This window comes from Oncorhynchus masou, chromosome 9 (genome assembly GCF_036934945.1).
Source record: "Oncorhynchus masou masou isolate Uvic2021 chromosome 9, UVic_Omas_1.1, whole genome shotgun sequence".
Classification (NCBI taxonomy): Eukaryota; Metazoa; Chordata; class Actinopteri; order Salmoniformes; family Salmonidae; genus Oncorhynchus; species Oncorhynchus masou.
Window position 1 is genome coordinate 68,327,887 of NC_088220.1, and position 122,220 is coordinate 68,450,106.

General features: G+C 44.7%; 1 protein-coding gene across 5 annotated transcripts; it reads right to left on the reverse strand.

The window, feature by feature from the left end:
* Window positions 1-54,609: 54,609 nt before the first annotated feature.
* LOC135546543 (protein c-ets-1-B) lies at window positions 54,610-97,443 on the reverse strand. 5 transcript variants are annotated; one of them, XM_064975053.1, is made up of 10 exons: window positions 97,336-97,443; window positions 95,908-96,002; window positions 92,981-93,083; window positions 71,149-71,268; window positions 70,262-70,462; window positions 69,677-69,754; window positions 69,289-69,534; window positions 67,658-67,918; window positions 58,237-58,355; window positions 54,610-57,947 (listed from the first exon to the last, which is right to left on the reverse strand). In XM_064975053.1, the coding sequence occupies exons 2-10, from the start codon at window positions 95,974-95,976 to the stop codon at window positions 57,732-57,734; spliced, it is 1,413 nt and encodes a 470-aa protein (XP_064831125.1). In that variant the 5' UTR covers window positions 95,977-96,002; window positions 97,336-97,443; the 3' UTR covers window positions 54,610-57,731. The 5 variants fall into 5 exon arrangements, with proteins under 5 accessions (XP_064831125.1, XP_064831124.1, XP_064831122.1 ...); XM_064975052.1 differs by having other exon boundaries at window positions 92,993-93,149; XM_064975050.1 differs by having other exon boundaries at window positions 92,981-93,149.
* Between the last annotated feature and the right edge of the window lie 24,777 nt (window positions 97,444-122,220).

Consider the following 122,220-nt stretch of genomic DNA (forward strand, 5'->3'; position numbering starts at 1 on the left):
CACACTAGCAGGTTTGCTAATGGACCACAACCCCTCTGCGAGTGCTGTGTGAAGCTGGGGAAATCGCAATTAGCATCCCCATGTATGTGTATAACCTGTGGGGATGACATGCAAGTACCACCACCTACCACTAGATGGCAGGCAAGCCCTGCACATTTCTACTTGTAGATCGCTTGGGCATAAGCAATAGAATTCAACCAGGAAGATGTATTAAATGGGGAGGTATGAAATACAAGGAATGCATATGATTAGGGTTAGTATTGGTGAAGCCTTCTTGATTTTTTTATTTGATGGAATATGCAGTCGGTTGATGTAGGCAAAGTATGTGCACATGACTTCTCAATGACTTCTCCAGATGTGTGTGTGTGTGTGTGTGTGTGTGTGTGTGTGTGTGTGTGTGTGTGTGTGTGTGTGTGTGTGTGTGTGTGTGTGTGTGTGTGTGTGTGTGTGTGTGTGTGTGTGCGTGTGTGCGTGTACGTGTGTGTGTGTGTGTGTGTCTTTCTGCCAGACTGTTTTTGCAGAGCCATCTTTGAGGGTTATCAAAAGCTTAATTAGATATTTAACAGGCTACCAATTCCCATCAAGTACTTTGTCCTTATTGCTCTGATCCAAAGAGAGGAGGGAAGGAGCCCAACGTGACATTACTCATCTAGAGTTGAGAACATGGAGTCCCTCAGTGCACCTGCCTGTTCCATGATGTCTCCAGGGTTATGTGTAACTTGGGGGAGAAGCACTATCCCAGCATATTTGATTGCATTGACTAAGAGCTTCATTGTGCTTTAAAAAATGTGTTGTACTTTGTAAAGGATGACCTCTTAGATAGATAGACAAAGATACCGGCATTTCTGCTGGGGTGGCAGGTAACCTAGTGGTTAGAGTGTTGGGCCAGTAACTTAAAGGTTGCTGGATTGAATCCCTGAGCTGACAAGGTACAGTTTGTTGTTCTGCCCTTGAACAAGGCAGTAAACCCATTATTCCCTGGTAGGCTGCCATTGTAAGTAAGTTTTTGTTCTTAAATTAAAGGTTACATTTAATTTTTAAAAGAATGGTCTTATTTGGACATCATTCTCGAGGGTCCTTGTTCGTTTCATTCTTAGAAAGCATCTCTCAGCAGGCCTTGTGCAAACACTGGCCTCTTGTTTAGGGCAGGGTGTGTTCTCTCAGACCACTCCCTGGGTCTAATTACCACAGAGTTCTTTCCAAATTGCAATTACAGATAAACAGAGTGGGTGATGGGGACGGCCGATTGTGGAGGCCGAATGGGCATTATCTGGCATCAGCCTAATTGTTACAAACAATCTGCCCAGTTTTCTTTACCCTCCCCTCTGCTGTGATTGTGTAGTGCGTACTACAGGGGCAAACTGTTTATGAGCCAGCTCATTTGGGAGCACTTTGAAGTCAGCGCCCAGCCTTTCAGAAGCATTTTTTCAACAGCCTAGCTGCGTTCTGGGATCCTTTTTAAACAGTTGTTTTTGTTGGAGTCAGACGATAAACAGTCATTTGAAAGTTGTTTTTGATTCGTCATCGGAGATGGAGGGAATGCTAAGAGCATGACATACACTTAACTTTTGATGTCATGTTCCCAAGACACCGAAAGCACATTTTTATGTTTCAATCTGTTTTCCTTTATCCTGATTTTGTTGTATCTTCAGGGATTGCTGCGGCTGTGTCATTCACAGAGCCAATGTGTTCTCCCTTTCACTCTCACACTGTTCCATTCAAGGCACATGTGCAGCAGTATGAAACATGCTACATGTGACGTGTGGTTTTCTCAGGGTGTCACTGGTGAACAGATGCTTGGACTGTCGGAAACCCCAGACAGCGGTTTGGTCTCTACATCATGTTGTGAGGGAAGGAGAGAGGGCGTTAAGGTAGAGGTAGAGAGAGAGAGACAGGGAGAGAGAGAGAGGTAGAGAGAGAGAGAGAGAGAGAGAGAGAGAGAGAGAGAGAGAGAGAGAGAGAGAGAGAGAGAGAGAGAGAGAGAGAGAGAGAGAGAGCTGGGAGTGTTTCACAAAGTGGGGGGGGGGGTGAAACCAGGAAACTGTGTCTTTCCCTCATTCTCTCTATTCTTTAGTCACAGTGAAGAATAATCATCAGACTCTCCTGCATGGGGAGAACAGGAAATGACACAATCCGAAGAGGAAGTGCTGCATGGTGACCAGTAGCTAGCCAATTCGGGAGGGGGGTGAGTGAGGGGGTTTGTTTGTCTTGGCCTAACCCAGGGCCTAGCTACGCCACTGTTTCAGCAGTTTGGAGGAAGGAAACAGCTGGATAGGGGAGGCAGCTAGGGGCAACAGTCTCCAGACAGCCGTTGGCTTGCTACAGTTTGAGTGAACATCAATCAAAAGCACAAGGTCAGACCAGACCTGCTATATTTAACCACAGCATGTTAGCACATTTACACGAACATACTGTCACTGTCTCAGAACAGAACAGTAGCCTAAACTCGCACACACCTTGAGGAGCAGGAATAATGGAATTAAAGCTATCCAGGTGTTCTCAGACAGGCATAGTTTGCATGATTGTTTTTTTAAAGTAAAGGTATGATTAAATTAGAGGTAAAGTTAAAAGTCGTTAATGAAAGCTTGTAACTTTCCCCGTCAACCGTGCCACCGAGCCCCCACATCATCACAAGCAGGCCAAATGTGTGGGTTGCTTCTCTGTGGCTTTCTACCAGCCAGCCTAGCTACATCTATGCCATTTGGTAATGAACAACACATCACAATGTATAGATGGAAAACAAAATGCAACGTTTATATTGTGTGCATTTCTGTGTGTGTAATGGGTGCGTGCTGGTGGCAGGGAAGTAGTGGTCTGTAGTGCTGGTGGCAGGGAAGTAGTGGTCTGTAGTGCTGGTGGCAGGGAAGTAGTGGTCTGTAGTGCTGGTGGCAGGGAAGTAGTGGTCTGTAGTGCTGGTGGCAGGGAAGTAGTGGTCTGTAGTGCTGGTGGCAGGGAAGTAGTGGTCTGTAGTGTTGGTGGCAGGGAAGTAGTGGTCTGTAGTGCTGGTGGCAGGGAAGTAGTGGTCTGTAGTGCTGGTGGCAGGGAAGTAGTGGTCTGTAGTGCTGGTGGCAGGGAAGTAGTGGTCTGTAGTGCTGGTGGCAGGGAAGTAGTGGTCTGTAGTGCTGGTGGCAGGGAAGTAGTGGTCTGTAGTGCTGGTGGCAGGGAAGTAGTGGTCTGTAGTGCTGGTGGCAGGGAAGTAGTGGTCTGTAGTGTTGGTGGCAGGGAAGTCAGGCGCAGGAGAGTGAACTTGGTATAAATGGAGAAGTTTCATAAAAATGCAAAAATTCCGGAAACCAACATATACAAAACAAAATAAGCGGATGAAAACCCATCGCACATCAGAACATAACTAGCACCAATACATACAACAAACAATCACTGACAAGGACATGAGGGGAAACAGAGGGATAAATACACAACATGTAATTGATGGGATTGGAACCAGGTGTGATGGAAGGCAAGACAAAACCAATGGAAAATGGATCAGTGCTGGCTAAAAGGTCGGTGACGCTGACCGCCGAACACCGCCCGAACAAGGAGAGGGACCGTCTTCGGCGGACGTCGTGACAGTGTGTGTGTGTGTATGTTTGTGTGAAAGCGGAAGAAAGAAAAAGAGAACAGAATGCTGACCAGACCTGTCAGTTGTGTTGAACCTTGGCTGTGCTGTGACTGACTGTGGTCCAGAGGGGAGGCTGAGCAGGTAAGAAGAGAAGGCCCTCAGGGATAGGGTTAGGGTTATTGGGGGAACCCTGGGTGCCCCAGTGAAAGATGCCGTCAGCTCCACATCCATGACCTCAGCGTATTATTCCTTCTAAATCTCTACATAAACCAGCGCAATAAGACAGACTTCACAAAAACAAAAGCCTGTCCCAGGGGATGTCCTTGAGGCCCCTTATGCTGAGAAAGGTTATTAATAAGCACGTTGTAATCTGTGGCACATTTTAATAATCATCTGATATTAATTAGAAGCAGCTGGTTTTGGTATTTATAGGATGATATTACATTTCATTGAATCTGTCACCCAGCTGCAGAGAGTACATCTGGCAACCGGACTGCTCTGCCTTGGATGCAGCCTCTCTCCTCTTCCTCTCTCTCTCTCTTCCGCCCTTCTCTCTTCTCTTGTTCTGCTCAGCTGTTTTTCATTTTTAAATGCTACAAAGAAGTCCCTTTTTGGATAGATAATAAAATGGCAATGTTGCACTACTTGGCTTCTAAAGAAACAAAGTGAGGCCTGGAAAGAATCGCAGTGCATTTGTTGATGAACGAGACCTTTATCTTCACTTGTAAAGTCACCCTGGATAAGAGTGTCAGAGAAATGAAGGTATGCTACTATGTTTAAACAGATTATAATATTAACTACTGATCCTAAAGTGTCATAACAGCTAGGCCTAATATCACAAGTTATGCTGAAACAGTGCTATGTCCACAAATGCAGTGACTAACATCTAATATACTTGTACACTTTCACATTGTCAAACAGCCTTTCTGTCTTCTGTCTCAAATCATGTCGTACCTTGATTACAATGAGACATGATCAAATGTCAATTTTTTTATTTGTGGGAATACTTGAGAAGAGATTTCCCAAAACTAAAATCCCACAAAAATATAATGTTAGAATAATAATGAAGACATCAAAACTATGAAATAACACATATGGAATCATGTAGTAACCACTCTTGGCATTCTCTCAAGCAGCCATGACCACAACCCCATCGAACACCGTTGGGATGATTTGGAACACAGACTGCGAGCCCGACGTAGTCTCCCAACATCAGAGCCCGACCTCACTAATGTTATTGTGGCTGAATGGAAGCAAGTCCCCGCAGCAATGTTCCAACATCTAGTGGAAAGCCTTCCCAGAAGAGTGGAGGCTGTTATAGCAGCAATGTTCCAACATCTAGTGGAAAGCCTACCCAGAAGAGTGGAGGCTGTTGTAGCAGCAAAGGGGGACCAACTCCATGATTTTGTAATGAGATGTTCGACGAGCAGGTATCCACATACTTTTGGTCTTGTAGTGTATTTGTGTCCCTATAATAAATCATGGTCAGTGCAGAGGTTCAGATCTGGTTACAGACTTGTGGCTCTCACGATTTGTTGGATTGCATTTCTTTAAAAAAAAAATTGGACTTAATGTTCTCATCCCTAGGGCTATAAACAAGGACGCAAAGACAAACATGTAAAAGCTGTTTCCATGGTCACATATAGACATACACACAGACATACACACAAACATATGCAGCAACACCCCCCACCCACAACACACACACACACACACACACACAGCCTTTTCCTCCTAATAATGCTACCCCGGCCTGATTTACACTCCCCATGATTGTGTGACCCCGACCCACAACATGCTAAACTGGGAGCTAATATTTACAGACTGTCTGCTGTGTCTCGCCATGGAGATTTTCACTGGACCCTCACACGTCTGGGTCTGGCAGAGAGAGACTCACGCTACATCCACAAGCCCTGGGCTGAGGCTGCCACTCCCTGTTCCATTATCAGTCTGTCTGCTTGTGGCTCAGACTGCTGTAGTGTAGCCTGTACAGTACAGACATCCTGACCCAGTCACTACTCACTACAGGACAACAGGTAGGTACAGGAGCGGTCTGTCCTCATAGATTCTCTTCTTATCCTCTCCTTTTCCGTTGGCAACCTTTCTTGTACGTAGGTTAGTGGGGTCTGTCTTCACTGGAAAGGATGGATAAAGACAAACATTGGGATCAATATAAACTGATGGGTAAGGAGGGATATTGAGTGGCCTGGCTACTTGTTCAAATTCAGTTCAGGGTGACTATCTCTTCAACTCACTGGTCCAATTGTTGAACTGGATACTGTGTGTCATCATGAGGCCATGACAGAAGTGGTATGTCAAGAGTTCAGAACATGTGGTCCTGTCTGACTTACTTTAGGGTCACTGAGACAAGAGCCAGTGAGGTACATAGAAACGATGTGCTGTTGGAGCAGCGGTCCACATATTTTGGGCCAAGTGTATTTGAGCAGAGTGGACCCAAATGAAAGACACATTGGATCGCAAAAATGTTGCATTTGCAGTTGTACGAGTGACTATGGAAACAGGATGGCTGGTCGAAAATAATCGAGGACGAATGTCAGGGCTGAGTACTCTGGGCTTGTACTCAAGGCTAAACAGTTAATCCTGCATTGTGAGTTTTATTTACTTTGCATTATTGAAAAGCCTGATAAGTGTGTCTAACACATATAAAGGGATCCAAGCCTGCAGTGAGGCACATAGTTAGACAGGGGGCAGCAATAAGCTGCTGAGAGGATGATGTGGTTTAAATGGATCTCCAGCGAGTCGACAGCCACACACCAAGGACATGAAGTCATGAACTTAAGTAGATCACACTCTTCCTAGTTTTTCCCATTGTGTCTCCATTTGATTCTCCCCAAGCAAAAGACAAACATTTTTTGCTACATCTTTTTTTAAATAGCATCTGCCAGCACTTTCTGGGTTGCACTCATTTCACCAAGAGAGGCAATTTGTCACCTCGGAACACAGCGTAACTTGAGATATGAAAAGGCTTGTAGTCTTGGCATTCCAGTATTGTGCAATTGTTCCCTGGTGGAAAAAGTATCCAATTGTCATACTTGAGTAAAAGTAAAGATACCTTAATAGAAAGTTACTCAAGTAAAAGTGAAATTCACCCAGTAAAATACTATTTGAGTAAAAGTCTAAAAGTATTTGGTTCTAAATATACTTAAGTGTCAAAGTAAATGTAATTGCTGAAATATACTAAAGTATCAAAAGTAAAAGTATAAATCATTTCAAATTCTTTATGTTAAGGAAAGCAGACGGCACCATTGTCTTGTTTTGACATGTATGGATAGCCAGGGGTACACTCCAACACTCAGACATCATTTACAGACAGCCAGGGGTACACTCCAACACTCAGCCATCATTTACAGACAGCCAGGGGTACACTCCAACACTCAGACATCATTTACAGACAGCCAGAGGTACACTCCAACACTCAGACATCATTTACAGACAGCCAGGGGTACACTCCAACACTCAGATATCATTTACAGACAGCCAGAGGTACACTCCAACACTCAGACATCATTTACAGACAGCCAGGGGTACACTCCAACACTCAGACATCATTTACAGACAGCCAGGGGTACACTCCAACACTCAGACATCATTTACAGACAGCCAGGGGTACACTCCAACACTCAGACATCATTTACAGACAGCCAGGGTACACTCCAACACTCAGACATCATTTACAGACAGCCAGGGGTACACTCCAACACTCAGACATCATTTACAGACAGCCAGGGGTACACTCCAACACTCAGACATCATTTACAGACAGCCAGGGGTACACTCCAACACTCAGACATCATTTACAGACAGCCAGGGGTACACTCCAACACTCAGACATCATTTACAGACAGCCAGGGGTACACTCCAACACTCAGACATCATTTACAGACAGCCAGGGGTACACTCCAACACTCAGATATCATTTACAGACAGCCAGGGGTACACTCCAACACTCAGACATCATTTACAGACAGCCAGGGGTACACTCCAACACTCAGACATCATTTACAGACAGCCAGGGGTACACTCCAACACTCAGACATCATTTACAGACAGCCAGGGGTACACTCCAACACTCAGACATCATTCACAGACAGCCAGGGGTACACTCCAACACTCAGACATCATTTACAGATAGCCAGGGGTACACTCCAACACTCAGATATCATTTACAGACAGCCAGGGGTACACTCCAACACTCAGACATCATTCACAGACAGCCAGGGGTACACTCCAACACTCAGACATCATTTACAGATAGCCAGGGGTACACTCCAACACTCAGATATCATTTACAGACAGCCAGGGGTACACTCCAACACTCAGACATCATTTACAGACAGCCAGGGGTACACTCCAACACTCAGACATCATTTACAGACAGCCAGGGGTACACTCCAACACTCAGAAATCATTTACAGATAGCCAGGGGTACACCCCAACACTCAGACATCATTTACAGACAGCCAGGGGTACACTCCAACACTCAGACATCATTTACAGACAGCCAGGGGTACACTCCAACACTCAGACATCATTTACAGACAGCCAGGGGTACACTCCAACACTCAGACATCATTTACAGACAGCCAGGGGTACACTCCAACACTCAGACATCATTCACAGACAGCCAGGGGTACACTCCAACACTCAGACATCATTTACAGATAGCCAGGGGTACACCCCAACACTCAGACATCATTTACAGACAGCCAGGGGTACACTCCAACACTCAGACATCATTTACAGACAGTCAGAGGTACACTCCAACACTCAGACATCATTTACAGACAGCCAGGGGTACACTCCAACACTCAGACATCATTTACAGACAGCCAGGGGTACACTCCAACACTCAGACATCATTTACAGACAGCCAGGGGTACACTCCAACACTCAGACATCATTTACAGACAGTCAGGGGTACAGTCCAACACTCAGACATCATTTACAGACAGCCAGGGGTACACTCCAACACTCAGACATCATTTACAGATAGCCAGGGGTACTCTCCAACACTCAGACATCATTTACAGACAGCCAGGGGTACACTCCAACACTCAGACATCATTTACAGACAGCCAGGGGTACACTCCAACACTCAGACATCATTTACAGACAGCCAGGGGTACACTCCAACACTCAGACATCATTTACAGACAGCCAGGGGTACACTCCAACACTCAGACATCATTTACAGACAGTCAGGGGTACAGTCCAACACTCAGACATCATTTACAGACAGCCAGGGGTACACTCCAACACTCAGATATAATTTACAGACAGCCAGGGGTACACTCCAACACTCAGATATCATTTACAGACAGCCAGGGGTACTCTCCAACACTCAGACATCATTTACAGACAGCCAGGGGTACACTCCAACACTCAGACATCATTTACAGACAGCCAGGGGTACACTCCAACACTCAGACATCATTTACAGACAGCCAGGGGTACACCCCAACACTCAGATATCATTTACAGACAGCCAGGGGTACTCTCCAACACTCAGACATCATTTACAGACAGCCAGGGGTACACTCCAACACTCAGACATCATTTACAGACAGCCAGGGGTACACTCCAACACTCAGACATCATTTACAGACAGCCAGGGGTACACTCCAACACTCAGACATCATTTACAGACAGCCAGGGGTACACCCCAACACTCAGATATCATTTACAGACAGCCAGGGGTACTCTCCAACACTCAGACATCATTTACAGACAGCCAGGGGTACACCCCAACACTCAGATATCATTTACAGACAGCCAGGGGTACACTCCAACACTCAGACATCATTTACAGACAGCCAGGGGTACACCCCAACACTCAGATATCATTTACAGACAGCCAGGGGTACACTCCAACACTCAGACATCATTTACAGACAGCCAGGGGTACACTCCAACACTCAGACATCATTTACAGACAGCCAGGGGTACACTCCAACACTCAGACATCATTTACAGACAGCCAGGGGTACACCCCAACACTCAGATATCATTTACAGACAGCCAGGGGTACTCTCCAACACTCAGACATCATTTACAGACAGCCAGGGGTACACTCCAACACTCAGACATAATTTACAGACAGCCAGGGGTACACTCCAACACTCAGCCATCATTTACAGACAGCCAGGGGTACACTCCAACACTCAGACATCATTTACAGACAGCCAGAGGTACACTCCAACACTCAGACATCATTTACAGACAGCCAGGGGTACACTCCAACACTCAGACATCATTTACAGACAGCCAGGGGTACACTCCAACACTCAGACATCATTTACAGACAGCCAGGGGTACACTCCAACACTCAGACATCATTTACAGACAGCCAGGGGTACACTCCAACACTCAGACATCATTTACAGACAGCCAGGGGTACAGTCCAACACTCAGACATCATTTACAGACAGCCAGGGTTACACTCAGACATCATTTACAGACAGCCAGGGGTACACTCCAACACTCAGACATCATTTACAGACAGCCAGGGGTACACTCCAACACTCAGACATCATTTACAGACAGCCAGGGGTACACTCCAACACTCAGACATCATTTACAGACAGCCAGGGGTACACTCCAACACTCAGACATCATTTACAGACAGCCAGGGGTACACTCCAACACTCAGACATCATTTACAGACAGCCAGGGGTACACTCCAACACTCAGACATCATTTACAGACAGCCAGGGGTACACTCCAACACTCAGACATCATTTACAGACAGCCAGGGGTACACTCCAACACTCAGATATCATTTACAGACAGCCAGGGGTACACTCAGACATCATTTACAGACAGCCAGATGTACACTCCAACACTCAGATATCATTTACAGACAGCCAGGGGTACACTCCAACACTCAGACATCATTTACAGACAGCCAGGGGTACACTCCAACACTCAGATATCATTTACAGATAGCCAGGGGTACACCCCAACACTCAGACATCATTTACAGACAGCCAGGGGTACACTCCAACACTCAGATATCATTTACAGACAGCCAGGGGTACACTCCAACACTCAGACATCATTTACAGACAGCCAGGGGTACACTCCAACACTCAGACATCATTTACAGACAGCCAGGGGTACACTCCAACACTCAGATATCATTTACAGACAGCCAGGGGTACACTCCAACACTCAGACATCATTTACAGACAGCCAGGGGTACACTCCAACACTCAGACATCATTTACAGACAGCCAGGGGTACACTCCAACACTCAGATATCATTTACAGACAGCCAGGGGTACACTCCAACACTCAGACATCATTTACAGACAGCCAGGGGTACACTCCAACACTCAGACATCATTTACAGACAGCCAGGGGTACACTCCAACACTCAGATATCATTTACAGACAGCCAGGGGTACACTCCAACACTCAGATATCATTTACAGACAGCCAGGGGTACACTCCAACACTCAGACATCATTTACAGACAGCCAGGGGTACACTCCAACACTCAGATATCATTTACAGATAGCCAGGGGTACACCCCAACACTCAGACATCATTTACAGACAGCCAGGGTACACTCCAACACTCAGATATCATTTACAGACAGCCAGGGGTACACTCCAACACTCAGACATCATTTACAGACAGCCAGGGGTACACTCCAACACTCAGACATCATTTACAGACAGCCAGGGGTACACTCCAACACTCAGATATCATTTACAGACAGCCAGGGGTACACTCCAACACTCAGACATCATTTACAGACAGCCAGAGGTACACTCCAACACTCAGACATCATTTACAGACAGCCAGGGGTACACTCCAACACTCAGATATCATTTACAGACAGCCAGGGGTACACTCCAACACTCAGACATCATTTACAGACAGCCAGGGGTACACTCCAACACTCAGACATCATTTACAGACAGCCAGGGGTACACTCCAACACTCAGACATCATTTACAGACAGCCAGGGTTACACTCAGACATCATTTACAGACAGCCAGGGGTACACTCCAACACTCAGACATCATTTACAGACAGCCAGAGGTACACTCAGACATCATTTACAGACAGCCAGGGGTACACTCCAACACTCAGACATCATTTACAGACAGCCAGGAGTACACTCCAACACTCAGACATCATTTACAGACAGCCAGGGGTACAGTCCAACACTCAGACATCATTTACAGACAGCCAGAGGTACACTCAGACATCATTTACAGACAGCCAGGGGTACACTCCAACACTCAGACATAATTTACAGACAGCCAGGGGTACACTCCAACACTCAGACATCATTTACAGACAGCCAGGAGTACACTCCAACACTCAGACATCATTTACAGACAGCCAGGGGTACAGTCCAACACTCAGACATCATTTACAGACAGCCAGGGGTACACTCCAACACTCAGATATCATTTACAGACAGCCAGGGGTACACTCCAACACTCAGACATCATTTACAGACAGCCAGGAGTACAGTCCAACACTCAGACATCATTTACAGACAGCCAGGGGTACACTCCAACACTCAGACATCATTTACAGACAGCCAGGGGTACACTCCAACACTCAGGCATCATTTACAGACAGCCAGGAGTACACTCCAACACTCAGACATCATTTACAGACAGCCAGGGGTACAGTCCAACACTCAGACATCATTTACAGACAGCCAGAGGTACACTCAGACATCATTTACAGACAGCCAGGGGTACACTCCAACACTCAGACATAATTTACAGACAGCCAGGGGTACACTCCAACACTCAGACATCATTTACAGACAGCCAGGAGTACACTCCAACACTCAGACATCATTTACAGACAGCCAGGGGTACAGTCCAACACTCAGACATCATTTACAGACAGCCAGGGGTACACTCCAACACTCAGATATCATTTACAGACAGCCAGGGGTACACTCCAACACTCAGACATCATTTACAGACAGCCAGGAGTACAGTCCAACACTCAGACATCATTTACAGACAGCCAGGGGTACAGTCCAACACTCAGACATCATTTACAGACAGCCAGGGGTACACCCCGACACTCAGACATCATTTACAAAAGAAGCATTTGTATTTAGTGAGTCTGCCAGACCAGAAGCAGTAGGGATGACCATGTGTTAAGTGAATGTAAGCATGTAAGTGCATGAATTGGACCATTTTCCTGTCCTGCTAAGCATTTATCATGTAACGGGTACTTTTGGATGTCAGGGAAAATGAATGGAGTAGAAAGTACACTATTTTCTTTATGAATGTAGTGAAATAAAAGTAAAAGTTGTCAAAAATATAAATAGTAAAGTAAAGTGCAGATACCCCACAAAAAGTAGTAAGTAGTACTTTAAAGCATATTTACTTAAGTACTTTACACAACTGTAGAAAAGGGGAATATAGTGCTGAAGATGACACATTGTTGGCTCTATATCTTTCTCATTAAAATTATTCAGATTGTTGTGCAGGTCCTCAAGGCCATTTTATCACCAGGCCTTTCCACATAGAAGAGACAAGCTCTCAGCTCACAGGCTTTATGAGCCCACAGAGCCACCTGCAGAGTTTACATCACCCCAAAGACACAGACTGTGAAAGGTGATACCCTCTATGACAGGGAGTAAAGACGGGGCAGCTCACAGCTTTCTGCTTTTATTTAACTGTCTTCATCCCACTGCACTGGCCTTCTGTGGTGGTGCAGGTTACACATGTCTCCAGGGTCTATGCCGGAGTTCCACTTAGGTTTGATTTAGTTGACGTTCAGAAAGTGTACTACTGTTCATACAGATCAATCCTTTACGACAGTGTTATAACCATAGGTAGAAACACTACCAGGCTATTTTATTCTACATCATCAGACTTATCGTTGAAATAAAGGCAAATGTTATTCCTCCCAGTATAAATCATATAAAATCAGTTGGATGATTTTTGGTGATCATCAACAGCCTCCAACAGTCTGGAATGTGGGTCATTGTGAGACTGACCGGATCTCCTCAGTGTTGGCCTCCTTATCGCTCCCTATCCCTCGCTTCCCTCAGTGGCAGCCAACCAAGATGGATGCTGTGTTGCCAGGTCCAGGGTGTAGGAGAGGGAGTCAGCTAATTATAAGGCCCAGGGAACTGGCCGTTCTAACTGGCAACCCTCCTCTACTGTACTCTCCTATGTAAATGGAGGTTACATTGGGCCAAAAGATCCATGCAAGAGTTCATGCACTTGAGCTTTGCATTTATCATAATATTTACATTCCTTGATAATCTCAGTAGATCTGTTTATGATATTTCTCCCTCTTTCATTGTTTGTAGTTCTTTTTCCTCCAGCCTCATATCAGAACCTACGGCGAAGATTGCCATGGCCTGATTTGGACTTGATGTTGTTTTACTGTGTTAGAAATAACAGAGTATTTTTTGTCTTGTTCATTATTTGATCTATCATGGATTATAATATATGATCAAGGTCATAAAATATGATCTTTTAAACAAATTCCACATATTTCAGTGTGCGTTAGCGTTTTACACACTCGAGGTGAAATTATAAACACACAATATGAAAACAGATCCATTGTTGTATTTCTGTCTTGTCTATTATCTAATGATTATGAAAAGCACTTTGTTTGGACAAAAAGTTCAAAGGTTTGACCAGACTGTTGTAGATGCTGTGGCTTTGCTCTAAGCAGACAGAAAGCACCGGCTCTCTACCCCTGGAAAACATGTAAAAAAACTAGGCCATGTAATTTAGAGGGGGATCCATTTCCACCGCGCTCCATTTACTTTTAACTGTTTCAGCCGCTCTGTCCCACACCTGGCCTCTGAGTGTGGCACTGAACAGAGCATGCACTGTTCTGCACCCAGACAGAACAGCAGAGCCATGCAGAAAATAAATCAGATCCATGTTCATTACACAAAAGCTGTGGGCAGATTTATTTCATTGTTGGACTTTCTCATTCTGAGCCACGACTTCTCATCTTTTTTTTCTCCTTTCCCTCACAAGAGAACCTCTAGAGGGGGGAACCGTCTATTGGTTTTGCGTCTCCACCTCTGTGCTATCTTGACTCTGTGGTTTTGTAGTGGTCTGAAAAATGCTGGCCAAGCCACCCAAAGGACTCTGTAATGGCTGTGAAATGGCCCTATCTGGAGCGCCTCAACTCCCTGAAACAACATAGACAAACCTGCATAAATACGCTTCTCTCCGCAGATCAAGAAGGAAGAGCCTGTGGATATAATCGGCCTATTAAGGTCAAGTTTTTCAAAGTGAGCTACTGTACCACACCCACTCCCCTCATTCTGATACAGCAACCCCCAGGCCACTGCAAGCGTTTGTGATAAAATCCAAGGGCTGACTCTCGCCCTCTCTCAAGTCATAGCACATAGAGAAACTATGAAACCACAGAGCCCAATCTACCATCCTAACAGAAAAAAAACAGGAAGACGTTTCTTCAGATAATCAGACTGAACAAAACCTGGAGAGTATAACATTAAATATTTCATTAGTTTATGACATTTTCTTCTCAAAGAGTGAGAAATGGGATCCAATGGAAGTATCCAATGAGGCAGCAAGATGTGTCCAATATACTGGCTAGAGAAGCAATATGAAAATTTCTTAAATGGCAGCACAATGTGTCTTCAAGTGTCATCAATAATGACAAGAATCACAAACGTACAGTGGGTTTCAGCACACATTCAGACAGTGCACAACTTTTAGCTAATACTGCAGGCACCAGGGGCTCTACCAGAGGCTCAGAGTGGCAGCAGTGGTAGTGAGAGACTGAATGGGTAGCCTACGTAAAGTCGCTATCAGTGCGAGAGCATCCTCTCAGGAAGGAAGCAAGCTGCGTTAGTGCCTCTCTGGCTTCACAGCATCAGCTCCAGCAGTGACAGCGGTTATTTTTGGACTGGGGGTCATGTTACGACTATGAGAAGAGCCTTCGGACAGGAACTCACCAAGCGAGACACCCAGCAGCTCCAGCATTCTTGGCACAATGCCGAGGTGGCGCTAGCTCACCCCAGAGCTGGACAGTACAGGAAAACCAAAAGAGGCCCATCTCATCTTCAACTCTAGCTGAACTCTTCTCAACAGCCTCAGCCCTATTTCTAGTAAGTTGAACTCAAAGGTCAATAAAAAATGTTATGCAGTACTGACTCAAAACTAAATGAGTAGTCACATCAACTACTTTTAAGTTATAACAAATTAACTATTTTCCCAGCACATTACTGCAGGTAGATTTTTTGGAATTGTTTTTGCATTTAAATTGAGTGATTAGTCAATCTTAGGCTACACAAAGATACAAAAACTAACATTTTTCTTGTAAAGCATAAGAGTCGGGAAGCAAGTTCAGGGAGTGAGTGTTTTAATAAAAGAAACTATGAACACGAAACACAAACAACGCACCGACATGAAAACAGAGTCAATAACACCTCAGGAAATAACCAAGGGGAGTGACAGATATAGGGAAGATAATAAAGAAGGTGATCGAGTCCAGGTGAGTGTCATGAGGCGCAGGTGCACGAGACGATGGTGACAGGTGTGCGGGATAATCAGCAGCCTATAGGTGACAGTACCCCCTCCCCGACGTGCATAACGCCGTCAGAGGGGACGAACCCGGGGGATCAGGAGCGGACCGGTCACCCCTGCTGATGCGCGAGAACCTGTCACGCCAGCTGAGGAACGGGAACCTGACAGATCGATTGAGGCAGGGGAGCCTGGCGATCCAGCTGAGGCATGAGAACCTAACGAGCCGGTGGAAGCAGGGGAGCCTGACAATCCGGCGGAGGCATGAAAGCCCAACGAGCCGGCTGAGGCAGGGGAGCTTGGCGATCCGGCTAAGGCATGAAAGCTAAACGAGCCGGCTGAGGCAGGGGAGCTTAGCGATCTGGCTAAGGCATGAAAGCTAAACGAGCCGGCTGAGGCAGGGGAGCTTAGCGATCTGGCTAAGGCATGAAAGCCCAACGAGCCCGGCTGAGGCAGGGGAGCTTAGCGATCTGGCTAAGGCATGAAAGCCCAACGAGCCCGGCTGAGGCAGGGGAGCTTAGCGATCTGGCTAAGGCATGAAAGCCCAACGAGCCCGGCTGAGGCAGGGGAGCTTAGCGATCTGGCTAAGGCATGAAAGCTAAACGAGCCGGCTGAGGCAGGGGAGCTTAGCGATCCGGCTAAGGCATGAAAGCTAAACGAGCCGGCTGAGGCAGGGGAGCTTAGCGATCTGGCTGAGGCATGAAAGCTAAACGAGCCGGCTGAGGCAGGGGAGCCTAGCAACTCGGCTGAGGCATGAGAGCCTGACGAGCCGGCTGAGGCAGGGGAGCCTAGCGATCTGGTTGAGGCATGAGAGCCTGACGAGCCGGCTGAGGCAGGGGAGCCTGGCGATCTGGTTGAGGCATGAGAGCCTGACGAGCCGGCTGAGGCAGGGGAGCCTGGCGATCTGGTTGAGGCATGAGAGCCTGACGAGCCGGCTGAGGCAGGGGAGCCTGGCGATCTGGTTGAGGCATGAGAGCCTGACGAGCCGGCTGAGGCAGGGGAGCCTGGCGATCTGGTTGAGGCATGAGAGCCTGACGAGCCGGCTGAGGCAGGGGAGCCTGGCGATCTGGTTGAGGTATGAGAGCCTGACGAGCCGGCTGAGGCAGGGGAGCCTGGCGATCGGGTTGAGGCATGAGAGCCTGTAGCAGTTCCCGGACCCACCGTCATTACTCTGACACACACAAAAAAACACTCCCTGATGCTTCCCTTAGGTGAGGTGATATTCTGTAATGAGCGAGCTGAGAGTTGGTAAGCACGTTCAGGGAGTGAGTGTTTTAATAAATAAAAGAAACAATGAACACAAACCACAAACAATGCACCGACAAGAAAACAGAGTCAATAACACCTGAGGAAAGAACCAAGGGGAGTGACAGATATAGGGAAGATAATCAAGGAGGTGATGGAGTCCAGGGGAGTGTCATGAAGCGTAGGTGTGCGAGAAGATGGTGAAAGGGGTGCAGGATAATGAGCAGCCTGATGACCTAGAGGCCGGAGAGGGAGAATACGTGACATTTCTAAACTTATCCAGTCATTTAGTTACATTTTGCACCCTTTACTGAAATGGTTGTTCCAGTTTAAATGGCTTACTGTAGGTAGCCTCCTCACACTGTTCCTAACCCTGGCAGTCATTATGAATGCAGGTTGCAGGTGAATACACATTTTAACTGTTGGATTCCAATAGGAATTACATAATTAGGAATTACACAATTACAAATCAGCATAATGGGATTTGCATGTATGTTGCAAAATTCTGTTGTTTTTCAGAAATTCCGGTTAGAAGATTCCTGGAAATCCTTCAACCTATAACTTTGCTAGACCTCAACATAAGGCCTTATGATATACAGTACCAGTCAAAGGTTTGGACACACCTGCTCATTCAATCATTTTTCTTTATTGTTACTATTTTCCACATTGTTGAATAATAGTGAAGACACTACCCCTACCTTGTCACAACACAACTGATTGTCTCAAACACATTAAAAGGAAAGAAATTCCACAAATTAACTTTTAACAAGGCACACCTGTTAATTGAAATGCATTCCAGTTGACTACCTCATGAAGCTGGTTGAGAGATTGCCAAGTGTGCAAAGCTGTCATCAAGGCAAAGGGTGGCTACCACCACATGACTCCATATGCGTTGTTTCATAGTTGTGATGTCTTCACTATTATTCTACAATGTAGAAAATAATTACAAAAAATAAGAAAAACCCTTGAATGTGTAGGTGTGTCCAAACTGTTGACTGGTACTGTATGTAATGTCATAAAGAGTTTAATTATAATGATAATGTTCACCTATAAACTCACTTGGTGAAGGCCACGGGACTGAAAATGAATCAATTTAACAACCATATCTCTGTCCTTTACAAATACAGTCATGGGTGATAAATCCACAATTCACTTTAAAAGTCAAGGCACACTGGCAAATTATATTTGAGGTGTGGCTTAGTGCGGGTGTATATTCAAGCTGATACAATTTTCATCTGGACCCCATACACAGTTACACAGTGTCGGTTTAAGGAATGACTACAAAATGACTTTAAGTAACTGTACTCAGATTAAGTGCAACGGGTTTCCTCAAACGTTTGGTGTAATGACAGCACATTGGGGTTTACAGTGTGGACATGGAGAGATCAAGTGTGTTGTGGTTTGAGGAAACATTTTTAGGTGATACCTATGGTTTTGTAAGGGATCGAGTGAAAGTTAGAATTTGACATGAATCAGATGTCTTCTGGATCACCACATGGCAAAGCAGTGACATATTGTGATATGTTTTTGGTGAAGGCATTCCTGAGGCTGGGTTAGGAACCACAGAGTTACTACGCGAGAAATATCAAAGGCCTAGCACCCACCACTGCTGTAGCAGAGAATGTGGGAGGTTTACAACAAACCCGGATCCTAACCCATTCACCCTGAGAATGTGTGTGTGTGCCTGTGTGCAGACGAGTGTGTGTGAGAATATACGTATGTGTGTCTGTGTTACCAAAGTAGTAATTTATTGGCATTTCCATTGATCTGACCTCAGGGTGTAGAGGTTGTTTCTCCAGAGCAACTTCAGCAGCTCAGGTTACACTGTCCACCCTGAGAGAAAACAAGATGGAGAACACTCCCCTGAGACGCCTCCATCTCCCTCTCCCTCTTGTACCCCGTCTATCCCCCCACAACACAACAAAACACAACATATGGGATCCATTAACCCTGGTAGGTAGGGCCACATAAAATTTTAGTTACATTTTCTACAACCCCACTCCTCACTGCGGCCCCAGCAGCCAGTAAATGAAATGCTCCAGGGCCCATGATGGCTGCTAGTGAACAGCAGGGGCCATTTGGAAGGCTGAGGTGACAGTTCAGATCAGCTGACTCACTAGAACTACTACACATACATGGGAGGGGATGGGGAGGGGGGTGTTGACCTTGGAAACAGATATCTGGATTTGATCTGCTGACAACAGCCGACCGACGACAGAGTTTTGCATTCAACTTTTCCTGACAGACTCCTCACACAACAATAAGTATTTTATGGAAACATGTTCTTTTTGTATTAAGATCAAATGTCAACACACAATGACTCAGTGGAGTGATACTAGACACTGTGATAGATGCTGTAAATGTGTGTGTCTTTATGAGACTGAGTAGTACTACCCCAGCTCTATGAGTCAGTCCACAGTGTGGGGTTTCAGTTCAGAACAATGAAAAGCAGTAGGTGTTTTCAGGGTCTATGAATATTACTGACACAGCAGGCATTTCATAGTATTTATTGGTCTGGTTTGTTACTCTCAAACCACCACTCTGCTCATTGCAATCACCTTCTTTCCAATAGAATTGTATGGATGGAAAGGGAATATGATAAGATTGGAGGAAGCTGAAATCAAATTAGAAGAAATTCAGTTAAAGTTGTAGTCACTTGTCTGAGATCTGGCTCAGGTATCATATTCATCGGACGTGGGTTGAGGTGGAATGGGGGTGGGGGAGTTGACCCTCCCTCCATCGTCCTCCCACACTCCCCTGGCCTAGTAGTGAAACAGCCTTCATTAAAACCCACTGGAGGGTTATGAATGGGCCTGTCTGGTTCTCCTACACCCTTGAAGCTCCAGCTGCTTCCCATTACAGAGAGAGAGAGGGGGGGGGGGGGGGGTAGCACAGGTCCTAGCTCTAATCCCTGGCAGGCAGGTAGCTCTGCTCTGATGAGGCCCAGAGTTCAGTGCTCTGAGAAGGAGGAGGAGGGGGGCTTCACTTCCGGAGCTAGTGTCCATCGAAGTCTAATATCTCCCTTTTTTCCTACTCCTCTGTTCATATCACTCATCCATTTTATTGCTTTTTCTGCCCCACTTTTTTCACTTGATGATCCTCTAATTTATACTAATAAATGAAGTGTTGTCTTTTTCTGGTGAGCCGTAACCATTACTTTCCTGGCAACGGCCCAGAGGTGAGAATAGGAGATTTGGGCCTGCCAGACTGTTTGGGCCAGTTTTATGAAAGTGTATAAATCTGAGTGGCAGTAGAGAGGTAGATGCTAAGTCCCCTGGCCTTATGTTCTCATGTGTTTTCATGCAGCAGACAGTGTGGTGGTTGTGGAGTAGTGAAACAAAAAAAAATGAACAGATGAACCGAATATAATGTCATGTTATCTCACAACGAAGAAAGAGAGCTTTAATTTGATGTACTGTATGTTTGGGTTTATGGGTAGATTAGACTATCCAGCAAATCTCAGATTAGTAAAATACTTTTTAGGTCTTATATTTTCCCTTTAGATTGATGGGGAGAAAACCCATAAATGTGCTTCATCACAAATAACCTAAATGGGAACCATCATGTAACAACCCTATACACCACCACCACTGGTACAGTCCATATTTAGACCATCTGCAGATGTTTATGAGTGTCAGAAAGCTCTGGGTGACTGACACTGGATAGCAGATCGTTGTGGTCATAGTGGGGCAGAGATCATGTCCACATTTATGGTTTGATGTTATTCTATTGTTTATTGGACAATGTGGTTTAGATTGAGCTCACTCAAAAACACCATTCCCCCTCGTGCGTTCCCATGGACTCAGTAGGGGTTTACATTCTCATGCCCTTCCAGCCACCAGCTACCCTCCTCCAAACCATGTTTTTTGTCTTTCTCACATCAGCAACACGCTCATTCACAATAGCAGCACCCGCTTTCTCCACCTCCTGCACAGCACAACACAATGCTGAACATGTGCCTCCAATGAGCTTTTCACTTGTTATAACACACACACATAAAATGCTCACTGAACAAATGTGTATTTATTTTCTAAATTGATTATAAGATGTCATTGAGATTTGCCCCTGGAGATGTAATGTAAAAACAACATGTAAAAAAGGACCTAACAGTGGGAATCTGACTGAAGGCCCCCTGCCTCATGGTGCAAATCTCATACACACCACTAGAGGAGCCCCTACCTCACCAGACAAGTTCAGACAACCACTACCAGTTTTAGTTGAGAAAAGCACAAATCATTGGCAAGCAGGAAACATAACTTCAACTACACAACTTAGTGATATTGATAAATACTTGTAAGAAGTTTCCAAAACTTCCTTCACATGTTATGGGAATAGGCTATTTTATCTAAGATTTTCTCTATTGGATTGCAGTAATGTGGATGTAACGTCAGAGCCATGTGAAATAGATGTGCTACTTTCTAACAGGCAGGCTAATGAGTCAGAACCTATTTACCTACCCCATGACAATAGTGGTGTAGTGGATAACTTTCAACAGGTAGGCTACGTTATTTGTATATTTGTTTAGAGTGACTAGTCATAAATTAAGAGTGAAGGTGCAGTAGGCAAGCAACAGTTTACTGACATAATCTTACCTCTCTGGTCCCTTCAGAGGCCAAACTGAGGCCAAGATGGCGTAGTTGTAAGCAGGAACCAAGATGGTGTAGTTGTAAGCAGGAACCAAGATGGTGTAGTTGTAAGCAGGACCCAAGATGGTGTAGTTGTAAGCAGGAACCAAAATGGTGTAGTTGTAAGCAGGAACCCAGATGGTGTAGTTGTAAGCAGGAACCAAAATGGTGTCATTGTAGGCAGGAACCAAGATGGCGTCGTTGTAGGCAGGAACCAAGATGGTGTAGTTGCAAGCAGGAACCAAGATGGTGTAGTTGTAAGCAGGAACCAAGATGGTGTAGTTGTAAGCAGGAACCAAGATGGTGTCATTGTAAGCAGGAACCAAGATGGCGTCGTTGTAGTCAGGAACCAAAATGGCGTCGTTGTAAGCAGGAACCAAGATGGTGGCAAAACGTCATAATTTCAAACAGAAATGTAAAAGTTGCCACCAACTATGTAAGGCATGGATAAAAAGATGAGACAAACAACTTCTCTCATCGATGATGAATCTAACTTTTAGCTTCAAATGACAAAAATAGTAGTTTGAAGACAACCATGCTGTCGCCATGACTTCTCTCACAAGCGTGCGCGAGAGTCGGGGTGTTCTGGTTAACTTCCACTAACATTGGTCGCATTTTTTTCGGTTACTTTGGCTTTCAAATATAGCTCCGTGCTCCCAAACTGATTTGCTATCAAAGGCAGTGGCCACTATATGGTATTGATTTCTGCTAATGTGCTAATTTTGAACATTCAAAATAGTGGTGTAGTGCTTAACTACGTACAGACATGTCTTCTGCTTATCTGTTTGTTTACAATGAGTCATAAATGACTGAAGGTAAAAACAGAAAGACCTACAGTTCTGTGTAATGCTATTGATAGGTCTTATCTCAGTGTCAACAGCTTAGCGGGAACACAAGGTGAATCTCAAGGGCCACACATATTTCAAATCTATATATCTCTCTGAAATAATGAGCTTGCCAAGAGGTTCATCAAACCATAGCTACAGTGGTCATTGTACTGGAGGCCTTGTGATTTGCCTGCAACTAAAGAATAGCCCTTACTAACCCTTAGGCAGGTCTTCTTGGGTCTCTCTGCATACTTGGTGGATGAGACTCCATGTCCATGGTATGTCCACTGATAATCTAACCATAGGGGTTGAAAAATAAACCCTTGTGTCAGAAATCAGTTTGATAATGTAAAAGTCAGACTGCATTACTAACATTTACAATAACCCTGGTTAATAGGTTAACTCAATTCAGACATTGAGTGCATGTAGCATCATAAAAGGCTTCTTTTTTCTCTCAACATCATTCAATGTTCATACTTACGCTGCTTTTTGCATGAAACACATCATAGGTTTGTGTAAAGTAGTTTATTGTAGGCCAGCGTTGCACACGTGATTGAATTTGTTGTTGCTAGTATGATGCTCTAATTTGGCCCTTGTTGTAGACATTGTGGTGTACAGCAACAGGTGCCTGTTATTTTGGTCCTCTTGTTGCAAGGTACTGTGTGTGTGTGTGTGTGTGTGTGTGTGTGTGTGTGTGTGTGTGTGTGTGTGTGTGTGTGTGTTACCTTTGTGCCTTCAGAAGGACTGAAATACACGCCCGCAGACTGAGACAAGAGGGAGCAAATGAAGGCTCTGTGGTTCGCCGAGCACCGCACCCAAGGGATCCACAGCATTTGTTTACCCTCCCTGTGAAGGTGCGAGGCTTGAAAAAATGTGTGTGTGTGCAAAAACCTCAATAAGCACACACACACTGCACATACAACGCCTAGTCCCTTTTCTACCTCTCTCCTATTCACACTCTGAAAAAGTAACCAACCGCCACCCAGCTTGACCTTTCAATGTTTCCATTGCACTACTCAGGCGAAGAGGTGCATGCTAGGTTAGATCAGAGATTATGTGGGTGACAGGGTGTTGGTCTCTAGACTGGTTCAAGTGCAGATTTATACTACTCTGCATTTGAGTGGGACACACTGCTCTGCACTGGGCTTGTACAGAGGACATGCTTATTTCAGCCTCCCCATCTTGATGGATACCATGGATATATTCAGCAGTTAGTGCTTTACAAATACTGCAAATGTTATTTTTGGAATATCAGACTCATTCTTTGAAAACTTTTGCTTTTGCCAACTGTGCGCTTGCTGTAAATAGTTGTGTGACCACTCAATATGATACCATCTGAATTGACAGTAATTGCTATCACCTGGAACAGACTGGCAGAGTGTTCCATGTCAGGTGTGAGTTAAAGGGCCACGCTGCCAGGAAAGAGATGGGTTAGGTCAGAGAGGAAGAAGCAAGAGGTTTTACTACACCCAAAATTTGTCCACAAAAATAAGCCCACGAAGTGAGAAATGTTTGTATGGAGGTCTAAAAAAATCAACAACAAAAAATCTATGAGACAGTGAAGAATTTGGTTAACAAAAAATGTCATTGTTAATTTGCTACGTAAGGCTTATTTTATTGAATACAAGTAATGATTAGGTTGTTACAAATACACTGATATAAATGGACGCACATGGCATTTTGTCAACTTTGGAAAAACAAATACAAAAATTGGAGTTGTGCCTGTTGTCATAGAGATATGTAGAGGACTCATCATGGATATAATCTGTTTTAGCATCGACCTTGCCATTGAGGGCATCCACCATTTTAAAACAGTCAACTGGATGTGGATTCATATGAGTTGGGAGTGTTCAGCTGATGAAAATGCTGTCAGAGATGCAATTGTGGCACAGATACAAAGATGAGTCCTCTTTCTATCTCTATGGCCTGTTGTGCACATGCGTATCTGCCCTCTCATTGTCTAGAAGGGTCCCACCTAATCTCGCCTCCTCCCGCCTGCCTTCCATCTTTGAGGATACGTATTTCCATTGTTAGACTGGTCACTTGACTATCCTGTAAATATAATAGACAATCATTGCTTAGGCCCAGATTTGGTTGTAAAAAGCGAACTTCTCCTTTAAGTCTCTAACATGGAGGCCCATTTTTGTTCTAATTTGTCTTCAGAAGTACCACAGCTTTCTTATTTTAAGGGACTGGGGTCCACCCAGACCCATATTTTGAACTCTAGCCACTGAGTGGCGCAGTGGTCTAAGGCACTGCATCTCAGTGCTAGAGGCATCACTACAGACTCTGGTTTGAATCTGGGCTGTATTACAACCGGCCGTGATCGGGAGTCCCATAAGGCGGTGCACAATTGGCCCAGCACTGTCCTGGTTAGGGGAGGGTTTGGCCGGGATAGGCCGTCATTGTAAAATAAGAATTTGTTCTTAACTGACTTGCCTAGTTAAATAAAGGTTACATTTTAAAAAATGAGTTAAGGCCTGGTGTCTGTGGTCCCATATGAGTGGGGAAAGCAGAGTAGTGCGTTGGTATGAGGGCTATAATATTTATGACCTGGTCTGGCCTGCATGCCTGATGCTCTGCTCTGGGCATGGCCCTGCCTTGGTAGTTAAGGCAGACGGCGTGTCCACCTTTGAACCATTGATCTCCTGGCTAAAGCCTGACACGTTTGGGTCTGTAACTCAAAAAGATCCTCCCTCTCTTCGCTCCCGGGTCTCCTGGCCCATCTAAAGTCTCTCTGTGATATACGCTTCCAGGGAGGGGGACTCCTCTGACCCTAACCCAGCCACCCTGAGACCCCTCCCCATGACCCTCTGCAAGAGCACAGAGTTGGGTTCTGCCCATGCTGCGTGAGGCACCACCGGTGTTCCCTGTTCTGTTATTCCAACTCTCTGGTTACAGTCCTAAACCCTGGAGAGTCTTTAACGTCCTGGAGATCAGGACCCTGGCTGTTAACAGCTACTAGGGGAAAGGCCCTCTACATTCTGCCCTAGACTCTCCCCATGTTACCAAACCTCATCCCTCTCAGTAAAGGAAGCCCCTTGTAGACATATTTGATTGCTTAAACCAGGCCATTGAGATGTTGGTTGGCCAAATACATGTAGGATGAGAAAGTATTTGCTATGCTTATCCCAAATTCTTAAGCCACTAAATCCCACACGTGGTACAGGTCAGACAGGTAAGATTATATCACGGCCAACCACTGATTTACAGTTTTGTATCTTTATTTCATCAGATATTGAGTCAAAAAGTTGAGTCATAATTATATTTGTCACGACTTCTACCGAAGTCGTTGCCTCTCCTTGTTCGGGCGGTGCTCGGCGTTCGACATCACCGGTCTTCTAGCCATCATTGATCCATTTTTCATTTTCCATTGGTTTTGTCTTGTCTTCCCACACACCTGTTTTCAATCCCATTCATTACCTGTTGTGTATTTAACCCTCTCTTTCCCCTCATGTCTTTGTCAGAGATTGTTTATCGTCAGTGTAGTGTTTTTGTATAGGTGCGCGACGGGTCTTCGTAACCATATTTGTTTATATTCATTTTTCTATTTAGTGTTATGGAGCATGTTACTTGGACTTTATTAAAAGACTCCATTTTACACTCCGTTTGACTCTCCTGCGCCTGACTTCCCTGCCACCTTTACACATATTTCTGACAATATTAAGGCTACCATACAGTTAAAATAAATAAAAATGTACTTAAATTTCACAGTTAGAATAAGATGTTTTCCAAGGTAGTTTGCGATGTAAAATTAAATCATGATCATTCAAATATATGCTAAATGCATGGACAAGTTTTCAACTGAATATTCTGTTTGAGTTTTGACCCCTGTTCTGACCTGGCCATTTGTCTTTTTGACAGTGGCAGTTTTCAACCCAGTTTGAAATTTCGATTATCTCCCAGACTATTATCATTTTATGTACCACAGTTGAACTTGTCAGAGCCAATCGAAATGCTGTAATTGAAGCTTGATCCGAAAAATGCCCAAAGACCTTTTGCTATTTTTGTCAAAATGGCACCTGTCATTTTTTATCTATGAGCATGTCTTTCAAGATAACGATTGTACGTTGGCCATGGGAATATTTTGTCTCTCATGTCATTTGTGGTGATCTCAAGTTCATTCACAGTGATAATTTAATCTCAAACGTATTCAACAATAAAACGTGAGAGAGCTTGACAGCAGGTGCTCAACTGTAAAACATTCACTTTCTGTACCCTCAGAAGAGCTCATTGACTGGAAGTTACTGGAAGTAAACTTTGTTTTAAATAAACTGACATCATTCTAAAAGAATGACTGACTAGATAATGTGTCCATATTACAGAACAACTTGATGCAGGCTAGTGCCATCTACTTCAGCAATGTGTAGGCAGTATCTTTGCTTACAAATCACTACCAATGTAGTAAGACAGTGCATAGTGAGAAAGTGCAGAATGATGATTACATGTTACGTCTGGCTAGGCAGGGCGAGGATTTCCTCCTGGAAGTGTCCGGTTAGAAAAGTTGTGATGATGCTTCAGTGGAGTGCTGGTTGGGGTAAGTAGCCCCCCAAGATGAGGAGCTGAGCCGGGGGCTTCTGGCTCCCCCTCTCTGGCCCACCCCCCATCTCCCACACCTCCACCGGCCCTCTCCCCTCCTCAGTCTCTCCTATTGTCTCTCAGCCACTGACCATGACTCCTTGACCCCATGCACCGTATCCACTGTGGGGTGGTTCCGGTTCCTATTTATAATGGTGGATTTCCTCCTATTCTTTTGTCGTCATCCCATCCACCTCATTCCACAGCCCCCCTTCCTCTTTTCTTTCGTTGTCCTTTCCTCCACTTCCTGTTTGTGAGCTAGCGGGCAGTCATCTGGGGGCTGTTTGGTCGTCTCTCCTGATTATCCAGGGCTCAAGGCAGGGTGTGTTGGAGAGAGCAGAGCATAGACTGCCACTGGACCACCAGTCATGTCTGGACCTGTTACATTCTATACTCATCTTCCTGGCTGGATCACATTGAGTTGGGATGGAGTAGGCCTATGTGCACACACATCAATGGAAAGTGGAAACTCCAGTCAACATCCACTTGATTGGTCATGCTACTCATAATAAATCAATTTAGTCATGTCTCTGCTTAAAGGTCATGCTTTGAATTGAATGTAGCCTCCGCTTATTTTTGAAAATTCTATTTTATTCACTTTAATACTGTTGTCTCTTAGTATGTGGAAAATGTGTTCTGTGAATGTATTGTAAATAGTTCTAATTATTTTCTAAAATGAAAATCGCGGGGGTGGAAAAACATAGCTTTCGCAATTGCATATGATTAATGGTTGATTATTTGTATTTTTTTATGACATGATTTAGTGTATCCGAATATGGATAGGCTTATACCATGTAATGTCCATATACCAAACAAAGAAGTCTGTGTTTGGAAAGCAAGGAGACCTTTATTTATCAATCCATAAAGAATAAGGCTAGCGCTAGCAGCATAGTTGTCTCTGATTACAGAGATTTCAGCCAGTCTCACTTAAGATCTCAGGTCCCCAGAGACGCCTTTTTATAGTAAAACAGGAACCTACCTCCCCCTGTGGGCTTTGCTTCATCTGTGGGCAAGATACACTTTCTTTATATTCAGTCTTCTTCTTTCTCCAATGTTTTGACGCCTTCCATTTGTGAAGTGATCGACAGCTAATCTGAGCCAAATTCAAAAATATGACTATTTTTGTTAATGAGACGACGGTCTCCAAAGATGTTTTAGAGCCTTAATTCCAAAACTCAAAACGTTTCATGTAAACATCACGTGCTGGAATGCGGTGTTTTCTCAACGATTGCGGTGTTTTCTCAACGATTGAGAAGGAAGAATGCAAAGTTGATACAAGAATTCAATAAAGAAATTCAACAAATTCATTCAAACTCAACAAAGAGCTGTGGAATGAGGATAATGCATGAATGGTGGACCATTGATACATATTTTGTTCTTTGTTGCACCCCCCACCCCCATCAACTAAACTATGAAAGGAAATGATGCAAACACCTGGATAAGCAAAAACATTGTTAAAAAGGGCCCCCAGAGAGGCTGTCTGACAATGGATCAAAATGAGACCACAGACAATGAGCCCCCAAGTCACTGGCAACATCCAGATCCAGATGCTTGTCCCGTCCCGGAACTTGTGGGTGTTTGAGCCAAGGTTACGGCCCACCTGGATGTAAAAACGCCCAGTCAGACAGACGGGGGGGGGGGGTAAACTCTCTCTGCTCTTATCTCACACAGGCATCAGTTGCTGTGAGCCTCCCAGATGTTTCCTGCCCGGCTGGGCGGCTGCTGCTGGTGTATGGTAGTGGTGGTAGTGGAGCACTTGGCTGGAGTCTGCACACTCTCCTATCCTCTCCAGAGTGGGTGCTAGACCTTCAGGTCTAATCAAATGTGTTTATCTAAGGCCTTTCATGCTGATAGTAACTTGGCAACTTGACCAAACAATTCCAAAATATCATCATGCGTTGTAGGGAGTGGAGGACATTGTTATTTTTGTACTCAATATGACCAGTATGTCGACTCTTCCATGAGGACAAACAGGAGGGTTTCATGTTTCATTTTGAAGCGTTCTCATCCACAGCACATTACTATATGTAATTGTACTAAGAACCAGTGTGTCAAGTTGTCAACAACACCATGAATGCTTAGCTAAAATAAGATAAATCAAGAATTAAGCTTGTTACAGTAATCTGGCAGGTACTGTATATCAATTTTGGCCTACGTGACAACCTCCACACCGCTCTCTCCTCTATAATGGCCTTTGTTTTGTTTTGTTTTATGGACATGACTTGGAGAAGCACCAAAGTCACCTTTGCCTTCCAGACTGGAAGGTAAATGATTATTCAGCCATTATATTTAATATGCACAAACAGAGATGACTATCTACACACTACCTTTATTAGAATGAGTCATTACATCAAATCTTCATAAAAAGTGTTTTCAATCAACTTCCTTTGAGCACATGAACGTATAGAAGACTAGGTTTGGACATTCATCTACCCAGCCACTATTAGATATCCATGTCACCGCAATATACATTATTATTATTATTATATACTTTACATTGATGTATTTGAGGTTTAACATGTTTTATGTATTTTCATTTTTATAATCTAACACGAAGTGTTTTCTAATTAATTTCTTCTGCTCCCATTCTTTTCTGTTACTGTGCACACCAACAGTTTATCCAGCCAGGCTAAATTATTGAACCGATAATGCCCAAGAAGCCGGTGTATGGAGGTTATACTGGCACGGGTGTTGTTCGTCTCATCTCTGGCCGGTGTTGTGCCGAAAATCAGACGAATTTTGGCAAAAATATTCACTTATAGATTAATACACTTGAAACAAATAGCCAAACCGAAAACTGCAGACATTACTAGTGCATCCCTTGTTTTTGTGTCCATAAACATGATTCCAGCTGATTCATGATTTCGACTGGCTGAGAAACGCTGTCTGCCTCTATCTCGTCCTGACTCCTGACCCCTACACGCTCATTACTGTGGGACAGTCGGGGATCAAATTTGAATATTGAAACAATGCTGGAAATGTCGGAGCGACAGACAGCAATGTTAATACAAACCTCCGCTGTTGAAAACTAAATGTTGGTCTAAAAGAAATGAAGTGAGATAATGATGCTTTTTATAGTGGAGATGACGTTTATAATTTTCCTGCCTGGGTTGATGAGATAGTGGATTGCGCAGTCAGATGGAACAGAGTAAATATGCATTTTAACGTCATAGATTTAGCCTGTGGTAACAAGTGGCATAGACACCAGCTGGAATGCGCTTTTAACCAATCGGCATTCAGGATTAGACCCACTCATTGTAAAAAAAATAATAATAAAAAAATAGGTACAGTCTTTGGATAACTGGGCCAGGGCTTTGAACATTGAAGTAATTTCCACAACTGTTAAGCAAATTGGCTACTTCAGAAGTATGCATATACTTTACAGTTACCGCAGTCTGATAGTAGGTTAACTTACGAAAGGGAGAGCCACTCTATCATCTGTCAAGCCTGGAGCCTGCCTGCCTCTCTCCTCCCTAGTCTCTCCTCAGTCTCTCCCCAGTCTAGGGTTCCGGAATGAGGAGGAGCTATCTATGATGGAGGGGGACAGATAACAGTGTCTGGAGCCCAGAGGGAGCCATGATTCCATACAGTACACAGTGGCTAGAACCACATGAATACCCAGAGAGGTATAGATACATTGGTCTCGATCTGTCTAACTATAGCTTCATACCCCATATCCTGCCAGTATTGTTCGATGGTTGTTTATTTCAGCCTGTAACGACCTGTAGTGTATAGCTGTGTGGATGAAGTATCTGTATATAGATCTTGTTGATATACAGCTCTACAGTTTAATTATCCTATCCATTAATCTACAAACAACCTCAACGTGTGGTTTGATCGCATTGCCCCAGCAAACTAATAGCATCCCCTGTGAGATTTTCCCATTGCTAGTGGTTCTTTGGCCTGGCATGTTTCTTTGTATGTTTAACACATTCCACTTGTTTGCTCTGTCACGTAGTGGAAAATAACATGTGGCTGAGTGCACGGAGCAGCGTGAGGTGTCTCTCACACTAGTCTGCAACCTGCAGGCACGAAGCCGCTGCTGCGGAGGATATGCACCATGCATGATGACATCATCACATGGTTTCTGCAGAGTTCTATATCTACGCAGATATCAGAGAGAGACATAGTGTTACTTTTTTTCATCTTTTTTTTAGCTTGCAGATTTTGCAGAAATGTAGCCGCCATCTCTCCTCTCCTCGCCCACACTTGAAGAAAAAAACTCACTTGCTCCTTGTCTGAATTTTCATTGGTTAATTTTATTTTTTAGTGTAGACATGTTTCTGAAGAATTGACTGTTTTGAGTGTGACTCTGAGATTGTTCACCTTCTCTGATGTTGGCAGACAGCCATGATAGACTTGGATGCGGTTGTTTACTCTAAAGTTTGATGTTCTATATCTTTCCCATATGGTTAATGATTTTGCAATGTTTTGTCACTGAGGTTTTTGTCATTGTATCACCCCAGGCTCAACGTCATTTATAACTTGGATTTCACTCACCACATCACATTTTTCAGGTAGCTCAAATATGCATCGCTTGATTACAGTTATTTGCATATGAGATCTGAAATAAATATTCAAATGATCAACCAAATGTTGACGATGTTTGGTAGATGACGGTTGACAAGACAATGTCTGCCATACAGGTCCAGTGTGCATGCTATCAGCTATCTACAGTGTGACTAGTTCAACCTAAGCATTTTCTGAACCGTTTTTTAAAGGTACTGGCTTGGAGGAACTGAAGACCGTTTGAGGTGCTGGTAGATGTGAATCTGTGATAGATTCAGAGAGAGTTATTTCCACTGAGCATCTATTTCTAGCGAGGAACTGTACCTACTGGCATTGATATACAGGGGCTTTCAGGCAATGGGATCTATTTAATATCCTCCTACGTTTCATTTGAGTTCTAAGGATCACAGGATATTTATAGTACTGCCAAGATGTGTGATTTTTTCCAGACTGTTTGGCTGGGCTTTGGGGAGTGCCCAGGCCCAGCAGATGGTTATTTTATTCACCTTCTTCTCTCTCTTCTTTTTCTTCTCTCTCTCCCTCTATGTACTATTTCATGAAAAGAATCAGCTGAGTTTTTTGGAGGAGGAGAGGAAATCCATCAGATCCGCAGCACAGCACCCAACCCCAGTGCCATACATTCTGTATGCTTCAAAGTAGCAGGAAGTGGAGACCTAATAAGGTGTATCCTCCAGGCTTCCTGTTAGGCTAACCCCGGAACCCTGGGCCCAGCGTACTTTAGATCTGCCACTAGATCCTCACATTTGACCCCCACACTTAAACTGGGTCCATTATGTGGTCAAGGCTGCAAACTCACCACTCAACAGGTCTCAGTGGTCATTTTGCTTTAGCATCGACCACCAAGGTAGATCTCTGAGTCATTGTTAATTAAAAACTCAGTCCCATTACACATAATGCAACGTCTAGAATTGCTGGAAGAATGCACTTTATATTATTTTCGAAGAAAACACACAAAAGCCTAAGGGATGTCCATGATTTACTTCACATGATCCTCTGCTCTCTTCAGACTGCATACTGGTGATGAAGGGGTTAACTGCTTCCATCAGCAGGAGACCCCACCCACCCCAGGGGAGGAGATCAGGTGCCCATCTGGATCCAATCCCACCTGGACTCATGTAGATAAAAATAGAGGCTGCAGGGTGATGGGCCGTAGCTAAGGCACACCAGCCGAACATCAAAGCCCTTGAGACAAGGTACAGAGCTGGGGCGAGAGTTGAGGGCTGGGTTGGAGCAGTGGGCAGCCGCGTGCGTCCACGCTCATCTCAACTGGGCTGGAGTGTCTGCACGGTCTCATCTCCAAATTGAGCTTGGCTTTGAACCATGGGGATCAGCCTCTCCTTGCCCGTTTCACAGATAATATGCGTAGATTAGACATGTTGAAAGGATATGTTTCCAATTTGACTCGTGCCACCCTCCTCCTCCCCCATCTCTCCCCTCTTTCTCTTCTCATCCCTTCCTCCCTCTGTCTGCCTCCCTGTCTGCCTGGGCCATGTGTCTGACAGCTGATTAATTCTCCTGTGGAGAGGGGGAGCCAAACGGTGGATTGATAAATCATTTCTTTATGCATCCTCAGGTAAATAAAAAAAACCTGGCCCTGGTTAAAAATACATTGATCCTCTGTCTGACGTGCCACAGATGCTCCACATTAATGTCTTCCTGGCGTTCCTTGGAGTAGCTCTGTAATTTATTAACTGTTTTTACATACAGACCCAACAGACGTGTTTTATCTCTACAATAGCACAGTGCTCTGCAGACCATTAAATCAAAAGTCATGTTCAACATATTTTTCTCAAAAACAAGCTGTCGCGAGCTAGCTTGTGTGTATGTGCGTGCATGTTTGTGTGTGAGAGAGAGCATAGGTGTGTGTTGCACATGTATGTACTGTATGTACATGTAACGGCCGTCCTCGGTGGAAGAAGGTGAGGACCAAGGTGCAGCACAGTATGTGTCCATATTTATTAAATGAACACGGAAATAACAAAATAACAAAGAGAAACGACCGAAAACAGTTCTGGCTGGTGCAGACACACAACAGAAAACAGAAAACACCCCCCACAAAACACAATAGAAACCAGGCTCCCTAAATATGGTTCTCAATCAGGGACAACGATTGAGAAGCATACCAGGCCAGACACAGAAATGGCAAATCATAGAAAAACGAACATAGATAACCCACCCAACTCACGCCCTGACCATACTAAAACAAAAGACAAAACAAAGGAACTGAGGTCAGCACGTGACAGTACCCCCCCCCCAAAGGTGCGGACTCCGGCTTCAGAACCTGAACCTATAGGGGAGGGTCTGGATGGGCATCTGTCAGCGGTGGCGGCTCTGGCACAGGATGTGGACCCTCCGTGGCGACCCTCACTGCCGACCTCGGACTGGGGACCCTAGCCCCGGGTCCCGAATGAACGGGAGATTCCTAAACCACCAGACGGACGGGAGACTCCGGCAGCTCCGGAGTGAAGGGCGATTCCGGCAGCTCCTGGCTGACTGACGGATCCAGCAGCTCCTGGCTGACTGACGGCTCCGGCAGCTCAGGACAGATGGGAGACTCCGGAAGCTCAGGACAGACGGGAGACTCTGGCAGCTCAGGACAGAAGGGAGACTCTGGCAGCTCAGGACAGACGGGAGACTCTGGCAGCTCAGGACAGACGGGAGACTCTGACAGCACTGGGCAGGAGGAATACTCTGACAGCATTGGGCAGGCGGGAGCACCTGTCGGAAGGAGACAGAGAGACAGCCTGGTGCGGAGACCCCGCCCACCCCAGGGGGCGTGCCTCGTATCGCGCCTCGTACCGCACCAGGCTGTCTCTCCATTTCCTTCCTACAGGTGCTCGCGCCTGTCCAGTGCTGCCAGAGTCTTCCTCCTGCCCAGTGCTGTCAGAGTCTTCCTCCTGCCCAGTGCTGTCAGAGTCTTCCTCCTGCCCAGTGCTGTCAGTCTCCCGTCTGTCCTGAGCTGCCAGAGTCTCCCGTCTGTCCTGAGGTGCCAGAGTCTCCCGCACCAGCCTGGTACCCGGGCCCGAGGAGACGCACTGGAGACCAGATTCGCTAAGCCGGCTTCATGGCACCTGGCTCGATGCCCACTCTAGCCCGGCCGATACGAGGCGCTGCTATGTACCGCACCGGGGTCCAGGCTGTCTCTCCATCTCCTTCCTACGGGTGCTCCCGCCTGTCCAGTGCTGCCAGAGTCTTCCTCCTGCCCAGTGCTGTCAGAGTCTTCCTCCTGCCCAGTGCTGTCAGAGTCTCCCGTCAGTCCTGAGCTGCCAGAGTCTCCAGCACCAGCCTGGTACCCCGGCCAGAGGAGACGCACTGGAGACCAGATTCGCTAAGCCGGCTTCATGGCACCTGGCTCGATGCCCACTCTAGCCCGGCCGATACGAGGCGCTGCTATGTACCACACCGGGCTATGCCTGCGCACCGGCATAACACGTGCGCCTCACGGCATAACACGGTGCCTGCACGGTCCCTCTCTCTCCACGGTAAGCACGGGGAGTTGGCTCAGGTCTCCTACCTGACTTAGCCACACTTCCTGTGTGCCTCCCCCCAAGACATTTTTGGGGCTGCCTCTCGGGCTTCCAGCCACGCTGCCTTGCTGCCTCCTAATACCGCCGCCTCTCAGCTTTTGCTGCCTCCAGCTCTGCCTTGGGGCGGCGATATTCCCCAGCCTGTGCCCAGGGTCCTTTGCCGTCCAGGATCTCCTCCCAAGTCCAGTTCTCCAGGTATCGCTGCCTCTCATCCCCACGCTGCTTGGTCCTTTCTTGGTGGGTGGTTCTGTGACGGCCGTCGGTGGAAGAAGGTGAGGACCACGGTGCAGCGTGGTATGTGTCCATATTTATTAAATGAACACGAAAATAACAAAGAGAAACGACCAAAAACAGTTCTGGCTGGTGCAGACACACAATAGAAAACAGAAAACACCCCAACAAAACACAATAGAAACCAGGCTCCCTAAATATGGTTCCTAATCAGGGACAACGATTGACAGCTGCCTCTGATTGAGAACCATACCAGGCCAAACACAGAAAGGCCAAACACAGAAACACAGAAGTCATAGAAAAACCAACATAGATAACCCACCCAACTCATGCCCTGTCCATACTAAAGCAAAAGACAAAACAATGGAACTAAGGTCAGAACGTGACAGCACATCTGTTACAGCGGAGATGCAGATATAGAAGCTATTCAGATTGATCCGTGGGCTAGTGAGTTGATAGTACACAGAAAAAATAGTTTTTTTAAGTCGTTTTTTTTTCTCATAATTTGCCTCTATAAGCCTTGCTAGTAACTAAACTTCATAAACAATCTAGCCATGGTTGGGTAAATCCAACACAAGGTCTGAGTTTTAATTCATGTGTTTTTGTGTGACTCCCTTTATTAAGGACTAAATTACTCAAATGGAGTAAATTACTTAAATAGAAGGCTTCCCTAATTACATTTAACAAGGTCTGATATATTCAAGAATCCAAGAGAGCTGTGTTAAGTCAATATATTGAAAAGCCTAAGTGAGTTTTGAAAATGTTTCTTATGAGCAAGGCATGCTGTTCAGTACCCCACCTGCACACACTCTTTGTCCCTCCAGATGTTCTCTCAAAGCAATGCAGTGTAGGGAGATATGAAGCTCTGGCTTTGGTCTGGTAGCATACTGACAATCATCACTTACAGTATAGTAATGACAACACACTCGTCTCATTGGAGCTCCTCAAGCCCCAGAGTTTACTTTCAAAGCAGCTGCCATCGCTGGAGAGTCTGTGCTATAAACAAACGTCTTTAAGTTGAGAACAGTTTGGTTTGACACAATGTGTTTACACAACCAATGTATGGTGCTGGTGTTAGTCAGGGTGGGTTTTCAAATGATATGAGATTTAGTTATGAGATGCAGATGGGATTCTGTAAATGAATTTGTGTGTAACACACTTATGTTTACAGCTGCATTACATTTTTTTAAGCTTCTTACGGTCCAAACAGACTTGAGAATACATTGGGGTGCACGTCCCAGAGAGTGCTTTTGTTTTAGTTCAAACCCGGTGAGGGCACAGCGCTCTGTTTTGTGGTGCGCTGCAGAGATGTCTTCTGGGGTGTTGTAGCGCTGCGATGTGTGTCTGATAAAGGTGGTTTCCTGCCACTGCTCCACTTAGCTGGGAGAGATAGTGAAAAGTGCAATCACAGCTGAAAGGGAATATCCAGTGTGTGTGTGTGTGTGCGCGTATGTGTGCTTGTATGTGTGTGTTTGTGTTTGTGTGTCTGATTAGCGGAGCACATCCTCTGGCCAGCCCAGGGAAGGAGTGTCCTTTCTAACAGCCCCTGATTACAGTTCCACAGCAACACACTAATGGCTGCCAGGTCATTGACCCAAAAACAGACCTTTTCTCTCTCCTCCCCCTTATCCACTTTGCAGCACAGAGGGGAATGGGGGACGGGGTGTTCGAGCTAAAGTAGCACTCTTGTTGGGTGCACGTCTGTCCTTTGTCAGTGTTTTGGCAGTGCAGTGTCTTAGTTTGTAAAGTTGGCATATTTGTAGTCTGCAGAGTATATAAATGCAAGTATTCATCAGCATGAACATTTCAGGAAGAGTTTGCTCTTGTCAACCCAAGCTGCTGTAACAAGATAAAACTCCTCTTACTTGTCTGTACACTGCGGTCAATGACTGTCCTGATCTATATTAGTCTCCTTATCACCTGACACTACTCACACACCAGCTGCACTGGTTGGCTCTCCCATTCCCTGCTTCTCTCCTTTGCACTGGGGCTGGAGGCTGGGAGCACGGGCCAAGTCCCCAACCACACATCTGCCTCTGGGCTGCTCCGAGCCTCCTTGCTGTGCTGCAGGGGGAGAATGTGAGAACGGTGGGCCCTGGCCTTTCCCAGCCAACAGCCATGGCCCAGGAGATTGCCATGGAGAGAGTCTGCCTCTCCTCGCTCAACCCCGTGATGTGGGAATTGGAATAGCCTGGGAGGGAGGGAGGGAGGGAGTTTGTCCCACTGAATAGACTCAGGCACCCAGCCCGGCCCGTACAGTTAAAGATAGTTAGCGCTGTGTGTGTTTTCTTTTCTGTTGTTTCGCCTTGCCTCAGAGACCTAACAACAGTGCCACACAAGTGGTTGGGTCAGGAGTCTATGCGGCCAAGTGGTTCCAGGGGTTATGATCTCTTTGTGACTTCATATAAGAGCAGTGTGTAAACGTGTTTGTATTGTTGCAGAAAATGGTCACTCCAGGGTTATTGATTAATGTTATTCCCCCTTTTTCCCCTCAGTTGTTTTTCTGCCCTTTGTCCTTTTTCAACTCGTTGCTATAGTTTCTCTTTCTTCAGTTACCACCTCTCTTGTTCTTACTACAAACAACTGTCAGAATTATTACTAGTATCACAAACACTTACACTGTGTTATGACTCAGATCCACCTACCTCAACATACTGTTACTGTGTGTTATGACTCATATCCAGGTACCTCAACATACTGTTAGTGTGTGTTATGACTCAGATCCAGGTACCTCAACAGACTGTTACTGTGTGTTATGACTCAGATCCACCTACCTCAACATACTGTTACTGTGTGTTATGACTCATATCCAGGTACCTCAACATACTGTTACTGTGTGTTATGACTCATATCCAGGTACCTCAACATACTGTTACTGTGTGTTATGACTCAGATCCACCTACCTCAACATACTGTTACTGTGTGTTATGACTCATATCCAGGTACCTCAACATACTGTTACTGTGTGTTATGACTCATATCCAGGTACCTCAACAGACTGTTACTGTGTGTTATGACTCATATCCAGGTACCTCAACATACTGTTACTGTGTGTTATGACTTAGATCCAGCTACTCAACAGACTGTTAGTGTGTGTTATGACTCATATCCAGCTACCTCAACAGACTGTTACTGTGTGTTATGACTTAGATCCAGCTACTCAACAGACTGTTAGTGTGTGTTATGACTCATATCCAGCTACCTCAACAGACTGTTAGTGTGTGTTATGACTCATATCCAGGTACCTCAACATACTGTTACTGTGTGTTATGACTCATATCCAGGTACCTCAACATACTGTTACTGTGTGTTATGACTCATATCCAGGTACCTCAACATACTGTTACTGTGTCTTATGACTCATATCCAGGTACCTCAACATACTGTTACTGTGTGTTATGACTCAGATCCACCTACCTCAACATACTGTTACTGTGTGTTATGACTCATATCCAGGTACCTCAACATACTGTTACTGTGTGTTATGACTCATATCCAGGTACCTCAACAGACTGTTACTGTGTGTTATGACTCATATCCAGGTACCTCAACATACTGTTACTGTGTGTTATGACTTAGATCCAGCTACTCAACAGACTGTTAGTGTGTGTTATGACTCATATCCAGCTACCTCAACAGACTGTTACTGTGTGTTATGACTTAGATCCAGCTACTCAACAGACTGTTAGTGTGTGTTATGACTCATATCCAGCTACCTCAACAGACTGTTAGTGTGTGTTATGACTCATATCCAGGTACCTCAACATACTGTTACTGTGTGTTATGACTCATATCCAGGTACCTCAACATACTGTTACTGTGTGTTATGACTCAGATCCAGCTACTCAACAGACTGTTACTGTGTGTTATGACTCATATCCAGCTACTTAACAGACTGTTACTGTGTGTTATGACTCAGATCCAGCTACTCAACAGACTGTTAGTGTGTGTTATGTATTACACAACCACTATCATAACTGAAGAGACTACAGGGTGGTTTAGTGACTAATCTCTAGTCTAGCGCCACCATGTTACACTGATAAAGAGCAGGGCTGTCTGCTCTGGCTCAGACCTGAAAACTGGACCCTCCTCCTCCACGCTTCCCCTCCTAACACCTCTCCACTAGACACCACACCCCCACGGAGAACACTGAGGGCCACCCAAGGGCCAAACTTAGACCAGCAACATTCATCTGGGCTTAGTGAGGGGTTTCAACATCCCTGTTCAGTCTATAATACGCATTCATGCTATGAGAACCAGGAGGACTTCCTCCGTCGCCTACACCTTCTCTTGGAACATAGCTGCTTTTGGGCAGAAACACACAAGCACACACATAGACATAATACACACACCAACACACATATACACAGACACACACACATACACACACACATAGACATAATACACACACCAACACATATACACAGTCACACATGCGCACACACATAGACATAATACACACACCGACACACATATACACAGTCACACACACACACACACATAGACATAATACACACAACAACACACATATACACAGACACACACACACACACACACACATAGACATAATACACACAACAACACACATATACACAGACACACACACACACACACACACACATAGACATAATACACACAACAACACACATATACACAGACACACACACACACACACATAGACATAATACACAAAACAACACACATATACACAGACAGACACACACACACACATAGACATAATACACACAACAACACATATACACAGTCACACACACACACACACACACACATAGACATAATACACACAACAACACACATATACACAGTCACACACACGCACACACATAGACATAATACACACACCAACACACATATACACAGACAGTCACACACATGCACACACATAGACATAATACACACAACAACACACATATACACAGACAGTCACACACACACACACACATAGACATAATACTCACAACAACACACATATACACAGACAGTCACACACACACACACACACACATAGACATAATACACACAACAACACACATATACACAGTCACACACACGCACACACATAGACATAATACACACAACAACACACATATACACAGTCACACACACACACACACACATAGACATAATACACACAACAACACATATACACAGTCACACACACACACACACACATAGACATAATACACACAACAACACACATATACACAGACAGTCACACACACACACATAGACATAATACACACAACAACACACATATACACAGACAGTCACACACACACACATAGACATAATACACACATATACACACATATACACAGACAGTCACACACACGCACACACATAGACATAATACACACAACAACACACATATACACAGTCACACACACGCACACACATAGACATAATACACACAACAACACACATATACACAGACAGACACACACACACACATAGACATCATACACACAACAACACACATATACACAGACAGTCACACACACACACATAGACATAATACTCACAACAACACACATATACACAGACAGTCACACACACACACACACACATAGACATAATACACACAACAACACACATATACACAGTCACACACACGCACACACATAGACATAATACACACAACAACACACATATACACAGTCACACACACACACACACACATAGACATAATACACACAACAACACATATACACAGTCACACACACACACACACACATAGACATAATACACACAACAACACACATATACACAGACAGTCACACACACACACATAGACATAATACACACATATACACACATATACACAGACAGTCACACACACGCACACACATAGACATAATACACACAACAACACACATATACACAGTCACACACACGCACACACATAGACATAATACACACAACAACACACATATACACAGACAGACACACACACACACATAGACATAATACACACAACAACACGTATACACAGTCACACACACGCACACACATAGACATAATACACACAACAACACACATATACACAGACAGTCACACACACACACATAGACATAATACACACATATACACACATATACACAGACAGTCACACACACGCACACACATAGACATAATACACACAACAACACACATATACACAGTCACACACACGCACACACATAGACATAATACACACAACAACACACATATACACAGACAGACACACACACACACATAGACATAATACACACAACAACACGTATACACAGTCACACACATGCACACACATAGACATAATACACACAACAACACACATATACACAGTCACACACACGCACACACATAGACATAATACACACAACAACACACATATACACAGACAGACACACACGCACATACATAGACATAATACACACAACAACACACATATACACAGACAGACACACACGCACACACATAGACATAATACACACAACAACACATATACACAGACAGTTACACACACGCACACACATAGACATAATACACACAACAACACACATATACACAGACAGTCACACACACGCACACACATAGACATAATACACACAACAACACACATATACACAGTCACACACACGCACACACATAGACATAATACACACAACAACACACATATACACAGACAGACACACATGCACTCACATAGACATAATACACACAACAACACACATATACACAGACAGACACACATGCACTCACACATAGACATAATACACACAACAACACACATATACACAGACAGACACACACATATAGACATAATACACACAACAACACACATATCCACAGACAGACACACACGCACTCACACAAGTTATGGGAGGTTCTGTTCTTCCAGTCGATGAACAACACTAACTCGAATGTCCATATGTCACTGTGATCCTTGTATGGGAAAGTCGGTGACCTGAGGTGAGTTTGTCTCCTATGCAGCGTGTGAAAAACTGCCTTCCACCCTCCCCCTCACGTTCCCTCACTATTGATGGTATTTGTTACATTGTATTTTCTCTCTTGTCTTTTAAAGTTTCATTGACTCAGCGGGGTGGTACCCAGACGCCTGACTCTGGTTTATATTAGGCCTTAGTCACTTGGAGGGCCCTGTTTATATTGCTGCCTGATTCTGGGGAATGCAGGCTTGGGAAGCAGGCCCAGGGAACTTTTCCTAATCCCCCCCCCCCATTTTCTCTCTCTGGCTTTTGTGAAATACACGCATGTAGGCCTAAGCGCCTGGAGTGGAGGGAGTTTGGACAGTGTCATCTTGTTGGACAATGTCATCTTGGACAGTGCCATCTTGTGACATCACACTGAGACAGTGAGAGAGGTGAGAGGGGGCTGATGTGTCTACTTAGTCATATAGAACGATTCTGTGGAAAAATACTACTGGCAACATGGCTTAGTTGATTGCATGATTTCAGCTTCCTTGGAAAGAAGTGGTGGTACTTACCAAGCTTAATTCTAGGTATTGTACACTGTGGGTTTGTGTAATGTTGCCTTCCACTGAAAATAGCCATGGGAGATGATGATTTTTGTGTGTGTTCTGAACAAGCAAAAAATATGCCACTGACTAACTTTAGAGCTTGGAGGTCAAACAACTCCAGGAATGACTTCAAGAAACCTCTGTTTCCAAATGTAGACAGTGTTAGCCTTTGAACTTCAGTGAAACGAGAACATGTTTCCATGTTCTTGCCAAACTGAAACCTTATCTAGCCATAATCACCTGTCTATCAACTCCTTCAGATGTTTCCATATTACAACAGTAAGGTTGTGACATTTTAAATACAGAAAATAAATAAATGAAAACGTAAGGGTGACTATCATCTCTGACCTTTAGGAGCTCTTGAGAGTTCCCTTGAAAACATTGTATTTCCATTAGCAACTGCAGCCCCAAAGAGCAATGATATGCAACTCTGCCTATGACCATCTGTTGCCAGTTTAGGGCTCATAGCTGTCCGTCTAGATGCCCACTCATGGGCTGCAAACCACTCAGAGCACCTCTCAAGTCCCAATGGCCTTCTCCCCTGCCGGCCTGGCTGCCCTAACCACTGGCAAAGCCACCGGCCAGCAGACCGATCAATTTAGGAATGTTTTCTTGTGTAAGTTTACGCCCACCTAGTTTATGGCTCAAGGCAGACGAGATATTTTAATGTGTTATTGCAAGAAAATCTGTCAATTAATGTTGTGTGAGTTCATTCATGTTGTGTATGTCTGCCTTCACACAAACTCTAAATGCTCTTGTCCTTTCCCACAAAGCTTTAACCTCTGAGATGCCAAAGGTTGTCACAGATTACTTAACTCAGTGTGGCCATTGGAAGAAAGAGGGGGGGGGGTTGAATTCCTCACAAGGACATAATCTGCTGTAATTTTCAAGTGTTTTAAATCAAAGTAAGACTTTGTGAACCTTTTGCATTTTATTTTCTAAACGGCTTACATTTTAAAGTGTCACCCTCTACCTGGCCACCGTTCGGCCGGCTCCCTCGGACGAGGAGAGAGTGTGGGTCCTCATCACATGCCTTACGAGTAGAGCCCTGGAGTGGGCTAATGCGGTCTGGAACGGGCCCGACTCAGCGGAGGACAATTACCCGGAGTTCACCCGCCGTTTCAGGGCCGTGTTCGATCACCCTCCAGAAGGTCGAGCGGCGGGTGAGAGATTGTTCCATCTCAGACAGGGGACGAGGAGTGAGCAGGACTTCTCGCTGGAGTTCCGGACCTTGGCCGCTGGAGCGGGGTGGAACGACAGGGCCCTGATAGACCATTACAGGTGTAGCCTGAGAGAGGACGTCCGCAGGGAGCTGGCCTGTCGGGACACTACACTTAGCCTGGATGGACTGATAGACCTGTCGATCCGGTTGGACCATCTGCTAGCTGCTCGCGGACGTTCTGAAAGGGTCCTGTCAGTTCTACCTCCTGACCCTCCTGCTCCTATCCCGATGGAGCTAGGAGGGACTGCGTCTAGGGAGATCGGAGGAGGAAGCTCCTCCTGTACCAGTTGTGGCCGGAGAGGGCACACGTCTGGTCGGTGTTGGAGGAATTCATCTGGGAATCGAGAAGGCAGGCAGAACACTCCTCGGTCACCCCAGGTGAGTAAGCACCACACTCTCCCAGAGTTTACTGTTGGTCACATGTTCTTATTAATTTGTTTCCTTAATTATTCTCCTTCTCTCCAGCATAAGGCACTGGTAGATTCAGGCGCAGCTGGAAACTTTATAGATCGCGGACTCGCTCAGAGGTTGAGGATTCCGTTAGTAAAAGTAGACCCCCCTTTTCCCGTGCACTCTTTAGATAGTCGACCATTAGGGTCAGGGCTGGTGAGGAAAGCCACAATTTCGTTGGAGATGATTACGCAGGGGAATCACAAGGAGCAAATTAGTTTGTTCCTTATCGATTCACCTGCGTTTCCAGTGGTGCTGGGGATTCCCTGGCTAGCTATTCATAATCCTACGATTTCGTGGAAACAGGGAACTCTCCAGGGGTGGTCTGATGAGTGTTGAGGCAGGTGTGTAGGGGTTTCCATCGGTGCGACAACGGTGGAGAGTCCAGACCAGGTTTCCACCGTGCGCATTCCAGCTGAGTATGATGATTTGGCTATCGCTTTCAGTAAAAAGAAGGCGACCCAATTACCACCCCATAGGCAGGGGGATTGCGTGATAAACCTCCAGGGTAACGCTGCACTCCCCAGTAGTCATGTGTATCCTTTGTCCCAGGAGGAGACGGTGGCTATGGTAACTTATATCACCGAGGCTCTGGGACAGGGGTACATTCGGCCTTCCATGTCACCTGTCTCTTCGAGTTTCTTTTTTGTGAAGAAAAAAGATGGTGGTTTGCGTCCGTATATTGATTATAGAGGTCTAAATTCCATCACGGTGGGTTTTAGTTACCCACTACCTCTCATTGCTACGGCAGTGGAATCATTTCACGGATCGCAGTTCTTCACTAAACTGGATCTCAGGAGTGCTTATGATCTGGTGCGTATTCGGGATGGAGATGAGTGGAAAACTGCATTTAGCACTACTTCTGGCCATTATGAGTACCTCGTCATGCCATACAGTTTAAAGAATGCTCCAGCTATATTTCAATCCTTTGTGGATGAGATTCTCAGAGACCTGCACGGACAGGGTGTAGTGGTGTATACTGACGATATTTTGATCTACTCCTCTACACGCACTGCGCATGTATCTCTGGTGCGCAAGGTTCTTAGACGACTGCTGGAGCATGACCTGTATGTGAAGGCGGAGAAATGTGAGTTTTCCAAACGATCAGTTTCCTTCCTGGGTTATCGCATTTCCAGCTCTGGGTTGGTAATGGAGTGTGACCGTGTAAAGGCCGAGCGTAATTGGCCGACTCCGACCACGGTAAAGGAGGTGCAGCGGTTCTTGGGGTTTGCCAATTACTACCGGAGGTTTATCCGGGGTTTTGGTCAGGTAGCTGCCCCTATTACCTCACTGCTGAAGGGGGGGCCGGTGCGTTTACAGTGGTCAGCAGAGGCGGACGGAGCTTTTCGTAAGTTGAAGGCGATGTTCACTGAGGCGTCGGTGTTGGCGCATCCGGACCCTTCTTTGGCGTTTATAGTAGAGGTGGACGCATCCGAGGCTGGGGTTGGAGCGGTGCTCTCACAGCGTTCGGGTGCGCCACCGAAGCTCCGCCCCTGTGCCTTTTTTTCGAAGAAACTCGGGCGAGCGGAGCGGAATTATGATGTGGGGGATAAGGAGTTGTTGGCTATGGTTAAGGCCCTGAAGGTGTGGAGACACTGGCTTGAGGGGGCTAAGCACCCGTTCCTTATCTGGACTGACCACCGTAACCTGAAGTATATCCGATCAGCTAGGAGACTGAATCCTCGTCAGGCAAGGTGGGCCATGTATTTCACCAGATTTCATTTTACTATCTCGTATAGACCAGGTTCCCTCAACACTAAGGCCGACGCGCTGTCAAGACTCTATGACACTGAGGACAGGTCCATCGATCCTACTCCCATCATTCCGGCAGCTATGCTGGTGGCACCAGTAGTATGGGATGTGGACGCGGACATCGAGCGGGCGCTAAGGGAGGAACCTGCGCCTCCACAATGTCCGGAGGGTCGTAGGTACGTGCCGCTTGCTGTTCGTGATCAATTGATTCGATGGGCTCATTGTCTACCCTCGTCGGGTCACCCAGGTATTTTTAGGACAGTCTTCAGAGGAAGTACTGGTGGCCCACTTTGAGGAGGGATGTGCGATTCTATGTCTCCTCCTGTTCGGTGTGCGCCCACAGTAAGGCTCCTAGACACCTGCCACGAGGTAAATTACAACCTCTTCCCATTCCACAACGGCCGTGGACCCATCTATCGGTGGATTTTCTTACTGACCTTCCCCCCTCTCAGGGTAACACAACGATCCTGGTCGTTGTGGATCGGTTCTCTAAGTCCTGCCGTCTTATCCCATTGCCCGGTCTCCCTACGGCCTTACAGACTGCGGAAGCTCTTTTCACCCATGTCTTCCGGCACTACGGGGTGTCCGAGGATATAGTTTCTGATCGGGGCCCCCAGATTATCTCCCGTGTATGGAGGGCATTTATGGAACGTCTGGGGGTCTCGGTCAGCCTGACCTCAGGGTATCACCCGGAGAGTAATGGGCAGGTGGAGAGAGTGAACCAGGAGGTGGGTAGGTTTCTGCGGTCGTATTGCCAGGACTGGCCAGGGGAGTGGGCGAGATATATTCCCTGGGCAGAAATAGCCCAGAACTCACTAAGCCACTCCTCTACCAACATGTCACCATTTGAGTGTGTGTTGGGGTACCAGCCAGTCCTGGCACCGTGGCATCAGAGCCAGACTGAGGCTCCTGCGGTGGAGGAGTGGGTGCAGCGCTCTAAGGAGACCTGGAGGGCTGTCCAAGAGTCATTACGCCAAGCGAGTGTAAGGCAGAAGAAGAGCGCTGACCGTCACCGCAGTGAGGCCCCCGTGTTTGCACCTGGGGACAGGGTCTGGCTCTCGACCCAAAACCTGACCCTCCGCTTGCCCTGCCGGAAGCTGGGTCCGCAGTGTATAGGGCCATTTAAAATCCTGAGGAGAATAAATGAGGTTTGTTATCGATTATTACTTCCTTCGTATTATCGTATTAACCCCTCGTTTTATGTGTCTCTTCTCAGGCTGGTGGTAGCTGGTCCCATGCAGGAAGGTGAGGTTCCGGAGGTTCCTCCGCCCCCTCTGAACATCGAGGGGTCCCCGGCGTACACGATATTAGCTATTCCGGACTCGAGACGCCGGGTGAGGTGCTTGCAGTACCTCGTTGACTGGGAGGGGTACGGTCCGGAGGAGAGGTGCTGGGTTCCGGTGAGGGATATTCTACATCCATCTATGTTGAGAGAGTTCCATCGCCTCCGTCCGTAGAGGCCGGCGTCGGCGAGCTGCGGGAGCTGCGCATCAGGGGGGTTACTGTCACGAATATTACCGAAGGTGACTCCCCTTCTTGTTCGAGTGGCGCTCGGCGGTCGTCGTCGCCGGTCTACTAGCTATCACCGATCCGTTGTTCTGTGTTCCTTTGGTTTTGTCTGATTGGTATCACCTGTTTCTTGTTTGGTTGTTAGGGTGGGGTTATATGTAGTTTGTTCAGCCCGCTTCTGTTTCGTGCGGGCTTGTTCGTCTGTTCTGTGGTTGAGTGTATTTTGTTTATATTTTGGGTTTCGCGCTGTCCGTTACTATTTCTGATCATTTGTTTTCCTACTGTTGTTCATGTTATTTTTCCTGGACATTAAAGCGTGTTTTTTCCCACATCTTTTGCTCTCTGCGCCTGACTCCACACCTCCTCAGTCATTTGTCGTAACACCCGGTTTGACCTTTAGCTTCAGTTGAGGAACCATTTGTAAGGTAGCTATAGAGATGTATTATAAATTAACATAATTAATCAGCCTTAAAAATATAGAAAAATACTTAGGGCTCTATTCAATCCCTATATAAATGTAAAGGTCATTTCTGATTGAGCCGACATATGCAGCATTTACCATGAATGCCGTCTCCGCCAACGAGGGAACAATGCCTTTAAATTCTTATTTGGCATTAGCGTAGATTTTCCGTAATACGGATTGAATAGAGCCCTTAGTGTGAATCAAGACAAGAAGCAGGTAACCAATTCCCCATGAGTTACTAAGAATTGTGGGATAGCAGGTGCTGTATATTACTTTATTTTATTTTCCCCCTCTTCTGCTTAGTTAGCACAGGCTGCAGTCACACACATTCACCCATGCTTGTTCTGTGTCCATGTTGTTATTTTTGGTTATGGCAACTCTTGCACTCTTGCATCCTGGTCAGCCACCTCTGAGAGGCTGATGGACGGTGAGAGTAGACTGGTGAAGTGATGAGAGGTGGAGGGGTGAGAGACCACTGTAACCAGAGACCATAGACCAAACATGACCTGGCTGTCTACTGCCTCCTCAGCTCTGCTCTCTGCCAAGGAGACCGTAATTCCTGCAGTCAGAGGTAACCTAAGGTTTACTCAACTCTTCTACTTTCACAAGTGCCTGTGCAGGAAATACAGGCAAGAAGACGGTCCATTAAAATATCTCTCGTAATGTTTTACTTGCATTCAGTCCAGGTTGAATCAATGCGATTTACCAGAAAATGTCTTAGGCAAAGGATACAACCTAAGAACCCTGTCTGCAGTTTGAACCCTATCTCCCTAGACAGAGACAGTAGATTTACTGCCAAGCCAGGTCTAGGCCAGGCCCTGGATTACCCAGGAAGAGCAGTCAGCACTACTGGGCACTAAATCACAACAGCTTCAGCAGGAGCAGGCCAGAGAGCCAATGATGTTAAGGGTCAAAGGTCAAATGGAAGGAAGCTCAAGAACAGTCTGTCTCTACATCTTAGGTCACTAGAAACCCATGACTTGCCTTAGAGCTAACATGTTTGTTATACCCTTTATCAGTGGCTGTTAAATAAATGATGATAGTGTGTGGTTCACTCCTGGCATCACAGCTACAATGTTCATTGTCCTTGATTTATTGATGTACAGAATTTGACATTCATTGTTTGTCAACAGCACATGTACTGCACAGTACAGGTTGTACAGCACATGTTAGTGTGAGTTGGAAAAATCCTTAACCTTACTCTGACTAACTTTTCTCTCCAGGAAACTTGTTTCACATGTTTAGCCTTGAAGCCTCAGAGGCAGAAATAATACAGTGAGACAACCTCCTGCGAACGCCGCTGAGATCTCCAGTAAGATCTCCTTAGGTTGTGTGTTTTTCTTCGACTACAGTGATTCACCATGCTTATTTCTGAAGATGTATGGAAAGTGCCTGCTATGATAAGCAGGGTGTTTATTGACTCTCTCTGCATGGTTGAAAGTCACGCAAGAAGAGCTACAACTGACCACACATGAGGCTGAAGTAGTTTAATTAAGGGGGAGGGGCTGGGGGTTGAAAGCATTAGTAAAGGGGGAAAGGCAAGCTACATACAAGAAGAAAAAGAAAAGACAGAGAGTGGAAGCCATGGGGCTTTGGTGAAGAACGAAATGGGTTGACTCTGTTTTCTCAGGGAGAGGGTGGGAGTGGGGTGCTGAGAGCAGCAGTTCCATGATGCAGCTGTGCGTGTGCGTGTGCGTTAGTGTGTTAGTGTCTGTGTGTTCACTTTACCTTAATTTAAGACATTCATATCTGATCCACTCTCTTTTCACCCACCCACAGCTCTCACACCCACAATGGAAAACATCTCCTCTCAAGCCAGTTATATTTTTTACCAAGGACATTAGAAGATAATATTGTTTTGATTTATTGTAATAATGACTTTATAAAATGTAATGAAATCAGCTTAATTTGCTGACAGACTTAATGAACCTCAGACAAAGCTAGACAATTAACACTTTCCTCAGTTGTTGAAGGTTATTTGAAAGCTTTCAAATCCAAACCATGGAAAAAATCATACTCATCATGAATGTAATGCAAGCAGTCATTACAAGCGAGGGGGAGTAGAGAGGGCTAGGGGGTGGAGGGTCCATAACAGAAAGAGAGAGGACTGTGGGCCTTTGAGGGGTGGGCGGCAGCAGTGGCAGGAGTTGAGGGGGTGGCCAGCATGGGACTGGTGTATGTTTGTAAGAAAGCCAGACTGGGGTGGGGGGGGGCTACTCGCTGACTGTGATTGGAAGCAGATGTTGGCGAGAACCAAGGCAGAGAAGAAAATGTTTCGGAAAATTCTCAGGCCTTCCCTTTCTGGGCCCTGGCTCCAGCTGCCAATCAAAGCACGCACACACTGGTCTGAGGGGCGTTCAAAGCCGTCTGATTGGCCAAGGGCTCTAACGTGGGCACTCTGAGCAGATGTCCTGGGAAAGTTGTTGAATCCCAACCGACCCGCTGTAAAAGAGAAGTGAAAACATTCGGTCCTACAACTGGACAGTGACCAAAACCTGTTCTAATCCAGCTGCACACACACACACAAACACCCGTGCATGCTCACACACACACAATCCACTTGTACAGACAGAGGAACACATGCATGGAATCACATTCTTACAGTATGTCCAACTGAAACGTTTCTACACCTATACATATCAAATTCAGTGTCTGTATTCAAGTCAAGTAATAAATTGGCCTCTTAAGAACCAAATTTGAAAATGACCTTTATTCAGGAAAATAAATTATAGCGTATTAACGTTCCCCTTTGTTCTTGTGGTCTGGAGAATACATTTTATAATCAATGCAGGAGAGTGGCTCCACACATTCACGACCATCCCTTCACCCCACCAACCCTCCTCACTCTCCCCTTAACCGGGCAAGACCACTCCACTCACTCCTCAAACACACATCTACTCCTTCAACCTCCTCACAAAGAAGCCACCCCCCTCATTGTGGCCCTGTATCTGACAGGTACTGTAGTGCCTGGGTTGTAAATCAATCACCATTACTAATGGAAAGTCCATATTACCATGTGAAGCCAGTCCATTTCCTGCCCAGAATGCCAGGTCCCTGGTACCCAGGCCCTCATGAATGCAGGAGGGGCAGTCCACCAGCCCCAAGACTGCCTCTCATTTCAGCAGGGCTACCAGGAGGACCAGGGGTGCCTTTGGGAGTCAATGGCATATTAACTGGGGATGCGACAACAGCAATAAAAATGCAAATTGCAGCCCAAGCTGAGGATGCCCCAGCCGTGACCTTCATAAACCTGTATAATACAGTCCTCCACCTGCAATGACATGTGGGTCAACCCATCTCCTCCACCACAATACACACAGATGAATGAGAATGAAAATAAAAAAAGCAGGAGATTGACTACCTCCTTTTCCCCGAGTGCTAAGTCATAGTAAATACAATGTCTTCTTTTGTATGTCAATCAAGTTTGTTAATTACATGAATGTTCCGTAAATGTCAAACATCTTAAAAGTGTCACTGCTTTCTGGGTGTTTACTCAGTCTCTGTGGTGATTGTGTAAATCCTTCGTCTCTGAATGATGTTTGGTCACAGCAGTAACCATGAGAAGGGTCAGACCGTTGGAAAAGATACTGTCTCTTGTAGCGGACATGGGCCAATGTGTTTATGTGTTCCCCAGACACCACTCCTACCCTGGGTCCATATTGACTCAAACAAGAAAACTCTACCATGGAGAACAATAAGACCAGAATAGAACCAACTCTGTTGTGTTACTGCCAATGGGGGGCCAAGGGGAATGTTGGTCATATTTCATGCCTTCTCTGCGTAATGGAAGCAGTGAGCTGTATCTGTCTGCGTCACACTCTCCCTCTCTCCCTACAGAGGAGCTGTGATTAAGTACTGAGAGAGGCAGAGATCAGGGAGGAATCATGGGCCCTACCATCCTAGACAAATTGCTTAACCAACTACGCAATAGGCCTGCACAACATACAGTGCTTACTAAGTAGGACCAGGAGTTTTGCCTGGTAAGGTTCGGTGGTTAGGAGAATCTAATGGCAGTAAACACAGCACACAGCCAGTCAAAGGTCCTATCCCACTCCTGCATCTCAGTCTTTTCATCTGAACAGAACATGTCATCCTGAACCGTGTTGAACAACACAATTCACCAACCTCTATAGTGCAGCTATCTCAGTCGGAACCTAAGTGTGCTCTATCCTCCTCCTCCTTTCTCACTCCTGTTTAAAAGACTAGGCGTAGGAGACAGATGAAGCTCTGCAAGCGAGGCCTTTAGATAAATATTTGGGCTGAAGTCTGACAAATGCGTCTCTCTCCATTTCTGGAGTGGACTGAGCTGTGAGCGACATGGGGTCTCAGACAGGGAGGCAGACATCTCCGTCTCCTGACATCTTGGTGCCACCACCAGGCGCTACGGTTTACTTTTTTATTCCGCTGTTATGTTCTCTCTCTTTACTCTTTGTAGCAGTAATTTGGTTTTTGGGGTCTGTGAGTTGATTGAGATACAAACAAATAACCATGTGAAGTCCACACCTCATCTGAGTGCTTTGTCTCTCTCTCTCTTTGGATGTGAAACCAACAGGTGTGAATGGTATCATGATGTGTTGGTTTTTGTTCCGGGTTCTTTGGCACGAGTGGCCTGGTTCTAGTGTCTGGTCTGGATCACAGACCCACGGGGTGGAATCTGAAATGTTAGAAGAGCCACCTGCATCACCTAAGCCACCCTCTGCACATGCAGCCACCCAGTCCATTAGAACATTTGCCAGTGTGTCTGTGTGTAGGTGCTCGTATGTGTGCATGCATGAGTGTCAGCATCTACATCCTGTCTACTGTATTTATAAAAACTTGCAGGTACAAGAAGTTTTAGTCATTTTGCATCCAAGTCCCAGTAAAAATGATGCCATTGTTAAGGAGTCTGAGACTATAGTTTTAATACTAAAGTTCTAACCGAAGCTTCTTCCCTACAGCTGAACCATGAGCATATTGGACGCTATTGAACATCTCAGCAAGGATCTTCCTACTTGGTTTTTGATGTACAAAACGTCTTAAATAAGGTACGGATTTCAAGGATTTCAATCTCACACCAAGCCGTTATTGTCATTGTCATCCCAGTAAAGGAATATAACATTTTTCATCTTTATGCCAATAACTGATAAAGCTTAGTTTGGTAGAGACAATTCTGTGACTGTGGTATGAAGACACTAGTCTCTATTGGGACTGGTTCTTGGCCTTTTGTCCAGTGTGCTTTTCTAGAGGAGCCAGACAGCTGTGCTGTGTCGGCCAGGGCAGCGGCTGGGGAGCGGGCCACGGCCTGTATGGTTTTTATCTGAAGTGGAATTGCTAGGACCCTAGGGTTACAAACACATGAATGGGCCCAGTGTGGAAGTGACAGGCTCGTTAACCAGGTACCCGCCAGCGACATCCCAGCATGCCTTTCAGAGGGGACCTGGATCTGCCACCAGGCCCAAACTGAAACCAAGACATACTATTGATCTGCACATTGTAGATGTACTGTATTCGGCTGCATTTACACAGGCAGCCCAATTCTGATCTTTTGTTTCACTAATTGGTCTTTTGACCAATCAGATCAGCTCTGAATAAGATCTGATGTGAAAATATCTGATTTTATTGGTCTAAAGACCAATTAATAGGAGAAAGATCAGAAATGGGCTGCCTGTGTAAACACAGTCTTAAGTGTTATCATGGTTGAGTGATATACTGACTTGCTCAGGCAGGTTTTGGATGTGAGTTATTAATATGCAATGCGTGATGTGTATGGGCCTAGTATATGCCCAGGTAGTTATTAAAATGAGTACACAGAAATATGTTGAGGATAATAATGTGTACAGGAGACACTTCTATATCTACTTTTATTTGTGACTAACCTTTCTTTTGGCATGTAGTCAAGGCCAGGAAACCAAGTAAGACTGCAATTTCTGATTTCTTTCATGTTAAGAGCTCAATGTACTGTAAGTTACAGTATAGATGTAATGTTTCAAAAGCCTTTTTTGCTCTGGTAATATTAGAAGAAATAACCACACAATACACACAAAGTATGAAATATTTGTTCACATATATTTTTTTATGACATAATTTTTTTTAAAGTACATTAAGAAATAGAAGCTTCAGTTTATAAAACTTTCCAGCAGAAATCAATGATGGGCCAGCATCAGCCTCTTTCTTTAACAGAAAGGTCTATTCTCTATATCGAAAGAAAATCGCTACATTTTTTTCCTGTGCTACCATTATTTCCCATGAAAGCACCAGCTGTCTGTCTTTTTCTTTTATAAAATATAAATTATTGAAAAATATTCAAATGTTTGTGAACTAAATACATAAAAAGTATCTCATTAACAAAAATACAGAAACACTATAAAATATACAAAAAAACAACACCATCCATAACAAAACAGGTTTCCTAATGGATCAGTTTGAGATATGGTAATATGGTAAGGTATCTGTGTATGTATGTATTTAGTCCATTTAGAAATAGCTGTGCAATACTTGTGTCTACAACTTAACGTATATGACATTTACTGAAACAAACTCGACTTTGAAGTCCAAACAGACACAGTATATGATCCATTTAAACAGACAAAGATATTATATTCTGATCTACTCAAAATGGTGATTCGCTTGGAGCTGGAAGGCATCGTCAACAACAAGTTAAGCATATATTTAAATATCTGAACAGTTGTCCTAACATTTAAAAAAACATTCTTTGAAGTAGAAACATCTGAACAGTAATAATCAAACAGTGATGTGAATCCTGGTCATGTAGCGTGCATAAACGACGGAACCACAGAGACTGGGTGGATTGACTTGTTCAAGAGAATTCAATCTTCTCTACACAATTACATGTTTGTGTGTGTGGGTGTGTGTGTGTTTATGCTGACCGACACTTGAAGTACCAACTCTGTGGTTAGTTGCCCAACTAAAAAGTAACTAATATGGAAAGAAATCGCTTTCCTATAATCTCAAGGGGGAACTACAGTCAGTCCAGCCAAATCTCTTCGCTGAGTCCTAACGCTGAGTGCTTTCCAACAAATCAAAAGATCAAAGCAGAAACAACACTTTGAACACGAGGGAATAACGGTCCCTGTCCTCCAAGATGGTGGACATACCCAAAGCGCTATCTATCGCCCAGACCTCACATGGGTTTGGTTATTATTCCTGCTTAGTCTCTTGCTTATTTGTTTAATCTGGGTCTTAATAAAGCATTAGGAAATACAATCTGTACAAATAGACATTTCAAAACCTATTTTCATCAATATGGGTAACATTCAGCCACTGTAAACAATAACATTTGTATTTTAAGATGATATTTCTTGACTTCGGCTTTTCCCATAATGCCTACGTACAGTCATGTTCCCACTGACGAGCAACCAGCAAAACTACTGTGGATCTTCAGCAAGCCGCACAAGTACATACAGTTTTCAGGGCATATAATTTCATTTATCCATTTCATATACTGAATGGGATGTCCTTTTGTCTTAGAAACAATAGCAAAGCATGTACAAAGCATGGTAAGAAAATAGCATACAATGCCACATCTCTCCAAGTAGTCCTTCAGCTCAACTGTTTATGGTAGTCCTGTTTCCTATAGATCTCTACCTCCTCCGACAGTGGTGAAAGGGAGCATCTATACAAACACTTCAGTTAACAAAAGCCTCCAAGCTGTGCAACGGCACAAGCATTAATCTCATCCTCATGCCATAATGATGATCATTCTCTTTAACTTCACAACTCGATGGTTCCCTGCCAAAACCACCCAGTCCTCTTCTTCAAACAGTCATCCAAAGTTTATACTCCTTGCTTCGAACCCTTATCTTTTCATCCTACTACCATCATGCACCTTGATATACCTTACCTAAAAAACCAAAAACAATTCCTCATGTACATGGCTCGCAATTCAATCTGTCGATAACAGGTCCCTCCCTCTTTGTTCTCGTCTAAAACAATGCTAAAATGGGGGCATGGAAAACCACTTAATATACAGATTGAGCACGTTTGACTCTTTTGTGTCTCAATACTTTCAAAACTCACCACAGAAAGGGTGTCGAAGGACATTTATTACTGGTGGCAGGACAGTAATGTATGCAATCTGCAAAGTCCTGGTGGCAGAACAGTAATGTATGCAATCTGCAAAGTCCTGGTGGCAGGACAGTAATGTATGCAATCTGCAAAGTCCTGGTGGCAGAACAGTAATGTATGCAATCTGCAAAGTCCTGGTGGCAGGACAGTAATGTATGCAATCTGCAAAGTCCTGGTGGCAGACAGTATATTTCTATAGCGAAGCGGCAAATGTGCAAAGGAGAAAGCGTCAGTTTTCAAGCAACGGTTACTTTCAGGTGTCTATCAACCGTTCTTGGTATGAGTAAGTTACTCTCTATCCAACCTATGAAAATGAGTAAAAAGGCCAGTGTCTAGTGTCGTCTGTATAACCAAATCAGCATGTTTCAGTTATTGGGCTTTCGCAGAGAGGAGACAGGACTAACTTAGCCTTAAATGGTGCAATGTTTGGTTTCAGAATAGCTTCATCAGCATAAAAAAAACTAAACAAAACTAAAAAGTAAACAGGGGAACCCTGGTCGGACTGAGACTCAACAGTACAATCTCAACGATAATACTGGCACAAACATTATGCTTCTGAAACAACAGTAAAAAATAAAAATACTTTTTTGGTCCAAGCTGAGAACTCTACCCAATGCCTATTGTGTGCAGTGGCATAGAAACAGTGACCTACTTCCACTACTTTCCATTTTTAATTTGGCAACAAATTCCATAGAAGGAACTCTCCATCCATGCAATGTCCTTCCCTAAAATGAATCCTTCACTGTCTCTTGGCCCTCTTCCTCAATGACAGTTCTTTGTCCTACTTAGGCTAAATGGCCACTCTATTCTAATTGATGGCTTCCCATGTGCCTTGAGTTACTAAGTAATACCTGTATCTATCTCAAATGCAACAAATTATGAATTTGCACATTTGGCATAGTGCTTTCTTTCTGAACATCGTTTGACAACAGCTCAAAATGATACAGACCACAGTTTAGGTGTTAAGAATGAACATGTTTGGTCCCAAAATGGACGCCCCCTTTTACTGGAGGGTAAATATCAATCTCTGAGCCCCAGTCCCCTCGACACCTTTACTCTCCTCTTCTCTCATCCCTCTGTTTTCACTCGTCCGCATCAGGCTTGACGTCCAGCATGGCGTGGAGCTCCTCGGGGGTGTATCCCAGCAGGCTTTTTAAGTCACAGACAAAGCGGTAGACATAGCGCTTCCCTGATGTCTTGTGGATGATGTTCTTATCGTAGTAGTAGCGCAGGCCTCGGCTCAGCTTTTCGTAGTTCATCTTGGGCTTGTTTTTCCTCTTCCCCCACCTCCGAGCCACCTGAGTCACAGAGGGAAAAGGCACCCTGTTACACTGTGTATCAAACTTGAGACAGAGCTCTGCACGAACCTCACAATACAATGTTATTGTGTACATGTCTTCTCTTGACATGGATCGATATTTAATGTAGCTAAATGTACCTGATACCACTAAGATTCCTTTAAGTCTAAGTGAGGCAAATGGCAGTGTTGTTGGCATCACATTAAAAAGAGATCAACCTCCTCTGTCTAACTGTTTAGGGCCCCCATGCCATGTAAGGTCAGTGGTGGGGGGGGTCATGACCTCTCACCTCGTCAGGGTCGGACAGCTTGAACTCCCAGCCGTCTCCCGTCCAGCTGATGAAGGACTGACAGGATTTGTCCGTCAGAAGCTCCAGCAGAAACTGCCACAGCTGGATGGGGCCACTGCCTGCAGAGCAGAACCAGGAGAAGGGAGAGAGAGGTTAGAACACAGAGAGAGGAGCCTTGTTTTCAGTATAATACAGATCAGTATGAGAGAACATGTCATCATCAGCCACATGCAAACACTGCATGACTGACTGTTCTCCTCATGCTTCTCATTAACTACTCGTCTTAGGGTCATTCATTTCCTACTATAAAAAGACAAATATTCAATTCTAAATCAGACGTGCACAAGGCACGATAGTGGAGAGAAATCAGTATTTTCACAGGCAAGGGTCCCATTCATCATGAATCCCTTTGAGTACACTTTACCCTCTGCAGTATCTGGAGCTGGAGATCACAGCATATTTTTGTCTGACTGTATGAATTCCATGGCAATGAAATCACAGTGGTTTAAAAATAAGAGGGGGTCTTCATATGAGGCCGTGTGTGTGTGTGTGTGTGTGTGTGTGTGTGTGTGTGTGTGTGTGTGTGTGTGTGTGTGTGTGTGTGTGTGTGTGTGTGTGTGTGTGTGTGTGTGTGTGTGTGACATTTAATCTAATTGGTAAATAAATGTTGCTTGCCTTCTGTAATGTTCAGGTATGCACTGATAATGCAATATACTATAAAAGCAGTTTAATGCATTTACCTTCAATTTGAATACAAATATATACGTATATCTTTGTACACTTAACAAATGGCCTAAATGTGACAACCAGAACTGCTGGGGTTATTACATGTGTGTTGAAAAGAAAAAGAGTAGCAGAAGAGAAAAACAAAGCTTCGGTACTCTTTGATCTTGTGGTTTTCTGTACAGACAGAAAACCCCACTCAGTTCAAATCACACCTGCCTATGCAGTGGCTGCTTAGCAAAGCTGTAGCAGAGCGGAGCTGTTGACTCCCAGAACTGGCTCATAAACGCAGCCTTATGCAGCACAAACCAAAGCTTTCAGAGAAATGGAACCGTAGGTTGAACACTTGAAAGCAAAATAAGTCGTTTTCAATCCAGGCCTTCTTCCCTCTTCACTCAATTATGAACATGAATGCAAAGACGCAACACCCAAACTTCAGCAAATAATCCTCCAGATCAAGTCACATTCCAAAAATCCCACTGCTGTAACAGTGGGCCCACATAAGGATGATACAACAGTGCCCGTTTCCAATCCCCTCGAGCGCTCAGAAGAAAATGTTGGCGACCCCCCCAAAAAATCTCCAAAAATATGTTATAGGCCTCCAAGCAGAATGGGCCTCATTGAAAAAACATCTACGGTGGAGAAAGGGTGGGAGGGCTGGCATTCATAGCACTGTTTAGGATCTGCCCTTAGGCTTTACAAATGAGGCTGTAGCCTGTGCTGGGTGGACAGAGGGAGACAGAGACAGAGACACAGAGAGAGAGAGAGAGACAGAGAGACAGAGAGAGAGAGACAGAGAGAGAGAGAGAGAGAGAGAGAGAGAGAGAGAGAGAGACAGAGACACAGAGAGAGAGAGAGAGAGAGAGAGAGAGAGAGAGAGAGAGAGAGAGAGAGAGAGAGACAGATAATTCATTGTTTTGAAACTTCTGTATGTGTAATGTTTACTGTTAACTTTTATTGTTTATTTCATTTTTGTATATTATCTACCTTACTTGCTTTGGCAATGTTAACACATGTTTCCCATGCCAATAAAGCCCTTTGAATTGAATTGAGAGAGAGAGAGAGAGAGAGAGAGAGAGAGAGAGAGAGAGAGAGAGAGAGAGAGAGAGAGAGAGAGAGATAGGAGGAGTAGGCTGTAATTGTCCAAGGCACTGTGGCTGACTGCCTGCTGCATCCCAAGAGCTGACAGAAGTGTGATTGGTGATGAGAAACACAGTCAACCTCTGAGTTGACGACTGACTGAGCCTCACTTATCTCACACCTTCTTTATCACACCAACTCATCACTGTGTGTGACAGAGAACCGTGTGTGTGCCTGTCAGTGCCCAGCTACTGGGACAGGAAGCCAAAACACGTTTTCATCAACAGCTATTTGAGATACTACTGTACATACACATCTTACTCTTTTTTGGGGGGCAGATTCTCTCTATTATCACATAGTAAGAAAATGCGTGTGTTGCTTGGGGGCCTAATGGGGGTGATCTTTCTCTTGGCTGCAGGACTGGATACAGGGTGCTAACCGTTAATAAAAATGGTTGTTGCCAGCTAGACATAAGCATATTGAAGTCTTATGTTTATTTTCTTCTCTTTAGTTCTGCATGACTAAAAGCTCTGAGAAAGTATCCCGACTCCAATGAAAATATGTGAACATGCATTAGCCTCTGAACATGAGTCTACGGTAGCTTTGTATCTAATGCTACATCATTGTACACATAGGGAAGTGAATTACTTTGTGAATTAAATGTATGAATGATAACATGTAGCAAATAACCTACAGATGTAGGATCTTAATTTGAGTCAGTTTACTACAGCAGGAAAATAATCCTGCAGTAACAGGAAATGTGAATTATTATGTGGATTATAATTAAAGGACATTTTTGTAGGGGATGATAGATTTTTCATTAGGGAAAATCAAGTCTGAAATTTCTAAGTGGAAATTACAAACTTCAGAAGCCTTTTAAAACCATTTCAGGAAAGTTCTCCTTCAACAGGGTGGATCAAATTAAGATTCTACATCTTTACCACAAACTGGCATTATATTACTAATGTCAAAGGCTTCAATGAGGGCATGCCAATTGTTTATATCTATCTTTCACTTTATCTTATCATCAAAAGATGAATGCATAAATTAGGTAATTTACATAATTGAGTAGTACAGACAACCTTGCAGATCAGAAATGACCTTGAGATGCCAATTGTGGGCAATGCCTTATGCAATCTGAAGTTAGTGACGTGTGTTCTGGCATTTCCCTTCTTCCCTACTAACGACCTTGTGACTGCAATTTAACACAGAGGGGAGAAAGTCCCCAAAGGACTAGACTTTCAAGTGCATTAAAGTTATTGAGAGACTGTTTCCCTTAAATTGCTTCTCAGTCTCCATAGATGTACAGTTCATTAGGAAAGTATTCAGACCCCTTGACTTCTTCCACATTTTGTTACGTTACAGCCTTATTCTAAAATGGATGAAATCGTTGTTTTTCCTCATCAATCTACACACAATACAACCAATCAAAAACAGGTTTTAGGATTTGTTTGCAAATGTATTACAAAAAAACCCTGAAATATGACATTTACATAAGAATTCAGACCCTTTACTCAGTACTTTGTTGAAGCACCTTTGGCAGCGATTACAGCCTCGATTCTTCTTGGGTGTTACGCTACAAACTTGGCACATCTGTATTTGGGGAGTTTCTCACATTCTTCTCTGCAGATCCTCTCAAGCTCTGTCAGGTTGGATGGGGAGTGTTGTAGCACAGCTATTTTCAGGTCTTTCCAGAGAAGTTTGATTGGGTTCAAGTCCGGGCTCTGTCTGGGCCACTCAAGGACATTCAGAGACATGTCCTGAAGCCCCTCCTGTGTTGTCTTGGCTGTGTGCTTAGCGTCATTGTCCTGTTGAAAGGGGAACCTTTGCCCCAGTCTGAAGTCCAGAGCGTTCTGGAGCAGGATTTCATCAAGGATCTCTCTGTACTTTGCTCTTTTCCTCAGTCCTGACTAGTCTCCCAGTCCCTGCCGCTGAAAAACATCCCCACAGCATGATGCTGCCACCACCATGCTTCACCATAGGGATGGTGCCAGGTTTCCTCCAGACGTGACGCTTGGCATTCAGGCCAAAGAGTTCAATCTTGGTTTCATCAGACTAGAGAATCTTGTTTCTCATGGTCAGAGTCCTTTATGTGCCTTTTGGCAAACACCAAGCAGGCTGTCATGTGCCTTTTACTGAGTTGTGGCTTCTGTCTGGCCATTCTATTATAAAGGCCTGATTGGTGGAGTGCTGCAGAGATGGTTGTCCTTCTGGAAGGTTCTCCCATCTCCACAGAGGAACACTGGAGCTCATTCTCCCCTAATTGCTCAGGTTGGCCCGGGCGGCAAGCTCTAGAAAGTCTTGGTGGTTCCAAACGTCTTCCATTTAAGAATGATGGAGGCCACTGTGTTCTTGGGGACCTTCAATGCTGCAGAAATGTTTTGGTACCCTTCCCCAGATCTGTGCCTCGACACAATCCTGTCTCAGAGCTCTGCGGACAATTTCCTTCAACCTCATTGTTTGGTTTATGCTTTGACATGCACTGTCAACTGTGGGACCTTTATATAGACAGGTGTGTGTGCCTTTCCAAATCATGTCCAATCAATTGAATTTACCACAGGTGGACTCCAATCAAGTTGCAAAAATACAATTTGTAATAAATGCGCAAAAATTTCTAAAAACCTATTCTCGCTTTGTCATTATGGGTTATTGTGTGTAGATTCATGTGGGGAAAAAAATTATTTTATCCATTTTAGAATAAGGCTGTAACGTAACAAAATGTGGAAAAGGTCAAGGGGTCTGAATAATTTCTGAATGCACTGTATATATGCGGTATATGTGCTCTACTTTGAAACATGGAGAATTCTCCTCCCTTACCGAAAGACCACATGGATTTCACGTGTTCACACGTGAAGTATTCCAAAAACACATTTTCAAATTATTTCACATGAAATCATGTGATTTTTCTGTATAGGTTCCAAAATGTCAAATGGTGGATAGGGATTTAAGTAGCAATGAACTGAAAACCTCATAAAAGGAATACTAAAATAGAAATGTGCCAGACCTTGGATCTTTCTTTTTACTTCTAAAATGTGTTTCTTTCTGTTTAAATAGAAGAAAGAGTAGTTTTTTCATCAGGTAGAAAGGAGCTATAACAGATGAACAGAAATCTACTCAAGTGTTAAGTGCACAGGGCAGGTATCGTTTCGTGTTTGCACCCGGGTTGCCAAGACGACCTGGAAAATAGGTTGAGATGCGGCCACAGATAAAACGGTGCAGATGAAAAGTCAGAAGTGCAAGACAACGCGAGATGGAGAGAAGAAAGGGAAGAGGCTGAGAGTGTTTCCTGTAATGACTCTGGGCCTGCAGTGCCACAGAGGCTGATATAGAAGAGTGTATATAAAACGCTCTCAGCCAGAAGCTGTGCTGACAGTTACGGAGACCCAGTCACATTGAGGTACACCTACAATATGTACAACTGCTGCAACTGCCTGGCAAACATGTAACATAGGGCCCAGTTGGATGGCATAAATAAGCCTGTAAGAAGTAAGAGGGATGAACGTTTGGCCATGCCTATTGTAGTTGATCGCACATTTTTCAAACTGTAACCTGCATTTAGTCATCTTATCTATCAATATAGAGAGAGGGCGCTAACTCCTCTAGCTTCACAATGAGATAGGGTGCAGGCCAGGCAGCAGGCTGCTACCCAGCCTGACAGCTTAGGGGAGTCTGCCACTTGCACAGTCAGTGTAGTCAACTCAGCTATCCCCACTGAGACCATCCATGTGCCTCGATCTAGGTTTGGCAAAACTAAACATGGAGGTGTTTGCCTTAGCAACCTCACTGAAATAAAGAACTCCTCCATGCCTGTCATTATTGAATGAGATTGTGATATCACACATCTTAAAATAGGGCTACTTAATGTTAGATCCCTCACTTCCAAGGCAGTCATAGTCAATTAACTAATCACTGATCATAACCTTGATGTGATTGGCCTGACTGAAACGTGGCTCAAGCCTGATGAATTTACTTTGTTAAATGAGGCCCCTCCTCCTGGTTACACTAGTGACCATATCCACAGCGCATTGCGCAAAGACGGAGGTGTTGCTAACATTTACGACAGCAAATTTCAACAACAAAAATAAATCAAATAGTGTTTTAATTTTTTGGAGCATCTAGTTATGAAATCTATGCAGCCTACTCAATCACTTTTTATAGCTACCATTTACAGACCTCCTGGGCCGTACACAGATTTTCTCTCTGAGTTCCCTGAATTCCTATCGGACCTTGTAGTCATGGCAGATAATATTAAATTTTTTGGTGATTTCAATATTCACATGGAAAAGTTCACAGACCCACTCCAAAAGTCTTTCAGAGCCATCATCGACTCAGTGGGTTTTGTCCAACATCTCCCCGGTCCTACGCATTGCAACAGTCATAACCTGGATCTAGTTTTGTCCCGTGGAATAAATATTGTGGATCTAAATGTTTTTTTCTTATAATCCGTGACTATCGTACCACCATTTTATTAAGTTTGCAATGGCAACTAATAATCTGCTCAGACCCCAACCAAGGATTGTCAAAATCTGCGCTATAAATTCTCGGACAACCCAAAAATTCATAGATGTCCTTCCAGACTCCCTCCACCTACCCAAGGACGTTGGTGGTGTACAAAATCAGTTAACCACCTAACTGAGGATCTAAATTTAACCTTGCACTACACCCCAGATGCAGTCTCACCCCTAAAATAATTTGTCAAAAGAAATTAGCTCCCTGGTATACATAAAATACCCAAGCCCTTATGCAAGATTCCAGAAAATTAGAATGGAAATGGTGCTCCACCAAACTGTAAGTCTTCCGACTAGCTTGAAGAGACAGTACCGTGCAATATCAAAGTGCCCTCACTGCTGCTCGACCAGCCTATTTTTCCAACCTAATTGAGGAGAGTAAGAACAATCCAAAATGTACTTTTTATACTGTCGCAAAGCTAATTAAAAAGCAGCATTCCCAAAGAGAGGATTGCTTTTACTTTACTTCAGCAGTGATGAATTCATTAACTTCTTCGACAAAAAGATAATGATCATTAGAAAGAAAATTAGGGACTCCTCTTTGAATCTGTGTATTTCTCCAAACCTCAGTTGTCCTGAATCTGCACAGAACTGCCAGGACATAGGATCACTGGGGATACTCAAGTTTTTTAATGCTGAATCTGTTGACACATTCACACAAATAGTCATGGCCTCTAAACCTTCCAGCTGCATACTGGACCCTATTCCAACTAGACTACTGAAAGAGATACTTCCTGTGCTTGGCCCTCCTATGTTGAACATAATAAACGTCTCCCTGTCCTCCGGATGTGTACCACACTCACTAACCAAGGCAGTAATGACACCTCTCTTGAAAAAGCCGAGCCTTGACCTGGGAAATGTAAAAAATAATTGGCCTAAATTGAATCTCCCATTCCCCTCCCCCCCAAAATTTAAAAGCTGTCTTCATGTATACAAAACGTTACACTCTAGCTGTAGACCCCATCAAAACACGAAGACTACACTCGTGAAGGTGGTAAATTACCTTTAAATGGCATCAGACCGAGGCTCTGCATCTGTCCTCGTGCTCCTAGACCTGCTTTTGACAACATCGATCAACATATTCTTTTGGAGAGATTGGAAACCCTAATTGGTCTACACGGAAAAGTTCTTCCTTGGTTTAGATCTTATCTGTCGGAAAGATATCAATTAATCTCTGTGGATGATTTGTCCTCTGGTTCCGTTTTAGGACCACTTGTTCACTATATATTCTGCCTCTTGGTGATGTCATTCAAAAACACAATGTTAACTTTCACTGCTATGAGGACGACACACAGCTGTACATTTCGATGAAACATGGTGAAGCCGAAAAATGGCCTACCCTGGAAACCTGTGTGTCAGCAAATGTTTTACTTTTAAACTTGGACAAAACAGAGATGCTAGATCAAGATCCCAAGAAACAAAGATATCTGCTGTTTGATCTGACAATTAATATTGATGATTGTACAGTCGTCTCAAATAAAGCTGTGAAGGACCTCGGTGTTACTCTGGACCCTGCTCTCTCTTTTGAGGAACATAATAAAGAATATTTCAAAGGGAGGTTTTTCCCCATCTTCGTAACATTGCAAAAATCTGAAACTTTTTGTACAAAAATTATGCAGAAAAGCTAATTCATATATTTGTCACTTCTAGATTAGACTACTGCAATGCTCTACTCTCCGGCTACCTGGATAAAGAACTAAATAAACTTCAGTTAGTGGTAAATACGGTTGCTAGAATCTTGACAAAAATGTGTATCATATTACTCCAGTGCTAGCCATCCTGTTGAGGCTTGGGCTGATTTCAATGTTTTACTGCTAACCTACAAAGCAGTACATGGACTTGCTCCTACCCATCTCTCCGACTTGGTCCTGCTATACATACATACCTACACGTTACGCTATGGTCACAAGACACAGGCCTCCTCAATGTCCCTAAAATTTTGAAGCAAACAGCTGGAGGCAGAGCTTAGAGCTCAATTTTCATGGAATGGTCTGCCTATCCATGTAGGAGACGCAGACACGGTCTCAACCTTTAAGTCTTTACTGAAGAGTCATCTCTTCAGTAGGTCCTACTATGATTGAGTGTAGTCTGGCCCAGGGGTGCGAAGGTGAACGGCAAGGCACTGGAATGACGAACCACCCTTGCTGTCTCTGCCTGGCCGGCTCCCCTCTCTCCACTGGGATTCTCTGCCTCTAACCCTATTATGGGGGTTGAGCCACTAGCTTACTAGTGCTACGCCATGCCGTCCCTAGGATATGTGCGTCACATCGTGCCAGGCTTTTTTTGCTCTACTCGACATGAGTGGGTTGTGTCACTGACGTGATCTTCCGGTATTGCTCCCCCACGGGGTTGTGCGGTGCAGGAGATCTTCGTGGGCTATACTCAGCCTTGTCTCAGGGTAGTATGTTGGTGGTCTGTTGCTTTGGCAAAGTGGGTGGAGGTATATCCTGCCTGGTTGGCCCTATCTGAGGGTATCGTCAGCCAGGGCCACAGTGTCCCCCAAACCCCCCCATCTCAGCCCCCAGTATCTATACTGCAATAGTCTGTTCAGTGGACGTGCTACCTTGTCGCTGACATGCTGTTTTCGACTCTCCCTCTATCTCGCGCTCTACTGCACCTGCTGTCTTGACCTCTGAATGCTATGGCTATGAAAAGCCAACTGACATTTACTCGTGATGTGCTGACCTTTTGCACCCTCTACAACCACTGTGATTATTATTTGATCCTGCTGGTCATCTATAAACATTTGATCATCTTGAAGAACAACCTGGCCTCAATGGCCATGTACTCTTATAATCTCAACCTGGCACAGCCAGAAGAGGACTGGCCACCCCTCAGAGCCAGGTTCCTCTCTACTCAGTACAGCCAGACGAGGACTGGCTACCCCTCAGAGCCAGGTTCCTCTCTAGGTTTCTTCCTAGATTTCTGCCTTTCTAGAGAGTTTTTTCTAGCCACTGTGCTTCTACATTTGCATTGCTTGTTGTTTGGGGTTTTAAGCTGGGTTTCTGGCATAAGCACTTTGTGACATCTGCTGACGTAAAAGGGCTTTATTAATACATTTGATTGATGGATTTATTGATGACATCATTTATTTATTCATTTCGTCTGACCTGTGTATCCTGCGAGTGCTGCGGCGGGGATGACAGGTTTGTCCTTGCTTAGGTCTGAGCGCTCCCTGACGTAGTCCTTGAAGGTTCCCTTGGGCTTGTGTCCGTGTAGGGCGTTGGGGTAGTCCTCAGAGTCAAAGTTGTCGTAGGATGGGACGCGCTGCAGACTGTTGAAGGAAGACTGGCTGCTCCAGGACTGGGTCAGACGGTCACAGCTTTCAAAGCTCTCAATGCTCTCAAACGAGTCCTGGCCTCCCAGCTTACCTGAGAGACATAGAGGGGGAGAGCAGAAGCTGTTAGTTGTATTTTCTCATAGTGTGAGAGTGAATGATAATATAATTGTCTGAAAGTAAATATTTTTGAGCAGGGACATTACGATTTGACAATATTTATAGCAGGAATACACATTAGACATTGGCAGTAAATTACACTCTCACTGAGCTTCTTTGTTCTGTATGACGCAATGTATGGTCTTGGCCCCTTCATTTCACACCTCAGTTTAGCATACGCAACTGGCATTTGATTTTGTCTAATTGGAAGAAGATCAATACAAATTGAAGTGCTATTTCTGGCCTCAGCAAAGATAAGAGGAGCATTTCAACTGAGAGCTATTAAAGAATGAAAGATAATCCAGTGCCTCGTCTGATGCTGAAATCTTCAATTGCACAAATTGAAGCCACGTGTGGTTTTCGGTGGTGCCACAAATACTTTCCCACATTGAGAAAGCACAATGTGCTGCCAAAAACCCTGGGATTTATTATGTACGAGGCCTGGACATACCTTGCAGGCGAATGCCCAGTCAGTCTACTGAATTGGTCCTATGTACAGTAAAATCCCTGATACCCCTTATTCATTTGTTCAGCTGGGGGATTTGAGAAGAAAATCCCAGCTTTATTGGTATCCATGTAAACCACACTGTTAATTCTTCTCCAAACGATCAGTGGGAAAGCAACCAGATGTGCATGTGATAAAGTAAACAGAGCGGTTCATGAGAAAGAAAACCCACGCTCTCTGACACTCTGTCACTCTCTGTCCTTGCTTGCTGAGAACAACCTCAAGGTTGAGATGTGAGAAACAGAGATGAGAAAGTTGAGAGAGAGAAAAAAAATGTGGTTGTTTTTTAAGGTTACTTCGCTTGAGCTGTTTTACATGAAAGCTATAGGGACAGACAGCTCTAATGAACCGTGTGGCTTTATTCACTTCTCACTCTTGACACAAACAATTTATTTTCTCCTCGAGGTGAGTTTGCTTGATCCACAAGCCAGCTATAGGGCCTCCTTTCTACTATCCTGGTACATGCAGTGATGTGGCAGGGCAAGACTGGAGAACATCAGCAAAATCACACACACACAGTGATGTTCACGAACCCAACACAATTAGCTAGACCTCAAGACTCACACAAATCATATCTATCATAGAATCATACTGTATGGATTGAATCAGATTGAATCAGAGTCTCAGTCTTATGCAGAACTGAGACATGGACTAAAGGCCTACTCAAGTATTGGCCCCAAGTTACCCAAGTTGTCCCTCTTTGAGATAGGGCACTTAAAATAGAGCCGCTGTAACAGCCACACTACACTAAACCTTGATTTCCAACCATTTCCTTCACTATCTTGTGTGTAACCCCTCACCTCTGCTGATGCGGCCCACACACATGTTGTCGGGGGAGACCACCTCCTGTTTGACGGAGAAGTAGTCCCCCTGAAGTGGGTTGAGGGGCATGTCCCGGAGGATGACGTTGGGGTATTCACTTTCGTACTTGAGTGACAGCAGGTCCTCTGAGCTGATTGGGTGAAGGGTCTGGTAGGACTCTGTGATGAAGCCCGGCTCGGAGTATTCAGAGGGAGGAACGCACTGGGCATGTTCAACGCCATAGCCTGGAGAAATACAGGAGGAGGCGGCGGATGAGGAGAGAGAGAGGGAGGGGGAGAGAGAAAGGGAGGAGGAGAGAAAGATAGAGAGGGATTAAAGCCAGTTTATTTACAGTACATAGGATGTAGTCCCCTCAGTGATACTTACTGACAAAGTAGTCTGAGGTATAGTGGGACTCCTGGAAGGTAGAGGTCAGGCCGTTGACAGGGAAATGCTTTGTGTCTTCTTCATGAAAAATAGATATCAACTGTCACTGACCCCGTCATTGATTTCATGTATCGTATAATAGCCATAAAGACACTGCATCCAGTATGGTTGGGCCTAGCTGATTAAATATCAGGAGGACCAGGAGGAAAGGGAGGTCTTCCTCTTCGTCTCAGATTACCATGTAAACGCAAACAGCGCTAACACTTGAAATTGTTTTGCACAAAGATAGACAATGCTGTGCTTCAATACACACTACAGCTAATGTGACTGAGGCTTGTGATTGATACCCGGGTTGGGCTCAATTTTTCATTGAAGGTAGTCAATTCAGGACGTAAAGAGAAATCACAATTTAATAATATATCAAAGGCATTTATTACTTCTCAATAAACTGAAAAGTATTTATATAAAGTTTTCACATTTCTGAATATTAAAGGACGACAATTCGAATTGAGCCCAACGCTGATTGATATGTTGTACAGAGCATTATGGGTACTGTAGTACAATCATGCTACAGCCTGGGTCTACCTTTCTGAAGCATCTCTAGATGTTCCCAGAGAATGTCGCCCACAAAGTCAGGCGCTAGATCCAGGAAGCGTTCCTTCCCCAAAGCACACAGACTGGCCCCGTTCATACAGAACTTGTGGAAGTCCACACTCTTCAGGCTGAACTCGTTCACCGTCCACGTCAGCCACTCTCCCACGTGGCACTCTGTCCACTGCCTGGGGTCTGAGAGGGACATGGGGGGAGAGGGAGGGACATGTCACTGAAGTGCTACCCGAGGTCACAGTCATATACATGGTCACAAAATACCTCCACTCCACTCATCTGGTTTAATCTACACTCCCCTGAACTAGAGATGATGTATTATCAGGCCACAGAGCCATTTCACGAGCACATTCATTTTCATTAGCAGTTTCAGTGGGTCATGATTTTAGACCTGCTGTTGCTATTAGAAGTAAGAGGAGAAGTGGTGCAGATACGTGGTGACAGCAACAATAGACTGTCAGTGAAACCCCAGCTACTTGCAGACTGCCTGGGAGGGCTGGACTGGGGAATCCCAATATAGACCTGCTAATACCAAAATGATGAGCTCTGTGGTATGCCTCAAACGAGGAACCATAATGAATCATTTTTGTCTGTCTCTCTACCCTGGCTTTCTCTGATTCCTACAGTCTGTCTGACAACCAGTACACTCAATCTGTCATTTTGAATATAATGTCACCACTAAGCTATCTTTAGTCATACTGAGAGGAGGGGTTTAGGTTTTGAGTGTGTATATGGAAACATGTCACAGTGGTTAATCTAAAAATATACATGTAAAGTGAGAGGTAGAACAAGAAACAGAGGGAGAGAAAGAGAAATAGAGAGAAAGACACAAAAAGAGAAAGTAATCCCTTGTTTAAGTGCCATACCTTTGGGAATAGCCAGTCGTTGCTGTTCCTTTGTGAAGCCGCTGAACGTGTCCTTCAGAGCCTGCGACATCATCTCTTTACTCCCTGGAGTGAGCAGGGGCACGTCTCCACACTCCAGATCTGTCAGTCACACAGGAGAGGGAGACTAGCAGTCAGAGACAGAGCACAGGGCCACACACACACACTGTCCAGACAGACAGTGTATCAACTTGGGAGAGAATCAATTATATTATAAGATAGCTGCCGCAAACACATTGGTCAGATACGTGTGTACACAAACAACACATGCTCCAGCTTCCACTCTCCTTGTTGTCACAGTGCCTCAAAGGGAAGGGTTGTTTGTTTGGCCATATAATACATGAATGACTCACACATGGACAAGGTAGAAGGGCTTTCAGAGGCCATTCTCACTGACCTGGTCACACCCTGGGTGGGACTCACAAGGTGGGGTTAATACCTATCAGTGGCCACTGTGACCTCCTAACTATGTCCTCCCTTGACACACAGAGGGTTTCACCCCGACACCACGGTGGTCAAACGGCAAGGGTCAGGGGTTAGGGACGAGGTGATGATGTCACCCTGAGCCCTGCCAGGCTAGAGGGGGTCGAGGGGGTGTATGGAGGGTGAGGGGTGTCTCTGGGGTCCTAGACACACAGTCTCACTGTTCTTCCCTCACAGCCAGTGGGCCCACAGCAGGAGACAGAGCACTCTTTGATGGCTTTAAACAGTGCCTGATGACTCGCACTGATCTAATTCAACTCTACCAGATTACAGAGGGGTGGATGGAGGGAGGGGGAGAGGGAAAGCCCCCAGGGCAGGAGAGCTAGACTAGAGTGCTAAAACTCTACTTGGATCCAGACGGCAACGGTCTGAAAAAAACAAAGACATGAAAAGAGAGAGAGAGAGAGAGAGAGACAAACAGACAGACAGACAGACAGAGAGACAGACAATCTACTGTGAATAAATATAGAAATCCCCACATCGCATTTCATAACAAAGAAAGGCATAAATGATTACCACGGCTGTATGTCACTCTGTCTCTATCACCCCTCGCCGTGTGAGGTAAACTACCAGATCACAAGCAGGCCCGGAGGGAGATTGGAAATGTTTTGTCACCACTCTGCTGTCTCTCAACGCCACAGATGTTCTGGCATCTCTGCCCTGGTTTGATCTGCCAGCCCAGCGAAGGGGAGGCCTTGAGGATGTGCAGTTCATGCGTGTTTCCAATGCTCGTCAATGTTCCCGACTTCGTATGGAATGCCCAACAGCCATCTCTCCTCTTTGGGCTGTGGAACTGTAACCCAACACTGCCTGACTGGAACCCAAGGCTCTCTCTCTGTCTAACTGCTGGAAGCTGACAGGCCACATTATGCAGAGTGCCCAAATGGAGGCGAACCGTAACACTGCCGGTGTGTGATTGGATTAGGCCTCCATGCTCCCTCTCTCTCCATTTGGAAGACCTGATTATACTGCATATTAGAGTATCCACTCTGTTGGCTAGGTTACATGTTTCTACAGTATCAAGCTATTTTAGTATCATATTGCAAAAGACTGAAGAGGCTTTTGTCAGACAAGGCCCTCGACATCACACAGCAAAACAGGCTCCGATTCTGAAAGCATTCTGAAATTAAAATAAAACAAGACCTGACTGTATAGCGTACACCATGTCCCTGACTGCACGGTCATCTTGACCGTCTTCACCAAGGCGGCTGGTTGTTGAGTAACTATGTGGTGTTAGATAGCACTAGCGGAGAGCGGTCGCAGTCTGAGATGAGATGGAGCATGCTCAGAGTCAGACTGTGCCTGGGCTTTGAGAGCTTTCTAAGGCAAAGACTGAGGGAATGTTGCATTTTATTTTAGATGGATCGAGCGGAATTTGTCTGCACTTTCAAACCAACTCAAAGACACACATAGCTCCCTCTGGGTGAGCAGGTGGGGCTTCAGATCATTCAGATGCCCACCAGCTGAAACAGGCGGTTTTAAAAACCTAGAAAAGACAGGTGTCCTAGTTATGAATTAACCAATGTGTGTGTGTCTGTACTTAACCAATGTGCGTGTGTCTGTACTTAACCAATGTGCGTGTGTCTGTACTTAACCAATGTGTGTGTGTCTGTACTTAACCAATGTGCGTGTGTCTGTACTTAACCAATGTGCGTGTCTGTACTTAACCAATGTGCGTGTGTCTGTACTGCATAACATTCATGTTTTAACTTCAACATGATATTTCCTGGTGCATGAAGCTCCTATAGTCTGAACTGAATATGATTCTGTTTAACACATTACAAGTGATTACGTTTCATACAGTATACTGAGAATGGTGCTCACTCCCTCTCTAAACAGCCTATGCAGTTCTCAGTAAGATAGCTAATGTACTGTCCATCCATTAACTGGGGAGGCTGGCTTGGGTCTAGAGTCTCTGCTAAAATATGATTTCCTGATATGGTTTCCATGCCTGGGAGTCCCATTATGGCAGGCTGGGCAGAGCAGGTCACTATCACTGAGTGGTAATAAGCATCCGCCAGCCACCTCTAACACAGAGTGGTAGTCTATCATAGGATAAGACCCATCCATTTAGTGGCCTGACAGTGTGATTGGGTTTAATATGGGGTGTGATTATGACAGAAGGAGGGTAAGGTTGGTGATCTATGACACCCACAACTTAGATTACAGAGTGGAGAAAGGAAGGACCGTGTCTGCATGTGGCTTGTGGTAAATCGTTTTATTGCCTGCCAATTAAGAGAACATACGGATCATTCCAATTTGAATTAGAAGTGGTATGTAAAATGGGACTATATAATCAATGACAGACATTGGGAGAGAGATGTGCTGTAGATATACTGTAAAATATATTGACAGCCACTGCTCTGGTGTCATCCTGTGAGTAATGTCAGTGAGTGGTTGGTGTACGGAGTGCCACTATGATATCTGTCCCGAGAGACACCTACTGAATGGATGCTGTGCGTGCCGGAATAACCATCGCCCTTCCCCCACTTAACCTTCCCTGCAGACAAAAGGTTCCAGTCCACACCTCTGGCCCCCAGGTCTGTTAGCAGTGGGGAACAGGAGGAGGAGGGAGGCACACGTGAACCAAATTAGCAGCCTTCTTCGCCTGTGCGCCGGAGCGAGGGCGTGAAATTGGGATTTTGTGGCCAGGGCCATGGCCCTAAGGAACCGTGGTGGGGCTGGGGTGCGGCAGACCAAGGCGGATGGGGTAGGGTGGGTGAGGGGAGTGCAGGGAGACTGGAAGGATGAGTCATTGAGCAGTAATGTGAGTTGATCACAGGCCTCAAAGTGCTCCCTCTGCTCTCACACACTCTCAGTGTCTGGAACGGTGCCTCCTCCTTGCCTCCCCTCCTTGCCTCTCCTCCTTGCCTCTCCTCCTTGCCTCCCCTCCTTGCCTCCCCTCCTTGCCTCCCCTCCTTGCCTCTCCTCCTTGCCTCTCCTCCTTGCCTCCCCTCCTTGCCTCCCCTCCTTGCCTCTCCTCCTTGCCTCTCCTCCTTGCCTCTGGCTGAGACTGCTGCGTTCATTCATAAACACCCTGCTACGATGCTGTCTCTGGCTGAGTCTGCTGCGTTCATTCATAAACACCCTGCTACGATGCTGTCTCTGGCTGAGACTGCTGCGTTCATTCATAAACACCCTGCTACGATGCTGTCTCTGGCTGAGACTGCTGCGTTCATTCATAAACACCCTGCTACGATGCTGTCTCTGGCTGAGACTGCTGCGTTCATTCATAAACACCCTGCTACGATGCTGTCTCTGGCTGAGACTGCTGCGTTCATTCATAAACACCCTGCTACGATGCTGTCTCTGGCTGAGACTGCTGCGTTCATTCATAAACACCCTGCTACGATGCTGTCTCTGGCTGAGACTGCTGCGTTCATTCATAAACACCCTGCTACGATGCTGTCTCTGGCTGAGACTGCTGCGTTCATTCATAAACACCCTGCTACGATGCTGTCTCTGGCTGAGACTGCTGCGTTCATTCATAAACACCCTGCTACAATGCTGTCTCTGGCTGAGACTGCTGCGTTCATTCATAAACACCCTGCTACGATGCTGTCTCTGGCTGAGACTGCTGCGTTCATTCATAAACACCCTGCTACGATGCTGTCTCTGGCTGAGACTGCTGCGTTCATTCATAAACACCCTGCTACGATGCTGTCTCTGGCTGAGACTGCTGCGTTCATTCATAAACACCCTGCTACGATGCTGTCTCTGGCTGAGACTGCTGCGTTCATTCATAAACACCCTGCTACGATGCTGTCTCTGGCTGAGACTGCTGCGTTCATTCATAAACACCCTGCTACGATGCTGTCTCTGGCTGAGACTGCTGCGTTCATTCATAAACACCCTGCTACGATGCTGTCTCTGGCTGAGACTGCTGCGTTCATTCATAAACACCCTGCTACGATGCTGTCTCTGGCTGAGACTGCTGCGTTCATTCATAAACACCCTGCTACGATGCTGTCTCTGGCTGAGACTGCTGCGTTCATTCATAAACACCCTGCTACGATGCTGTCTCTGGCTGAGACTGCTGCGTTCATTCATAAACACCCTGCTACGATGCTGTCTCTGGCTGAGACTGCTGCGTTCATTCATAAACACCCTGCTACGATGCTGTCTCTGGCTGAGACTGCTGCGTTCATTCATAAACACCCTGCTACGATGCTGTCTCTGGCTGAGACTGCTGCGTTCATTCATAAACACCCTGCTACGATGCTGTCTCTGGCTGAGACTGCTGCGTTCATTCATAAACACCCTGCTACGATGCTGTCTCTGGCTGAGACTGCTGCGTTCATTCATAAACCCCCTGCTACAACGCTGTCTCGATATGCATGGAGCAGGCAACTTCCACCCACAAAATGGGATAAAGAGACACTGTGCTATCATGTAGTTATAAATAGACCTAGACTGAGTGTGTATGAATGTGTGCATGTCCATTTGGGTCTGTCACTGTGTGTGTGTGAGAGAGAAAGACAGTGGGTGTGCGATCAAAGTGGGTAGAATGTCTATGGGGCTATTCAGTGGACTGTCAAATATTTCAGCAGTGAAATGCTTTTAAAGCCATAAAGGGCTGATTTATTTCAGTCCGTTGTGAGATTAACATCCGTGGCTGACAATACACCTCTCTTTCTCTCTCTCTGCAGCACTGTGAGGCTGTATTTAAGTATGCGAGAGGGTCCACTTCCTGAGGCTAAGGTGTCACTTCCCAGAAAGAAAGAGAGAGGTTAGTTGTGGGTTGAGCGGGTCGGTCATTTCAGGGCCAACCCCGGTTAACCCCTTTATGGAAAATATCCCTCCACGGCTAATATAGGTTATTAGGCAGCGTGGTGGGTACCACCAGGGGGTCCTAATCACTCAGGGACCCCATGTCCAGAGGTGACACCGCTATCTGAGAGAGCTTTGATGGGGATTCCTATCAGTCCCAGTCTGAGAGCGAAGGGTGATAAACCCTGCTGACATAAAGAGAGACCATTCAGCAGGGGAATGAAGTTGAGGGGGTGGGGGTTCAGAGGGCAGTCTATGTCCTGAGAGGACTGCTTGTTCTACTGCTATTTGGATTCCCATGTGAAGGCCAGAGACAGTAATAGAAGAGGCCACTCGGCACTCGCTAGAGGAAGCTGCCGGGCAGGCAGAGTAGTTGCGTTACAGCAGGACCGACCATGGGCCAGGGCCAGATGAGGGCCAGCCCAGGCGCTGCACTGAGGTCACATGGTTGGGGCTATCTCACCATCCATCCATCCCTCACTGTTGGAACACTGCAGCTATTCTTAGGGCTCCACCACTGTCTGCCCACTCCCTTCACAAACCTGTGGTGCTCAGCCTCCAGGGCTGTAACTACTACTACTACTGTTGACCAGACCTGTAACTACTACTACTACTGTTGACCAGACCTGTAACTACTACTACTACTGTTGACCAGACCTGTAACTACTACTACTACTGTTGACCAGACCTGTAACTACTACTACTACTACTGTTGACCAGACCTTTAACTACTACTACTACTGTTGACCAGACCTGTAACTACTACTACTACTGTTGACCAGACCTGTAACTACTACTACTACTGTTGACCAGACCTGTAACTACTACTACTACTACTGTTGACCAGACCTGTAACTACTACTACTACTACTGTTGACCAGACCTGTAACTACTACTACTACTACTGTTGACCAGACCTGTAACTACTACTACTACTGTTGACCAGACCTGTAACTACTACTACTACTGTTGACCAGACCTGTAACTACTACTACTACTGTTGACCAGACCTGTAACTACTACTACTACTGTTGACCAGACCTGTAACTACTACTACTACTGTTGACCAGACCTGTAACTACTACTACTACTGTTGACCAGACCTGTAACTACTACTACTACTGTTGACCAGACCTGTAACTACTACTGTTGACCAGACCTGTAACTACTACTACTACTACTGTTGACCAGACCTGTAACTACTACTACTACTACTGTTGACCAGACCTGTAACTACTACTACTACTACTACTACTGTTGACCAGACCTGTAACTACTACTACTACTGTTGACCAGACCTGTAACTACTACTACTACTGTTGACCAGACCTGTAACTACTACTACTACTGTTGACCAGACCTGTAACTACTACTACTACTGTTGACCAGACCTGTAACTACTACTACTGTTGACCAGACCTGTAACTACTACTACTGTTGACCAGACCTGTAACTACTACTACTACTGTTGACCAGACCTGTAACTACTACTACTACTGTTGACCAGACCTGTAACTACTACTACTGTTGACCAGACCTGTAACTACTACTACTGTTGACCAGACCTGTAACTACTACTACTACTGTTGACCAGACCTGTAACTACTACTACTACTGTTGACCAGACCTGTAACTACTACTACTGTTGACCAGACCTGTAACTACTACTACTGTTGACCAGACCTGTAACTACAGTATGCCTCTCTCTCTTTACAATACAAAACACACAGCTCTCCAGGGTCTGAGGCGAACAGAGACTAATGCCCCCACAGCTTCTCTTCTCTATTTCTCTCTCTTCTCTATGTTTGAAATTCTAGCTTCTGATGTGTGGTAAGTACATTAACTCGTCCATATTGTTTACCAGTCTCAGTTCATGTGTGATGATATTAGCTGCATTTTTCAATTGATCCAAGGCTATGCCTGGTGGATGCAGAGTTTTTCTCTTGAAAGCTGGTGGAAATTCCCTGCTTACTGCAGAGGGGGAAAAACAGAGACAAAGCTCTTACTAATGGCTCATGCTCACCATCCATGCCAGCCGCCTACATGTCTTGCTACTCACAATCATACACTCAATACTTCAAACATAGAGACAGAGCAGATGGTTTTATACGTCTTCAAAGTAGAAATGACGACTGGGTTGCAAAATGTCTCACTCTGCAAAAATACATACACATTTTGCAATGCCCCAGCTCCCTATGAAAAACGACTACAGCAAATTTCAGAACACTTCAATCTACCCAAGACAAAAAAACATGGGAAAAAAGCAGCAAAAGGCTGCTCCGTGTTCTTTGTGAGTTAGCAGGGCTCTGGCGAGCTGTTAGACTACCATGCCAGAGAGCAGAGCAGGTGGTGTGAGCTTAGCGGCATTTAGCAGCTTTCCCTGGCCCCAGCCCAGTTGTAAACACACAGGGGATGCTCGGAGGGAACTGTTTAGGCATTAAATCAAACACACGACATATCTGACAAACAGTTTACTTGCTCGCTTGCATTCTTCTAACAAACCCACCATGCCATGTCCCGTTTTCAGCCCAAACTGCAACAGTTTCCTGGCACTGTTCTGTAATGTGGCGGGAAGCGTTACCGCCTGAAAGTAGAGGGAAGCCGTCACATTAACAGAATATTCATTCATTCCACAGTTCTGTTTGTGACACTCTACGCACACAAACACTATATGGATATAGTTCTACATCATAGAGCTCAATGTGCTCTGCTCATTCTAGAGCATGGGCGACAGATGGACAGTGGATAAATAAATTCCCTCTAGACCACATTGTTTTCATGTTGCGTGCCATACATTCCTCTTGTGTTTAACAATCACTAATGTGCTTCCCACAGCTTTCTTGTGTGCCTCTAATGAGTCAGAGAATGACTGTGGCCCCTTAGAAAACGGTTGGAGTTCAAATACATTAATTAATCTCTATTTTCGATGGAACAGTGATGTTTTAGAATTGAAATTGATGTTTGAGTGAGAGGCAAACAATCATATATTTGTAAAACATATCAAACATCTACTTACTTTTCACCTCTATCTCAATGTAGGTGTTTTTTGACGCAATGCAACACTTGAAAAAAAAAATGAAATAGCTGTGTGTGTGCTGATCAAATGATGTGTAACAGATGGACAACAGCAACTCATGGGACACATGCACGCGAGCGTGCAAACACTCACACGCACAGACTCATCCAAAACATTGAGTAGATGTGACTCACACCGTCAAAGAATGACTGAACTTAACATTGTGTTCCTCTTGACGTGAGTAAACATAACGCAAGCAATCAGTCTATCTAAATAAATGTCATCATTTACTCACTATTTGTCATTTCTTCCTAAGAAGTTCCCCCAAAAAACCATACTGGAGTCTGAGCTCTGAGCTCTGAGGATAGGAGCACGTAGAGAGACCTCTTCATGTGGTTTTATGAGAAACTGCCAGTGGACTGTGTCCCAGCAGCTCTGTAGTGATGGAAGTGAACACTGTCAAGTTCTCATTAGGACGGACCCTTGGGCCTCCTCCAGACGCCCACATTAATTGTCGTTAGCAACACTCAGTCTGGAGATTGCCAGGCCAGGCCACTCACTCCATCCCAAATATGCAGATATGAAGAAAGAGAGAGAAGGAGCCAGGCCAAGCGAAGGCATCCAGCAGTTCCAAACACCCAACTCTCAACCAACCACAGCCCTGGCCCCAACCTCCCCTCCTTGGGGTCCAGAGCAGAGCAAGGTAAGGGCACATGCGCCTCCGATTTGACTGTGCCTGTGTCACTGAGGCCCGACTCGACATGAGAGTGCCACAGAGCCTCACCTACATCATAGAACTCTCCTCCCCCACCACAGCTTTCCTTATTGTTCCCTGCTAAGTAGAGCAGACCTGCTTGTCAATACCCCTCTGATATAGTAGGGTTGACATACATTAAAGCGCAAGCTGTGGCTCATGGGACGTTCACTACTAGCCTGATTACAAAAGCAGCACTCATGCTGACTCCAAAAACAGGTGGTCTGCAGAAAACAGAAAATGCATACAAAAAGGAAAGAGGAAAATCTGGGCCGCCGGCCGTAAACAAAAGACCGGGCTGGCCTCGGAGGACACCAGATTGATGTGTATACCAGGCAAAGTATTCTTACTCTGGGCAAACAACCTCCTGATGAGGAACTGTAAAACAGCAATATAGGGACAGAAATACATGTAGTGCCACGCACAGGGAATGGTGGGATACGTGGGAGGTGTTTGGCCATGGTTTGGTGAGGCAGCGTGGACCACCACTAGTCAGTTCCCAGTCACCTCTCCCAGTCAGTCCAGTAATGTGGAGTAATGGGGAAAGGAAGGGCCTGTGGCGGCAGGAGGCAGCCGGTGGCACGCGGTGGTGTGGCTGGTGCTGTGACTCAGTGATTAGCAGAGACTGGCAGACGGCTGGGATGAGAGATGCCGACGCCACATCAAGGCCTGAGGTGACGTTAGACTGAGAGATGCTCATGTGGCCCACAGAGAGGATGGAAAAGAGGAGGGAGAGGGGGAGAGGAGGAGAGGAGGAATGAGAGGAGGGAGGATGTAAAACTCAGAGACGTGCTGTTTCTTTGTTTTGGTTGCAGTCTCGAGAAGGCTTATTGGTGAAGGCTACACTCCAAGAGATTCATCTTCTCTGATGTTTCTGACACGGTCAAAAGAAATTATCTTTCAAGAAGTTCACATACCGTTATACAACCAAATTACATTTTTCAACTAGATTCCATACATACCTAAGCTTCAGCACATCTTACAGTATGTCACACCTTCAAATGCCTTTCTTGCTCCCTCGCTCTCCACATATGCTTACTATTTAGTACACTGATGTATCCACAAGGTAGCACTCCTATTTTATATGACTAAACTCTAAAAGGCTAAATTAATGCGTGCAGTCATCCCGATATTGCCCATTCATGATAACATTTCACAGATTAACAGGGGAAGACCACGGTCAAAGAGATGAATGAACGAAGGTTGAGGAGGGAGGAGGAGATCCCATTTAATGATATTATAGGGTGACATCACAGCCCATTCACAGCAGAGACACTGGGTCATTGTGACCAGTAGTAAAGTACTTCTCCTCATAGACAACCATTCTACCAACGTCTGCTCTGCATAAAATTAGACTGTGTCCCATTCAGGAGACTGGGCATCCAATGTGCACTGGGCACAATGGCAGCCTGGCATCATAGAGACATTGTTTAGGTAAACACTGTCTAAATACTATGGGCACAGCACCAAATACCAGGCACCAAAAAGTGCTCTTGATCTAACATCCTGGTTGGCCATTATTTGACTCAGCAAAGTGAAATGGACCTGAGCAAATGTGTTTGTTCTGTTGGGTCCAGAAGCAGCAGCCCACATCAGAGGAGGCTGAATCGCCCCACCGCTGTTTGCACAGCTGCCAAGTGGCCAGGCGGGATCAAACACGGGCACATTTAGCATTTTGTACCCCACTACTGAAGGAGCGCTGACACCGTCAAACCAGCCTTCAGCCGACACACGCTTATTCCAGCCACCATGCCCAGGAGGAAAACACACCTCACCATGCCAACAGGCACCTACCCGGGGAGAGATGGGTCGCGCCTCTGGCTCCTGGCCCATTGAGGGCCCTGGCTGGCTGTGTGTGGCTAGGGTGTGTGGTGGCATAAGGGGTTCTGAGTGCAGCCGCCCGGCCCGGTAGTGCAGCGTGCCAGTTAAGACAAGCAGCGCCTTAATCAGATAAAAGGGAGACTGCGACCGAGCAGTCCTGCCTGCCGCACACATTCCTCTCAGTCAATAACCCTGACCTGCAGACCTGACGAACAGAGAGAGTGGGATCTTAGACTATGCAGGGAGGACTCAGTCAGTACAGGACAGCACATGTTCTTATACAGGATGGTAGGAGTAGTGTAAGTACAGCACTGTAAAGAAGCCATAAGCTACATTCTTTTGAAATCAGAAAAAGAGGCCGTTATTTTGCAATCCGACACCCTCCATCTTGAGAAGAAATCGGACTTATCTAAGCCTTGGCAGCTCCACTCCATAGCTTTCTAGTTTTGTTATGGCTACTTGATACATGGGGTAATCAGCTACTGCACCATGCTCTACGTTATACTGAGCTGATATCTAATTCAATATAGCAGCACTTTATTGCCAAGTGTTCACTTGCATGAGGAAAACTTTCACTTGCATTTCCCAATATATCATTGGCACTACTTTTTGGAATCCCAAAGAATCTGACTTGTGTGTAGGAATGAAGAATCTACTATGTCAGTACCACTACTGTAACTCAGGAACCTGCTTTGTGGAATATAAACAGCTTTGTTTTGGATCACCCCTAACCTCCACCACAGCCTGTAGGCACTTAAAAATAATTACCTCAGTGGGATAGAGTGAAAAAAAAGCTTCAGTAAACTGACACTCACTACACCTTCACAAAGATAGAAAAATAAACAAGTCAATGAGATGTACTCCAACCACTTAATCCTATTGTCTTGCTGTGTGTGTGTGTGTGTGTGTGTGTGTGTGTGTGTGTGTGTGTGTGTGTGTGTGTGTGTGTGTGTGTGTGTGTGTGTGTGTGTGTGTGTGTGTGTGTGTGTGTGTGTGTGTGTGTGTGTGTGTGTGTGTGTGTATGCATAGAGAGAAAAAGAGACAGAAAAAAAAGTTAGACCTGTTTCTTAGTGTAAATGTTACTAACCAAATCCTCTGCCTAAGTGGCATCACTCTATAGCTCACTTAACCCTTTCCACCATTCACAGACAAAGTGCTGTTCTAGTATAAACCAGCCACAAGGAACATTGCAATTTCCTCTTTGGATCAAAAAGAGCAGGTAGGGTTCAGTTCATCAGTGGGCCATTGGTCTACTGTCCTATTTGCAGTGAGAGAAGCTAGCTACATGGAAACTGGGAAGGAGTAGACGGAATGTGTATGTCTGATGTAGAGAGTCTTGGCAGCTACAGCCTGACCCCAGCACACATGGTCGGCAGAGGAAGAGGGAGCTAGCATTGCGAAATGGCTTTGCAAGATAGCAGTATGTTTTGGCAACCCCACTGCAGCTGTCAGCAACTTTTTTTATATGAGTGTGTTACCATTCCTGTGTTTGGATGTTTGTGTGTGTGCGCACCTTCTGCAGGTGTAATCTGAATTAAAGTGGTGAACACATCACCAGTGCTTCACCTCAAGGAGTCATTACACATTCTCCCTTTTTTTCAGCGTATCGGGTTACGGTGTAGTGTATGTATTATGTTTCCATGACGTCTCAAGCTTTTGCCACATTAACAGCTGGCACACTTCTGAAGCTAAAAACGTGTCTGATTATTAGCCTGATGTTAGCTACTAAAGCCCAGTCAGACCTATCAATGAAGGAAGAAAAAGTGAAATCAGCCTGATTCTCTGTGTAAAAGAACAGAGTCACGTTGAGGGGAATTAAATCACAAGGATCTAAATACGGACACAAACACTGGGTTGTGTGGGCTTGTCTCCATGCCACAGCCTAGTGCAACCTGGCCTTACGGGCAGCAGGCAGGATATCCAGCCCTTAGGCCTGCACACTCATCACCACCGTCTGCCTCTGGTTCTCTCTGGAGACGCCAGCTAAACCACTCAGCACAAGGAGGAGATGAGAGGGGGAAAGGAGAGGGGGAATACTGATGACTGGGCGTGGTCTCCCATGCAGACAGAGCAGCATGCCTGATATGACACATACACACACACACACACACCCCCACCCCTGTGCTGGGGTTGGGGCAACTCTGGGTGGCCAGGGAGGGAGACTGGGAGAGGCCGTTAGATGGGCTGTGATTGGGAGAGGAGATGGGACTGTGATAGCCGGTGCCCAGAGAGGCATGATCTCAGGATGAAAGAGAAGGCTTACTCTCTAGAGGGAAATCATTTGGACAGATGTTTTTTTTTTCTTTACTATTATACCAAAGGCATACACAACAGGCACAAGGCTACTGTAAACCTCCATAAATAATCATGTGTTCAAATTAACAAACTTTTTATGAATGAGGAAATGTGTCAACTGTCAAATTAAAATAAATATTTTTAACACGCTTATGCACAATGTCACACTGATTGCTTTAGTCTTGTGTTATTTACCCTAGCTGAAGTAAGTATTCATACAGGTAAAATAGTTGAATCATGTCTCCTCATAAATTAACTCTTCTTCCTCTGAAATATGATTGTCAGTCTAGTGCAGGGTTCAGCAGCTGCAGCAGCCTACAGTCTAGCCTTGTGATACAGAGCTTTAGACCGGTATAGACAGAATAGTCCCTGCATCATGTCTACTGAACATGAGGTAGAAGATTAAGAAATACAACTATGTAAACGGGGGATATCATTCATTTTGTAGGTTAGGAGTAGGTTATGAACCAAGCATAATGTACTGTAACCTAAATTACATAAGAGTAATGTAAAACATGCATTTTCCCTTGTCCATTATTTTATCCAACACAACTGTCTGGAACCACAAACATTTATCGAAACCTGTTGTCTTGTTCATGCATACACAACGATTATTGGGATGCGATAGGACGAGGACATTATGTCCCGTTGGCCTACATGATGGCTTTATCATAGGGAAATACTTATCACCTCCACTGATACATGTTGCATTACTTAGGACGGCATTTTGGCTTACAAAAGTTTGAAATGCAAGCCGCTAACTGGCCGGGAAAAATATGAAACATACAGAGCCCAGGCTACTGTAATTACAATGTTATATTACGTCAAAGTTCAAAAGTTGATTTACTCACCGTCCATTCTTTCAGACTTTATGATGGTTAACGTCGGTTTCATGTCGACAGCTGCCGTCATGATCATCAGATCAATTTGTTCGATAACGGGATGCTCTATTTGTGTGTCTCTCTCTCTAACACAATAGTTCATAAATAAAGTTATGATTTACTCAAAAACAATATTGCGTTTTTTCTTATCCTCCCGCTTCAATTTATCTCCACCAACATTTCTCCAGGAGGCTACAACTTCTCTCTCTCCGCTATTCTCTCTCTCTCTCTCTCTCTCTCTCAATTCAATAGCTTTCTCCCTCTCTCCTTCCCTCCCTCCCTCTATCTCCGTCAGGGCGTTTCTGTCGCTCTGACTGAGAAGCACGGAAAAGATTGTTCCCTCTGTGGAGCCGAAATGTACGATTTGACATCTGAAGGGGCGGCGTTTCGACAACCCGTGCTCAAGTTCGTTTTGCATGGCCCGGTTCCCTGGGTGAGGAGAGTCCTCATTTTAGAACATTCCATTGGTCCTTAAGTGACATCTACACTCAACCGGAGCACCAGGCGATGCAAAAGGAACTCCACCAGTGATTCACAATTCAATTACGTTCTTGTCCACTGTCTTTCTGTGAGAAACAATGATCCACATGTTTCCGCAAATTAGTCAAATTCAATGGCTGACAGTAGGCTATTTTGGACATCTGATTTGTTAGGCTACTTCTTGTATTTAGAGATTAGTTCTGTTTAGTTTTTATGCACAACAATAGACCTACAGAAGTTCATCCATGTACTATAATCCTAATGTCAAAGACTCCCCCATAACGCAACTTTTATGAAACATTATAGGAAGGTTTTCAATTAAAATGTTACAAATGACATAATTATGCAGATAGAGACCTAATACAGTGAGTCAATAGCCCTACACAATTCGCAGTGTTTATGAAACATTCTCATTGTCACCCTTAAGCACAAGTTAAAAGAAAGGCGTGGGAGGATTGTTAAACATCTGATAGACCAGCATACAGAGCAGTATACAAAGCATCCCAGGCTAAGGGGTCCGTCTGTGTCCAATTCCAAGGGTCCAAGCGTCCTCATAACATGCAACCGGCCCTCATAAACACCTCAGATTATTTCCTGTTCACCTTGTACTGATCAATAAAAAACAAGGATGCCTATTTACAGAACTACCGCTCAAGCTTTAGAAAAGGGATGACGTTTTGGAAGAATGCACAGGATTTGATGCTGCTGAAACTTGAAACGCATCCAAAAATCACTCAGTAGACACAGAGAGTTCAAAATAACTGGATCAATCGTCTCTTTTATCGACACAAATAAAATTGGGGCCCTGTCATCATGGCCATCACTGCTAATCTGGTTTGTAAGTGTTACTGTTTAATCTAGTCTGTTTTTTAGGCTACTCTGATGAGGGGCAATCAACGTGTCATTTAGGATATTGAATCAAGATTTAGTTATGCCTCTTGTAGGAGAATGACTGAATATCTGAGCGAGAGAGAAAGAGTACTGGTGCTCCACTTGAAACAATGAAAACCACAAGGAAATTACCTGCCATGACAACAGATTGTCATTGCATTTTTTTACATGCAGGTTGCCCTGCTTCTTTAGTGGAACCTAGTTATGTTGACAACAGTAGGAGGGTCTGTCCAAGACAATAGTACTGGTAGAAGTAGACAGATAAAGTACAATAGTTTCATTGTTTGTGAGCTGTAGAATTAATGCCTCAAACAAACAATATAGTGACATTGGATGCTGATACATTGGCTAAATCCTATCTACACAGATCTGTATACACAAAATAACATAGCTAGATAAGTCAATATGGTCCATCCTAATTTGCAAGGCAATATGATTCTGCATATCCGTAGCTATATCTCCAAATGTTATTGGGAGGTAGGGAAGCCAGTGGTATTGATCATGTATGGATTTTTAAATAGGGATCTTTCACCATCTCCATTAGCAAACCTGGATATGAGCCATAGTGGAAATGCCAGGCAGAGATGTTGTGTGGCCTCTGCGGTCTCACTGCTCCTCACAAGGGCCTGTCAAGGGGGTGGGTATGAGGGGAGGGGTGGTTTAAAGGTACGCTTACTTCATTTCAGTCAGTCAGTCAGTCACTCTCCACTCTCTCACTGCCCTTTTTGTTTTGGCTTAATGAGCTCCTTGTATCTACTCTTAAAAGGACAGCCCAGGTCCTTTGTGCCTGAGGGCAGCCATTAAGACTAATAGCGTTGCTGACTAATATCTGGACCGGAGCTAGCTGAGTGGCCTTTTCAAGGCCACTTTTCATTATGCCCCCTCTCGCTCCCTTATAAGAAACATCCATGTGTTAATGGTGAACATTTAAAGTAGGTATTAATCTATCTATGTACTTAATATCTTAGTTTGAAACTTACTAAGTTCTAGAAATAGGTCAAGTTGAATATAAACTTTTGTTTAATGTTTTGAGAGCTCTACAGACACATATAAGCACAGGCAGACAAAGATTTAGAGGGGATGTACCCATTTCCACTTGGTTAATACACTCCTGTTTTCATTCAGTATTATATTTCTGACAGGCTAAACTAATTTCCATGAGCGTTACAACAGAGGGAATAAGAGCAGGGTCTCCCTTTACTAAAACCAATGGTTCAAAGAGAAACTCTGAGAGGAAATATTCATGTTGATTTATTTGTTACAATAGCCAGTTACAGATGTAGGATCTTAATTTGCAGGATTGCAATGCAGGACATGTAAAATGTGCACTGTATTTGAGGTTTAAAAAGGCTTCTGAAGTTTGTAATTTCAGACTTGTCCATTAATTATAATCCACATAATAATTCACATTTCCTGTTGCTGCAGAATAATTTTTCTGCTATAGCAAACTGTCTCAAATTAAGATCCTACATCTGTAAGAACTGGGGCTGCTGTTGTTAACCACACAAACAGTTTCCTGGACACTACCACGTCTAGTTAGTCACTGGTCATTGTACTGTAATTTATACAGTGTACAGTTATAGGAAGAATGGTTATGGGAATGAAAATGTCTCTCTATGTCATTTTAAGTTTAAGTGACAGTCCTCCCAATGAGACTGAGTAGCACCATCGTCATGTCCCACAAATAAGGCAACATGGGCACTTGGGTTTCAATGTCTCGCTTCTTCACCTGGCAAATGCTGTTGCCATGGTTTTGACAGTTAGGGGTTCACGCAATGGCATTGCATTTTAGCACCCATAGCTAAAGCAAAGCTGCTCCTCGGGCACATCTGTGATGGCTGACTGCCTCTCTTTAATCCAGACATGTAACTGGTGCACCTGCTGCTGCTACCAGAGGTTAACTGACAGCTAGCTAGCTGAAAGGACCTTCTGCTGCTACCAGGGGTTAACTGACAGCTAGCTAGCTAGCTGAAAGGACCTGCTGCTGCTACCAGGGATTAAATGAGTGCTAGCTAGCTGAAAGGACCTGTTTGTGCTACCAGGAGTTAACTGAATGCCAGCTAGCTGAAAGTTTAACCTATGACCTATACTATATCCTAGGGATTGAAGCTCACCTTCTTTTGACATCAGTCCCTCTCTTTAAGTTTTGGGTGTCATTCCTTGATTACATCATGATGACATGCCTTCCCCTGGTTTTAGATATGATTCGATTTACAATGATGCATTACAGTATGCTTTGCTTAGAAACAATGGCTAGGCTGGGGAATTGTTGGTGAGCTGTTGTTTCTTTATGTGCCTTAAAATGCAACACGTTGACATGTTTATCTTTTTGTCACAGTATGAAACCCAGACACTAGGGTTTGGAGGTAGTGGAGAAGCGTACTGAAGTGAAAAATAATATTTTGTTACCACCAGCCAATCGGTATGGTATGACGGGATTGGCGTCCCTGTTCTTAGGTACCACTTAGCGAGTTATTGACCAGTCATTCATACACACACACACACACACCACACACACACACACACACACACACACACACACACACACACACCACACACACACACACACACACACACACACACACACACACACACACACACACACACACACACACACACACACACACACACACACACACACACACACACACACACACACACACACACACACACACACACACACACACACACACACACACCACACACACACACACACACACACACACACACACACACACACACACACACACACACACCACACACACACACACACACAGTGGGATCCTTGTTGGCCCTTGTCTCTTAGCCGTCTGGGGATGCGACAGGCTGGATGCAGTCCTGCTGAGATCACAGGCGTCCAGTAGGGACAGAACCACAGGCTGTGTATTTGTGTGCATCTGTGCGTGCATGCGTGAGTGAGTGCGTGGTGAGTGACCGTATGTATGTTTGAGTGAGTATGCGTGTGGGTGGTTCTGGGCCTGCCTGAACATAAGTTCAGCTTTTTTTGAGCAATTAGCTTCGATAAAAAGGACATCTCTTTCTCCATTAGCGCCACCACGTGCCCTCCATTGTGCAGATAATTCAATCCCCCCAGGCCTTCCTCCTTCTCTCTCACAGTTAGAGAGCTCACTGATAAAGCTCCACCACCCCCTGCAGCTAAAGGAAACCCTCTCATCTCCTCAGCTACACTACAGCCTGTTTATTAGAAGCACGTCTTCATTACAATATTGTGTTAAAATCATTAGCTGGATTGATTGGTTGACTATAAAAGCTCACTCTATTCCAAATGTGATATGATTATGATACCATTATGATTATAACAATGGCATAGTCATTACCTGTTATCGACACTGATGCATTGTTCAGTCCTGACACACTCATAAGGGTGTAATGACAGTATGTATTACTAAGCCACACAATAGCATTTTTACAATAGTGATCTTTACCCACATTTTCCACCTTTCCAATGAGTTGGCATTAGTTGCATCACCGCTCCCAGTGATTGTACTATATGTCCTTGAAGACTGAATGTTCTGTATATGTAGTCACCGGTTAGTCACTGTAAAGTAACTGACCTCACTTACCTTTCCCAGGACTAGTCATTGCCACTACATACAGAGGCTCTCTAGAGAACAATTTTGAAGTATGCCTGATGGTATTATCAGCTATCACGACAAATAAAGCCAATGTCACTACTACAACCACTCGCAAAAACATAGCCTAGTGAAGTGGGGCTGTGATGTGACCCTCTGCTCCAGAGTTGTCTCTCTTTTTTCCATTCTCCCCTCATTTTGTTTTATTGTCGGGGGAAGTGTGTGCCGGCCTGATTAGCATCGCTGTTTCCTCCTTTCCCATAACCTCCAGACCCCCGCAGGCTGCCTGTTTACTCGTAGAAAAGACGTGCCCCTCATCAGAGGCGACCCCCCCCCACACACAATCTCTACCCCCTCCCCTCCCTCCCTCTCTCCCACCATCCCCAGCCCTGGCCCTGTGACCCCCCCTCTATCTTCCCCTTTCCTCCCTCCTCCCTACTATCCAGCTGTTAAATCACATAAATTAAAACCTAGGCCAATGGTCCCTGGGTTCCATATCACAGCTGTGTGTTCTAAATGGGAGTGCATGTTTAAATGTACAGTGAGATCATAGGTGCCTGGGAGTGGAAGTGGGCTTTTTACTGAATGGGAGGATACAGTAATACAATACATGCCAGAAAACTGCTGTGAATTTAATGAATGGATATGTGTGGTGTGAGCGACTACCGGAAGTAAAGTGTGTGTGTGTGTGTGTGTTTGTTTGTGTGTGCATTTCTGGGTTTCAGTGAGACTGTGCAGCACACACACCATGGATCTAAGTGGGCGTTTAAGATCAGACCCAGTGGTGTGAGAGTGGCCAGGTTTCTGGAAGTGGAGAAGAGCGGAGCATAGAGTGGAAAGGAGACGGGTGGAAAAGAGAGGAGAGTGCGGGTGTATTGTAAACAGTACTATGGCATGGCGGATGTCAGGAAGCTGTGTGTGACAGTGGGCTCAGGGCCAATCATGCAAAGGCCCTTCAACATACAACATCCCTTCACCACATCTGCTCTCAGCTCTCTCTCACAGTTACTGTAACAGCACGCTATAAATCCAAAGTCCTACAAAGTCATCTCATGTAAACTAAAAGGGTGTTGCAGTACTGAATGAGGAAGTCAGTCTTTCAAACTTTGAGTTGTGTTCCTCAATTAAAAGTAGAGAACATTTTCATTACTGGCCCCAGTACTCAGTGCACATGTGCTGATATTATGTATCTGTCATCTATGTGAAAGGGAACCAGGGCAGTTTGTATTGGCCATACACATAGTGAAACAGAAAGAGGTTCTTAATAATTTGTATACTGTATTGGACATTCTAGGTGGATACTGACACACAGACAGTCATTTTCCATAATGTTAGCCTGACTCAACAGCAGTTGAGGTGGTATCTGTGTTTAATTGCATTGGTTTCATGAAAGGAAAAATGTAATGCATGTTCATTAGCAGAAATATGGCATTGATTAATCGTGCGCTGTGACTTGGGCTGTAAAATATGAAAGGGAAGCACACACAAATGTTTTCAAAGCTAAGCAAGGTGCAGGAGTGGCCTCATAAGCAGGCCAAGCTTACACACATGGTAGTGTGGCTTCAGGAAAGAAAGAGCATGTCTACTGGTGGCACAGTCAGCCAAAGAAGACTTCTTCACGTCTATCCTTACTAGTTGATTTTCTCAGTAGGTTATTGAGATGACCTCAAACGACTATCGTTAAGAAGTCCAAATATTTTAATTTGAGAAACATATGGGTCAGATCAATGGTTTCAGGCAGTGGAGTGTGTCAAGGGTTACTGACCTGATTTTGAGATTTCAGCTCCATATACTGGGAGGCTACACAACAACATGCAAATGACACTCAGTGGGGTCACTAAACTCTAATTTCGTCTACAGGTGGTTGCATTGCGCGGACGAATGTAACGGCATTGGTTTGCATGATCACCATCATGATGGAGAGGAGGTCAACTGGAGGTCGTTTTTTTCCACTTGATAATGTTTATGTCAACAGTTTAGAGCTGGAAGCACTGGAGGCTCCAAAGGAGTGTGTCTCCAGCAACAAACATCAGCAAATCCCATCAGATCCAGCCCTGACCCAATCCCCCCGAGGGGAACCAGAGGCTTGGGAAAAATATGGCCGCCCTTTGGCCCTCCTGCCTCCTGTGCCCCTGCATCCAGCCTGGGTGGAGATGGAAGAAAGCTGGTGCCCGGCCTAAGCAACCCCCCCTCCCCATGGCGTGTGTCCCAGTCCCCTGAATAAATCACTCTTAAGAACGAGGGAGGCTAGAGTCAAACAGAGACAACGCACTGGGAGGAATGTTCCAGTTTAAAATAACCAGTAGGAAAAAAAGAGCGCAGGAAGAAAAATGCGGGGCATGTGGCGGTCCCCAGAGGAGGAGAGGAGGAGGCATCTGGTAAAGCCCTGGGGTCAACGTCACCATGGTCCCCAGGGAGGAGGAGACCCACAGGGGGCCCCGGGCCACTCAGCCGGCCACTGTGCATGCAGCACTCTGGAGCCAGACAGACTGCCTGGACTGGTGCATGCGTGTGTGTGTCCATGTAAGATGTGGGGATGGGGAGGTGGGTGTCTGTGTGTGAGTCACAGTTCATTTACCACACCCCTCCATATAAAGTCCTTTGTTTCCAGTGAACACATAATTCACAATGAACAATATATTTCACCCCCAATCTCATTTCCGTTTTTACCCCAATCTAGTTTCCCTTTGAGGCAATACATGTGTTCCTTTGTGAAATGTAAAAGGCATATTTTACTTTGCTTGGTTAATTTACTGTTTTAAGTGCAGTGACATGAAAAAACAGGCAAAAAACTGTGTTCTGTAGGATTTGGTCTTAGTCAGAGGCTTACTTTGGCTCCTACCTGTGGGTGCGAGGTCGTGTCCATTGGGGACCTCCTGCAGGGTGACATCCTGGGGGTAGAGGGGTCTGGATGGGGGGTAGTGCTGCTGCTGCTGTGGGTGAACAACCATACCAGGGAGCTGGGTCAGTGATCCCATAGCCACCCCTCCACTCTGCCTCTGTAAAGGCAACACACAGCAGGGGGTTAACTCACTGGGCCTGGACATGATCTAGGGCTGGGCGATATTGCCAAAGTATAATATCACAATATGTTTCTTATTTTAGATGATATGGAGGTATTTGGTGGTATTTTATGTTTCTGAATAATATACGTTTTAAATCTGTTTTATGAGTAGTGCATAATCCGAGGATGGCAACTAATTAATTAGTGGTTTTAATGGGCTTTCTCCATTCCAATTGTTTTATACTCAGCCAAACTAGGACAAAACTGACATTGAAGTACTCAAATTCTTAGAATTTTTCATTTATGTAGCAGTGTACTAAATCACCTTTTTAGATGGTATTATAAAAATCCATACCAGTATACCTTAAAAGACGATGTATAGCCCAGCCCTAACCTGGTTCCTACAGCAACAGCAAGGCACAGATGCAGTATACAGTATCTCAACCTCACATCTTGTTTACTTTCAAACTGTGTTAACATGCTGTACATAATGTGATACAACAATTTACTGACTTACTGTGAGAATGTCAACGAGCTTGATTGTAAGGGGAGAAGAGACCAAGCTAGAGTTTTAAAAATACTATTTTGGAGTGTAGCTGGCTGGTTTTGTTTTATGCTTCCCGTACAGATACGATGAAGGCTAAATTTGATTCAAAAGGTTTATCTTTGTTTCATCCTGTTGATCACATGTGAGATTGGACTGAGGGGAGGTCCAAAGTGAATGAGTAGTTGCGGGGAGGACCAGACATGAATACTGTATGTATGTGAATACACAATATATCAGGTGAGTAGATAACGGTCAGGACTATTCTGAGAAAAACGTCCATTGACTCAAAATCACACTAAGCAAGCACATGGGACATGATGTAGTTCTGATGCAGTACTTCAAGATATGGGTGTTCACACTCTGAAAGTGAAATTTGATGCATACCTGGCAGGGATGTGATGACCAGTAGCAAGAAGCATAGGAGCCTCTCCAGTATCAGTTTCCATCTATCACCTCACCATAGGGACAATAGTGGTGGCTCCTGTCACCTCACCACTTAACTGACTACTGTCTGGTCGGTCTTCACTACAGGCCTGGTTAGGAGCAGAGACCTCAGATCAGGGTACCTGACTGACTGCCCATCTGATAAGGACTCTTGTTAAAGCGATGCTGGGTTTATCAGTAGACTGTCAGCTTTACAGCCAGCTAATAGTGAGTGAGAGGGAACTAGGGAGCCTAATCTAGGGAAGTCTCTAGGGGGTACGTGGGCCGATGACGGCACTATCAGTCCAGTCTGGCAGGGAGAGGGGAGTGATAGCCAGCGGAAGTGGGGCAGTCGTATCGGCACTGTAAAGCAGAGGAGGTTGGGGCACCTTAATTGGGAAGGATGGGCTCGTGGTAACAGCTGGAGCGGAATAAGTGGAATGGTATGAAATACATTGAACACACTGTTTCCATTTGTTTGATGCCATTCCATTTGCTCTGTTGTAGCCATTATTATGAGCCGTCCTCCCCTCAGCAGCCTCCACTGCTGTAAAGTGATATTGGAGGTCCAGCAAAAGTAGGTTGCTTGGAGTTCTCCATTCCTTTTGTGGATGATCCTTTGAGGTCACACATCTGATTTATGAAAGTAGGAGAGTCAGGGGCAATTCAACTACAGCATCTCCCACATTTATTCCTTTTTAAAAAACCTTTATTTAACTAGGCAAGTCAGTTAAGAACAAATTCTTATTTTCAATGACTGCCTAGGAACAGTGGGTTAACTGTGTTGTTACAGGACATGGTCACAAAACATGGAAACCTCTGCCATTTCCTTCACATAAACACCCTCTTTGCATCCAGAATAACATGGAAAATTACCAAGGAAGAGGGCAGGGGAATCAGCCTTTTCTCTACTAATACATGTCAATTCGTAGGAAAAGCAGTGGCAACCCAGGTTCATCTTTCGAACACGTCTGGCCTCGGGTACAGTAATCTCAATTTCAAAGGCAAACAGAACCACCTGAGCCAATTAGAGGCGAGGGAGTTTATCCCTCCATGTTTTGTACCAGAGCCAGGTTGGGTTGATATTTGCATGTGACCTCGTCCTCTTTGTCTAACGGGGCTGCATTCTGCATACAAATGGCAACATTTCTGCCAACGCTTGTCAACCTTCACCTTTCAGAGCCCAAATGACAGGAATCCCAATGTCCCTGATTCCTGAGATCTGACAGACTGTATTCATATGGTCCTTTCATTTGGATGGTGTTAAAAAGGCTGTTTACAAATAGCCTGCTCTACAGAACATCAAGATGGCATTACGTGGTAAAGTGTTGTTTTGTTTTGTGGGGCTGCTCTGCATGGCTTTAAATAGACTCAGTGATGGTTAGGCCCCACACTTTAACATATTTACTGCCGACATGGTTAGGAGGTAATAATTGTTTTGTAGAGAAGGTTGTGTAATCCAGAGGTGATTGAAACTATAGTCTATTTTTTATTTCACCTCAGCCTCCGAAGACAATGTCTACCTCTGGTCCATAGTGGTATAGAATGAAGAACTGATAGTGGATTTTTTTTGACAACAAATTGTGTCCATTTTTTATAGTAAATCTAACAACACCCCAGTGTTGAACTAAGTTGACATGGACAGTCCGTATTGCGGTAGCTAGGTTGATGGAATCCAGAGGTACTGTGCTAACACACTCTGCCTACACTGTGGCGTGTGGTAGGTAGCTAGCCCATCCACAGGCTGTAACAGCAGTGTGATTTATGGTGGTTGGGGTCTTACCATCGCCCCCAGACGGTCACAGGGGTGAAGGGTCGGGTAGGAGGAAACTGGATCCATGTAGTAACTCATCCTGGGGTTTGGATGGAGCAGCAGGCCTGTGGAAGGGATCAGCATACAAACAGCCGGGCGGGGCCCCTATCAATCACGCGCTGTTTACACTGTGTTTGTGTGTGACTACAATAACCTGCCACCACAGGTCAACACAGAGTGGCACCTCCCACACTACCCTGTGTAACATCTGATGCAGACATCCCAAACAACATTGTTAGAATTCTTCCTTCTTGCAATGTTGCCTTTAAATGACATAATCACTTGATGGAAAAGGTTTTAGAAATAGAGAATCTTTAATGAACAAGAACCCCCCCCCCAAATTTAAAATTTGCATGGACAATGCAATAACAGATACTAAATTCTAGCCTACAACATTCCAGTCAAAATTATAATGAATTAAGTTGCTATTGTCTCTCCATATTTGGACATTTATATTAGGCAGATTTTTTCAATATTCAGAATTGAACATGTTTAGTCAAACTGTCTCCAGTGTTGATAGGTGATCACTTAACTGACTTGCCTAGTTAAATAAAGGTTAAATTTGCCTGATGTTCCACCCCTCCTTCCCTCCTTGTCCTCTCTCTCTTCCCCCTCCCTCCCACTCTCCTTGCTTCCCTCCCACTCATTTTGGGAATCTCTTTATCAAGTGTTTACTAACAGCAACATCCACAGACAGGGGGAGCAGAAACCCAGCTGAGAGGAGAGCTTTTCCAGGGGAGCTGACTGACTACGTGGGCAAGGACAAGTAGCCCTACATGTAGACCTCATTTAGCGCACATAACAAAGACTTTATAACTTTCAAGTGATAACTAGTGTAATTGACTACTAAGAGAAAAATAGGTTATCTGTCTATCACAAAATTACATTAGGACACAAATACTTTGCAGTTCATTGTGAGTTACTACATTTTTGTAAATATATTCTCGAAAAAACAATTGTCTTAATATTAAAAATAAATATAATTTGGCTTTACGACTGTGTTTGGAAATATACACATGTTTTCCAAATGACTGGGTCAGTGGCCAATGGTACAGCAGAGAATCCAAACAGATACGCGCGTGATAATGATATTGCATATGAATGCACATATACCAAAAATATTATTAAGCTGTAATATTTTTCTTGTAACTATTTGGATGTACGTTTGAATAAAGAAAAACGAGGACTTCTCCGTTTCATTCAAAATGCAACAGATTGTACTGTTCATGCACGCTCCAACAGCATTCCTCACGGGAAGCGCAACAGCACTTCAAAGCGAGCTTTACAACACGACACATCAAATTCCTATTTTTTCACCTATTTATATGTAAACAGTATTATTTTCTACCAACATATATCTACTGGATTTGTAAAATTGGTAAGAGTATATAACCTTACCGTGTGTTGTGAGTAAACTTCTTGCAGGCTGGTTGAGTGGTGCGCTCTGCACGCTACTTGGCTGTGACAGTTCAGCGATAGACAATGCGCTGTACCTGGGCTTGCGGTGAGTCCAAGGAGGAAGGACAATGCACTTGCCGGATTTAAGTCCCACCCTCGAATCCTACCGAGACCCACTCAAAATCATGTTGGGGTTTTCCATACTAAGTAACCGAACTGATGTTATCCAAATAGAAAAGCGTATAATTGTTTCGTGATGCATCTGGGTTTTCATTATCAACCCTATACAGGTTTGTCAATCGTGGACTTTACACGTCAACTTGTATTCTTACTATCAAGCCAATGATTTGATCAGCTTGGTTGGTTTTGCACGTGTAGTTGGAACTTGGAATTATGAAATTCATTTTTATTTCCAGTTTAGGTTGTCATAAGTAGGATGAGGAGACAGGAACATACCAAAGCAAGAGTTAAAGGGAAGCCAACTGAGCTAATAAGGGTGACAATGGATAGGCTTCCTGTGTGGCCTGGAATAAGCCAGCAGTTATGTGCACACAGGCCACACAGAATCACATCGGGGAAGAGTCAAGCCAGGGTGAGACCAAGGGAGTGGTCAGTCAGTTGTTAGAACATACAGGCCAAGGACTTTTTCTGTCCTGCCTGGTGTCAGGAAGCATGTGCTCATCAACAGTGTGTCACCACCAAGGTGTTGCAAACAGCACATGTCGTTGTGGCTCATGGCTGCCACCGGGTCACTAAAGGATGCCCTTTAATATTTGTCATCTATTTGCCCCTCCAGAGCTCTCTAGTGGCTGGTGCCTCAGCGCCGTTCAGCCCCCTCCCAGGCCATGCATGTGTGACGCTGATTAGAGCCCTGACGGAAACCTCAGCCACTCATCTGCGAAATGAGAAGAGGTGATTCCACGCTCTGTGAAATCTACAAGCCCTCTGTGTCTGATAGGGTGCTGTTATACACAGGTAACAACAGGAGATGTATCTATTCATTTGGTTATTAACTGTACTATATGTATTTGTCTATCTGTAAAAAAAACAGTCTACTGGAAAACATCATGGTGAGGAGGGAAAATCAGGGTTTTATCAGCTCAACACTTGCGACTCATCTGAAACACCTTTGTTCTCCTGACCCTGGTTCTCTTGACCCTGGTACAACATTTGTTTGAATTAGAAAGTGCACGGTCCAAGCCCCTGGCAGTGGCTGCCACTTTAAAGAAATATCTTGGGGGTGCTTTCAAGTCCAAGGTGAGAGGCGTGAAAAAGTGCTGCAGACAAGGAGCCCAGTGGCATGCTGGGCTGGGGTGGGCGGCCTGTACTTTCTCAGCTCCCTGTTTGAAGCCCTGACGCGGGCCTCTCACCCCCGGCACCCCCTTTTCTCCCTTAGCCCCCTTAGGGCACACATGGGCAACACGTCAGGGGCAAAAGGGGAGGGGATGAGTTATTGCTATGCGGAGAGAGGAAATCAGGCTCGCCCCTCTGATGAGCTAAATTTAATAAAGGGGGAGGAATGCGATCCAGATCTCTTCTGATGCCCTCTCAATGCTGTTTCAATTATCGACGTTGGGAGTTCAAAGGGGAGGCCCCGATACACTTCTGCTCCACATGAAGCACTTCTCATCACTTGGCCTCATGCCTTTCACCTCCCCATTATTGTGCCATCTTTTTCCGCTCAGTCACTCTCTCTCAGTCTTTCCTTCTCTCTTTGGCTCAACTGCAGTCATGCTTTACATTTAACAGATAGTGAACACCCTGCCATCGCCACCAGTAAACCCCATCATTTAGTGGGAACTTTTTTATTGCCAAATGTACTTTCACCAAAGTCATGGTGTTACTTGACATTCACAGTTTCCCTCCTGATTTTTGTCTTCGTGAAACTACAGATATACAGTGCCTTCGGAAAGTACTCAAACCCCTTGACTTTTTTTGCATTATGTTTGGTTACAGCCTTATTCTAAAATTGATTAAATCGTTTTTCCCTCGTCAATCTACACAGAATACACTATACTGGCAAAGCAAAAACAGTTTTGTCAAAATGTTTGCAATACAATTTTTAAATAAATAAAATTTTACATTTACATAATTATTCAGACCCTTTACTCAGTACTTTCTTGAAGCACATTTTCAGCGATTACAGCCTTGAGTCTTCTTGGGTATGACGCTACAAGCTTGGCACAACTGTATTTGGGGATATTCTCCCATTCTTGTCTGCAGATCCTCTCAAGCTCTGTACGGTTGGATTGGGAGCGTTGCTGCTCAGCTATTTTCAGGTCTCGCTAGAGATGATGGAGGCCACTGTGTTCTTGGGGATCTTCAATGCTGCAGAATGGTTTTGGTACCATTCCCCAGATCTGTGCCTTGACACAATCCTGTCTCAGAACTCTATAGACAATTCCCGCTACCTCATGGCTTGGTTTTTGCTCTGACATGCACGGTCAACTGTGGGACCTTATATAGACAGGTGTGTGTCTTTCCAAATCATGTCCAATCAATTGAATTTAGCACAGGTGGACTCCAATCAAGTTATAGAAAGATGATCAATGGAAACAGGATGTACCTGAGCTCAATTTCGAGTCTCATAGCAAAGGGTCTGAATACTTATATAAATAAGGTTTGTCTGTTTTTTATTTGTGATACATGTGCAAAAATGTCTAAAAACCTGTTATTGCTTTGTCAATATGGGTTATTGTGTGTAGATTGCTTAGGAAATTGTTTTATTTAATCCATTTTAGAATAAGGCTGTAACGTAACAAAATGTGGAAAAAGTAATGAGGTCTGAGTACTTTCCAAAGGCACTGTATGTAATCTTGTTATTTATTTCACTTGTTATTTATTTCACAATGTTTTACTTTAGGCATCGGGAGAGTTCTGCAGGTCTCAGTCCTCAATGAATTGGCATAGGGCTGGCATGGTATAGTTGGCATGCTTTGATTTTGGGGTGAACTATTGTGTTTAAACTGAGGTAAAAAGTAAGAGCAGTACTTCCCAGGGTTCCTTCCCATGGATCAGATAAGCCAGAAGAACATCAGAAATCATTCAGAATATCATTAAGAAGATCTCTCAGTCAGTCCTGTTCTCATCTCTCATTGACAATATGCGTCTGTCATCCCAATTCCCAATATTGTTTTAATCAACACCCTCCCCCTCTCCCCAATGGTGTCCTGTGGTGTGTTGAGTGGGTGCAGACCATGAAGCCTTTGTCTCACTTTCTCATTTTTGGATCTTCTAAACATAGCACTGACAGGTGATATTAATGGTCTTTTATTAGCAGTGTTCTGATTGCTTTAGGTTGGGCTGCGTTCATCCCTTTCTAAGGAGAGTGAGAATGGGGAGTTCTCCTCCCACTCCCCTCACACAGGAGATGGCCACTCTCTTTGATATGATGCCCGAATCCTTTCCTTTCCCCCCCGAAGAAACTGGCCCGCAGATGTTGCTACGCCGACTACAAAGAAGAAGCTCTTTATGAGGAGAACGTCTATTTTGGTCCCTGTGTGTTTCTGTTTCCGAGATGTGGTGCTTTGAGAGGTAGAGGCCTGATCTTTTAGCTCAAGACTTGTTTTATTCCTTGCCGAGATATTTTTTTATTAAATCCTCAATTCAAATTACTGAAGTGAGGATGTCATATTGTATTACATTATTCATGTGCGATCACTGTGGTAGAGTTTTAGGTCGTTGAAAAGGCTAAGAAGCTATACTGACATTGGGGAAAAGAAAGTGTGAAACACTGGAGTACTAAACTCAATGAATACTGAAGTTATAGAAAGGCTCTCTGTATTGGTTTGAGTGTGTTTATACAGAAGTGGCAGTGGTTAGGTAGGTTAGGTCTCACTCTGACCCAAAGAACTGTGAGTTTGTTGCAGTCTGACTGTGAAGCAGAGGTCTTGGGAGATATATTATCTTTAATTAAGGCACCAATCCCTTTGGCAAGTTGTCTAAACAGGCCTAAATAGGCCTACTAAATCAGACTAACATCCTCAGTATTTGATGGTTTGGGAGCGTGCAATCGCTCCAGATGGTTCATGTTTCTGGAGTGTTTCATGAGGGATGGCCCAGGACAGGGATCTTCTGTTTAAGCATTGCCTTGACAGACCTGGTTCCACAGAATCACATGCTGAATTCCCCCCCCCCCTCACCTCTTAGTCAGGGACTGTGTTGCTGAGTTCAATCTAAAGAGCACTTTCCCCTGCATTTGACTGTTGCTCATCTCAGCTCACAAGTTGTTGTCTTGAAATATCTACGGGGTCATGACACTGTCACAGTACTATTAAAACAAATGCATCCCATTTCACCTCTTGAGTAAAGGGGACAGAAAGTAAAAGTATTTTTAATGCCTCTTGAAAACTTTGGTAGAAGAGCAATGCAAATGCATTTTTGGAGGTTGTGGCACGTATACAGAGTTTTATTTTGACCCAATGGAATGTTTGTTTTCTGCATTTTAATTCAAGATCAGCAAATGTTCATCCCCTCCATATGTCTCTTCTGAAATACAACAGTGGGGTAAAACATTTCAGAGTTAACTGACTGCCTTAAACTTAGTTTTAGCTCAAGAAGCAGAAAATAAAGATGAAAGAAGGGGAGAGAGGGGGAAAGGAGTAAAGAGGAGGAAGAACAAGATGCTGAGTCCAGCGTGCCCTTGATAAGCTGCTGGCAGAGCTCCAAAACGAACACCCACGCAGCCCCCTCCTCTCGTCTGTCCAGTCCCAGCCTGGGCCCCGGTCCCAGCACCGGCACTAACTATTCCTCTTCATTAGCCGCCTAGAACGAGATGCTTGTCATGTAATTAGAAGAGGGGTTTTCTGAATGCTTGTGAAACACATACTGTCATTAGAGACGTGAGAGAAAGCTGGTGAAGAGAGAAGAGGGTAAGAGAGCAGCACAACGTGAAGCTGGAGAGAGAGGGGTTGTCAATGTCGTGTGCATAGGTGGCAGGGAAGTCAGGCGCAGGAGAGTCAAAATGGAGTGTAAATGGAGTCTTTTAATAAATGTCCATGTAACATGCTCCATAACACTAAATGTACAGACATAAACAAACATGGGTACGAGGACTCGTCATGCACCTATACAACATAAAACTACACTGACAGTAAAACAATCTCTGAGGGGAAAGACATGAGGGGAAACAGAGGGTTAAATACACAACAGGTAATGAATGGGATTGAAAACAGGTGTGTGGAAAGACAAGACAAAAACCAATGGAAAATGAAAAATGGATCAATGATGGCTAGAAGACCAGTGACGTCGACCGCTGAGCACCGCCCGAACAAGGAGAGGCAACGACTTCGGCAGAAGTCGTGACAGGGGTCAGCTGGAGTGGCTTGCCTGCTTTGTAAAGAGGGAGATGACAGTGAATAACAGCCTCCCTTGTGACCCTCTCTTCGGTGTGTTTTGGACAATCAGTAACTCCATCCTAGTCCCGTTGTGTTAGCTCTGATAGCAACATAAGTGACACAAGTAGATCTGCCAGGCTCACTCAGCTCATCTATGCTGTGATCTGTGAAGGTACAGCGAGGCTTATCAACGGCAGGGCGATGAGAGGGAAGATGTTGATGCTTGTCAGTGAGTGATTTTCACCAGGGTCTGGGTAGTGTCCAGTCCAGAGCCTATGCTTTCTTCCAGTCTGCCCTGTGAAAGACATCGCTCCTGCCACCCCTCACTCATACGCTCCCTTATTCTTACCAGGCCTTGGTTTCATTAACATATCTGAAGGGATGTAAACTTAAGCTCTACAACCCCCCATAATACTATAGGTACTCCAGCTGCTACAACGATGGAGGCCTGCTAATGTTCACCCTGAGAACAGCAGAAGCCCCTAACCCATGGTTCCCTCTTCCCTTCCCTTCCCTCCGCTCCCTCCCTCCACCAGGTTGGGCTGAGAGAAGTGTTTATAGAGCCAGAGCCTATAATTAATGACAGGATAGTTCATTTGAGTCCTCGTTCTGTTCTGTGGAGGTAGATAGATACAGCCAGGGGGTTAGATTACAACTGCTTAAATAATACCCCCCCCCCCCCCATCCCCTCTCCATCTCGCCCCTTTTCACTCACACTCAGTCTTATCCCAACATAACCGTCCTCTGGAGAAGTGTTTCTCACTAGCTTTCCTCCTGACTATCCCACTTGGCTCCCCTTCCCATGCCCCCCTAACCCCCACCCCATTTCCACCCCGTCCCCTTACTGTGCAGCACAGGAGATATTTTTAGCCCAGAGTTGATGTTTTAAGGATGTATAGTACATCCTGTGCCATGATTCTCTCTGTGAGGAAACGGGATGCTCTCTGTCTTTCCCCATTCTTCTTTCCATCCTTCCCTACCTCCCCTCACATTCTCTCTCCCTCCACCCCTCTCTTTGCTTAGCCCCCCCCCCTCTCTCTTTGTATCTCTTTCTCTTAATTCAGTTCAAAGAGGCTTTATTGGCATGGGAAACATGTTTACATTGCCAAAGCAAGTGAAATAAACAATAAATAAAAGTGAGAAGTAACACAAAATAACATTAAACAAATGTACAGTATTGCATTCATAAAGGTTTCAAAAGGATAACGACATTTCAAATGTTATATTATCAGCTATGTACAGTGTTTTGACATCTTGCAAATAGTTGTTGTCACACAGCTAGGAGTGGTGGGTGCGGAGTCAGGCGCAGAGAGCAGAGGATTCATAGAAAACCAACTTTATTTTGGTGAACGGGTAAGTGATCAACACCAACACAACAGGCGAACAACATTTGACCGACCCAAAACAGGACACCAAACAGGTCAGAGAACATACTACATGCAACCATCCACAGACAAACAGAAAACAAGCCCGCACAAAAGCAGGCGGGCCTAACTGGCTTCAATAGACCTAAAACAAATCTCAAACAAGGAACAGGTGAAATCAATACAGACATAACCAACAGAAAAGGAAAAAGGGATCGGTGGTAGCTAGTAGACCGGTGACGACGACCGCCGAACAGGCAGGGGAGCCACCTTCGGTGGAAGCCGTGACAGTTGTGGTATTAATAGTAAGGGAAGATAAGTAAACAGATTCATATTGGTTGTATTTACAGTGTTGTTTGTGCTCCACTGATAGTCCTGTTTTCATGCCAAAGGGTCACAAATCTTGCTGCTGTGATTGCACATTGTGTTATCTTAACTAATCGATATGGGAGTTTATCAATGTTTGATTTGTTTTCAACTTCTTTGTGGGTCTGTGTGATCTGTCAGAAATATGTGTCTCTAATATGGTCAATTGAAAATAAGAATTTGTTCTTAACTGACTTGCCTAGATAAATAAAATATCCATACATCTCCATTTTGGATAGGTAGCTCTTTGTGTTGTTTGTTTAGTGTGTTCCAATTTTCCCAGAAGTGATTTGATTCTATGGATTCTTCAGTCACATTGTGCTGTTTTCTGACATGCTGTTCCTCTTTTCTTAGAGTATTTCTGGACTGTTTTAGTGTTTCCCCATAGTGTAGGTGTAGGTTCTGGTTTTCTGGGTCTCTGTGTTTCGGGTTGGATAGTTTTCCAAATTTCTTTCTTAGGTTTTTGCATTCTTCAACAAACCAATTCTCATTGTTAGTTTTGTTAGGTTTTCTGCTATAATATTTTGAATTAGAATGTTAGCTGACAGGTAAAATATACTGTTCTGGCTTCCTACTGATAAATTTACACCTTCAATATTGCAGGGAAGTATTTTGTCCAGGAAGATGTCTAGGATCGATTGGATTTGTTGGCCAATTTTTTGTTGTTGTATGTTGTCTACTCTACCCATGTTTTAATAACATACAGTTTGTTTGGCTTCGATACATCATGGTGGAGTATTGGCCTGTTCAAGTAGACAGTGATTTGCTGTGATCTGATAGGGCTGTCAGTGGGCTGACTGTGAACCCTCTGAGAGACTCTGGGTTGAGGTCAGTGGTAAACTAATCTACAGTACTACTGCCACGGGGGATGAACCGTAGGTGTACTGACCGTAAGAGTCCCCTCGAAGCCTACCATTGACTATGTACTGACAAAACTGCAAGAGCTGTGACCCATTTTTTGTTGCTTGTTTTGTTGTAGTTGTGTCAAGGGAGGCATATTTGGTAGGGAATGCTGTCACCTCCAGGTACGTGCTTGTCCCCCTGTGTGCTGAGGGTGTCAGGCTCTTGTCCAGTTCTGTCGTTTAGGTCACCACGGGCTAGTACATGTCACCATGCCTGGAAATGGTTGAACTCTCTGTCTAGGATGGAGAAGCTTTCTTCATTAAAGTATGGGGATTCTAGTGGAAGGATGTAGGTAGGACAGTGAATTAAACATTTCTCTGTTGAGATTATTTCCTTTTTAATTTCTAACCAAACGTAAAATGTTCCTGTTTTGATTAATTTAATGGAGTGGGTTAAGTCTGATCTTTACCAAATTATCATACCCCCCGAGTCTCCTCCCTGTGTAACACCTGGTAGATTGGTGGATGGAACAAGCTCTCTGTAACCTAGAGGGCAACCAAAGGCAGATGACCTCAGACCTTGTATATTCCAGGATGAGATAGTAAAAACGTTCTTCCATAGTGTCTAGTGTTGTTTTTGTGTGGTTTAGGCATAGGCCATTTCCCTCTCTCTCCTGCCCTGTTGCTGATTGTGAAGACGCAGAGGGTTCAAATCAAATCAAATGTTATTGGTCACAAACACATGGTTAGCAGATGGTGTTGCGAGTGTCGAGAAATGCTTGTGCTTCTAGTTCCGACAGTGCAGCAATATCTAACAAGTAATCTAATAATTCCACAACAACTACCTAATACACACAAGCTAAGTAAAGGAATGGAATAACAATATATAAATATATGGATGAGCAATGACAGAGTGGCATAGGCAAGTTGCAATAGATGGTACAAAATAGAGTATATACATATGAGATTAGTAATGCAAGATATGTAAACATTATTAAAGTGGCATTATTAAAGTCACTAGTGATCCATATATTAAAGTGTGCAATGATTTCATGTCTGTATGTAGGCAGCAGCCTCTCTGTGTTGGTGATGGCCCTGTTTGCCTTGAGATAGAAGCTATTTTTCAGTCTCTCGGTCCCAGCTTTGATGCACCTGATGGGTGGCTGGAGTCTTTGGCAATTTTTTGGGGCCATCCTTTGATACTGCCTGGTATAGAGGTCCTGGATGGCAGGAAGCTTGGCCCCGGTGATGTACTGGACCGTACGTATTACCCTCTGTAGCGCCTTGCGGTCAGAGGCCGAGCAGTTGCAATACCAGGCGGTGATGCAACCAGTCACGATACTCTCGATGGTGCAGCTGTATAACTTTTTAAGGATCTGAGCACCCATGACCAATCTTTTCATTCTCTTGAGGGGAATAAGCGTTCTCATACCCTCTTCATGTCTGTCTTGGTGTGTTTGGACCATGATAGTTTGATGGTGATGTGAACACCAATGAACTTGAAGCTCTCAACCTTCGCCACTACAGCCCTGTTGATGAGAATGGGAGCGTGCTCGGCCCTCCTTTTCCTGTAGTCCACGATCATCTCCTTTGTCTTGATCACCTTGAAGGAGAGGTTGTTGTCCTGGCATCGTGGTTGTTCTGTGTTTAATCTAGGCCTCTCAACATTCCGCCTGCTCCCCTTTACCACCAGGACCGTCTGTGCGGGCCAGGGGGGCCCACCAGTTACTGTCAGCAAACCACTTTATTCTATATGTTTACTTTTTTGTGTTTGTGAAAATACAGATAACTGCAAAAATAAAGGAAGCACCAACAGAAAGTGTCTTAATGGGGCTTTGGGCCACCACAAGCCAAAAAAGCTTCACTGCACCTTGGTATAGACTCTACAAGTGTCTGGAACTCTATCAGAGGGATGCGACACCATTCTTCCACAAGAAATTCAATAATTTGGTGTTTTGGTGGTGGATAATGCTGTCTCAGGCGCCACTCCAGAATCTCCCAATTGTTAATTTGGGTTGAGATCTGGTGACTGAGACGGCCTCGTTTTCATGCTCATCAGACCATTCAGTGACCATTCTTTCCATGTTGATGGGGGTATTGTCATCCTATGGGGGTATAGCCATGGTAGCCAAAATAATTGCTTGCGGATAATTGTCACGGTATTCGTCGTCGTCGGATGAGGAATCATCGGACCAAAGTGCAGCGTGGTAAGTGTTCATGCTTTCTTTATTAAAACTGAACACGATAACAAAAATAACAAAGAGAATAACCAAAACAGTTCTGTAAGGTGCAAACACTAAACAGAAATTAACTACCCACAAAACCCATGTGGGACAAAGCTACCTAATTATGGTTCCCAATCAGAGACAACGATAGACAGCTGTCCCTGATTGAGAACCATACCCGGCCAAAACAAAGAAATACAAAAACCTAGAAAAAATAACATAGAATGCCCATCCAAATCACACCCTGATGAAACCAAAATAGAGACATAAAAAGCTCTAAGGTCAGGGCGTGACTATAATGGTGCTGGGGCGGATGGCTGCTGTTTTACGGGCTCCAAACCAACTGTGCTATTTTGTGTGTTTTTGTAACTTGTTTTGTACATAATGTTCCTAGTACTGTCTCTTATGACCGAATATCAGAACAGAACTAAGAACAGATATAACCCTTGGTTCACTCCAGACTTGACTGCCCTTGACCAGCACAAAACATCCTGTGGCATACTGCATTAGCATCAAATAGCCCCCACGATTGTCACGATCGTCGTAAAGGGGAGACCAAAGCGCAGCGTGGTGTGAATGCATGATTTAATGATTGACGGAAAACACGAAGTACACTGAACAAACTATACAAAATAATAAGACGAACGTGACTGCCAATGACACACTGTGCTAACATGCAACATAACATAGACAATAACCCACGAATCACAATACAAAACAGACTACCTAAATATGGTTCCCAATCAGAGACAACGACAAACACCTGCCACTGATTGAGAACCATATCAGGCCAAAACACATAGAAACAGACTAATTAGACATGCAACATAGAATGCCCACTCATATCACACCCTGGACCAAACAAAACATAGAAACAAACAACGCAAAGAATGGTCAGTGTGACAGTACCCCTCCCCTAAGGTGCGGACTCCTGCCGCACAATCTAAACCTATAGGGGAGAGTCTGGGTGGGCATCTGGCCACGGTTGCGGCTCTGGCGCGGGACGTGGACCCCACTCCACCTTAGTCATTTCCCTCTTCAAGGGCCTCTTTAGAGTGGCGACCCTCGCCTCCGACCTTGGGTCAAAGTCCCTAATTAAAGGCCCCACTGGACTGAGGAGCGCCTCTGGACTGACGGGCAGCTCCGGACTGAGGGGCAGCTCCGGACTGAGGGGCAGCTCCGGACTGAGGGGCAGCTCCGGACTGTGTGGCAGCTTCGGACTGTGGGGCAGCTCCGGATTGTGGGGCAGCTCCGGACTGTGGGTCAGCTCCGGACTGTGGGTCAGCTCCGGACTGAGGGGCAGCTCCGGACTGAGGGGCAGCTCCGGACTGAGGGGCAGCTCCAGACTGAGGGGCAGCTCCAGACTAAGTGACTAACAGCCTGGTGCAGGGGGGTGGCACCGGATAGACCGGACCGTGAAGGCGCACTGGAGATCTTGAGCACTGAGCCTGCCCAAACTTACCTGGTTGAATGCTTCTCGTAGCCAGGCCAGTGCGGCGAGGTGGAATAGCCCGCACTGGGCTGTGCTGGCGAACCGGGGACACCATGCGTAAGGCTGGTGCCATGTATGCTGGCCCGAGGAGACGCAAATATAGAAACAAACAACGCAAATAATGGTCAGAGTGTGACAACGATATGCAACTTTTCAGGGAACTTAGGAACCAATATACACAGTCAGTTAGGAAAGCAAAGGCTAGATTTTTCAAACAGAAATTTGCATCCTGTACCACAAATTCCAAAACATTTTTGGACACTAAAGTCCATGGGGAATAAGAGAACCTACTCCCATCTGCCCACCGCACTGAGGCTAGGAAACACTGTCACCACCGATAAATCCACGATAATCGAGAATTTCAAAAAACATTTTTCTACGGCTGGCCATGCTTTCCACCTTGCTACCCCTACCCCTGCCAACAGCTCTGCACCCCCCACAGCATCTTACCCAAGCCCCCCTTCTCCTTCACCCCAAATCCAGATAGCTGATGTTCTGAAAGAGCTGAAAATCTGGACCACTATAAATCAGCTGGGCTAAGAATCTGGACCCTCTCTTTCTAAAAAATGATCTGCCGCAATTGTTGCAACCCCTATTACTAGCCTGTTCAACCTCTCTTTTGTATCGTCTGAGATCCCTAAAGATTGGAAAGCTTCCGCGGTCATCCCCATCTTCAAAGGGGGAGACACCCAAACTGTTATTGACCTATACCCATCCTGCCCTGCCTTTCTAAAGTCTTCGAAAGCCAAGTTAACAAACAGATCACCGACCATTTTGAATCCCACCGTACCTTCTCCGCTATGCAATCTGGTTTCCGAGCTGGTCATGGGTGCACCTCAGCCACGCTCAAGGTCCTAAACGATATCAAAACCGCCATTGATAAAAGACCGTACTGTGCAACCGTCTTCATCGACCTGGCTAAGTCTTTCGACTCTGTCAATCACCACATTCTTATCGGCAGACTCAACAGCCTTGTTTCTCAAATGACTGCCTCGCCTCGTTCACCAACTACTTCTCAGATAGAGTTTAGTGTGTCAAATTGGAGGGCCTGTTGTCCGGACCTCTGGCAGTCTCTATGGGTTTGCCACAGGGTTAAAATCTCTGGTCAATCCTTTTCTCTGTATATATCAATTATGTCGCTCTTGCTGCTGGTGATTCTCTGATCCACCTCTACACAGACAACACCATTCTGTATACCTCTGGCCCTTCTTTGGACATTGTGTTAACTAACCTCGACGAGCTTCAATGCCATACAACACTCCTTCCATGGCCTCCAACTGCTTTTAAATGCTAGTAAAATGGAATGCATGCTCTTCAACCGATCGCTGCCTGCACTCGCCTGCCTGACTAGCATCACTACTCTAGATGGTTCTGACTTAGAATATGTGGACAACTACAAATACCTAGGTGTCTGATTAGACTGTGAACTCTCCTTCCAGACTCACATTAAGCATCTCCAATCCAAAATTGAATCTAGAATCAGCTTCTTATTTCGCAACAAAGCATCCTTCACTCATGCTGGCAAACACACCCTCATAAAACTGACTGTCTTACTGATCCTTGACTTCGGTGATGTAATTGACAAAATAGCCTCCAACACTCTACTCAGCAAATTGGATGTAGTCTATCACAGTCCCTTCCATTTGTCACCAAAGCCTCATATGCTACCCACCACTTCGACCTGTATGCTCTCGTTTGCTGGCCCTTGCTTCATATTTGTAGCCAAACCCACTGGGTCCAGGTCATCTATAAGTCTTTGCTAGGTAAAGCACCGCCTTATCTCAGCTCACTGGTCACCATAGCAACACCCACCCGTAGCACGCGCTCCAGCAGGTATATTTCACTGGTCATATCCAAAGCCAACTCCTCCTTTGGCCGCCTTTCCTTCCAGTTCTCTGCTGCCAATGACTGAAACAAATTGCAAAAATTACTGAAGCTGGAGACTTATATCTCCCTCACTAACTTTAAGCATTAGCTGTCAGAGCAGCTTACTGCACCTGTACACAGCCCATCTGTAAATAGCCCACCAAACTACCTCATCCCCATATTGTTATTTATGTTGGATGTGCCAGGGCTTGCAAACTATTAAGGACTACAAAGGGAAACTCAGCCCTTGCTGCCCATTGACGTGAGCCTACGAGACAGGCTAAATGCCTTTTATGCTGGCTTTGAAGCAAGCAACACTGAATCATGCACGAGAGCATTAGCTGTTCTGGACGACTGTGTGATCACGCTCTCCATAGCCGATGTGAGCAAGGCCTTTAAATAGGTCAACATTCACAAGGGCGCTGGGCCAGACGGATTACCAGGATTTGTACACGGAGTATGCACGGACCATCTCAATCGCACTCCACACTGCCCTTTCCCACCTGGACAAAAGGAACACCTACGTGAGAATTCTGTTCATTGACTAGAGCTCAGCGTTCAACACCATAGTGCCCACAAAGCTTTTCATTAAGCGAAGGACCCTAGGACTAAACTCCTCCCTCTGCAACTGGATCCTGGAATTCCTGATGGGCCACCCCGACGTGGTAAGGGGTAGGCAACAACACACCTGCCACGCTGATCCTCAACATGGGGGCCCCTTAGGGGTGCGTGCTTAGTCCCCTCCTGTACTCCCTGTTCACCCACGACTGCGTGGCCAAGCACGACTCCAACACCATCATTAAGTTTGCTGACAACCCAATGGTGGTAGGCCTGATCACCGACAACGATGAGACCGCCTATAGGGAGGAGATCAGAGACCTGGCAGTGTGGTGCCAGGACAACAACCTCTCCCTCAACGTGAGCAAGACAAAGGAGATGATTGTGGACTACAGGAAAAGGAGTGCCAAACACACCCCCATTCACATTGACAGGGCTGTAGTGGAGCGGTAGAGAGTTTCAAGTTCTTTGGTCCATATCACCAACAAACTATCATGGACCAAACATACCAAGAAAGATGTGAAGTGGGCACGACAATGCCTTTTCCCCCAAAGGAGACTGTAAAGATTAGGCATGGGTCCCCAGATGTTCAGAAATGTCTCCAGCTGCACCATCGAGAGCATTCTGATCGGTTGCATCACCAACTGGTATTGCTCGGCATCCGACCGTAAGGCGCTACAGAGGGTAGTGCGTACAGCCCAGTACATCACTGGGGCCAAGCTTCTTGCCATCCAGCACCTATATACCAAACAGTGTCAGAGGAATGCCCTAAAAATTGTCAATGACTCCAGTTACCCAAGTCAGACTGTTCTCTCTGCTACCGCACAGCAAGGGGTAATGTAGCGCCAAGTCTCGGTCCAAAAGGATCCTTAACATTTTCGACCCCCAAGCCATAAGACTGCTGAACAATTCATCAAATGGCCACCTAGACTATTTACGTTGGCCCCCCTCCCCCTCCTCTCCTTTGTTTTTACACTGCTGCTACTTGCTGTGTATTATCTATGCATAGTCACTTTACCCCTACCTACATGTACAAATTACCTTGACTAATCTAAACCCCGCACATTGACTCGGTGCTGGTACCCCCTGTCCATAGCCTTGTTATTTTATTGTGTTACTTTGATTTAATTTTTTACTTTAGTTTATTTAGTAAATATTTTCCTAACTCCATTTCTTGAACTGCATTGTTGGTTAAGGGCTTGTAAGTAAGCATTTCATGGTAAGGTCTATCTATACCTGTTGAATTTGGCGCCTGTGACAAATACAATTTGATTTGATTTAATTTGTCTTCTTGTTACTCATTTATTGAGGCACCACAAGGCATGCACTCATCCCCACATGCTCTGCTGGATATACACTGAAGCAAAACAAAGACAATTAATCCCAATAAATAATTGTATTCAGAAGAGAAACATTTCCACTGGTCATATTTTTTCAACACCTGTTGTATTCGGCGCATGTGACAAATAAAATTGGATTTGAATGGATGTTAATTGCCTAATTAACTCCAGAACCACACCTTTGTGGGAGTACCTGCTTTCAATATACTTTGTATCCCTAATTTACTCAAGTGTTTCCATTGTTTTGGCAGTTACTATATTGTAGGTAATTGCCTTGTCGAGTCGTGCCTAGTCTTCTAAATGCTATATTCACAACTGCATGTATATTCAGTTCTCCATTTCCCAACAGTATGTCATAACACTGACTGTCAAGAACACCTGTGACCAAACTCTGATCTCTGGACATGTTTGGTCCTCAACTCTAACCCAATGTCTTTCCTATTGGTATCTGAACAAATCCAGTAAAATTGGATTCTTCTCTGCTGTTAATCTTATTTATTTCACCTTTATTTAACCAGGTAGGCTAGTTGAGAACAAGTTCTCATTTGCAACTGCGACCTGGCCAAGTTATCAGTTTGCCTAAATTATTCAACGTCTAAATGTTTTGGAAGTTGGTGCGTGTTGAACAAGTTTGATGTTTGTTCCGATTCATTGCAGTCAATTTCTGTATTCCTTTTAATGGTCCTCTGGTTACGAGCTTACTAATAATCGTGAATAGACTTACATGAGGTTCTCAGACTGTTCCAAAGCTCAACTGTGCCCTCTATCAGTGGAACACTATACTACAGCCATTTCCCAGCCAGTCCTCTCAGTAGCATGGTAAAGTGAAGAAGTGCTATACGGTTTGAAGTGGCAGATTACATTTGAATAAACATTTTTTTTTCATAAGACCTGCTCAAGCTGAGAACTTTGATTCAGGCATTTTCTAAATTGGACTCTATTTATCTTTCCCAAAAACAATTTACACCAAATGACTGAAGTGGATATGTAATCAAGCACTGTGTTGAATACATTGTCTTTACATACACAAAGCCCATTATAATAACTAGTATGGCCACCTAATGGCTTCAACGTATCCTGCAGTCAGACCCAGAGAACAGCACCATATGTTAAAACTTTATTCAACAGATACACATATGATGACAGTAACACTGTCTCTTTAAGGGGCATGCAGGAATGCAGTGGTTTTGCCCAGGCGTTTGGGGCACTGCCCTTATAATTGCACACAAACACAACCTCTCTCTCTCACTCTCAATTCAATTCAAAGCGATTTATTGCCATTGGAAACACATGTTTACATTGCCAAAGCAAGTGAAATAGATAATAAATAAAAGTGAAATAAACAATAAACAACACACTTAAAAGTATCAAAGGAATAGACCATTCAAATCTTATAGTATGGCTATGTACAGTGTTCTAACAATGTGCAAATAGTTGAAGTACAAAAGGGAAAACAAATCAACATAAATATGAGTTTTATTTACAATGGTGTTTGTTCTTCAATGGTTGCCCTTTTCTTGTGGTAACAGGTCACAAATCTTGCTGCTGTGATGGCACACTGGTACTTTGCCTAATGAATATGACAGTTGATGAAAATTAGATTTAAAAAAAATTCTTTGTGGGTCTGTGTAATCTGTCTCTAATATGGTCATACATTTGGCAGGAGGTTAGGAATTGTAGCTCGGTTTCCACATTATTTTGTGGACAGTGGGGAACATAGCCTTTCTTCTCTTGAGTCTGGCCTGCCCACGGCGGCCTCTCTCAATAGCGAGGCTATACTCACTGAGTCTGTACATAGTGAAAGCTTTCCTTAATTTTGGGTCACAGTTATCAGGGATTCTGCCACTGTGTTTAGGATCAAATATCATTCCAGTTTGCTCTGTTTTTTGGTTGAACCTTTTACTGAAGTGGGCTAAATCAGGGTCAACTTTGAGTTTTCATCCCAATATTACACTTTATATACATTACAGAAGACTGAAATATAACAAAACTGTTTGACATAGAATATAATTTTTTTTCTCATGATTTGGTTGGGTCTAATTGGGTCTAATTCTGTTGCTGTCCTGGGGCTCTGTGAGGTATGTTTGTGATCAGAGCCCTAGGACCATCTTGCTGAAGGGACTCTACTCTAGGTCTGTCTCTCCCTATGTGATGACTTTGTCTTTGTCTTGTCTCTCAGATCGTTCACAGCTTTGTGGAAGTTACCTGTGGTGCTGATGTTTTGGCTGAGGGAGGTAGAGTTTTTGTGTGCTCTAAGGCAATGATGTCGAGATAAAATGTGTATTTCTCGCTCTCTCCTCTTTGAAGTTTTTGAGCCCTGTCCTCTGGAAGGATGTGTGTTGTTGTTGCGGCTGATTTTCATTTCACTCAGCGTTTTGGAAAAACAATGCTTGGCATCAGTAAACTGCACCGTCTGTTTCCCGTTCACACTTTGTTTTGAGAGAGAGAGAGAGAGAGAGAGAGAGAGAGAGAGAGAGAGAGAGAGAGAGAGAGAGAGAGAGAGAGAGAGAGAGAGAGAGAGAGAGAGAGAGAGAGAGAGAGAGAGAGAGAGAGAGAGAGAGAGAGAGAGAGAGAGAGAGAGAGAGAGAGAGAGAGAGAGAGAGAGAGAGAGAGAGAGAGAGAGAGAGAGAGAGAGAGAGAGAGAGAGAGAGAGAGAGAGAGAGAGAGAGAGAGAGAGAGAGAGAGAGAGAGAGAGAGAGAGAGAGAGAGAGAGAGAGAGAGAGAGAGAGAGAGAGAGAGAGAGATTAGAAACTTCTAAAGATGTCAAATAAGAATAGAATGGAGTGACTTATGTTGAAGTTGATTAATATACCTAATTTCAGCACTTGACTTGTTTTTGTTGGAGAATACATCTCTAAAGAATATGGCAATCGCTACGTTGTGAACTCTCAAACAGAAGACGTGTCTGTGTTTTGGGGTATAATAAGTGAAAGGATATAGGCTTAGTAGCTAAGGAAATAGTAATGTATTATCAAGTCTCCTGAAGATCTGCCAATGAAACTAAACATATTGTTCATATATATAAATGCATGTCTTAGGACATGCTTCTTCTCTTCAACATGCCTTGTAAGATGTTTAAGACACAGGGCTAGGTAAGTTGCTCTAGCTTGGACCAGAGAGCCCTCTAGTGGTCTGAGGTTGAATGACTCCTAAAGGAAGGGGATCAATAGTGGGTTCCTTTATTAGATCCAGATTTGACTGTCTGAAGGCACAGATGAATGATTTTTGTAGTCTGGTGAACAGCCCACATCGAGAGAGTTCAGGCTGTCAGACATGTCTGGGGGGGACAGGGGCCTCAAAGTAAATGCCTGAGAATGTATGGCACGGTAAACCTGAGAGCCCTACTGCCTTCAGCCGCCTTCCAGGGAACAACACAAGTCTTATGGAGCAAACAGCTAGATCAAAATTAGAGGTGACAGCATATTCATTTCATTCTGTGTTTTTCTTTAAGGGCTTTTTAAATGCTGTTGAATGATGAGCGGTCAGTAGATTTATAGTCCAGGGATGATTTAGGCTTTCTAAATGGCACTACTCTCTACTGCTCACTCCCTCCTTTTTTTCATGGAGTATAGGCATTTTTGAAGGCTTTATTCCATCCCCATGTAGTTTATACAAGGATGAATCTCCTTGTGTTTTACTATTTTGAGTATTTGTGTAAAGTGAACAGCACCTTGGTTCCCATGTACAGTAAGGACGAATGGCAGCCTTCTTTACACTTTTGTACTCACACAGAGAAACGTAAACACACAGGGTAAGTACTATTTGATTACAAGTGGGATACACGTTTAAGGTGTGGTGAGACAATGGTAAGGCATGTAATCAACACACACACCCTTTCAATGATTTTCATTAAAAGCATACCAGAACATATAGTGAGTGTTTAATGAGAGCATGTATTTGCTGTCTGAAAGATAACCCTCTGGGCAGCAGCCAGCGACGCCTTCATGTAAAGGACTTCTCATTTCTCCATGAGGTCAAAGAGGGTGTATTATTGATACTCTCAGAGCGTGATGAGTGGCAACACATCAGGGATGCCATTACCTTCAGAAATGTTTGCCTCATGAAAGGACTGCAGCTCTTTCATTTAATACTTCCCTCCGCAAATGATTATGACACACGCGAGCGTGTCTCTGATTACACAGGGTGGGATTGATGGGGCATTTTCCTCCCGTCGTCTATGAATTTATATTGCATACCATGAATCTGGAGCATTGTTCTTCTACACATTCATCTGTAACAGTTCTTTATGAAAAGAGGATTGGTGAGACTTATATAGGCGTTATAGTCTTCTCTACTCATAGTCTATAGGCCCCCCTCTACCCACTCCCTCCTTACCCCCCTCCTAGGACCAGAACTCTCTTCCCCAGAAGTCACGGTTTTAAAGTTTGGGTCTTTGGGTTTAACTACACTGCATCTGGGCTTGACGGGGGCTAGCGTGAAAAGATGTCAAATTCCGCCCTGCCTTGCCGTGCCTGGTGCCACGCTCCAATTTTCTCTGCCCCTGAGGAGTTCGCTCCCATTGCAGCCCTGTTTCTATCTCAATATCCAGATTATCTCTCCTGGTAGCTCCTCCAACTAAATAAATAACGAATTACAGTTCAGAGTCAGTAAGGGGCTTAATTTACTCCAGTCGATGTAATCAGAGATGTCTGTACGACGTTGCTGCCACAAAGTCCGAAATACAACTGTTTTGGTGGAATCCCAGGGGAGGGTGTGGAACTCTGGAACAACCCATGATGTTAACACCAGTCAGAGGGCCTGCCAGTGGAATGGAGATGTGGCACAGACCAGAATGCATACATGTTTTTTATAGAGCAAGACAGAGAGAATGGTTGGAGCCAAGAGATACAAAGAGAAAGCTAAAGTCTAGCTACTGTAACAATTTCAAATATGCAGATCATGTAGCTGTAACACCAAAACTAGCTTACAAGTGAAAATCTAATCAATGAGGTTGTTTTTTGTTTTTTTTTACTTTTTGACGTGAGATTGGAAGGCAGATTGGATGGCATCTCTCTGATTCAGAATCAGATGAGCATACCTGTAGGTCTTCTTTTTTGTGAACCATTGTTTTTACTGTGTCACATAGGCAATGCAATCAATCCAAAACAACACAAATGCTCCCCCTTCTTTCACAACCCCATCCCAAAAAATACCCCTTACGGCCCCACCCAATCCCCAACCTCGGTCAACACATGAACTCAGCAAAAAACGAAACGTCCCTATTTCAGGACCCTGTCTTTCAAAGATTATTCATAAAAATCCAAATAACTTCATGATCTTCATTGTAAAGGGTTTAAACACTGTTTCACATGCTCGTTCAATGAACCATAAACAATGAACATGCACCTGTGGAACGGTCGTTAAGACACTAACAGCTTACAGACGGTAGGCAATTCAGGTTACAGTTATCAGTTATGAAAAATTTGAACACTGAAGAGGCCTTTCTACTGACTCTGAAAAACCCCATAAGAAAGATGCCTGGGGTCCCTGCTCATCTGCATGAACGTGCCTTAAGTATGCTGCAAGGAGGCATGAGGACTGCAGATGTGGCCAGGGCAATAAATTGCCATGTCCGTACCGTGAGACGCCTAAGACAGCACTACAGGAAGACAGGATGGACAGCTGATTGTCCTCGCAGACCACGTGTAACAAGACCTGCACAGGATTGTTACATCCGGACATCACACCTGCGGGATAGGTACAGGATGGCAACAACTGCTCTAATTACACCAGGAACACACAATCCCTTCATCAGTGCTCTTCTCTGGCGAGTAGCGGTTTTGTCTCACCAGGGGTGATGGTCGGATTCGTGTTTATTGTCGAAGGAATTAGCGTTACACCGAGGCCTGTGCTCTGGAGTGGCATCGATTTGGAAGTGGAGGGTCCGTCGTGGTCTGGAGCGGTGTGTCACAGCATCATCGGACTGAGCTTGTTGTCATTGCAGGCAATCTCAACGCTGTGCATTACAGTGAAGACATCCTCCTCCCTCATGTGGTACCCTTCCTGCAGGCTCATCCTGCATGACAATGCCACCAGCCATACTGCTCGTTTTGTGCATGATTTCCTGCAAGACAGGAATATCAGTGTTCTGCCATGGCCAGCGAAGAGGCCAGATCTCAATCCCATTGAGCACGTCTGGGACCTGTTGGATCGGAGGGCAAGGGCTAGGGCCATTACCCCCAGAAATGTCCGGGAACTTGCAGATGCTTTGGTGGAAGAGTGGGGTAACATCTCACAGCAAGAACTGGCAAATCTGGTGCAGTCCATGAGGAGGAGATGCACTACAGTACTTAATGCAGCTGGTGGCCACACCAGATACTGACTGTTACTTTTGATTTTGACCCCCCCCCCCCCCCCTTTGCTCAGGTACACATTATTCCATTTCTGTTCGTCACATGTATGTGGAACTTGTTCAGTTTGTCTCAGTTGTTTGAATATTATGTTCATCCAAATATTCACACGTTAAGTTTGCTGAAAATAAACTCAATTGACAGTGAGAGGACATTTCTTTTTTTGCTGAGTTTAATATAGAAAACACACAGAAGAAAATTAATTTAAAAAAATAACAAATCAACACTACAATTAAATAAAAAGTACACACAGTAAGATTTATGACCAGTATAACAACATCAAGAAAGCATTTTTATCCCACACCTGCACCATCTCAAGGAATTCAGAGATTTATGAAGCAGAAACTTTCCACGTTTCCAGAGTAGTATGTTTGGCTTTGTGCACTCGGGCAGTGGATAACTCCAACATAACCACGTCCTGAAAGTTTACAAACCATTTCCTTATATGAAGGTCATGTGGTGGCAACCAGCACTGAACAACAGGTCTTTTGACAGCAATCAACCCAGCGAGGCAAACTTTCCATTGTTTCTCATTCAGATACATACTTAAAACTACATCTCCAGCACCACACCAACATCAACATACATAAACATAAGAAACACCTTCCTAATATTGAGTTGCAGGCTCAATTCTTCAGGCCATGGACTCTACAAGGCGTCAAAAGCGTTCCACAGGGAAGCTTGCCCATGTTGACTCCAATGCTTCCCACCGTTGTATCAAGTTGGCTAGTTGTCATTTGGATGGTGGACAATTCTTGATACACACGGGAAACTGTTGAGTATGAAAAACACAGCAGCATTACATTTCTTGACAAAAAACGGTGCACCTGGCATCTACTACCATACCCATTCAAAGGCACTTAAATATTTTGTTTTGCCCATTCACCTTCTGAATGCCACACATACGCAATCCATGTCTCAATATTCTCAAGGCTTAAAAATCCTTCTTTTACCTGTCTCCTCCCTTTCATCTACACTGATTGAAGTGAATTTAACAAGTGACATCAATAAGGGATCATCACTTTCACCTGGATTCACCTGGTCAGTCTATGTCATGGAAGAGCAGGTGTTTTTGTATACTCAGTGTATGTGAAAATGGCACGTTTCTATGTTTTGCAGTAAAAAAAAGATAGAAGATAAGTGTTTCCAGTGACATCATCAACCAATTAGTAGGCAATTAGTAGGCAATGCCTACTAGTAACTGGTTAATATCACATGAATCACACTGATGATGTCATTGGAAACACTTATCTTCCTCTATATTTTTTACTACAAAACATAGAAATGCACAATTTTCACATACATTTACATTTACATTTAAGTCATTTAGCAGACGCTCTTATCCATACAGTATGTTGATGTTAGGGTGGTGCTGGACATGATGAATATGAAGTTGAAAATGTTTGAATTGTCCTTTAAAGTAACAAAGGAATTTGTTCAAGGGTTTCTAATCCCAGAGGTGCAATGTTGCGAGATTTCGGGGAACGCTTGTGAAACAGACCAATCAGACCAAGCCTGGGTTTGGGGTTTGAGAAGTCAATGAGAGAAGTGAAAAATGATTTCTTAGTTGTACATTTTCTCTCTATCTAAAGGCAGAAACTAGATACGAGCCAGTGTCTTAAGTAGTCGAGCATGCTATTACTCCAACCTCGTGAAAGAGACAAACTGACACGTTTAAATTTTGGTCAAAAACAACTTTATATTGAAGTAGTGCCTTTGATTTGATGGCCTGCCTATGCACAGTCAGGCACGAAACGACCATTACACCCGACGACGTGTTTCTATGCATGAGCTTTGCTAGCCAACTTTGCCATTACATCGACCAGAAGTGTGACCTGGGATTTCTATAGGAGCAGCAGTTTTAGCCTGTCTTTGGTTACAATTTTATCAATCATATCAGAGAGAATAGATTACCTTTTCCTCCAAAACTAATAAACCTCAGGACCATCCCAAATCATATGTTTATATGTGCCAAGTGTCCTATTGAGGGAACATAGGTCACAATTTGAGCTTGGAGCCTGTTTTGCATTAAATCTTACCAGTGGTGTCCATTGCGACCTATGACAGAGCTTAAAATAAATAAATTGATGATTTGAGTTCTTTGATAAGTGAAATATATTCTTCCAGACCTTCTCTCAATCAGTAGCCTCTTTATCAATAGCCAAATCCTTCACCCATGTTTTAACCATTGAAATATCTTTCTGCATTAGTAATTGAAGATGAGAGTAAATAGCTGACACAAAACCTCTGGATGGGAATGTAAAAATCCACTCCATCACAGGGTACCCATTGGTCTTCTAAAAAAGGGAAAATAAAGTTCCCATATTAGCTATAAACTGTCCCGCTATAACAGTAGCATCAGTCATGAATGCCATTACCCATTTCTGTCATTAGGTTAACTTATAATGCAGATTTCAAAATGTCAACGTTCCTAACAATTTTAACTGGAATTCCTATAGGTAGACTAGTCAGTCCACTGTCTTCTTTTCCTGGTGTCCTGCTAGGAGGCTCTTGGATGTGTATGCGTCACCAACTTTACAATGTTGAAGTCATGCGTATGTTTTGTGGGCTTTGTTTTTAATGACCCCCCCCCCCCCCCACACCTGTATGGTTCCACACTTCCGTTATCTGTTACAAAATCAACAGATGCTCAACAGATTGTCTTAAAAGAAGGCTACTTGAATATGACTGTAGCCTGTCATGGAACAGAAGGAAACAGTATTGAGAAGTTGAGAACATTGTCAGTTAACGGATGTTAGAATTTCGGGTCATTGTTCTGTAGAAGCACAATCATGTAGCAAATGATGCTATTTTTAATAGGAACACCTTGGCCACATCAGTGCACACCAGCCATGGTAATACAATAATCTACTAGCTTTGACACATAGGCCTAGGCTACAACATGCATCCATTACAGAGTATTGATGCATGGGTTAGGCAAAGTGCCTATACCTAAGACATATGTAGATAACTGGAAGCTTCTCAATTTCACTTTGGTTGTCCTGCGTTAAATGATGATCTTAATGAGGCTGTAAAATCCTATGCTTGGGCAACTTTTCTCCCTGTGAATTGCCCAACATCCTTTGAGGGACTCTTGGGTGGAGGATAAGGGCACTGTGTAGGAAATGAAGTTACTGAACTGAGTG

What these genes read in the sequence shown, in the direction of transcription:
- LOC135546543 (XM_064975050.1), bottom strand. Translation starts at nt 95,976, where the DNA reads ATGAGTTACTACATGGATCCAGTTTCCTCCTACCCGACCCTTCACCCC. An exon ending in TACCTCAGACTACTTTGTCA is followed by an intron (nt 69,535 to 69,676) that starts GTAAGTATCACT and finishes GTATTTCTCCAG; the next exon opens with GCTATGGCGTTGAACATGCC. An exon ending in AGCTGTCCGACCCTGACGAG is followed by an intron (nt 57,948 to 58,236) that starts GTGAGAGGTCAT and finishes TCTGTGACTCAG; the next exon opens with GTGGCTCGGAGGTGGGGGAA.